Source organism: Amblyomma mixtum, chromosome 7, assembly GCF_055824585.1.
Source record: "Amblyomma mixtum isolate Tamu chromosome 7, ASM5582458v1, whole genome shotgun sequence".
NCBI lineage: Eukaryota > Metazoa > Arthropoda > Arachnida > Ixodida > Ixodidae > Amblyomma > Amblyomma mixtum.
The window spans coordinates 66219987-66364165 of record NC_143018.1 but is presented as its reverse complement, the minus strand read 5'-3'; the positions used below and the strand labels follow the sequence as shown (position 1 = coordinate 66364165).

General features: G+C 45.4%; 1 protein-coding gene across 1 annotated transcript; it reads right to left on the bottom strand.

Moving 5' to 3' along the window:
- Window positions 1-34760: 34760 nt before the first annotated feature.
- Window positions 34761-116125, bottom strand: LOC149336366 (glycine receptor subunit alpha-2-like). Its single transcript, XM_089554703.1, has 9 exons — window positions 115688-116125; window positions 50239-50349; window positions 48769-48848; window positions 46325-46392; window positions 43429-43655; window positions 40919-41001; window positions 39142-39276; window positions 36318-36700; window positions 34761-35203 (listed from the first exon to the last, which is right to left on the bottom strand). Exons 2-9 carry the CDS (start codon window positions 50298-50300, stop codon window positions 35036-35038), a joined length of 1206 nt encoding a protein of 401 aa, XP_089410829.1. The 5' UTR covers window positions 50301-50349; window positions 115688-116125; the 3' UTR covers window positions 34761-35035.
- Window positions 116126-144179: the final 28054 nt, after the last annotated feature.

The following is a 144179-nucleotide window of genomic DNA, read 5'->3' as shown; positions in this document are numbered from 1 at the left end:
AGCTCGGCGATAAGGATCCAGCTGCAACATGTGGCCAGTATCGCCGCAGTGCTAACAAAGAGGCCTGTGGTCAGGCACCCGCCACACGTCACTCTTCCGGGATCTTGCTTCGGCCAGCAGAGGGACACGAGCAGAGGGACACGAGCAGAGGGCACGAGATGGTCCATGAAAAGACTACTCCACACCTTCCCTGGAACGGAATACCAACTAACACAAGCACTGAGGGAAAAATGCTACGGCACAATCATGCACCCAAAGGAAGACCAAGTATACACCGGCGAAAACAACCCCGAGATGGATAGGCCAATCACCGAGGAGAAAGTAAGGGCAGCCATAGGGGAAGCAAAAAAGAATACGGCAGCCGGAAAGGAGAAAATAAATAACGCTACCATTAGAAACATTGGAGACACCGCCATCACCGAGCTTACCAAGTACCTAAACGCTATTTCATTTCATTTATTTCATTTCATTTATTTTCTCCTTAAGGGCCCGAGGGCATTACATAAGGGGAGGCGAATTAACATGATGTAAAAAAATCTTCAACGTGGAAAAATGTGAAGAGCAAAATACAAAATACAATGAAGGCAAGCAAAAACAAAAGCAAGAAAAAAATACAGTAAAAAATGCAGACATACATCTGAGTCAAATAACAGCAACCAAGCAAGCGGAAGAGAAACAAAATTACGCTAAGGCGCAGAAATACAACTAAACTAAGTAACAAAAGAGTACAAAGGGGACAGTCTATTCAGGATGGCTGAAGTTTTAGCTTATTACGGAATTGTTTTCTGTCTGTGCATTCGGCTATGTTTTCGGGTAAGGAATTCCATAAGACTATTGCATGAGGGAAAAATGAGCTACTCATTGCAAGGGTGCGGGTGGAAATTCGTGCTAGAGACTGGCTGTGGCTTAAACGGGAAGATCTTCGTAGTGGTGTTGTTAGTAGCTCATGTCTGGACCGTGGGTGATAATAGAATGCGTGAAGAAGGCACAAACGAGATATGATGCGGCGTGATGCGAGGGACGGCAAGTCAAGGTCTCTCTTCAATGAGGTGACGCTGGAATTTCTTGAGTAGTTCGAGGTGATAAATCGTGCTGCACGGTTTTGAATGGCTTCGAGGTTAGTGGCGAGGTATGATTGTGACGGGTTCCAGATGGCTGATGCGTATTCAAGCTTTGGTCTGACGAATGTGAGATATGCTAGCTTTTTAATGTCTGAGGATGAGTCGGAGAGACTACGCCGCATGTAGCCGAGAACGCGTGAGGCTTCGGAGCAAATGGTTTCAATATGTGTTATCCATGATAGCGATGGTGTCATGTGCAGGCCAAGATATTTGTATGATGCTGTGTAGGCAACGGGTGTAGAGTTGAGGTAGTAGGTAGTCTTAATCTGGTTGCGAAGGCGGGAAAATGTCATGACTTTACATTTAGTCGTGTTTAAAGGCATGAGCCATGTTTCACACCAAAGTGAGATAGCGTTTAGGTCTTGTTGGAGGGTGCACGTGTCGTCTTGTTTAGTTATGGCGCGGTACACGATGCAATCATCGGCGAACAATCTCAGTTTAGATTTAATGTTGGAGGGCAGATCATTGATGTAAATTAGGAACAGTAATGGGGACAACACGGCACCCTGAGGAACACCGGATGTTACGCTCGAGAGAGGAGATGCGTAATTGTTAGCACATGTGCACTGAACACGTCCTTTCAAGTAGTGTTCTATCCATGATAACAGTTTTTGTGTTAAACCAAGGCCGGACAATTTTAGCAACAAGTGATTATGAGGGACACGATCAAACGCCTGTTGTGGATAGAAGAAGTTAATTGATTCAAGGTGTGCCATAAGGTTAGATGCTATAATATGTTCAAAGAGTTTTGAAGGAATACTAGTCAGGGATATTGGGCGATAGTTAAATGGGCTTGAACGGTCACCTGATTTAAAAACCGGTATTATTCGGGCTTTTTTCCAGTCGTCAGGTATGTTCCCAGTGTCCAGTGATTGGTTTGGTTTGGTTTAGTTTATGGGGTTTAACGTCCCAAAGCGACTAAGGCTATGAGAGACGCCGTAGTGGAGGGCTCCGGAAATTTCGACCACCTGGGGTTCTTTAACGTGCACTGACATCGCACAATACACGGGCCTCTAGAATTTCTCCTCCAAAGAAATTCCAGCCGCCGCGGCCGGGATCGAACCCACGTCTTTCGGGTCAGTAGCCGAGCACCATAGCCACTGAGCCACCGCGGCGGCTGTCCAGTGATTGAGAAAAGATTAGGCAGAGTATGCGGCTCGACAATGATGCAGTGTTTTTTAACAATTTGCTGTTGATTTCGTTGCAGCCACCTGATACTGACAGCGGAAGTGAGCTAATGAGGTTTGATATGCCCTCTGCATTAATTTCTATATCTGTCATGGGGTGTGAACGAATGATAGGTGTGTGATTGACAGGGGTGATGTTAGCGGGCGTGAAAACAGAAACGAAGTAGTCGTTTAGTGCGGTTGGGCATTTCTCAGGGTCAATAGTGTCGCCACCGGGATCTGCGAGTTCGATTTGGCTAGGACGGAATTTATTCGATAGAAGACGCCAGAATTTGTTCGGGTTGGATCTCAGAATCAAAAGCAAGTCAGATGTTTGGAATTTCTTCTTAGCCTCAGCTAGCTCCTTTAGGTACTGTTTTACGCATAAGAGGTACCGGTTCCATTTTTCAGGATTGTTGCTCTCCTTTGCAGTCCTGTAAAGTCGTTTTTTTCGATTTAGTAGTGATTTGAGGCGTTTATTAAACCAGGGGTTGTTATTGTCAGATTTTACGAGAATTGTAGGAATATATTGGTTTTTTAAGTTGACTAATGTGTTCTTAAACAACTCCCAATTAGCATTTACCGTGCGAGTTAGATAAGAACTGTGGAAAGTTTCCAAAAACTCATCAATTCTGTGATTAATGCTTTCAAAGTTTGCTCTTTTGTAATCCGTGATTAGTTTTCTTGTGGGTGATCGCTTTTTGATAGCTAATGAAATGGTAATGTGAAGCAGGTTGTGATCGCTGATACCGGGCAGGAGGTTTATAGATGTTACACTATCGGGGGATGACGTGAGCAGGAGGTCTAGAGTGTTATCGCCTCTAGTAGGCCATGATACCATTTGCTGGAGGTAATGATCTAGCACTAGGTCGATAAATTGTCTGGAGTCGGCTGACGAACCATTTGAGGTAGACATGAGAGACCAATTGATGTTAGGGTAATTGAAGTCGCCAAACAAAAAGATAGGTATGCCAGGAAATGTATTTTCAATATCGGTTAGGACCTGATCTAAGAGATCACAGAAGGATGTGATGAAATCAGGTGGCCGATAACATATGCCAAAGATCGCCTTGGGAGGCGCATTGCCGATACGTATCCATGTAAGTTCTAAGTTTTCGTCATGACCTATGAGTGAAGATGATAAGCAATTTTTCACTGCCACGAGAACTCCCCCTCCCCTCCGATAGTTCCTATCTCGTCGGTATAATGTGTAATTTGTGTTATAAGAAAAAACTTCATTGTCACTAATGTTGTCGTTCAACCAGGTTTCTACTAAGAGTAGGATGTCAACGTCAATATCTTCAACGAAGCTGAGCAGCTGATTTCGCTTAGGTATGATGCTGCGTATGTTGCTGAATCCGATGTTAAGACTTGTGCATGACGGTGGTTGGTGCCGGGATGGTAATACGGGAAGCCGAACTGATCGTCAATTACTGATGTGCGAAGCAGTATCGCTAGTAGAACTGCTTGCGGGAGTGATTGCAGTGAGCTGGGTGATTTCTATCACGCTGTTAGAAATGGAGTCGAAAGCGTAACATTTGTCGCCAACGTGAAGCTTGTCGAATCGAAGTTTGAAGGGGCATTTCTGTGGTCGGATAAACTGCAATAATTTTGATCGTGCCATCCGCGTGGGAGCCGCAAAGTCTTCCCTGATTGCAATTTTGGTGCCTTTTAGTTTGGTGCCACATGCCAGGATGTTTTCCTTAGTTTTGAAATGAGTGAATTTAACTATTATTGGGCGATGCTTCGATTCCGAGAATTTACCTATGCGATGCGCACGTTCAATGGTGCTGGAATCGAGATGAAGATTCAGTTTGTCCGCACACAGTGTTAGTATTTCTTGTTCTAAATCTTGCCATGTCTCGTCTTTGGTGTCATTTAAACCAAGGAAAATAAGATTATTTCTGCGTAGCCTGTTACTAGTATCAGTGCTTGCCGCTTTAAGAACGGCAATACCTTTCTTGATCTGAGCGGTAGCGCTATGTTCAGAGGTAGGTGTTGGGGAATGTGTTGCTTCTAGTGCCGCAACGCGGTTTGTTACGGACACTAGTAATTCGTTGTGGGAGGATTGCGCGGTTTTAAGCTGTTGGATTTCATGCAGTATAGTTGACTGATTTTCTTGTAATTGTTTTATTGTTTCCATCAAAGACTCGAATTCGGCTGATCCGGGAGGGCCCGGATTAAGCTCAACATCACCAGAAATCAACAGCACCAGTTCAACGAGTGCGCCGAGCATTTCTGCGCCGCAACAAGCACGAGTAAACAACCTTCGCCACATCAAGCTGTCGGGGTACGACACCGCAATCAAGCAACGATTACTGCTGCGATATTCTTTAGAGAGGCTTAAGTAACTAACCTGAAACGTGAGAAGGGCGTTCAACATTGTTCTTTGAGCGGTGTCGCGCCCTGTCTGGTCCATGTCGGCGAGTGGCTTAAGTAGGGAGCGCCTGCCGAGTCCCGTGACCGATGACGTGATTGAAGATTGTTGCCAGGAGAAGTGGGATCCGAGCGCCCAATCGGGAATGCAGTGCCACGGCAAGAAGTCGGATGCCGTTCGGGGAATATGGTGTGCCGGTTCGGAAGCGGGAAAGAAGCAGGCGGGCGTTGATAGGTTCCGGGAAGGGCATGTGCTGACAGGTAGCCAGCATGACAGCGCCTGAAACGTGAGAAGGGCGTTCAACATTGTTCTTTGAGCGGTGTCGCGCCCCCTGGGAAAAAGGAATCGTGCCGGCGGAATGGAGACATGCAGAGGTAATTATTATACCCAAGCCGGGTAAAAGACTCCAAATTGAAAACCTAAGACCAATATCCCTAACCTCCTGTCTGGGAAGATATACGAGAGGGTGATTACTGAAAGGATCACGAACTGCGTGGAGGACAAGGGATATTACCCTGATGCCATGTTTGGCTTCAGAAGGGACTGTCCACGCAAGACGTACTCCTACAATTAAAGGAGGATGTCCTCACTGAAATACCAAGAAGCGGCGAACACATAGTGCTAGCACTCGACATAAAGGGAGCCTTCGATAACGCGGGACATGCGGCCATCATGGAAGGTCTCAATAACATCAACTGTTGAAGCAGAGCCTTCCGTTATGTCAAAGCCTTGCTCACGGAACGAACAGCTACGATAGACATCGGAGATACAAGATCGGAGAGCTTCACGGTGCCAAACAAGGGTACCCCGCAAGGCTCAGTAATATCATCACTACTATTCAACATAGCGATGATAGGACTCACGAAATTACTGGACGAAATAGAAAACATCAGCTACGCAATGTATGCAGATGACATAACAATATGGACAACCACAGGCTCCCTAGCAGCTAAACAAGACCGGCTACAAATAGCGATCGACCATACTGAACAATACGCCAGGGCCAGAGGATTATCGTGCTCAGCAGAAAAATCAGAATACGTAAGAATCAAAAAAGGTACACGAAAATACGACTCTCAAATCACCCTGAAACTCGGAAACGAGGCAATACCTGAGAAAACGGAAGTCAGGGTACTTGGAATGTGGCTGCAAAACACAGGACGATGTAGCAAAACCATTGCCTCTATTAAGAATACAACAGAGCAAGTCGCCAGAATCGTGCGAAGAATCAGCAGTAGACAGAAGGGGATGAGGGAACAGGACACCCTAAGACTCATAGACAGCCTCGTCACGAGCAGGGTTACGTACAGCCTCCCCTACCACGAACTAAACAAGCAAGAGACTCTACAAATCGACACCATACTACGCAAAGAGTACAAAACTGCCCTCAAACTTCCAATCTCCACACCAACCGAAAAACTAATGGCCCTGGGAGTAACAAACACCTTCGACGAACTACGAGAAGCGCAACGTAGTGCGCAATTAGACTCACTCAAACCAGAACGGGAAGACACCTACTGGGCAAACTACGGCTACCTCTAGGTACAAAAAGAGACAAGGAACAGATTAATAATGAAGACAGAAACAACATCCGGGTAAGACCAATACCCCGACACATGGATCCGAATTTACATCATGAAAGACGACAAGCCAGAGTCCGAGCACTCACCAGGGAACTCAGCGACAATCCCAACGTAGTCTACACGTATGCAGCAAAGTACCGATAACAACGCAAAACGATCGCCGTTGTAACAGACGAAGGAGGGCAAGAAATAACCAGCGCAACGATAAACAACCCAAACATAGAAGCAGCTGAGGAAGCCGCCATTGCTCTGGATAAATCGCAAGGCAACGCAACAGGACACAACCTCACTATAGTGACGCACTATAGTGAGGTTGAAACTACACAAGAAACACACAAGAAACTAACAAGAGGCAGGGTCGACAGCATCGCCAAACATATTCTACACACGACGAGAAGACACAAAAACACTAAACATAGTATAGTGTGGGTTCCGGGATATGAGGGGATGAGGGGCAACGTGGCAGCAGACGAGTTAGCTCGAGGATACGTCAACCGAGCCGACTCAGCACTTTGCACCACAGGCACCTTTGACCCAGTTACCCCCACGCACTCAGATATACTCGATCATTACAGGGGTGAGCGGAACGCTACCCAGCCCCGCACAAAAGGCTCACCAAAGAGGAGGCGGTAGACTGGCGCAGACTACAAACCGGTACCTACCCACACCTGCACGAACTACACAAGATTTTCCCTACACAATATGCAGACGAATATCCGTGGTGTCAGGGTAAATCTACACTAGAACATATCACATGGACCTGCCCTAAGGCAGACTTAGAGCCAAGAATAAACCCGAGTGTGATGCAGTGGGAGCACTTGCTGGCCAGCGAGGACGAGGAAGCGCAACGATTCCTTGTGCGCCGAGCCACGATGCCAGCAGTCAAGTGCGGCATCCTGGACCAAGGATCGACCACGGCGCCCAGTGACTCATAAGGGTCAAGAACACCGATTTATTGACAATAAAGTTTTTTCCATCCATCCATCCAGCGCCCCTAGCGGGAGGAGCGGGAGTCAGGTGGTGACTGCGGCCGCGCGCGACCGCGCGAGTTGGGGCCCAGCTTTTCCTCCGGCTGTCGTGACGTCACGTCACGTGGTTTAGTGGCTGCCCGGCCGCACCCAAGGGCTGAACTGAGTGATTGCAATATGCAACGCATAAAAAGCGAAGCGCGGATGATTGACAGCCGCTCGTCTCCGTGCGGTGCGGCAGGCATTGAGTGGTGTCTCCCTGGCTGTGGTGCATACTGTACATGGTCACAGGGTCACTGCTGCTGCGTTGGGTGCTGCTTAAGGGAAACCCCTTAAGTCAGGAAAACAGGTGGTGGCAGTGACGCCGCAGTGGAGGCACGTGGAATAAAGGAGTCGTCTAGACTCAGTGTCTCCGTCCGTCCGTTCCGGTGCCACCACTCCTTTCAGGTGTTCGCACGGGAGCGCGTACTCGCAGAAACACCATTGTAGCTGGACCCCGCACTTCCTCTAGGAATGGCTTAAGTGAAGTCTGCTGTGGCAGGAACACACAAAGGAGAGAAGGGGGGGGGGGGGGGGGGTGGTAGAGTCACAGCAGTGCCAAGGCTTACGATAAGAGCTGTGTTCCCTTTGCTCTCTGAACAATTTTGCATTTCGTGTGTCTGATGAATACCGCGTTCACCTAGGTTTCATTTTCTGCGTTTAATTCTATTAAATGAACAAGGAGGTAGGTATCTTACCCAAATCATGGCTATATGCTAAAGAAGCATGAGTTCATTCAAATGGGTTCCTCAAAGGAACACATCCTTCTTTGCTGTTCCGTTTTCGGGAACACATATTGCTAGATTTAGAGGCAGGCGCGGCACAAGCATTCAGTTTACACGAGTGAGCCGTCTAATGTTGGCCCGAACACAGCAATGTTAAAATCAACTTACTTTATTAAGCGCGAGGAGTTAACTTGAGCGTGAAAAAATTAAAATGGTGCACCGGAGTTAAGCACAAAGATCAATTCAATTACAAAATTAATATTTTTAGACGGTGCCCGTGTCGAATGGCATCAGCTGTAGGGTTCTCGATCGTTAGCAAGATCATGTTGGCACAGACAACGGAGACGAACGCACCGATCGGTGTATGTATTAGACGCAAAGTACGTAATCTATACGATACACAGAATTTCAGCAGCGACAAATCATTGCTCCAAGCTTCTCTGCAACACTCGCCTGCGAAATCCACCAGTTGCCTCAGCGCTTTTCAATCGGACCTTCTTGCTTCGCTCAAGCACCCCCCAAAAAAGCACAAGGGAATGAGCCGCACAAACAAGGGCCTCACAAAATACGGCTACTCACCTCAAGAGCTCTGCTCAGAGAACAACGGGCTCCAGCCAATCCCTCCTCGCCCTTCCCCCCCCCCCCCCCCCCGCCCCTCCAGCCGGAGCTAGAAGGCAGCTGTCCCTTATGCTTGTGCTGTCAGCGAAAAAAAGCTGACTGCGACATCAATGCGGCCCACGTTCCTTCTAGCGAACTCAAAAACAGCCTGGTACTTGGAAAGACCTGCTAGAGAAGACAAGCTACCCTGCCATTGTCTACACAATTTTTTGCAAAGAGTGCAACGCAACCTATGTAGGCGACACAGGGGACTTCAGAAGGCTTTCAAAGAACATCAGCGTGACGTCAAACGACGGAAAAGTGCCTTTGAACGCCACAGTAGAGCACCATCAAAGCATGGTTCACTTGATTTACTGGTATACCGGGAAAATGGTTGAAAACGAAAAAATCTTTATCTACGCGCTTGCTCAAGTATTCCTTTCACGTTCCAATTACAAGCGAGGTGATCAACGGGATGCGGGGCAATCTAGCTGATGTATACATACGCCCAGTACGTAACGTCTTATCTCCATAAACAACGGTCCATCTGTTTCTGTCTCATTGCGAACAAGGAACGCGTAGTGGTGCCGAAACGTCAATTTTTTACGCTTTTCATCACACTTCACCATGGCGAGTGCTTGTTTCTTCATATGCAGAGTTCCCCTCCACACAAGACTCCGGAGAATCCTGAACTATAAAGTAGCATCCACTTAATAGGAATGCTTCCTGGGGGCTCTAGAAGCACGTATGTCGTGAGCAGTGCTAAAAATTTCATGCTCCTGAGCTCGCCACAATTTCTTGAGTGCCCTCAAATGCCCTGTGTCTGCCGATGGTTCACAAGCATTCAGCTGACCTTGGTGGGTGTAGACACGTGCGTTTGGGCGTATTAAGGAAAGTGGTGGTCAGAGCCCCGGACTCTCATTTCGCCCTGGGCAGCACTTCCTGCTTTTAGAAGGCCCTCTCAGATATGCATTTTCTGCTGACAAAATTTATACCCAGAATAAATAAAGAATGCAAAGACACACCATAAGATGTGATATTAGAAACAAGCCTTATCGGTATTCCTTGTACAGAACGCTTTTACACTGATCGCCTCCCCATTGCGTCTTTGAATTTCATTTCGCACCCCCCCCCCCCCCCCCGCCCTCCCTTTTTTGTTTTGCTGCTACGTGGGCATTCTGCTGGGTGAGACCTCTGCAGGGTGGGAGTGAAGGGTGGAGGCTCACCTGTTGGAGATAAAGCTTCCAACAGGCACTCATAAGAAGATGCATCGGTGGAGGCCCCTTACTGGCTATGAGTATGCCCGGAAGTTGCCATATATGCTCCCATCCCCTCCGCTAGGGGCGCTGTGGGATGGGTGTGCTGCGGGATAGTTGTGGAATGGTTTGGTTTGGTTTATGGGGTTTAACGTCCCAAAGCGACTAAGGCTATGAGAGACGCCGTAGTGGAGGGCTCCGGAAATTTCGACCACCTGGGGTTCTTTAACGTGCACTGACATCGCACAGTACACGGGCCTCTAGAATTTCTCCTCCAAAGAAATTCTAGCCGCCGCGGCCGGGATCGAACCCGCGTCTTTCGGGTCAGCAGCCGAGTACCATAGCCGCTGAGCCACCGCGGCGGCTAGTTGTGGAATGGGGACTGTAGAAGTTAGCAAAACCGATTAGAAGATTCGTTGTTCAAAAGCAGGGTGTGATGTAAGGTAGCAAGTTCAGGATTAAATACTGTGTTTCAAGAAAAATGGGGAATTTATAGATGACATGCTTAAGCTTGACGCAATGCCTTAAAAAATGCAGAGGAAGCAAGACGAGAGTGCTGGCAGCTCTCACAGCCCTGGATCAAAACGGACGCTCCTTCTTTTTCAATCCGTCCATTCCATCCTTCTATCGATCCATCCTTCACATGAACACAAAGAGCACGGCTCTTTTTACTGAAAGAGATCTGTTCTGCTAACGCAGTATTGACGTCAAGATTCTTTCAGAACACTGCGGGGATCCTAATATGTTGTCATTTCTATTTAGCAGCTTGCGCTGGACTTATTATAATGCGACGCTTATAACTGCAGTGCAATGTATAGAGGCAGCAATAATGTGTTTAACATAATGCATCCTCGCGAGAAATTTCCTGATATCTTGGCCGCCTGCAGACCACTCTTCTAAGTAGAACAGCCGTGGGAATTCTTCTGCTGAGTGCACAAATGAGCGAATGCAAATAATAGGAAGCGGTGAACATTAAGAGCGAACGGGGGAATGCACTGCCGAATGGCCGCGCCACTTCAAACTCAAGCACCTTTCTGTCATCACATACTCATAAGAGCTATTCGCGTAGCAAGACGCTATCTTGGATCCCCGCAGAGAGAGACTGCACCGGTGGCCAACATAAGGCTTTTTTGCATGGGAAACCCCGTATTTGCACTGTACCTAAGCAGAACAAAAGGTCGCCGTGCACTGATCCCGTATCTTCTGGCAGCGACCTTCAAGTAGTGTATAAGAGGCAGGGCCTCAGGTCTTGCTAACAGGCTATGACCAGCCTTTTTTGTCGTCGAGACAAACACACGGAATCGTACGAGCTAAATTCACATAGAGCGCACCGATCGTTACACTACTGGAAGCTAGAAATAACTGCTGAAGGATATCAATATTCCTAAAGAAAGCCAGGAGGGCCGCACAGGCAGAACTAGAAAGGGATAAACCGCCACTGGACGATAGATTTGTGGAGAAGAGTGGACAAACTTGAAGAGGATTGGCTATGACGGTTCCGACAGTCAGAAGACCTGCTATTGTGAGCCGCTGTGCATGCATGGCTCTCGCCATTGTGATCGTCGCAATCGCTACGACCTCCAAGGCCCTCAAGACGTCCTGTCAGCCAGACCCCAGTGCAGAAGCTTTGGGAGAACGGGCCACCTGCACGTATCGAAGAATGACCCACACAGACCACCGGAGGATTCCGGCTGTTATACCGTACGTGAGGTGCATGTGCCCTAGTGCCAGGTGCAGTTCTCACGGTGACTTCCGCTGCGTCGAGGTCAAGGAGAGTCTGCACGTCGTTTACAGAAACGCCGGTTCACTCGAAAACAAGTTGATCAACGTGACCACGTCTTGTATTTGCGCTACGAGCCGAAGTGTCGTGGCAGCTCCAGATATTCGGAGGCCACTTTACGCCTTCACAGCCAAGCCCCTGCGATCCCGGTGATCTCCTATGAAGGGTCATGAATGTGATTCTATTTCCTTCCATCTGGTTAATACATTGTTGTGGGGGGACAATTACTATTTCTGAACTCAATTCGGAAACATACCTAAAAAAATTCTAGCCAGGGTACATTCTTTCAAAGACGCTTTCTTATATATTTGAATTCTTGAAATAGATAAATAGTTGTTAAGATGTTCAATAAAATTTTAGTGATGAGTGCCTTGACAAGCCTTTTTGTTCTATTACTGGAAAGCCAGTGCATTACACGCGGGCAGCTGATGGCATATCCTACTTAGGTATTACCCTCGTCAAATTCTTGACAATGCTTAAAGGGCAAAGACCTTACCGTTCAGTCAACATACTTCAAATTCTGCTATTTTAAACCAGCTTCGAGTGTCTCAGTACTCGGCACAAAAATTAGAGGTGGTATTTGTTTTACTTGTGGCTACGGTTATTATCCGTAGATAGGTTTATTTGTATATAGCTCTGCAACGCCAGAAAGTGAATGACTGGAGGAAACAGTCTTAAGCTATAGACGCGGGTTCGATCCCGGCCGCGGCGGTTGAATTTCTTTGAAGGAGAAATTCAATAGGCCCGTGTACTGTGCGATGTCAGTGCACGTTAAAGAACCCCAGGTGGTCGAAATTTCCGAAGCCCTTCACTACGGCGTCTCTCTTAGCCTGAGTCGCTTTGGAACGTTAAACCCCGTAAACCATCCTAACCTATACAGCAGAAATCAAAAATAAGGAAGACTTTCTAATTTTACTCTACCTCACGCCAGTGAAAAAGAGAATCTCAGAAAACTAACTTCGCTGAGGTGAAGCCTCACAGTCAGCATTAGTGATCGTGAAATTGCGATGAAAATGCTCGAAACAAAATCACACTGGCACCAGCTCAGAGCTCCTGCGGCTAAGATATTCGGGGTATAGCTAGAAATGATTATCCACGCTAGACGCATACACTTTTCGCCGGCGTTTGTCAGCAGAATGTTTTCTTTTACCTTTCCGATTATATCATGGGCACTGGGATACTAACCAAAGTTCAGAGAGCAAAAGGTAATGGGCGTGCCTGGGCAAGGAAATCTGAAACGAAAACCTACCATTTTGAGCAGAGAAAAGAGGGGCTTGTTATGACATACACGACGGAAGCGAACTGCCTCCGAAACCAAGGAGCATTCTGGATATTTTCTTCCTTTTGTTCATTTGTGCGTTTCATCAATAGTAGATTAATAGGGCAATTATTTATTTCATTAGTAAGAAAAAGAAAAAGCGACAGCTGTCCAATCTTCTGCTTGCGCGGGCTTTTACGCCCGAGGTAGGTGAGCGTAGGGAGGTGAGTAGGGTGGTGAGCGATACTTGGGATGAGGAAGGTAAGGGTAGCTCCGGCACGTCATCAGGCAATCCTCGATTTCTTGGGGGCGTTCATCATTTAGTGGGCACGGTGGCCTCGGATGAAAGCCACGAAGGCCCGCTCGGCGATTAGCAAGCACACAGCCCCAACATGTGGCCAGTCTCGCCGCAGTGCTAACAGAGGCCTGTGGTCGGGCACCCGCCACACGTCACTCTTCCGGAATCTTGCTTCGGCCCGCAGATGAGCACGAGAGGGACTCCGCTGGACCGCAGGTGAGTTGTCATTGGAAGAGCTAAGGCCGCCGTTCTGCTGGAATACCAACGCGTACGCCTGCAGCATGGGCGCCGGTGGTGCGGTAGCAGGCGCAGACGGTAGGGGACCACCTGCATCAGAACAGCTTCCGCTAACGATGGAAACTGCGGCGTTGGCGGCTTTGCATATAGATGCGTCTCGCGTAGCTCTTCTCTCACGACAGACCGGACGAGCTCCCTCAGGGCGTCGGCGGAGCCGCTGGGTTTGGCCGCAAAGAAGGCTGGGGACAAGGTGTTCATGTCGCGGTTGTAGTAGCGAGCGCGTTGTTGCAGGGCGTTTTCGACAGTGGTGTCCTCTGCGAGAAATTACACACTGGTTCCAGGTTGGTTGCGTGCAAGCAGAGCGAATAGCCCCTACTTGATTCCACGCATCAGATGGCGCACTTTCTTGTCCTCGGACATGTTCGTATCCGCCCATTTGAATAGGCGGGTCATGTCTTCTTTGTATATCGCGACGCTCTCCTTAGGTCGCTGGCTCCTGGACTGCAGCGCAGACTCGGCTCGTTCCCAGCGGTCATTGTTGGCGTAGTTCGCCAGCGGCTGGCTACGTAACCGGTACCGAGAAGGTAACGTTGCCTCTTTGTTCTCATGTCACGTCCACACCGAGTAGTCGAGAGTGAAGTAAACATTGTATAGTTTCTGCTCCATATCCCAGCCGTTGTACCTGGCAAAGCGTTCGAATTGGTCGAGCCAGTCCTCTGCCTCCTCGAACACCTCGCCATTGGAGGTCGGGGGCGTTCGCGGCTGGAGGACCAGGAACTGAGCGGGTGAGCTTCCATTACTAGCCGTAGTAGCGGCGTCCTCCCTGTGCATGTCGGCTGGAGATCTGGCCGTAGGGGACAAGGGCACGAACTCTGGTGAGAGATCCTAGAAACGGCGGTTCTAAGTGCGTTGGACCAGAAGTCAAATCCGCGTTCATAGACAGCTTTCGAAAGGGGTGAGGTAGAGGCGTAGGATTTGGAATTTATCCAGCAGCCCTCCACCAGAAAGTGTAACGAATACTTGCCACAGCCCCACTGCACAGCAGAGAAGACTGCACTCTGACAAGATAGCAAACTCTTCCACAGGCAAACTATAACCTCGTCGTCTGCTCTCCCATGAGCACGCGGCAGTTAGACGATCAGTAGTATAGAATTGTCCTATGCTGAATTCCAATGGCAGATCGAGACCGCTCCGTCGGATCGCGTACGGAGCGCGTCGGAGCGCGTAGATTTGCCACCTCCCAGTTTGCGATTGGAATGCCAGTGATCCCTCGGGAGCGCGACGCCAGCGCCGCAGCGGCGACCGCGGAAACTAGGCGTGCCGCCGGAGCGGACGCCCTGCTAGCTTCGTGTTCGAGTGCGACAGGAGTTGCGCGAGGCGCGATCTCCGCGTTGACAGACGCCGTCTCGGCGAAACAAAAAGGAGGTAGTACGAAGGCCGTAATGTAAAACCAAAACCAAAGCGTATGTACAGGATGGCCCACTCTCCGTGAACACGCGAGTATGCGGCCGCGGTCTTCGGAGAGCCGGTGAGCCTGTCCCTACCGTTCACGAAAGAAGTGGCGGATGACGCGCAGGCAAGTTGCTCGCTGCTCGATTTTCCAGCCTTGCGACTGCGAGACGCAAGCCGCTGAACCAATCAGCGAGACAGTCGAGCTTTCGGCAACGACGCCGCCCGCGGACACGCCGAGCGACGAACTGCGCTGCCCCCCGGCCAACGTTTCTCCCTGGCTGCCGTAGTCGTCGCTAAGCCTAACTGTTTTTCATCGATGCCGCAGCTGAGGGCGCTTCGGAATTGGCCAGCGCTGTAGTAAAGGTGCTACTCGCGTCACCGTTTTACTGTGTTCCTCGTCTCATAATAAAATAAAGACATGATCGATTTCTGCGACGCCTCCAACAGCGGAGCTAGCAGACAGCAGGCCAGCCGCACTGGGCGTCAGGAAGAAATTTGCTATCGCAGTTATCACTTCTACCAGCAACTCGGTATTGGCCAACGATCCTCAAAAATGATTCATTTGTTACATTCCTCTACTCCAGGGCTTGTTATGAACGCGAACAAAGAATATTAGCGCATTTTTCTGACGCCGTCGGCAGGCATATACAGGCCGGCAGCTTCACACTCGCTGTCCGTTTCAGACGAATCTTCACTGCTGGACTCTGAGCTTTCAGTGCCCGAGTCGGAACTGTCACTTCCATGAAGCAAAATTAGTGCCGCACGGCTCGAAGCAAGATCATTGCCGTCCACTGTTGACTGGAAAGTGCCCGTCTGTCCCGGCAGTCCCGGCTCGCCCGGCTCACCACGTAGCGACGACAGGAACGAAGCGGCTGCTGCCGGTCGCGACAGGAAGCAGACGCGGCGGAAAAGAAAACGTCACGCGAGGTTCCGGTCAAATCCGCCGATTTCGGCAGATCAAGAATCGCTGCTCCACGGAGCGATCCGGGATTTACGCCTGATCCCGATCTGCCATTGGAACATACAACTCGCGCTCCCATTTCACCATTGGAATACGACTGATCCAAACCGAGCAGAAAAACTTGATCCCGATCTGCCATTGGAATTCACCACTAGTGGCGGTGCTCGCTTGCTGTGTCCGACTTACGGCCGCTTGATGACGTCACCCTATTTTTCTTGCAGTTTTCTTTCCATCGCTGTGATATCCTGTACCATCTTCGCGTACAATCACACGCCGCCGGATTTTCTGGTAATCGGATGAGCAATGCTTCGGCAATAAAAAGTTGACGAATCCTTCACTACAGAAACTTCACTACAGAAACGCCGCTCGTCGCAGCGACGACTCAAAACAGGTTTTTCCGCCGCGGCGACAGGATTCGCTAGCATTTTCGCTGGCATGCGAAACAGGCTTAAAAGCGAAAACGGCGACGTCGGCGACATTCGCACTGCAGCAGCGTCATTGGCGTCATGTCGAGTCACACAGTGAGCTCTTTCTTGGAGTCTTTATACTAAGCCCTAGCACTGCAGCATATCATGTTGTCCCTAGCCCAATGCACTCTGATTTCTTCTGCACGAGTCAAAGGTTGAAAATTTTCGCTGCCTTTCTCTGCTGTTGTTTGTTCATAGCCACAGACTGATTCATCTCAATACATTTCAGATGTTTTACTTTCCTGCTATTTACCTGAATCTCTTACAAAGTCATTTACAAACCTATATTCAGTCATGTAGCATTTATTATGAACACTGTGCCTACCTTGATCCCTTTTTTATCCTCTATATATTCTCTTTGCGCTCATATTTTCAAGGATTGCATAATGGTGTTTTTAATTTTCATTTTTAGGATGCCTGTTACTGATACTACAATGCCACTGATGTCTAAAATCGCTTTTTGAACATTGATTGTCACTGCTGATGTCCTTTTAATAAATTGTTCTTTGTACAAAACCATTTACGCTTTTCGTTCTCGAGCGAGCGCTGCTGCTAAGCAGTCGCGGCGCTCGCCACCGTACACCATGCTAGATCAACAGACACATCGAAATACAAAAGCGAGGGAGCAGATTCAGTAAGTACTTAGAAAATCAAGCGTGAATGCAGCGCGGGAGCAGTTAATCACCAGTATTTACAAAGCTTGGATCGAGCTAGCGGCCGCCAGCTCCAGGAACGCCCGAGCAACCGGCCGCAATGGCCGCCTAAACGCGCGCCGCCATATTGGGTTTTTGATGCGTTTACCGCCTCTCCCAGGCGCCGCCACCGTCGCCTTCTAAAAAAAACGTCCCCATTGGCTCTATGAGAGTGTCACTCCCTTGACCACGCTGTCACCATCAGCATATTTTTGTCTCCGGACCAGCCTCATCTACAGTGGTGGGATAGGCCGGAAAAGATCTTCCTTAGCTGTCTTCATTACATTACTCTGCCACCACGAACAATATAACACTGTTTTGGAGAGCCTTTACTGTTAAAACTGTATATATCTTCCCGTCTGTCATTGCACACCATCTCGTAAGGGCAGCTGCGCAATAAGATAACATACAGAAATTCTGGACAGGTATATTTTTTAAAGGGAAGCTCTTTATGAACTCAGTTTTCTGCTCTTTATTGCCAGAAAATTTTAATTACTCTCTGGCCAGCGCAGGCAAAAATCAGAAGCATATATTGCTTCCTGTCAGAAGACTAGATCACTCCCATCAACATGTGGCACTGGCCGCCCTGTGGCGTTCTGATCAACAAAAATGCAAATAAAGCGGCTCGCAAAGGCCGCAACATCTGAGATGCGTCCCAAATGGCAAAGAGATTTTCTTCCGAAGAAGCGTATCAGCTGTGGAGCCTGCCGAAACATCCCTACCAATTTCTTTACTCAGTCAGCCCACATCTCGGATCAAGACTCCAAACCAGAATTCCTGGCAATCGGGAAACACTTCATCATCTACTTCGCCTGAACGCTGCATTTACAAACCGCTTGCGGTACCGTTTCGGTCAAGTGAACAGTCCGCTTTGCGACAACTGCGGCTCGATCGAAACTGTGGAACATATCCCGCTTGAGACGCCTGTGTGTACTGACGAGGGTGCGTACTATGAACACTGCGTGGAAAAGCGGTCCCTAGTGCCTGCAACAAAGCATAATGTTTCAGGACCTTTAGCCTGTCTTAGGCGACAGAGATATGCAATGAACTTTTTGTTTGCATAATCAACATTTTCAGAACAGTATATTACAATATTCCACAATTCCCCCGCCACTGTTGTCAAAACCCACCCATTGCTTTTCTAAGCAGATTTAACAACATGAGCCAGCTCAGGACAAACACTGAGAGCGAAATTCTGCTACTCATTGGAAGGCTAAAGCATCCTCATCAAGATCTTCAGAGCAGCATTATAAAATCTTCCACTGTTTCCTCACTATTAGAAGTAATATCGAAGAAAGCTGAACTTGTCAGTATTTGAGCGCCAACATAACATAAGCCGATATACGCGCAGGTAAAATCGTCAGAAATCCCGGTCCTTTATTATAGCGTTAAAATCTTAAACAACATTACACAAGGCGGCGATATGAAATATAGGAAATGGCATGCGAAAGACACCCAACATAGCACAGTTTTTTTCGCGCTGAGGTACAAAATATAATAAGAAAAAGCACAACTAGATAAATTCAAGAAACTGGTTCATGCAAAGCACCAAAGCACTGACAAAAGAGGAGATGAACCGCAAAATGTTAATTACAAACACTTACAACGGTTAATGAGAGCACATCGAAATTTTCTGGGTTAGTTATGAAGAGGAATGAGTCAGGGGGTTTTTCCATGATCGCGTAGCTGCATGTTAGTTGAGGAAAAAAAGATGAATGTAAGCGACACGGGAACAGCATCGCTGCCGGAATGGTTCGAGCAGAATTTTCGGTAGGAGGCAAAGAAAGCAAACGCTTTTAGTGAGGCATTGCTGAAATCTTTTGCGAAAAACATTACATTTCGACTAGTGTGTCTCTCAGTTAAATCATAAAGAAATAAGGTTTTATTCATGTTAAAACTCTAGATGTTCTCTTCTATTTGGAGAGGATGTAGCCCACTACTTAATTCTTTTGGCGGTTACTCAGGCAATCAAAATGAGGGTACTAAGTAAAATAAGCATATTCTAGTTCATACCTAACAAGTGCTTTCTGAGTAGTGAGCTAAGTGTTACTTTTAGAAGAACGCTAAGACGTACGGCGAAAGCCTAAGGTAAGGCTTGCCGTCGATAACACCTTGTCGATGTGGACGTCAAACAGAAGAGTGGAAGTTAGGTGCACCCCGTGTATTTATATCCAGACAGTGTCTCCAGGTTTTCGACGGCGAATGTATAGGTGTATGCAAAAGGCATTTGGTATTGGATAACACCGTGTGCGTGCTCTTAGAGCTATTAATTTCCTCAATCATCGACGATATCGCCAAGATAGCTTATCGGCCTGTTCCTAAATACCGTTGCCGTCTGACGCACTTCTAACAGCCTTGCAATAAACTCAATCGCTCCCAAAAAGACGTATTCTTAAGTACGATTTAGAGAGAAAGTTAATAGCGCAAACCAGGAATACTAGGAGCTTTACTATACTTCTTTCCAGTATACCTCAGCAGACTAAAGCATCTGAAAATTTGCAGTTGTCTATTTCAAAATATTGTGATTTTTTTAGAAAAGTATTCTTTCCAAATCCTAAATAGCATATTTCTATCGAGGGCTCTAAGTTTAAAGAGCAAGTGACCATGAGTCTTTGACAAAAGTAACCAGGCTGCATGGTTTGCTTCTAGCTCTTAGAGTGGAGCCCTTACAGATCCCCTGAAGCTGAAATGGTCATTAAAGGTAAGGACTGGGGGTCTTCTTACCTTCCAACACCTTTTGAGCTTTAGGAAAGCCGCAAGGGCTCCACTATACGAGCTAGAAGCAGACCATGCAGCCTGGTTACTTTTGACAAAGACTGTACCTAATCAAACGCTTTTTCAAAATGAATAAATGCGGCGTGAGTGACTTCAAAGAAACTGAGATTAGAATGTTGTGTCAGAGATCAATTCAAAATAATATATTCTGTAAAGAGACGAATCAAACGCCCACTGTGGACGGCCACAATCTTTGTTCGCACGGTGCAGCTCAGCGGTCCCGCGTTTGTGAGCGCAAAACAGCTTCGTCTTTCTTCCTCTTTCTCTCCTTCGTCCGTGCTAGCCGCTGGGGCATTAAACCCGACCTGTCTTGCTTACAATACCCCCGGGGTGAAAAGCCGCCATCCTGGCGGCCTAAGGGCACGAGACGATAGCTGGGTCGTAGTAGGGCTTCAGGCGGTCTGAGGGAACAATTTCACGGTCACGGCGGCGATGATCAGAAGAAGTCGTGAGGGGCTCGACGAGAAAATTAATTGGGGATGTCTGCTGAACAACGCGACAAGGGCCCTGGTATTTGCTCAGCAGTTTGGTAGACTGCCCTGAGCTGGAGGAGGGCACCCAAAGCCAAACCAAGGATTTAGGAGGATAAGACGGTGACTGGTCCTCAGCTACCTTCTCCTAGGTGGCACGCTGAACAGAAGGCGACAGCGATGGCGTTGAGGTGGGTTGGAAGGTAACCAGCGATAATTTACGGGCGACCTCCTCCCGCACAAACTGCTGGATATGCTGAAGAAGGGTCGGCTGATCGTTAGCAGGACCGCCTACAGCCAAGCTCGAAAGGGTCTCGTCATTGCAAATGGTACGGCGGCTGACATGATGCTGTTTTCGGAGCTCGCGTAGCTCGAACATAATGAGACGACATCGAAGAATGTTTGAGGATTTTTAGGCACCAAAATTTGAAACGCCTCTCCTCAATCCCTTTAAGAATGTCTTATTTTGACAACTACACTCATGAATGGATTGAGCCGCTTACACAAGTCAACGACGTCCTCGATATAGCTTGTGAAGTTCTCGCTATTCTCCTGGGCTTAACTGCGCAACCGTTTTTCAGCGCGAAGTTTTCAGACAGCCGGGCGGCCGAAGACGTCGATCAGGCTGGTTTTGAGAGCCGCCAGGTAGTAAAGTCCGCTTGGTGGTTACGAAACCACAAGTTGGCGACGTCGGTCAAGTAGAAGATCACGTTCGTGAGCTTAACGGCGTCATCCCATTTGTTATAAGCATTCACGCGTTCGTAGGAAGCGAACACAGTCTTCGACGTAAGTATCATCCGTGCAGCTGAAGATCGCAGGGTCGAGCTGACGGACGGCACCGGAACAGATGACAGCGGTGGCAACAGGCTGGCCAGCTTCGGTCGGGGTGCCGGCGTACTGTTACAGCGAGTAAGGTTCGAGTGCGTAGCTCCAGGGTGGGAACACGCGGAACCTCCACCAAGCATAAAGAGGCGAATCAAATGGCAAATGTGAACGGCCACAATCTTTGTTAGCACGGTGCAGCTCAGCGGTCCAGCGTCCGTGAGCGCAAAACTTCTTCTTTTCCACATCAAAATGGCACATACCCACCCAAAACAGCTTCGCTAGCTTTGTCTTCCTTCCTTTTTCTGCCCTTCACTGGCGCTTGCCGCTAGGTCATGAAACCTCAACTGTATTTCTTACAGTTCTCACAAAATGAAAGCCCCAATCTCTCCCGATTTACAAAATTGTGGACTTTGTAATCTAGGAGATTGTTATGATTTCCAAAATCTTACTTCTTATCTTGCTGGAAAATAGATAGGTAGATAGTAAATCGTGATCTCACATTTGAACACGCGAAATGTATTCTAGGCAACTGGAAGGTGCTTACGAATAAGTTATTGATTAAGCAGATTTCATGGAATAAGACCTAACGGATCTTTAGATACATTTAGGAGCTTTACAGGGATCTGATCAGACCCGGGGGTGGACGTGCTCGACCGGTTCTCAATCACTCAGTGGGCGCCCTCTGGCGAGATATATATAGCATGCGAAATGAATTTCAAGCTTGCATGCGTTCAAATGCAATAGAAGGTCACAAGGCGGATAAAAACATCCCACATGCCTTAAAATTGATCGCGACTTGAGCTCTGCACGAACGCCATTTAGCTTTTTAGGTACACATGGTGTTCATGCATCTGAAGCAGTTCTGCTTTGCTTGCACATTGCGGCGGTCCCGCTCTTAGATGAAATTTGGTGCAAGAGGAACCGGGTTTCTCACCGATACCCTTACTTTTCATTATGTTTCTTTGGTTCAATTTTTATATTCAATGTGTGCCCTTTTTTAGTGTTCTTTTTTTTCAGTTGCCACCGTTTTCAATGATTCTGACCTTTCTCACTAAAAAATACACGAGCTAACTATAAAACATTTGACGTGAGTGATTGGCGAGTTCTTGAGAAAACGACAGCAGTAAATAAAGTGGGATGAACTGCCGTTACCTATAAAGAACGACTCCTATAACCATATTGATTTTGCCGCTTTGAGCGATTAGCCTAAACTGAATGTAATCACTATTAATGGTTCTCAGAAAACAAGTTTACCCAGGCCGCCCAGTATCATTTTCGCAATCAAGAGTGAATTTTAGATATCCGTTGCAACATAGAATTTTTGAAGCGCAATGAACTAAATTCAATCGTTCTACAGCCGGTTAAAGTGCGCCCGCGCCCGTGCGATGCACCTTTTTAACCGGGATGAAAATAAAATTTCTAATATTAACCAGAAATAGAAGTTTTTGTAATACAAATTATGAAAAAATAACTGAAAGCTACCTTGTAGGTAACAAACAAAGCGGTGTCATTGATAAGAGGGGTGGCAAAAATGGAATAGTATTCAAATCCAATGCCAGTTAAAACGATGCTGTCTTCAGAAGAGATATATGGTTATAGGGGAAACTGATGAAAAATTTACCTGGCGATAACAGCCATGCTAACGCAGACAATCGGCACTGGTCAGTAAACATGCCGATTTTAGAATTCGTGCTTTTGCCTTAAACATGTCCATCATTCTAGGAGAGATTTTTAATGCCGGGAAATTGTCATGTGCTGCTATCGAAATATTTAAAGTAATGCTTTATTCTTCCCAAGTGTAGCGAAATCTTCCTATTAACTTTTTTCCATCGCTCACATCGAACAGTTAAACTGCCACAGAAAACTAATGGCGAACGCTTTTGACGATAGCAAAAACGTATATAGCAAACAAAAGCAAGCCTGCCGATGGTAGATCTGAGTATCTATTAAGTATTATTGTGAAATCTTACATTGTATAAAACAATTGTCTTCATGAACTCTTTCAATTTTAAAATTTGTTTTGACTAGAATTGTGTATACCTGCTGCTGGCACACATGAGTGTGCGACATTTGTGTTCCTGCTTTTTGGGAGGTTAAAATTACCGCTTCATGCTTTAAAAGTTGCTTTAGCACAGATTCGAGTACCGTTTCTAGTATCACGCCTGCGGACAGCGTCGCGAGAACGTTCATTCTTCTTTTGACTAACCACAACCACATGTTTGTGGCTGTCGTTTCACCATACTTGCTGAGCACTTGCATGACGCTTCGCTTCGGGTTGAAGCACGATCGCCGGAGGCTTTGTCATAATTATGACGTTTGTTACCGCACAAGCTCTCAGAATACCTTGCTGTCAGTCATTTCGGAATGTGTGTTCTTGACAACCGTACTGGGGTGTCTGCGCTTTCCCGCGCTTTTCCCCTCCAAGTCAGGACAACTAGAATAGTACCTGGCGCTGGCTATGTGCACCTGGTGACGAGGGGATCGCGACGCTCGATGTTTGTGGCAGCCGCTGAACGCATTCGCACAACTTGGCTATAAGCTCCAGAACTGTAAAACAGCGCGCAGAAAGAGGTCGAACAAGAAAAAGGCTACGCTCACGGTGCGTTAAGTAGGAACCGAACGTTTATTCCGCAAGCAGCCAAATTTCGGGACGCAAATGGGCCCACAGTGGAAACAACAAACGTGAAATCAGCCATACATACAAAACGTACAAAACGTCGCAAAGGGTAGGGAAAAAGGGTTGGTTGTTTTATCGGGTTTTACGTCCCAAAGCGACTGAGGCTATCAGAGACGCCGTAGTGGAGGGCTCCGGACATTTCGATGACACGATACCCAACGGCAGAAGATAACAGGAATGCCAAGCGGATCAAGAATATCTGATAAGTGATTGGTAGGAAACTCGCATCACTTCTCCGCGACACCATAGGAGTATGCAATGCACATAGCATATTGTTCGTCAAAGGTTCGTCTTAAGCTCTCTTCGAGATCCTTCCAAGAACAACACTTTAAAATACCCCCTCCCCTTCCCCCCGTAGCGCCTTCGGTGCCTTCTAATGTGGAATAAACGTGGTTTCAATCAATCAAGAACAACACTTGCTGCTTCGATAGTTGGTTCATCTTTGCATTTTCGGACCGCATTTGCCGTGAGACAGAGAAGTGAAGGCACAGGTACTGCGAAACAAAGAAAATGGTAGATGGTTGACACGGTACTCGGAGACGAGCTTCTTTGTATGCAGGAAAAGATGCCCGACTCCATCTCCTCATAAATTTGGACCATGGCAGGGAGAGTACATGCGTGCGAATTGCCACCTCAAGCCGTAGCTCCTACTAGTCCACAACAGAAAGTTTCTTTTCAGAGTAGCACGAGTCCTCCATATTGGTTTCTACTGGCCAGTTCCACGAATTCGCCTTATGCCTGACGAATGTCATATCATATGTCAGAAAGGCTGCTATAGTACTTACAAATTCAGTAGTTAGTAGAAGTCCTGCTGTCGAAACGTTGGGAAGCACCCTAAGGCTTTGAGCTCCGTTGTTCACTGTGTGATTATTAAGAACTATCTGCACGCTTTCTCTCTGGCATGGGCCTGCAATAAAATATAAGGTAATGTTTCTATACAAAACTATATTTAAAGTTTATTAAAACTTCACAAGTTTATTAGCGAAAAATTGACGAAAACATGACTCTGGATTCGTTCCACACACACGTCAGGAGCATAAAACAGTGGTTTTGATTTTTCAGGAAAGAAAATGGCGCAGTCATTTTCTCACATCCCGATGGATACCCGAAACGCGCCGTAAGCGAAAGTGGGGAAGGTACGAGTGAAATACGAAAAAGATAAAGAGGTGCCGCAATGGAGGGTTGCAGAATACTGCATAATTGATAAAGTTCTTGCTCCATACCTTTTATTCACGACGTATCTGGCGGCGGTCGTTCGCCAGACACGCTAGAGTTTCCACGGCGTTTCTCAAGATGCAAAGACGAATTTATTATTGTCCTGTAAGGGGCAATTTTGCGTGCAGTTGCAAAAAAAAAATAATTTCTTTCTTTGATTTGACATCTCATGATGAAGAAGGCGAACTAAGGTTTCACAAGAGAAGATTAAGACTACAGAAGCGTGCGCAAAAAAATGAAGAAAGGGAAGCAAATACTGCTGTTCGCAAGGACACTACTTATATAATAATATAATTAACGCTATACTGAAAAATGTCGATGATCTTCTATAGAGTGCGAGAGTAAATGAAGGTACTTCCCCTCACGAGATGTGGCCGAAATAAAACCTCTGGAACAAGTATCACAGCAGCAAGATTTAACTTAAAATTTATGGGAGTCGCCAATGCAAGGAAAACAATCCATTCAGTCCTGAGCCGATATGGAGGAAGCATACCTTTTGGAGAACAGGTCACTATAAACAAAAAAAAATTATAATCGAACCGTTGAGAGTAACCATTGCCATTTAAACTGCAAGTTTGATATGCAGACGAGCCCTTTTCAATATTTTCGGCGCATTCTCCGGCGAAAAATACTGTTTCCAGTAAACAACAGCCACCGCGGTGTTCAACTGCTGACCCGAAAGACGTGCGTTCGATCCCGGCCGCGGCATTAGAATTTATATAAAGGCGAAATTCTAGAGCCCCGTGTACTGTGCGATGTCAGTGCACGTTAAAGAACCCCAGGAGGTTGAACTTTACAGAACCCTTCATTACGTTGTTCCTCATAGCCTGAGTCGCTTTGGGACCTTAAGCGCCCATAAAACCAAACCAATAAACAACTATATTTCTTTCCCAAAACGCATATCTAGGCCTTAAGAAAGCCTGACAATTTGTTTTCCGACTGAAAAAACGACGGTCAACGTTTTACACGCACCCTAATCTCTTAAACAGGAGCATTTATGACATGAGCACCCTAGGAATCGTGGGATCATCTCATGTTTCGGAGGTGCACTTGACAAGAGAAATCTAAAAAAGTTGAGAAGATTAGTACTGGAAAATTTTTTAGCTAGAAGTTGGCAAAGGAGCGGTTACCGAGCTCACTGCTCTGTAAAATATGTTTCGCTATGTTGGCTAGATCAAATAAAAAGGCGCTTTGTTTTAATTTGATGGATGGCATATTTTCCGGAAACAAAGAAATTCGTGCTAGTTGCGGTACACTGTGCGGCGTATTCGAATCGCACACAATATTCAACAAAGCGCCTTAATGTTTTAATGAAAGCAAGGAGGTACTTCACCGCTGTTTCAACTTCCTGAAATCAATTCAAAGCTTCTCTGAATATCAGGTTCACGCCCTCTCGCTATTGTGATTTATCTGCGTTATCAAGGACGTTACAGCACCCGTCACGCCCAAATGCCCTTTTCGTACATCTTGCCTCCTTATCTTTTTCAATTCATTGCACTGTTCTGGAATTTCTTGCGGCTCTTAAAATTGCACACGTGGCAAAGCAAATCAAAGGCACTGCGCAGTCGCCTGTCATCCCTCTATCTCTTTGGTGGAAGCAGGGATTTGGCTCGCAATGGCACGACCTCACATGTTACCTTCATCACTGCCTGCCCCTGCCCACCAACCTGAGAGCAGATTGCTCTGCCTCTGTTCAAACTGCCACGACCAAGCTGCTTCTCGCGAAGGTGCCGTAAATGCACACTGGAGATCTGCCTCTGAAAAAAACTCAATGGATTGTAAAGCGTTATAGGTTACTTTACAGGGTGGCTTCGTAAAAAGACTTCACGGTTTGTAAAAAATAAGTGCTCACGACCACTCTGAAGCTTCAGCCAACCGAATGAAATTCACAAGACGATGCTATCCCAATGTCCTTTCTTACTTTTCCTCCGCAAATTTTCTTCCGTTAGTTAAGACCCTTCGACATGCATAGTTAAAAATGGCCTTTTGTTTGTTATTTCAATGCATTCCTAAGACTAAAAGAAAGGTCATGTGGTAGCTTTTAAGCGCTTGCTCGTTTTAAAATAAATTGACGTGCCTGCGTCGCTCCTTTTTTCCTTTTTATTTTGCCCTGTTATCTCTCGTGGAGCCCGCCACTAATGCAACCACTCAAAAGCTGCAATGCGCTCTTCCAAGCAATCACATTCGAAGAGTTCTGCGCTGATAACTCAGTAAACTACTGCGCATAAAATGACGGAGGCTCTCGATGGCGTTGTTCGCTGTTCCCTTAACAAAACTGCCACCCTACATGACTTGCGAATGGGAAGTCCATGTAGGCTCGCCCCAAGCAAAAGTGGCGAGAATGCTCCATTGATGCCCCCGCGACCGAGGTGAGCTTGGCCGATGCCGACCGCACAATGAGGTCTGCGGTGTAGCTTTTACTCCTCCTTTCATCTGTTTTAGAGCATAAATGCGGAAGCGACATTTGCACCGATGGCTTTGCATCGCACTTCTCTGCTTATCACTGATATAGATTGTCGGCGCAGGGATTTCGTAGCCAAAAATTTACGTCGTCAACACCTTAGCACTGACGTGTGGGCCTGAGACACATGGTCCTAGCAAGGACGTACAGTCGTGAAAAAGGCACCTGGGGTGGTTTCATTTGCTCCACGTGGCTTAGAGGATACGCGCAGAATAGAAGACATTTTCATTGTAGCTTTGGCAGTAACGCCTCCACTATGTATGATCGCCTGTTCGCCACTCTCAAGTGCGATTTCAACCTCTTCCGAAAATTTCATTTCTTTTCGTTGTATTGCGTGACACCGTTGTATACGTGAATCACTTGGGCTCTACTATGCAAGCCTTGGGCCTCCAAAAAGGCATCGCGGTTAGCCCTGCCGAGTTTTTTTCTTAGTCAAAAAGGTTTATAGCTTATGAGATATCGAAAAACTTAAGAGATTTTACGTCTTAAAGACTATGAGGGACGCGGTAGAGGAGGGCTCCAGACAATTTCGACAACCTGGGGTTCTTTAACGTGTACTGACATCGCGCAGTGCACGGTACTTTAGCATTTCGCCTCCACGGAAGTGCGACAACCCCGTCCTCGATCAGACTCACGTCTTTCTTGTCAGCTACCGAGCACCACAGCCACTGAGCCACCGCGGCGGCCCATTTTCATAAAGAAATGAGTAGCTCTTCGTAGCAGTGGCCTCTTGAAGACCGCAATACCTTGCTGAAATGCTGAAGTTTTTTTTAGATAAAAGGTTTCTAACCTTACTGCAGGGAGTTGTTTTGCTGTTTGCTCTTGAATGGCTTTAAAGTAATGTTTGCTCTCAAACTCACGCACAGAAATAAAATTGTGACCCTCTTAAAGCTCGTGCGCATAACGAACGAGAACCTCTTGGTTTGGTTTGGTTTGTGGGGTTTAACGTCCCAAAGCGACTAAGGCTATGAGGGACGCCGTGGTGGAGGGCTCCGGAAATTTCGACCACCTGGGGTTCTTTAACGTGCACTGACATCGCACAGTACACGGGCCTCTAGAATCTCTCCTCCAAAGAACCTCTTGGAATTGTATACCGAAGGTTTTTATTTCCTTTTGCCCTTTCGCGCAACATTGGCCTCTTAAAGGTGCGCGATCTCTGTGTATACATCATTTATCAGCGAGTGTACTCACTCGGTATGAACACGCATTTAGATAAGCGGATAAACGCACTTGAACGTCCATTTGTTACATGTGGCCGCATATCAGCGTCGTCTTGCGGTATTTCCCCGTGTCGAAGCTGATGGAGCAAGCATGTTCGCTGTAGACGACGCTTTGGCCATCTTGTGAGTCGCCCTGCTTTATTCTTCGGCCGAAACTCGACAAAGCATCCGCCTCCTACAAGGTACGGCTCTTTTCAGCCGCAAACGTCACTAACCACATCACTTTTCAATAGTAACGCTTCCAAAGCGTTTTGTATGTGTGTGCCGAATGGTTAGCACATCCAATGTGCCAATTGTTCAAGCTTTACTCTTACATTCAGTGACCTCACCGCTATTTCTTGTCAAGAGATTTCAAAGCTGAGGGACCATTAGGTATTGCTTCATTGACGTAAGTGCATACATTACGAGCGCAGGCTGATTTAATGCGAGTGCTAAGTGCGTCAGTCATGAGGTTTCTTATTGACTGCTTGTCAAAATAATATATTTTTATCTTCGTTCATGTTAATCTTTTCTAAAACACAGAATCCACGAACTAGTCAAGAACTGACTCAATACGCCGGAATAATGCGTTTTAAGATGTATGCAAATACAAGGGGTTAATTAGTAATGTCTACTAATTATGAACTAGAGGCGGTTCAAGTAACTGCTGAAAGATCATTCAAAGAAATTGTGCTCAGTTTTGGAGCGCTACAGGAGCTGAGAGCAGTACTGGACAGCATGGCCTGGACTATGTGACGACGGCTCTGTCGCGTTCACCTCGTGACAAGAAACCGCCTTGCTGTCCGTGCTTATGGCGTGTCCGCAGCGCGGTCTCAACCCTTTCTTGGCTTTGATAAAGCAGAGCCGCTCGAATAAAGCTACGGAGACCTCTAGTCTACATACCTATTTACTATTGACAACGTGACGGAGCATATGCCCTTTCTCCACTGCGCCACGCATACGAAGTATCCGTTGACTCTGTGAAGTCCACTGACCACAATGCTGCAGTTCCTTTGCATTGTGGCTGCGTGAAGGAGAATAAATTTTTTTGGCTTTGCCATACGAAAAAAAAAACGCATCTCACAGTGATTTTTCTTTAAGAGGCATGTTCTACTTGTTTGCAACAAGGCTCTTACACTGCGCTAACTGCACCAAATTTTTTTCCGATATATAGTTTAGTTTAGGGGGTTTAACATCCCAAAGCGACTCAGGCTGTGAGAAACGCCTCTTCCAATACCTGTTGATATCAAAATATACAAACCGAAATCAACAATCATCTTCTTGCAGAATGTTCATAACGGGTATCTGCGGACGCGAATATACGGCGAATATCCAGTGTCAGCAGAAGTGCCGATGTTTTTGCGGAAAATTCAGACACTGCCCTTGGCACGAGAGTCAACTCTTTATTCTTATCATCGTATTCAAACAAATTTTTCTTAGGTATCTCGATTCAAAATCATTTTCGTAGAGTGCATGCTTCACAATCCTATTCAATACCGCATCATCTTCTATGGCTGCCCAGCTGCACACACTGCCATTTCCATGCGCACTGTCCTGTCACATGAAGCCAGCACTTCTGTTTCATTATTCACCCCTCCTAAACCTTATGAAAAAGCGAAAATCCACCACCATTTCTCGTTGTTTTCAATGGCGCAGCGCGCCTGAAGAAATGTCATTACGAAAAAAAAAATTCATCCAGGCAAACAGAAGAGAGCAATACAACAAAGCCAAGAATAAACAACAAAAAGCTACATTAGACATAAGGAAAAAATTACCAGCTAAGCAAATGCGCTACCGCTTAGCCTCTTCATGCTATTACGTTCCAGAAATCCACTAAGCGCTCAGATTGTAAAAGACCCAAAGATATTGAGTCACAAGTGCATCAGACAAAGATAATATATACAGCCCAACCTCCTATAACGATATTCTTTATAACGGAATAATTGTTTTAAGGAAATAAATTCAGTTGTTCTGATAGCTCCAATAGAGACCAAAGTATTTGATATATCGTTTTAGCCGATAAAGTTTCTATTTCACGGGAAATAAAGATACTGCAATCAGCTTCACCGGCCATTTCGCCCTCGGTATGTCAATTTGTAACGGTGTCCAACATCTCCGTGCCGATTATATCTGACAAATTATAGTGCTACCTTCTCCAACCTCCTCGCCACACATGGCCTATTGTGGACGTTCTCTCTCTCTTCATTCCACGTGCGGCTTTGTTTCCGTTTTCGCAGTATGATAACAACGTTAAAGCCATTTTGTGGCGTGGCCAGAGCGCTTCATGGTATCGAGGTCCTGCTATCTTTCTGCGGCAAAGCGGCAGAAAACGAAATCATCGGACATTTTCTTTTAATTAGAATGCGGTCATCACGAATGCCCGCGGTCTGAACTGCGCTGTCTCCACAGGGCTTTCTGTCATGAAAAGAAGTGTTTCGGCCAGCCTGTTTCTGAGCTTTACACTGGAGAAAACCAAAATGTCTACTAGCGATGTAATCGCTGCCGCACCCCTACTTTTGAAACAACCCGTATCGGTTTCAGCACCTAGAAAACGGAGATAAACATTCTCAAGATGTCTCTAGCTGTCGCTGTCGACATTATTCTTACAAGACCCGTTTTCGTGGCTCTGAAGATAATGCGGTTTTCAAACACACGGCCGCTTTGACAAGGCTGACCCACATAAGGTTGCGAAAAGTGCGCGTGTTTAACGCTCCTCAACGTGCATTGGCCCTGCACCGAACATGTTACCTTCTGTACACACAATGGCAAGCAAGCCCGCTGTCATGCGACAGCTGCAACAATCGTCGTGTAACTCTGTAACGAATCAACTGCTCTAGCGAAGAAATACCAGGGTCCCTTCGACTTCGTTATAACAAGGTTCAACTGTAAATTCGCTGCTTGAACATCCGCTTGAGCCACGATTGTAGCGGGAGTATTCTTTTAATTCCTAACTAAGTAAAAACGTCACTTACTTCGTTTTTAAACATTTCGTCAATCAGAAAAACGTTACATAGTGAGATAAGATTCAGTCTGTTACTTAGAACGTTTTGCACGCACCGCATTTTAAAATTTGCGCCGGTTCAAATGCATGCCCGTCAAAATGACGCTTGTGGGCATTATACGCCATCTACATTACAGTAAGAACACGAAGTAAACCGAAACGGGACGAAGCTGATGGCTTCAGATTTTTCAAGAATTCAGATTTATTTTTCGCACAAAAGCAAGCAAATGGTTCTACTCTCGTCATAAAGTGCGCATAATGTACTATTTTATAGCACTATATCATTTCCAGATTTGGAGGGTACTCCAGTATCAAGTGTTTGCCAGGGGCATACACATGGTGTGTTCTTAAAGAGAAGTAGAGGGGTGTGGTGACACCCCTCTGCCTCTTGAAGTTACCGTGGCTTCCCTCCCCGTAAGTCTGGACGCCATGCTCTCGTCTTCTCTGTCAAGCCCTAGAAGGCGATAACACATTCAATAGCAGCGGGTACAGGATGCAACAATAAATATAAGATTTGATATCTTTCAGAAATCTAATCGTCAACACCTCGTACTTGGAACGCTGAGAGAAGTGGGAGCAAATCGGTCTTTCCGAGCGCATTGGAAGGGTTGGCGCCTTCTGTAGGTGTAGACCTTTACACTGCGCAAGGACGCTATTGTAAGGAACAGGTAATGGCTAATGAAAATTCCATTGTTCTTAAAATAGATTTAAAGCATTTGGAAAAATATACGAGTGGTCACTGTTGCTCTTAATTTGTATTTTGGCAAGCGCTGTCAATATCATTCTGCACACTTAACGTATTTAATATTAGCGAGTCGAAAAATTTGAGAGCTCTAGAAACCAAACGGAGAAAAACCCACAATGCTCGTTGAGGTCTTTAAAAATTTTAAAGAAAAAACAGCTCTTAGCAAATCAACAGTAAGCGAGTCCTCATGTTTGCCCTGTGGAGCAATCCATTCATCTCCTGATCAAGAAGCTTCGTCTATTATTAAATTATCAGGAAATGCTGTTGACTCTAGATGAGCACCTCAAGTGGCCGCCATGCACCAAGCTGGAGACATTTACTTTCAGCAGCTCCAAAGCTGTGTTCTTTGCCACTCTCACCTTATCCTTTCAAAGTAGCAGCTAATAAAGAAAGACTGTTCGACCTCTACGAAATTATTGACAGTGGGCAAGAAAACATTCTTTATAAAACAAAGTACTCATACTTGACTGCCAGAAACATTCAACGTTTCATTTTAACTGGATGACATACCACGTAGCACTGCTATGAGTAGCGAAGATTTTAAATCAAACGAAGTCTCCGAGCCAAGTGAAACCGACTGCTGTGTGTAACATTTTTTCATACCCGAAGTAATACATTTCGTGAAGACTAACAATCTGATTTTTAAAGTTTGCCTTCGGGAATGATCTAATTTTAAAATTTGCCTTCGGGAATAATCGTAAGTTCAGACACTGAAAACCTGCTGGCTGAAATGCTTGCACCAACGCATCATTTTAGCACCTTCAATTATAATCCTAAAAGAAAGCCTGCAAAATACAAACATACCACGTGACAGCTGCTGGCACACATCTCTCCCCAATGGCAGGCAAAACTCCACCGAAGACAGCGCCCCCTGGAATGGCGGATCAGTTTAGCCGCCGCGGTGGCTCAGTGGCTATGGTGCTCGGCTGCTGGCCCAAAAGACGCGGGTTCGATCCCGGCCGCGGCGGCTGAATTTCTTTGGAGGAGAAATTCGAGGCCCGTGTACTGTGCGATGTCAGTGCACGTTAAAGAACCCCAGGTGGTCGAAATTTCCGGAGCCCTCCACTACGGCGTCTCTCATAGCCTTAGTCGCTTTGGGACGTTAAACCCCATAAACCAACCATCTTTTCTGAAGCGCGTATTGGGGAGGTGAAGTCATACTGCTGTCACGTGGTAGCAGCGTTCGTCCGTGTTTTTTTGCGTGTTCCTTCTGTGTGTGTGTGTGTGCTTCTTCGCTGCAATATGAATCAAGAATGTTACCAACTTGCCCAAAAACGTGTTTTACTCAAGCAGCGTTCGTCCTTGTTTTTTTGCGTGTTCCTTCTCTGTATGTGTGTGCTTCTTCGCAGCAATATGAATCAAGTAGCTTTTGTAGTTTCCTGGTTTTGTATTAAGGTCGGTGAAAAAACTCCGCAAATAGGTCTTGTAGCAAACATTTCACCCTGCTAATTTCCAAAGTAATCAAAAAGATCTGTATATTTACGCTATTCCTGATACTACAGTTTATTAAGTTAGTTAATTAGCCTTTGCTAATTAGATAGTTTCTAGAACGAAAAATGTACTGTTGCTATGTAATGCTACTCTCAGCTCCTCTCGAACGGTTTCATTCACCTAGGGCACTCCATTTTAAACGTTGGTTGTTTATGGCAGGGATTCCCGGTAGAGCATTTCTTGTGTAGCTTTCGTGGACCCCCGTTAGTACCCCTCAGACTCGTCACAGCGAGCAGAGACTCGTTACAGCGGGGAACGTCGTGGTGGACTATTCAGTCAGAGAACAGGCGAAAATTGTTGGCGTAGACCACCACGATGTACTGCGTTCGATTATGTTCCGCACATCACTTAGCATTCTGTTTCCGCCGCGTCCACACATCAAGTCAGGCCCAAGAAGAGTCAACATTCACAAAAAATTAGTTTTGTGTTTACATAACACCACAGTTCGTTGTCTGGACGGCAAACACGTGGATATAACTGTAGTAGTGACAGTCGTATCGGTGGTAGACAGGGAAGCTGCGATCAATGCTTCGCTGGAGTGTGCAACTATACCACATGTCCATGTTGCAGCAATCCACAAAGTTTGCACGAAGTGGCACCAAGTGGAAAGTATGCAAATATCTGGCTGCTTCAACCCCACCAGCAAGCCTTATTACGTTGTTTTTCAGGTATACCGATTATTTCAATGAACTTCACTACAACATCCTCTGACGTCGTAAATTACAAATCTTCACGCTCCCCCCGCTTCTCCAGAGGGAAGAGTCCTTTGTCGCAGTCGCACACAGTCGCTTGTTCTTCAGGTCATGCCGACTCCACCCAGTCATGCATGTGCTCAAAATGCATTTCAGTCGTAGATTTTCCAAACGTCAAAGAAAACGTCTTGCTCCTCATTATTCAGCTACACTCTTCCGTCGTATCGGTAGACCTTGTTCACAATCAGTTGGTTGCATCTCCAGGATGGTCTCAAGTTTCCAAGCATGTTGCAGAGGCAGTCATCCTCTTATTCTTACAACAGGAGGCACATCCTGTTTCGGCAGATGGTTGTGACATTTTACAAACAGGCTTACTGAGATTATTAAACAAGCTGTTAAACAATGTATGGGGACCACACATCAGCTATTCCTACGCCGAACACAGCCAAAGCTGGGGCTCCCGTCAGTCTCTGTGGTCACTCGAACATGGTGGCTTCGTCACTCGCCTCAGGAGTCGATGTACAGTGACCAGTAAACGCAGTTGAGCAGAATGAATGATGTCGGGAACACGACGCGGCTGATTTTATCCACAAGCATGGCTCTTTCCCGGCACTCACTAGCGATTGCTTCTGGTGGCTTGGGAAGCTTGGTTCCGTTTGGCATAGCTGGGTTCTCCTGCAATGATAAACGAAAGCATGCATTCAGCGTCACATCTTCTATTCAACTATTTCTGCAGCTGTACAGCTGGCGACGTTTTTCTGTCAAAACATTCTGCTTAGTTGCATGCCTTTGCAGTTTTGTTACATACATTTGCCCTAAGCATAGTGCACAAACGGTCCGACGCAGTTACACTACGCACCAACAAGTGCATAACGTCCTTATGCATGGTGCTGTTATTGAACAGTCCTTGTAACAAGTTTCTCACTGGGCCTCTACTTTTACCGGGTTTGTTACCTGAGCAACATTACCCCTCCCATACGTTAGCGAGAGCGACAAAACGACGAGATCGCTACAAGTCAGAATTCTTTTATTATGCCGTAGTTCTCTTTCGTGATGGCATTCTGAGATTATATTCTTTATTTTTTAGGAATACTTATTTTGTGTCTAGCCGTTCAACTATGCATAAACTTACTCTGCTTACTCTAACAAGTTATGATGAGGTTTCTTTGAGCACTGCCTTTTTAGTGGACAATAAGGTACAAACGTCTTTCAGCCATATTTTATACATTTAAACATCGAGCAAGAATGTCTCTTAGAGCCGTGCCACATGCGGTCTGGTTTCGAAACGTGCAACTGGAAGCGGCAGAACCTCTATATTTGTTGTAGAAGCAGAGAAAACTACAAACATGCCTTTCAGGAAACAGCAACACAAATTGTACTTCACATGGAATACAATTTCCTGTTTCTCTGAGTTTACTGGGGCACATCAGGACTTCCCACTGCAGCTTTCAAAACGATTCACAACCGGTCAGTGCTCATCTCAGCTTGTTTGATGAGTGAACATGGAGAAAAGAAGCCACAGAAGAGGTCATACCAATACCAATGCCTCAGTTAAAAGCCTGGCAGAAGTCTTGTAGCTCAGAATGTATTCTTGCCTGTGGGCTCTTACTAGCGCCCAGAATGAGCTTCGTTGCGGCTATGGCGGAGTATTTGTACTTTCTCCTTCCCAAAGAGTGGCTTTACGACCTCTCCTTTTATTTTTCCTTCCTCTATGTGTTATAGCAAAATACTGTGCATCCGTAGAATTTCTAAATGAGCATAAGTGAAGGAGGGGGTCTTCAGTACTCACAGATATCCTTGGTGAGACCACCACGGCCCTAATGCTCCTGCGACGCCCGTCGTCATCCGGCTGAGCCTCGCCCATGAGGATGTTGACGAGCGCGTACTCCATGAGCGAGGCGAACACGAACACGGTGCAGGAGGACATGAAGATGTCGATGGCCTTGATGTAGGACACGGGCGGCAGGGACTTCTGCGACTGCGCGTGCTGCGTAGAGAGGGTCAGGAGGCTGGTGACGCACAGGGTCACGCGGGCGGGGACGGCCTCGGGCTTGATCCAGAAGGAGATCCACGACATGATGACGATCAGGCAGGTGGGGATGTACGTGTGGAACATGTAGTAGCCCAGGCGACGCTTCAGCGTGAACACCAGCTGGATGCACGTGAAGTTGCCTGCAGCGCATTACACAAATAAAAAAAACTTTTTTTGCCTGTTCACGTTACGACGGACTATATTTCGACGGTATTTGTCATGCTGAGTCTTGATAAAATTTTAGGACTTGTGTTAACGCTTTCCGGCAGACAACAGGCTAAAGAAGAACTCTAGTTTAGGCTCGTTGGTTCATGATTCAGGAGTAAAACAGCGCAAAAAAAATTTGGACAAAAGAGACAAACACGACAGGACCAGCGCCAACTCGGGACTGGCATGTACATGCCAGACAGTCAACTCAAGACTGGCATGTACATGCCAGTCCTGAGTTGGCGCTGGTCCTGTCGTGTTTGTCTCTTTTGTCCACTTTTTTTTGCGCTGTTTTCCTCCCGAAACATGAACCAACTAGCCCCAACTACAGTTCTTCTTGAGCATACATGTACTTCTTCTACAGTGGGCCTTTTACTGTCTCGAAGCTCTCGCACCGAACCAGCCATTGTGTGTGTCAACCTCATCGCCGTGTCTACATGCCAGTCCCGAGTTAGCGCTGGTCCTGTCGCGTTTTCTCTTTTGTCCACGTTTTTTTGCACCGTTTTCCTCCTGGAACAGGCAAAACGGGCCCTTCTAATTTCTTTAATTATTGCTATTAAAGGTCGTCTTACATAAAGGCTGGCAACAAAACATAATTAAACAAAATTCTGCAATTGGAGGAAGAACACCACAAACGTGTCCGTTAGACTCTACTGATGAAACTCGCCACAGCAGAGGTCAAAGATATACCAAGTTACAGGAAACTTTGGTTTTGGTATGAAAAAATGTATCGCAGTTTTCCTGACATGATCAAGCACACGTGAACGCCCGCCTTCTCGCAACATGCAGGGAATCTTGGACGTCTTCCCGAAATCGTCAAGTATGCGCCCTTTTCAGGAAGCGATTAAAGGTCCTTTTTGTGTTGTTTCCTGAAAAGCTTAAAGGATTAGTCTCGAAGCCCTCAAAAGCTTGCGGACTCGGCGAGAGCATCACATTTTCACCTTACAGTCTGAATAAATTATATTCATGCCCCAAATCAATTGTGAGGGCTGGGCCGGAAAGGGTGCATGTTTTGGAAAATTACTGGTCGGCCTCCCGAGGTTGCTAGCGTCAGCCACACAGGTCCGAAGAATGGGAGTGATTTGGTCTTCGTACGTTTGCTATTTAATTTTTGTATACATGAAAGTCCCATTCATATATGAGGGGTACGGTAATTAATGACAAGATTTACATTTTGGTGGTTCGTTCAGCGGGGTGCCATACATTGTGTGCTGACTGGGTGGTGTGTGTACGGCTCTTATTTTTTCATGCAGAAGTGTTTCTTCTGAGTTGATTTGTGCGGGAATACTGATGAGCAAGAAGAATAAGGTTGGTAATATTTGTAATATTTATGACCAAACAAAAAGTTTGAAGCACATATTCACATTAATGTTTTCCCCAAATACAGGTCGAGAGACGCAAGAAACCTAGGTTTGGGCAAAAATAAGCCTAATGAACTTTCCGCCGTGTTTAATAATGCGATCGAGTCATTCATAAGCTCACGAACCTGCAGTGCTTCTCACGAACTGCTGTAAAAAATATTTTTGCAAGTGTTACGCCAGTGAACAATTTTAGCAGAGTTTCAGATTGCTAACCACGCTTTCCTGATTACGGGCCATCCAGAGTACATACAGTATATACATGATAAGAGGCTTCTTCACTGGTGATAAGGTATTTGTCCGTTGTGATTATAAAATATCTTGCGCCTCGGTCCTTAAAGATAAGTTTTACAAATTTAAAGTCTTGCTTCATCGTATTTGCATAGTCGTGCGTCTTTTAGTGTTTCATGAAAGTAAGTAACAACCATGGGCATTCACTCGGCCTGGACTGTCTACTCCAGTCGAAGGGGGCTGTGACAAAGTAAAAAGGACAACATTCGTGCGCTTCTCTTGATACTATAGATTCTGGAATATTCTCAGTTTTGAACAAACGGTGTAATTGAACCTCAAAGCTAGAAGGGCACGATTCTATAAAGTCATGGTTACAAACTTCTAGAATTGTTTGGTTTGGTTTTATGGGGTTAAACATCCCAAAGCGACTCAGGCTATAAGAGACACGTCGTAGTGAAGGGCTCCGGAAATTTCGACCACCTGGGGTTCTTTAACGTGCACTGACATCGCACAGTACACGGACCTCTAGAATTTCGCCTCCATAGAAATTCGACCACCGCGGCCGGTATTGAACCCGCGTCTTCCGGGTCAGCAGCCGAGCACCATAACCACTGAGCCACCGCGGCGAACACAAACTTCTAGAATACTAAAGTATACTACCATGACGTCATGGAATTATGCTCTTCTTTTAGGCTTCACTGAATCGGCTGCATCAAGATTCACTGCAGCAAATACGAGTCAGTAGAAAACTTTGCCTAATCAGCGAAAGGGCAACTCAGAAGGACCTGTGGAGTAGAGCTGGGTGCAGTCGCCCATCGTCGTGGAGACCAGGTTGTGCTGGGGCAGCTCGATGGAGTCGTCCACCACGAGAGGCACGTCCTCTTCCCACGCGAACACCAGGTCGTCCGTCGTGTACGAGACTGTTAGTGAAAGCGGAAACGGAGGATATAAGATAAGGTACCCCCTTATCCCTAGGGGAAACTCGTCGTGATAGGGTTTAGCGAAGGAACACAATGCACTTTGAGCTCTTTTCCCAGCCGCAGGTCTCGTAACACGGGTAACCAGTTTGTATGTGCGCGCTCTTTCTCGCGCTTGCCTTTAACTAGCGCGCCATGAAACAAATAAGTTATACGGCTAATGTTAGGAAGGTAAAAATTACTAATCGCAACGAGACGGCAAACGTATTGGGTGCATCAGTCGAAGAATTTAGGAAAGTCAATATTTATTTATTTACAATACTGCCAATTCCATCAGGGACCATAGCAGGTGGGCGAACAGAAATGACAAACATGATAAAAATTTGAGCAGTGCACTCTCGAATTCATAAAAAAAGTGAATACAAATCAAACACAGGTGAACAGAAAGGAACAAGCAAAATAAAAGAAAATGTAAACATTAGCAAGGAAAAAGAAATATACATGTCTAGGAGTCAGGTGAGCATTTCCAGAAGAAATTCAATTTCAGCACATAGGAACACAGAGCAAAAAAAGTCTTTCTTCACGATTAATTTACAAACTAATGAAATGTTGAGAGGCGGTTGAGTATGTCAGTGAAACTGCATTATTGGTTAATTGATAAGGATTCTATCCGTGACGTGAACTGAGATAATGTGGCTGCAGTTATGATTCAGACGCACGTCGCTTCAGTAGCACGCGTGTTTGATCTCTCAATGTTCTTTTTTTTCTGTTTTGGACAGCTTTCAAATATATTTGCTAAGACTACTTCGGGGCAGTGCAAGAAACACTGGGAATATTTTTTCGGGAAAATATTTCCGTTCATTAGGATTAAGCTCCATTATGCTTTCTCTTTTGGGCCATTCACGGCACGTTCCTGTGCCCTGTCGGATCTCTCTGGTCGGACACGCGGATTTATTTCGAAACAGAAGCGCACGTACCAGCTACCAATTATCTGAAGCAGCTTGCCTGCTTGTAAACTACTAAGTCATAGACAAATTGAAGACTCGTGGCCGTAGAAAAAAAAAAGTTACAGCTCTCAAAGTGAATTATTGGTCACTATAGGACATATGATGAGGTGACTGCTGCCAAATTGAGGTTTCCAGTGTAAGAGGGTAAACTGTTCTCTTGCGAGTGTGTATAAATTAACTGTAGTTTGGGCTTATTACGCAAAACGGGGGGGGGGGGGGGGGGGGGCGTTCTAGTTTACATGCACTATCAGAGGTGGCAAAGGACATAAATAAAGCTTTCTTCCTGTGCAGCTGAAAACTGTATGGTTGAAGTCTGCGCGGGCAAGTAAGCTTAAAACAGTTTATGTGCGTGTGTATCAACTGTTCAACGTCTACTTGACTTATAACCAGTGCTTAAACTTTTTTCAACTCGCAGCGCAACTGAGCCGAAAATAAAGTGGTGGCCTGATAAAAAATTTTGGCCCTTAATTCAAACGTGAGATTTTCTTATAGTTTTTCTTATTTTCAAAACAAAGCGACAGCTGTGCGCTATTTCAGGGACAGCCAAGTGTCTTAATGTGCTGTACTATCTGTAGAGTGAAGGTGGCGCGTGTTCCTGAACGAGAGACGATCAGCAAAATGGAGGCGCGCATACTCACTGCTCTCTATTTTCAGCGTGCAGACTTGCGTGTCGTGGGGATAGGTCTCGAACTTCATGGCACACGACAACAGAAGGGTTAGCCTGCAAAATGAGCAAGGACAGCCGTGAGCACCTTAGACCAGCGACACCAGGCAATATTAACACGGGGTGAGTAGAGTACCGTACAATTAATACGCGATAGCATAGAAGTCTCCCTGAGGCTAAAACCCGGCAACTGAACACTTATCACCTGCCATCTGTCCTCCGCCGTCCGCCAACTCTATCCCTGTCCAAATGAATGAATGAATGAATGAATGAATGAATGTTCAGACAGACAAGGTACTTGTAGTGGAGAACCGGTGAAACTCCATTGGCTCGTAGGAAGTGACGTCAGCAGACCGGGAAGAGCAACCTGAGTCTCACGAGCCCAACCAGTCACTTCCGGCAAAAGATTCAACTTTTAGGAATGCTGTCGCACTGCCAATACATAACCGAATTAGGCATTCCTGCGTTTTTGTTTACACTGAAATGGAGACGTAGAAGGGGCAGTCGAAGTGTCGTTAGCATATTGCGCCATATTTGTGCTTGAAAAGGTAACCACAGGGGACCATTTACAAATATGAAATTATTAGCAGGATGGATTAATTATAAACACTGGTGAAAAATATTGAAATTTTCACGGAAATTTTGAAGGTATATTGTAATTGATTTCGCCACTAATTTGTCATTCCTCTTTGACTGCACTTCATTTTTTATTTATTTATTTCAAGATACCCCTAAAGGCCCTCTTCACGAGGGTATTACATAGGGGGTGGTAAAAATTTCAACTTGAATACATAGAAGGAACATTAACATGAGTAACAGGGCAAAAAAAAAGCAAGAAAAGAGCAATAACTGGTAGTCAGCAAGAATCGAAATGTGGCGGAACAACAAGACACAAAATAAACAAAATAAAAAACAAGAAAAGAAAACACAAAGATAAAAACAACGGAATAAACAAAACGAAAAGCAAAACTTCATGTTGTTTTTGTTTGCATCACAGCGAGGATATTTGGTTGAAATCGAAATTGGAATGTAGCATTCTATGCCCCAACTAGGCACAGAGATACGAGGAATGTCGGAGTTGAGCGCTGTGAATTATTATCCACCATCTGCGACCCTCAGCATGGTCTTAAAAACCAGTATTTGCGCAATTTAGAATTGTGCCGCCATTGAAGTGTGGATGCCATGGCTAGGTTCCGACCCGCGGCTTTTCCGCCATAGAAGAACGCCGTATTTACTCAAGCACCGCGGAAGGTGCACTCTTCGTACTCGATCGCTTTCTTTCCCTGCCTTGAAAAAAAAAAATTATTTTTAAGCAAATATTTAACAAGATCACTCTTCCTTTTGCCGTTTCCACCTTCAATATTCGAGAAACTGAGATTTCCCAAACAGGCCTTCTAGGCCTGAATTTTATTGTTCCGCTCATTCTCTTTCCAAAAATGAAGCAGCTGTACAAAATAGTCATATTCTGCAAATTTAAGAGTCCTTATCCAATCTTACGCTCCCACATGATTCTTGCATAGACGCCTTTCCTCCGCTCCTAATTTAACTTTTAATAAGTGGGTTAGATATAAATAACCTAAGGGCTAACTCTGAAAGACAACTCGACACTGCCCAAATGTACTCAGATTATGCTTTGCGGCATAAAAGTGCACAATACTGCGAACCAATTGGCCCGAAAAAACACCGTCTGTGAACGTAGAAATAGACCCGTACAATAGTATGGGTCTGTTACGGTTCTCTACGGGTCCGAAATATCGCTCGTGTTTTGGGCGCTAGCCCGCGCACTTGAAATGGACACCGAAAGCTACCACAATCCTCGTTCTCGAACTCCACGTCGACTGGACAGCGCTAAGAAAGCACCTCCGAATTCTCAGCTACGGAAGGGTCAGGAATAACGCGTTTCACCATATTCATAGAAATTTCGGACGTGGTCGATGCGTAACCACATGGTCTAGAAGGGGACGTAGTTAAATGTTTAATTTTTACAAGGGCTGCACCTTCCAACGGCCTCCCCAAACAGCTAAAACTGATTTATACAATGGTGTCATTACAATGTGAAGGGGGGCTACTCAAGCCAGAGTAGCCCCCCTTCTTGTGAGCTGAAGCCACCGTGCCAGATAGGCTGGCTTCAGCAAATATTCCGCGGGAAAATTCTTAAATAAATATATCTGCAGCATCAGTGGCTCACAGACAGCGACTACGATTTCGATAAAGCCGTCTATACAGTGCCAAGTGACTGGGCACATCAGAGTCAAACAAAAAACTTCACAATTTCTTGTCAAGGAAGAGCCCCTCGAACCAAATACCATACCCAGGAGAAGCAATATCTGTAGAGTTACAGCCCCGGCCTAAAAAAACAGACACGTGCTCAAACAGCGGACTGGAATTTGGTGCACGCGCAAAGTTCCCTCGTGTGACTAATACCGCATAGCAGCAAATAAGCGTAAGTCAATCAAAGCATCGGAGTGGTTTTGAGTAACTCACTTGACCATGTACAGTATGCGCCTGTCCGAGTACAGCCATATGTAGTGGTTAGGGATGGTCATCTCCTGGAAGGTGACGCGCTTGGCGTTCTTGAAGAACGAGTCCGGCCGCCACATTCGCTGCAGCCAGCTGACGGGAAGCAACCGGTACTTGGACGTCATGTTGCGGGGAAGCCGCAGCCGATGATCGTGCCACGTCTGAGACATGAAGATGTCTGCCACGTACGTCTATGGAAGGAATGGGCAACAAACAATTGACTGTTATTGCGCTTAGTGTCCGACTTGCCAAAAGGCGCCACCTTGTGGGCTAATGTCGCCCTAGCCTTAAAGTGCAGTGAAGAGGAATCTGAACTTGTCTTTTTGCCGCGGGAACTCGATCTACACGTTCCGAGCTTTCTTAGAAACTTCTATTTATTGTCCTGTGTGGTCGATTTCCCTAATTAAATCGAATTAACGCCTGGCTCCCGCCTTTTTTTTTTAATTCTCCCTCGTACGGTGGGCGGAGTCGACCAACGCGTGGAGTGCCTTTCAGCCAGTCCCGTGGCGGCTTGCCGCTCTGCCATCGGCGGAGTAATACGTAGTAGTCCGTAGTAGCAACTAGTCCGCGGGTATTTTTATTTCTGCGGGCTTATTTTGCGGCTATATTATCTGCGAATGAAATTATTTATTCATGGAAACCTAAAAAACAAAATAAAACGAAAGCAAAGCCTCCACAGAGCTGGCTGAAAGGCATTCCATGCGTTGGTCGACTCCGCCCACCGTACGAGGAAGAATTCAAAAAATAAAGGCGGGAGCCGGATGTTAATTCGATTTAATTAGGGAAATAGGCCACACAGGGCAATAAGTCGCAGTTTCTAAGAATGCTAGGAGCGTGTAGATCAAGTTCCCGCGGCAAAAACACAAGTTAAGAATCCTTTTCAGTGCACCTTTAAACTTGCTGCTCGCAAAAAGAATGGTGTTTTTACATCTTCTACTTGCAGCTGCGTAATAATCTCGCATGCGCTTATTCAAGTACGAAGTAAGTGCACTCCAGAGCTTTTCAAAACAGCCTGCACTCCCATTTTCTGCTGATCTTTCATTTCAGCAAAGAAGTGTTCGCCCTTTTACAAGGCCTACAGATAAAAAGGTCAGACAAGGCTGTTTTTCACTACATTTTTTTTTAATTCGGGTTCTTTTTGCAGACTTCTCCGAACGCAATCATGCCTCTAGTCTAGTTTTTTTTGTTATTATCAGCCTTGTATGCAAGGTATTCAATGTTTATTCCCTCGATGCTTTTCTATTAATGATTTCCACTTCGCAGTAGCCGGAGGAGGGACGCCTCAGTTGATCCAACATGGCGGTGTATGGAGGACTGCTCCCGGGGTCAACCTAGACAGAATTGTGCTTGTCGCAAAATTTCACGACCAACTAGCGCTTCTTTGTCGATAATGGCAAACTCCTGCGACGTACAAGAAAAAAAAAGCTATCTAGCGTTTGAAAATTATCGGCGTCAAAGCTAACTACTAAGCGGTCGACACGCGTTTTCGAGGCTATTCAAAATCAGTGACATGAATAACGGAAAGTAATTTACAAGTGCTGAGTGAGAAAATCAATAGTCAAATTAAGCAAGACCTCGTGATCGTCTATTTTTCATGTCGATTCTTTGAAAAGAAATGAAAGTTTCCCAGTCACTGCCGCCTGTGATCCCACTTGTAAAGCGGCTAAAATGTTTGCTTTTTTGCGGGCTAATATATTTCATTCACCGTGTTCTACCTTGAATACGATGATAGACTTCGATCGTGGGTACATGTGGAAAGCACGACCACATAGTAGTTGTTATTACGCGCACCGTCTTTTCGGAGTCGTTAACCACTCTTCCTGCTCTTAGTTACCAGTGGACGGAAGGCATATAATAAATCTAAGACCGCTATAGTACCATTATTTTCGTCCCATTCTATTGTCTGCTTACCATCTGCCCGTTTAACTGACTGACTCTCGACATGGCGCGAGGATATACGGGGCATTTTGTGTGAAAAAAGAATCTGAATGTCATGTCATTGATCTTAATTATTCATATCCTCCCTTTCTGTTGGTAATAAGGCATCGTGCCTTCATGCAGCCATGACGTAAATTGCGGAGATAATTACACAGAAATTTCTTAAGATTTCAAATGAGCCAATTGATCTTGGCTCAGCAATGCTTCATAACAAAGCCCCGTATTTGAATACCCTGTTTTGAAACAGTTCCTTCCAGTTGAATCTAATCACCTTCTGTGAAATATGTGCTGGTTGCGGGATAAGAACTGCGCTGTAATGATTCTGTAAGCTTAAACAAGATCGTCAATACGGCCTCTCTCCATGCTATTGCTGCATTATTGGCACCCAAAACACATACTACAACGCTTAGCCGCTCATCTACCTTTATAGCGTCCGGACATTTGTGTATAGCGCTTTTAGGATACATTTCGAGGCATAACTCCGGCAACAACGTCTGAATAAGCTGTCAAATATCTCAGGCAAAGCAGCAAATATACGAGTCCTGTACGCGCCGATATTTCTTCGACTAGTCCGGGCCGCCGCCGCCGCCGCATCGTGGCGCTGATTTTGTGTTAAAATCGCCAATATATTTTATATTTAAGTGATTGGAGCCATCTATAGCGAAAACTGTGGCCTATGCTTTCAACGGAGCTCCGACTTACAGCGTCGAACCGATATGTAGAAAACATGACGTCTTTACTAGATGGCAATCTCCCCATCTGGTTTTTAGTGGTTAAGAGCTTATGATTTGTCTTTATGGCGCATTTTCGCAGTGTGATCAGAAGCTACACGTTTCTGTCGTTTTTAAAACACAGGAAAAATGACTCGGTGGCTGCTTTCTACACGGCATACAGACCAGCAGTAGGAATGATGGAATCTCACCATTGATCCTTCATCAATGGAATCCAGGCTGAGCACCGTCACATGGAAGCTCACTACAGTTGGCTTGCCTGCGAAAACCGACAAGAATTGGAGAGGAGGTTTGCCAGGGACAATCTGAAGGAAATAATTGCGAAGATAGGTTCGAAAGTAGGCTTCATAAAAGAGCCGATGAGGCTGCAGGATGTCCGGGTAAAAGAAAGGAAATAGTCACAACATGTGCAAAGGTGGAAACCAGGAAAACAGACGCTGGACAGACGCAGGACAAGAACAAAGAGGCACACACACAATACCGCACAACCTTGTTCTTGTCCTGCGTCTATTTCGCTGGTTCCACTTTTGCACATTATGAACCAACTAGCCCAGCAATTTCCTCTATTATTCGCACCATGATTGGACAGTTATACTGTGGTCTCGAATTACGCGCATGCGCTTAATCGCTGGTAAACACATTGGCACTTCGCTAACTTGTATCATTGCTTTAATCGATCCTAAATCTAGCGCCACTTGTGGCGTATGGGCTAAGAGCGCATTCGTCAGAGCCTCAATTTCGAGGGCTCTAAAAGATCAATCGCCACTATATGCAGCAACTGTGATGATATATTTCACCCCCCGCGCAACTTTTCTAAATTACCACAGCCAAGTAATTCCAGCGCAAAAATTTCAACATGAAAAAGACTTCTTGCTCTGCGTTGCACATTGTTATTTAGGCAAAGCAGCGTTACAAACATTGAACGCGTGTCCTGTTCTCCCTTTTGTCGACGTGCGCAATTTCTCCAGGCTCCTTGCGGGATTCATCTGCAGCCTTCATGAACAGCCGGTCGCTCTATTCAAAACTCGCGAGCATATATTTGCACTTTCGTGGGCATTTTCTTGTTGTACTTTGCCTACAAGTACGTGCTAAGCAGTGCAGTGTACACAGGGTATACATATTCCAGTCCCCTCCTAATTGACGTCAATTTTTGGCAAAGAATTTTCAGCCATCTGCCCATTTGTATGACCACCTTTCCCATCTAATAGCTACCAGCGTCTATGTTGCAGTGCCTATGATGCTTGAAAATGCAAAACTCCGTTGAAAGAAGCCACACCCGGCTCTCGAAACAAGAAATAAAGGCACCTCGTCCATAAAAACCTCCAGAAACCGTCTAAGAACCACTTTTATGCTATTTATGTTTTAATTACTTCACCTAAATATTTACCTTCTTCAAGGTTCATTTTATATACAGACGAGGCAAGCATCCTTAGCTCCAATACTGAAACCTCGTCTCTTGTCTATAACCTCCATACCGACATTTAAAATATACTTCAGTGGTCTAATCACTACATTCTTCTGTTGAATGCCTCTCAGACAAAGGTTACAGTTTTCACGTGTTACCAACGAAGGCTAGCCGCTAATCAACCTATCATCAGTGCCAACCTCAAAATATATTGCCGTCTAACTGTTCCAGGTTTTTCAGTCTGCAACATGATACCCATCTCAAGTATCTTTACCGCATCGCCTACAGCAATAATAAGATGAAGTCTTGGGTGCCCATTATTATTAAGGCACGCCCACACTTTAACTAGAAAGTCATTCGCGCTGCATTATTGATTTATTCACAAAGGCATGATTTAGGGCATAATATGTTGAGGAAATATTTACTGCTATCTCGATACTCCAGTTAGAGTAATCCCGAATAAAACGTTAATAAATATTGCATATAGACTGCATAATATTAATTTCATATCTCTCCTCCATGCGAATATTATCTTACAGTTACAGAGTTCGCTAAATTTAATCCAAACATTTTCATCTTCAAGCTCATACCCGAATGATAACCATCTGTCACCTTCATAATACCGAGCATTAGCAATTCTATTAGTAGCCGGTTCGCTTCTAACCATAATTTACTCTTGCCAAAAGTAGGGACGAATTATGGCAAGCATACTGTTAACTTTTCATCACAATTCTTATGAAACACGCTAACTTTTGACGTTCGCGTAGCTTACATTTTCAAAACTAACTGATACCTCGCACAAAACATCACTAGTTAACGATGCTATAATTTGCCATGTTAATGTTCTCAGCATCGATAGTGTAAGGGTGCTATTGCCCAAAGTACGGGCATAAATCCTTCTGATATTTTCGTTATTCTTTCGTGCTAACATTATTTTTTGAAGTTTGGTTTAATGTGCTAATGTTTTATATTATTACTTTGTACGTTTTCATTACATACGTACGGCCCCTGATTGCTGCCATGCTGAGCTTTGTTTTATTTAATACACCGTTATTCTGTAAACGAGGTCCACTTATAGCATCGACTACAGGACGAGGTTCTGCACATCTATCTCGTCATAAATCTCAATATAACGAAAAAAATCTTATTCTTATTTGGAATCGTTGGAAACAAGACGAAAAGCGGCGTGTTTGAAGAGCATAAAGTAGCACGAGAAATGAAAAGTCTTACCATTTTCCTTAGGTGGCTCTAGACTATCGTAGTCGGCATGGTTTTCGGGGAGGATTGACTCGAGGTCCAAAGGCTCTTGCCTGCAGCGAAGAAGGACAGGTAAAAAAGAAAAGAACAGGAGCCTTAGAGTGATTCGCGGCAGAACAAAACGGTTGCCATGTTTCCGCGCTGGCACGAAAAATAGTTTTCGATTCCTGTAGACTTTTCTTATAAATCAGTGCACCAAAAATTGCGACAGTATCGCTGTTTTAAACAAGTGCGTGTTGAGGAACGAAACACCAGAGCTATAAATAAGTAAGCCAGGTTTCAAGTCAGTAATCTTCCCATAGGTTGCGCAGAGTAAAGCATTATAATTGTATTACATATTAATGTCGAAGTGTAACTAACATTGTGTAACTAGCAGAGTGTGTACATAAAAATATAACCCTTTGTGCCATCCCGTATTCTCCATCTACTAAAAAAAAAAAAACAAGGCGTACAAAACGGCAGCTTTAGCTTGGTAAGTAGCATTCGGGAAAAAGCACGTTCGAAAACTAATCCCTCTTTGTCAGATGTAAAATGTTGTTCGAATTTATTATGCTCTGTGTGCGGAAACAAATTGAATTTTAAAAGTTTTATGACTGCCTAATACGCCCTCTTTGTGAAATAAATATCTAACCAGACTTTCGCAACGACCTAAGCAAGCGATATATTGGGCGACCAACTGAGGCGAGTCCAATGCACCCGAATAATTTTGTTCAGGAAGCGCTCTGCATAAGCTGTTTGAGCGCATAAAGACCAAAAACTCAAAGTTCTCCTAATGTTCACAGAAAAAAAATGCTCGATAGAAATTGCTCCTCAAACTTACGCTAGGGAGTCATAACTGCGTCAGTCCTTCGAAGAAAGTCTATTGCTTTACCTGAAATAAAACTCCGTGCTTCTGCTGTTAGTTTTCAAACTACGCGGTGGCAAACTGCATGAAAGGGTCAGCGCGTTTCTAAAGGCTTCAAATTCATGACATTGCAGAATCCAACTTGAAGTATTGAAGCATAGCTTAAGCCTGCCAGCGCTTTCTTCAACCGCCATGATCTCGTTGCGAAATTCGTTGATAACACTACGGAGCGTCTTTTTTTCACCAGTAACACCTCCACATTGCGAACGAACTATGCCGCTGCAACCGATTCTTCGAATTAAAATACATTGCAGAGCCGGGAACATATGGAATGAATGCTTTGAAGCCTAAGAAAACAAGAAATTAGATAATCACCATTTCATACCTACAAAACTGTGTAATATGTTTAATAGAATTCGCGAAAACGGAGTACGTGTCAAATCAGGGACAGTCTCCCCTTAATATCGTCCCAAGCTCTTGTGGTTGCTATTTATTCAACCATCACTTTATTTTCGCAGCCGTTTGTCCAATAATGCCGTGTTTGAGCTCCGCGTTTTCTAAGCTGTTGGCAGGGCGTATGAGGAAAACAAGACAATCACCTGGTAAGATCCATGGCGAGGCATAGTATGCAGTGGAGCAGGGCTGCACGGAAGCATCTCATAGCGAGGCTAACCGCAGGCCGGTTCCATTGGCCCCACGGGTGCGGTGCCCTGCACGGACGTGGACACACAAACATGAACCCCACTGGGCCTCGAGGTAGCTGAAAATGCTGTGCCAAAAGCAAAACAATACATCAAGCTTTTTAAACATCGTCATCAGAGGATGCGGTGGGTGAACACAAATTTCGAATGGAGCTGGGGGCCAAGACAGCGTATCTTCCGGTTCCCGCCGTGTCACATAGTAACACAAACAGTACCTCCGACCCGACCTCACCCCAGTGCTCTCCAAGCACGCTGATAATGCCACGTAGGATGTCACGACCTGCGGAATTTCTCGGTGCTCACCCTAACTCGGCCCTTCGTTCACCTACGTGCCTGTGTGCATGCTTTCTCCTCCCACTAACCTTCTCGTAGACATTATTTGATCGACGGGCCAAATGCCCAGAATAGTGAGAGAAAATTTTCTCGTACTATTTTCGGAATGCAACTGATGTGAAATATTGAAGGAACAGATCAACATTCACTAGAACCGCCACGTTAAGTGCGTAAACATGTATAACAAATAATTTGATTCGTAAATGTGGCTAAATTAGATATCATGAAACTTACACATGCCTTTCATATCAGCTTTCATTTCTGCTTATTTTATACAAAAACAGGACCGTAATATTTTATTTAAAAAAAAACAAGAAAATAGAGGTTTGTCATTGCATAATTACGTGATTGAAACGCTTTCTTTATCTTTCTAGGCACGTTAAAAGAAAAGTCATAGTTTTCTTTGTCAAAGGGCGAAATATAATCCAAGCACACCAACAAGAAAAGTATTTTAAACATACAGGATTAGCAATACTCTTCAAATTTCCTGAAATTAAATTACACAGAATTCTTTTTACGGTTCTGGCTTATCTGCTGAGTTTATCTTACTTCTTGGAAAATGAGAAAAATTGAGGTTCAAGACGGAGGATAGCTTGTCTGAAGGCTGTGAGAAACCAACAATATCGGATAGCAAAGTGCCGCATGGAAATCTTCTTAAATTTGGAAACGCTGAAGTATTTACTCGGATGCCACCAGAAACTATCGGCTACTCGGAATGCTTGCGCAAAGCTAATAAATCTAGGAGTCATTCGCGCGCAAACTGAAGCACAAACATGCACAATAAAAAAGGAGCGCTGAAACCAGAATGCTCCTAATGAGATGTATTTTCGACGCTCTTGGTTCCAGAAGAAATGACGTCCCTAGGGATGACGTCAGCCTGATAGCCTTTATAACTCTCAGTAAGTGACTAAGACGGGCCATTCACGCTTTGAAAAGCTGGCCACGTTAATTGCTCCGGGTATTTCGCGCGCTAGCAGGGGATCTCCGATCACAGAGTTTCTTCACACCTTATCTCACTTGGCACGCACAAAAGGTGTTTTGAGTCTTTGGGAATTCAAAGCATTTCAGGGTTTTTTTTTTTTTTTTTTGTCGTTTGCAGCCTTTGAAGCCTTTTGTTGCAAGGACGTTGGCTCTCCCTCTTAAAGACAGCCCAAAAGTCTGTCGCATATCATATGCTCTCAGGTTCGCGTTCGTTTATCAGTTTCCAGAAGCGAAAAAGACGTCATTCAGTTCGCGGGCCAGGCTGCTGGTTGCTGCTTCTTAGTAAGAAGATAAAAGCTGTCCTCAGTGCTTTTGAATAGGAACTGAAAGAAGCAAGTGGTGCTGCCCCCAAGAGGCTGTCCCAGCGCGACTCTATTAAGTGCTGCCTCTTACGAAAATTTACGTCAGCGTGAAAGCGGATATGATCTGAGAATAACTTTTTTCATTTCTGGCGTCTCCTTTTTTCAGTCGTAGTGTTATCGCAAAACTGCGAAATCGCTGGCAGAAAGTCAATAGGAGAGAGCATTTGTGTTTGTAAAAAACTCAAAGTACGACAGGAGTCGCCCTGGAAAAAATTGGGACTACGTGATGTCAAGAACGAGAGACGTTCGCTTGCTGCCAGACTTCAAGGCCGGCCGGCTCAAATTTTTGTCTAAGGCCAAGCTCAGAGATACAATGGTCGGCCACCAAGGGCGACTTCTTATTGAACAACCTATATAGTCATTACAGAAGGTATATGATACTCCATGCGCGACGATGCGTAATGCACAAACACAGGTGTATTCTTATTACGCTGCAATTTAGAACACTTCAGCGAGTGAACATTAACTGTGAGCCACGCAGTAGGGAGAGCCTCATTGTCCAAAGTGTTGATTTATCAGGTAGTTTTCTGTGGGCTTTAAAGCTGCCTTCTACTGAGTTCCATGCTGCTGGTGATCAATGGAAACCATCAGACCGGTGCAGTAACGTCAAAGATTACATAAAAATTCAGGCTTGATGATTTAATGAACGTTGTTACGTGGCGTTAATCAGAACTTTGATGCTTTTTGTAGTTAGCCTTGTTACCTGTTATTAATGATGGATCGAGGAAGAAACAGAAAAGATTCTCCTTAAGTGAGTACAGCGTCTTCTTTCATTATGCTTCAGATGCAACTTTTTTTGCAAAGCTTATACCCTCCTACCGCTAAACGCTCTCTTTCAACAATTGTCTGTCTTGGTACTGCGAGATATGTACGTACCTAAGGTGAGCTGCGAAGGCTGCTTGGTATTTACTCTTATTCCTTTGTCGATTCACTTCTGATTTTGCTGTTACCGAAATATGTGACTTTCATCACAATAAGCTGCAATAAGCCCCAACATGTCTGAAATGCAGGAGAATAATTTATTGGTTGAAGACGTGCTGAAGGCGAGAAGGCCATTTTTTCAGCACATAGACTCAATTGAGTCGCTTTGTCAAAGGGGAGAATTATTTATATGAGTGGCGCCGCATGACCTAATGACCCAGTAGGAAAGAGCAGTCATTGAAAGGCTCTCGCACAATGATATAAATTATAATGCTTGTTCGCGAAAGTGCAAAACACATGCCGTCAGACACGAGGACGCGAGACGTGCGGAAATAGGGGACCTGTAAAGTAACCATCCCGTCATTGGTCGAATACGCCCCGCTTTGCTATAAACCCGGACAGAGTAGGAGCCAATTAAGGGCGACGTCCGGCAGCTGCTGCTATGCGCCAGCGGGGCTGCGAACACGAAACTAAGTAGGTCGTGTCAGCGAGCCTTTCAGTCTTCCTTAAGGGAATGTCGCTAGTGAAACGGAGTGACGTGGTCTGAAGGCATTGCGCGTTCTGTGTCTTTGTACCTGCATGAAATGGGCCGCCTCCCTAGAGGCTTGCCTTTTCTGGAACACAAAGAATAGAATTCTAAGAATGGAAATCAAAGGAAAACAAAGGGCGAAAAGGCAGAAAGGAATTATAAAAGCAGGAAATTATGGGACAGAGAAGGAAAAAAAGGAAGACAGCAAAGAACGAAAGAAAGCAAAAGGAAAGGAAAGAAGAAAGACGGAAGGAAAGAAAGGGGAAGGAAGAAGAAAAGAAATGAAGAAGGAAGACAGAAATAAAAGAAGGAAGTAAGAAAGAAGTAACAAATGAAAGAAGGAAAGAAAGAAAGAAAGAAATGAAGAAAGAAAGAAAGAAAGAAAGAAAGAGAGAAAGAAGTAAAGTATGAAAGAAAGAAACAAAGGAAGGAATGAAAGAAGGAAGGAAGGAAAGAAGAAAGGAAGGAAGGAAATAAAGAAGGAAAGAAGGAAGGAAGGAGGGAAGGAACGAAGGAAGGAAGGAAGGAAGGAAGGAAATAAGGAAGGAAAGAGGGAAAGAATGAAGGGAGGAAGGAAAGAAGGAAGGAAAGAAGGAGAGAAACAAAGAACGAAATGAGGAACGACAAAGAAAAGTAAAGGAAGCAAAGAAGGAAGAAATAAGGTTAGGAAGAGGGAAAGAAAGAATAAAAGAAAGGAATAAAGAAAGAAGTGAAGGAATAAAGAAGGAAAGCTAGAGAGGAAGAAAGAAAGAATTGGGGAAGAAGAAGCAAACAGCAAATACTCACAAGCAAATATTCACTATATAGTACTATATAGTGAATATTTAGCGGAGAAGGCAGCGGGTGAAGTGGGTGAGAACACTTATACGCATTTCCTGCGAAGGTATGTCTACGTTCTTGTTGCATGGTGTCTCTTTAGTGCTTTGAGTCGTTCTAGTCGTGGCAGTCAACTTCCTAAGTGTGCGATATGTCTCCTTTTCCTGCTCAGTGCATCGCTGGAGAAGTGTATCGAGCCCTGGTATTAAGAAAGCTGCCTTTTTTATACAAGGCACCGCGCATACGTTGCGTCGACTGCCTATACTAGCAAGCCGCCACAACATTCGAAAATTTCAGCCGCAAACTTTCTCTGTCATTGGAAGACGCACTTGTTTTAGTTATTTTTTATCTTACTGTGGCGGCTGTTAAAAGGCCGTTCCCTGGGTTTCCCGTCGTAGTAACAGTAGCAGTTGTTCTGGTACTGGTATTAGAAGCAGTAGTTGTAGTCGTAACCGGAGGGTCGTTGCCACGGGTACGGAGGAGGAAGACGTTTCCCAGAGGAAGGAAATGATGCAGTGTGAGCGGAGGATTACGCAGGCGGAGGGTGTCTGTCACGGGAACCACACCCTGTAGTTTGTTGACCGTGAAAGGAAGAAGGTATGGGGAGAGCAGGCTTATGTTCAACCGCTGGGTGGTAGTCACGGGGACCATCAGGAGAGTGATTACCTTAGAATAACGAGGAGGAAGGTTGCGTAGAGGGACAGGGGGTTGTGAGTGGAGGAACCCGTAACCGGAAGTTGGTTACCGTGGAAGGACGCGTGAAGGAGGGGCGCCATGGAAACTTGAGATGGCGAATGCTTAACCAGTGGAATGTTTTTTTAATGGGAACCACCTGAAAGGTGAATATAGTGGAAGAACAAGGAGGAGCGTTTCCGTGGACTTGAAGAGCAGAGGAATGTGTAAATGGAAGGCAGCTGCCACGGGAGCAACCCAGATAACTCCTAAGAGAAGAGGGTGTAGCGAGAGCGTAGGCATACGTAACAGGAGATTGGTTGCGTCGGAAGAACCGCCAGTGTGCTCATTATGGAAGAGGTATGAAGAGGTAATGTTTAAGGTAATGTGTAAGGTAATATGAAGGTAATGTGAAGGTAATGCAAGAGGTAGGAAGAGGTAACGTGTGTCGAAGCAGCCGCCACATTATCAGAGGAGAGGTTTGGCGGAGGTGCCACCACGCGCTTGGAGAGGAGGTGCTGGTGAGGAGCCCTGGTAGGAGAAGTAGTATTCCTGAACAGCTAGAAATAGTCATCGGTAAAAATGCACATATGCATGCCACCGTAACTTTTTGGGGGGGGCAATAATCTGAGAAATGAAAACAGTTCCACAGCTTTTGGTGCATCTTGCGTGGCCGAGTTATAACCAACGTGTGAATTTTTCTGCGGCAACTCAAGTCTGCATCTATACTCGTCTTTACTCGTGTCATGGTTGTGGCTCCTCGCTTCTGCTAGGTTAGAGTATCGAAGTTTCTTGAACTACATTTTCCATTCTTCATCTCTTTGCGTCCAATTTCAGCAGTACTTTTACTTTGCTAATTTACGGCTCCTTACATCCGGGTCATGCCAAGGTCGTGCTGATTCCGGTCGGCCACACAGGCTTCTGGTTGCATTAGTTCTTGTGTTTCAGCTTTCCGACGTAGCAGATGTTCCTGCGTCGCCTGCGTTGCCTCCGAAGACACTGGTGTGCCGTTGTGGTTTTGCCGAGCTGATTCACATGACAGCTCCCCTACGCAGAGCTAAACAGCTCGAGCAACCACTCAGTGCGTGGTTCAACTGCCGGTGTCACCTTGACTTGCGGTGAATATTGACAGATCCTTTAGCAGGTGCACATTAGAATACGCACGTAGACAGCACAGCGGACTTGCGGAGAAAAGTGGTGGAGTGGGGATGGGGTGGTTTTACGCAAGCTTGAATAAAAATTGAATTGAATTGAGTTCTATGTAGAGGCAATTTTCACCACTACACAGCCAAAGAGCTGCAGGGGACTGCTACAATACTTTCACAAGCTTTCTCTGCTCAAGAACATGGAACACAGCTTGATGGTTTGCTGCTTCTTCTTTATTAAGGCTAAAGCCTTTAATGCCTCATCTTTGCAAACAGAAGGTTGTCAACAGAGTTGTCATGCTTTTTCTAGTCAGACAAGAAAAAAAATCTTCGTGCATGATGGGATTCGAACCACCATCCTTCGTTCCGCAGCCAAGCATGCTAAGGGCTACGCTACTTCCTGCCAACACATATGTAGTTCTCCTCGTCTAGGACGCTGGAGAGTGTTTGCAGAAAGGCGGAGAATCAGACGGATGCCTCCCAAACAACCTCCAGTGTCTCCAGGATTTAAAGGGACCCTGAAATGGTTTCTTCAATCATATTTTATTGCAACAACTCTGTAGAGGTGGCCTCTGCGAGTATTCTAGTCTGATTCAGAAAGCTGCGCGTGGAACCAATAATTTACAAACAATTTTTCAAACTTGCCGATCACAGCCGATTAGGGCGACACCTCACCGCGCGTTTTTACCCGCCCCTACCACATGACGTAAACTGGGCAGCCTTGGCCATGGACTGGGAGACCCTTCTCATTGGTTCTGCCATATGACGTCACGCGCAATTTTTGCAATATTTCATTTGAAACTGAGCACTGATATTCCTTGAAATACTATTTTATTGATTGCTTATTATTTTTTAAAACATACGTATACAGAAGTAAGAATCCAGCGCATTTCTTGAAATTAATGTGGCACTTCCGGTAAAAAAGGAAATCCGTCTGCTCACAAAAGCATGTGTTCTCGTCAAATCTTGGCTAGAGTGTTCTTGGCGCCCGCCTTTGCTGTCGTCGCCCGGTGGGTCTCGGTATGGCGTGTACTGAAAGGCTCGAAGCCCATCTCAGCGGTGGCTGCACGCAGCCGCGCTTCGAGCTCCGGATCCATGCTGTTCGAGCAGCAATCAGGAGACAGATGTGCGAAAACTTGGACGGCGCGCCGCACCGATCGTCATCAGAAAGCCTGCCAGCTATACTCGAGCAGCGACAAAGCATGCCTGCTTATGTTGGGAGCTTCGGCAACGGCACCGCTCGCGGGCTCTCCGAGCGACGAGCTCTGCTGCTGCCTGGCTGTCGTGGTCGTCGCTAGGCCTATAGCTCGTTTCCCGTCGAAGTCGCAGCGGCCGGCGCTTCGGAAGTCGCCTGAGCTATAATAAAAGGCTTACTCTACACATCGCTTTACAGTCAACAGCATCATCTCACAATAAAGTAATAGTATGGTCACTTTCCGCGACGCCTTCAGCCGCGAAGCGAGCGGGCGCCAGGCGAGCCGGACCCCAACGTAAGGCCAGCGGCAGCTGCAAGGCAATTGTTGCCAGAAATTTGCTCGTATCACAGTTGTTACCTTTACCAGCAGCTCAGTATTGGTCAGCGATCCTCAACAATGACACATTTTTCACATTTATTGGCCTAGGGTTTATTATTTACGTCACGAACACTCTTTAGCTCATTTTTTATGACGCCGGCAGACCTGATCCAGGCCGGTCGGCCGGCCGGCATGCTCGGCGTACTTGACGTTCGCACAAGGAAATACAAAACAGCCATTCTACCAGAGATGATGCTTCCTAGATTCGAGCAACGACAACATGTCTGTTCAAAAGTGGATCTTTCGGCAACGACACCGACTGCGGCAACGCCGGGCGACGAACTGCGCGCTGGTCCCAGGCTGCCCTAGTCGTCGCTAGGCCTAATGGTTTCGCATCGCTGACGGCGCTTCGGAAGTCGCTTGCGCTATATCAAAAGGCCTACTCTTCACATCGCTTTACTGCGAACTCGTCCCATAATAGAATATATATTCGATTTCCACGACGCCTTCAGCAACGGAGCTAGCAGGCGGCAGGCGAAGCGCCGCAGCAGCGCCAAAGCGGCTATGGGATTAAATTTGCTAGTATCGCATTCATCACTGTTACGATCGGCTCGGTATTGGCCAACGACCGTCAGAAGTGATGCATTTTTGACATGCATCTATCCCATGGCTTGCTATAAACGTGAACAAACAATACTAGCGCGTTTTTCACTCGCCGGCGGCCGGCATCAAGGCTGGCAGGCCGGCCCGGCGTGGCTCGGCTCCGAGCGCCCTGAGGAGCGCGCTGGACAGGTGCGGCCAGAATAATACGGAGCACAGGAAGTGTCGCAGAGCAGCGGAAACGTGCTTATGCGTGCTGCCTAGCAGTGGCGACAGGAACTATCTTAATTTGGACGCGGCGAGATGGCGCCGGTAGCACGGACCCACTTTTTCCGCAGGCTTATCAACATCACAGCATATAGCACGCAATCCCTTCCTCTATGATCGACTGATACTCTGCTGACAGCGCCATGCGCTTCGTTGCCCGTTTCTCGCATCGAGGAGCGGCGCGCGCTGTAAACGGGCGCAAGACGGCCGTTTTGGCATTACGTGTTATCTCGGCCCTTCAGTCCGCGCGGCCACCGCTTTGCAGTTTAGTCGACGGCACGCGACACCGAGGCTGAAGTGATCACGCCTGGATGAGGCAGCACCTGGCGGTGTTGCCCGAACAAGCTCAGAATCTTTCGAACAGTGATAACGGCAGGGTTGCAGCAGAGAGAGGGGTTCGGCGGCAGGCACTCTCGCTGCGCGCGGATAGCCAGGGGTGTCTTTGTTTTATTGATAGGTGGCGCTTAGATGCAGTTTCTGCTTTCTTGGCCGCCTTCCGCGTGCTCCGTATTATTCTGGCCGCACCTGTACGTCATCACGACGCTGCCGCTCTCTGTGCTCGCTTTGGCTCCCGCTTCCCGTCGTTCTGTCTGCCGCGCGCGGCTCGTCGTTTACATCTAAAAAGTTGCACGCAGGCGACGAGCTGCGATCGGACGTTGCGACGCCGTTCGCAACAGCGCACCGCAGTGAATCGCACTCACTTTCGCACATGTGTCTACGACCACCGGAAGTAAACAAGCAGAGCGCCTTTGCTGGACGTATGCATGGGCGGAGCATCGGCCCGTCTTTTCTTTTTTTTTCGGAGTGAGCCCCGCGTGTATGAGTTGAGGGTGGTATGTGGGGGAGAGGAGGAACATCATTTTTAATCGGCGATATCTTCGGTGTTGATGGAGTTCGCTTAACAATTTTTGCGGTGCGGCGACAAGTGATGGAATACCGATCTCTCGTGGGCTTTTGCTAACCTTGGCAAAGAGCTTTTCAGGGTCCCTTTAAGATTCACAAACGATTGTGTACTTAACATCATAGCCACACTTCAGTGAGACGAGCAGCTACATCGCGCTAAAGGCTTTCTCCTCACCGCACTTAATGTCAACAAAGTGTCCCCCCCCCCCCCCGAATTTTTTTCTGGAACACACACACAGCTCTCATCGAACTAATAAAGGAGACCACTCTATTACCTCTTTTCACAGCTTTCAGAAATTTACTGTACCTTCGCTGTTGTTAAATCTGAAAACAACATGAATATCTGCGAAATCATTCTTTGAGCTAGGCTGGGCTGAGAGGGCTCAATATAAGGTTTATGGTTTAATTGTATTTCTTATGGCAGAAGTAAAGTTTCGCGCTACGTTTTTCGAAGATGCAAGTAAATACTGTCCGATGCAATGAGGATGTAGCCACTGGAGCGCAGAGATATGCCTAAAATGGGATGCAACCACAGGCAATCCAAATCTGGCGATGGGAAGCAGAAAATGTCTTCCTTAACTACAAAGACAGAAAATACATACTTTTGTACTTTGCAGCCATGTCTCGACACTCAGGTTGATGTCCATTGCAATTTTTTTGAGCTACAAAGGCTATTCTCGGTATATGAAAGTTCTTGGTGAAAAGCTGGATATACAGTCTTCTCCAATCTTCCCATTCTGGCAAACGCAAACACAGGTATTTCTGAGCAAGGATTGTCTCATAGACATGCTTACAGTTTTTTGCTTCCTGAGAAAAGCGGTCACGTCGATGTTACCTGTAAAATCTTCCGAGTGCAAATACCTCAATGAGCTTTCTTACTGCAGAGGGATATTGCATATTAATATTAAAATATTCGGGAACCAGCAAACTTTTCTCTTATCTTCTCTGGGACAGATTCAAAAGGCTAAAAAAGTAGTAGACACCTTTCCTTCATGTCTGTCATGACGTAATTAGTATTTGTATTTATTTCTATCCTTCAAATCCTGACGATATTAGGTGTCTTTATAAAGTCATCGGAGTAAAATTTGTTGGGTCCATAATTCGGGAATACGCTTTAAAAGATTCCAAAAGACTGAATGCAAGATTTACTCAGCAAGCTGAAATGCTGTTGACATGGCGCATGGGAATAGAAGCATTAAATGCCTTAAACAGGTTATCCTTGAGCCTATCACTCAAGAATAGATGATATATCTGAATTTGAGCATTACCAAGCCTATGAAAACTTGGAACGCAAATGCTTTGAACGCCTATAACATCTCTTCCATACAGGCTTTCATAAAGTTCCATTAATGAAGAAACTGCAGCACACAAGGTACGGGAGGGAAGGACCTGTAACATTCCGCTTCAAAAGTACAAGCGCAAAATCTCAATGTAAAGCTTGTTTACATAACTGTATTTTTTTAACGATGCTGAACTGCCTTGCTCCCAGAGTTATCTTCTTGAATATGACAAATTAAAAATAAAATAGCAACAGAGAGCCGCACACCGTTCTCGATATCAAGGATTACATTTTATGTTTTAATTTTTTTTCCTACAGCTTTCTTATTACACCTGCACGGGTACCTTATTCAAGGCACAGAATTTCTCACAAAGCCAAGTGTCGTGAGCGCTAAATAATTGCGATCCGAAAGATATTGTCCAATATTTGCACGCCGGTTCTCCGCCCTCCAAATTCAACCGAGAAAAATTTCAGTTTAGTTTTTCGCGAGGAGAATGAAGTTCCGCCAGCTATATTTTTCTTGCGAACGCTGAGCGTCAATACGATTTCGCTCCACGGACGACAGAAAGCAAATATTTGGTCTTTCAAAAAGCACTAATATATTTCCAAAAGAAGCAAGGGCAGGGCATGGCGCTTTGAAACAGTGCAACCCGTATATCTTTTTATGCTTTCGTTCTGCTAAGTAAGCTAGCACACTGAGCAGTATAAGAGAAGGAAAATTTACTCTAAGACTGCTTTCTTCAGAGGAGGCACGTGTAAAAAATTTTGCCCCATTTTTTCTTAATAGTCTTTCATTTCAGTGGATCGAAATGATCGCACTTCCATGTTATGGATGTCGACGATGTTCTTGTTTACCCTCATCACTAATGTTCTTCCGGTACACTTCTTTTGAAAAAGAAGGGGGTCCGGTTTTCAAGGCAATGCTTACGACGTATCGATCACCTCCGCGCAGTATCTAGCGACAAAAACGCTGGCGTTCTTTTTATTTATTTTTTGCTTAGGTACTGTTGGACACGTAATCCGAAGAATCTCGGGACTGTGCTCGGTGCGTGTGATGTCTGTAAATAACTGGCTTTACAGTTCTTGGCCATCACCGCTGCACACATGCTTCTACGAGCATACATCTGAAAATTCTGGCAACGGACGCCATGAGTTCTTGGGTTTCGAAACCTTGCCTGTCGAATTCAGACTTGAGTTTCATTAAAAGGAAATGCAATATGTATAGAAACCTAAAATACAACCATTAAATAGATCGTTAAAAGACCAGTTTTCTGAGTCCTCGGGAACTTAAAAAAATTTCTATTTGCAACAAAAAAAAATGTCAGTTACTCAGCTCAGCTAGGCCAGGATACACGTAGCGAGAGTACGGTTAAACTTTATTACAGCTTGTGGTATAGCTTGGTTTCTCTCCAGCTACATCCAATGTTTAGCTTTGGTTGTTGTCCCCGCGTTGTGTCTAACTGCGGCTACTTTAAAGACGGGGCATTTTGTATGCTGCAAAGTTCGACGCATTTATTTTGTTTTCGGTTCTTCTTGTTGTAGTTGAAGCCCGGCTTCTTTCAGTCTCTCCGACTCACTACCCATATCTACCGACGGCTCCACCCAGCCTCCTTCTATATATATATATATATATACAGTAGTACCAACCCCTCTCCTCCTACGGCGCATGCGCACAGCCGTTGCAACTCGGTTTCGCCGGCACACCGCGGTACCAGCTCCTCCTGTGACGTCACGCCAGATGGCGCGGCGAGCGGCGCCCGCCAGCTGTGACGGTTGCTAGGCAATGACTCATGGTAACGCTGAGGCCACATAGAGACTGGTGTCATGGCGAAATGGAGAGAATTGCGCGCAATGTAGCTCTTGCTACAAAACATACTTCAGTGATCAGGTTCGTTTTAATAGAAAGGACCGAAAAATAATCACCTTGTCAGAGAGAGAAAGGAACAGTTGACTGATAAAGTAGCCTACAATCAGACACTGCATACGTCGCCTGAGGGTATGAGGACAGCTGGTATCGACTACTTTTCATAAATACAAGTGTAAATACAACCGAACCTTGTTCCAGATGCAGTGTAAAACTAGTTATAGAAATATTTCCAGTTCAAGCTGATGTAGTGCATTTATTTTTCTCTACAGGCGGTCTTTAGGCAAAAATGAAAGTAGTAGGAGTGCTTCCGTGCTTCCGTGCTTCCACTAACTTGATCGTTTAATCTTTTACCTACAGATGGTGATAAAGTAAATACACCAATAATTGGCATTCGTATCGCTTCTTGAGCCACTGGTAATATTTTAGCCCAAAGTGTAAAACTAGTTATAGAAATATTTCCAGTTCAAGCTGATGTAGTGCATTTATTTTTCTCTACAGGCGGTCTTTAGGCAAAAATGAAAGTAGTAGGAGTGCTTCCGTTATAAAAGTTGAAATATGACAGCTTCACCTTATACACATCATCCGACATATCGTGGAGGATTCGCTGGGACGACTGCGACGAGCCGAGTTGGGGGGCCGCTTTTCAACAGCTGGCATGACGTCACGTAGAGCGAGCGCCTCCCCCACGGCAGCGGCTCGTGGAGGATTCGCTGGGACGATCGCGACGAGCCGAGTTGGGGGGGGGGGGGGGCGCTTTTTCACAGCTGGCATGACGTCACATGCAGCGAGCGCCCCTCGCGGCAGCGCCGCGCAGCTGCGGCATGTAGGATTCACTGGGACGATCGCGACGAGCCGAGTTGGGGGGCCGCTTTTCCACAGCTGGTATGGCGTAACACATAGGTCACGCTAAAGGTCAATGGTGAATTCTCCGGGACGACGGCCAAAAGCGGAAACCTCGAGCAGTATTGCTTTCGCAATAAAAAAGGCAAGCGTAGCAAGACGCGGCAGAAAGTTAGGTGGGCGCGTGAGATTAAGTTATTAAGTGGTATGCGGGGATAACGCTGTCGCAGCAGCTGGCACAGGGCAGGATAAATTGGAGGTATGGGATGGGTCTTTGTCTCCTGCAGTGGGAATAGTCAGGCTGATAGTGATGATGGTGATGATCGCCAACAAGGTTGTAAACTGCACCTGGGGAGGGGATAAATGCTGCAATGTCACCGAAAGGCAGGCTACAACCGTCAACGGCAGACGCAATCAGTGATATAAAATGTAGAATGCTATCTTGTCTGTTAATGTCGTTTCAGTGCAAATATTCGTCCAAAGTTCTAAGCCCCTACACGGTCGCTTCGCTCATCTGCAGTATAAACAGCGCTGTCGGAGGCCCGGGAAAAAAATTTTCTTCCGCCTTCTGCCACTGGACGTGCAGTAAAACCCCAAAAAGGCACTCAACTGCTAATCCACTGGCCTTAGAATCTTTTGCAACGACCCTGCCCTAGCTTTTTGAGCTTTTGATCTTTTTTTTAGCGGAGAAAAAGAACAAGAAGCTTTCGACACTATTACTCTGCCTAATGAATTACCAATTCATTTTACTCCTCAAGCGTCCTTCATACTCTGCTCATTACGTCGACTTCTGGTCGTAGCGCGCTTCTGTGTAGTCACCGTGTGTCTACGATGGCTTTCCACACAGTTTACATTCAACCGCAGCATCGGTTCGGTCATTGTGCGATTGATGAATGAGGAGATTCGTGAAGCCGAGTCGCGCATGGTCACATGGTAGTTGCCGGCGGAAGCAGAGAAGCAGCAGACGCTACCAGTATGCTTCGGCCGTTGCAAAAAAAGCGGTTCGCTCCGAGAGAATTTGCTGGCGTGTGTTCCTTTTAAAAGCACTGATCGAAAAGCGCAGAGCTACGGCAGCTTCTACAGAAAAATTCTAACACTCTTATCGTGCAATATGCAAAAGCACTAACTAGGAAATGTAAACCAAAGGCATTTTTGCAATTCATGACTATCCAAATAAAGTTTGTAATAAAAAGAAGGAATTCAGGAGAGCGAGCTGCCGGGATAGTTGGTAATGCATTTGTTGAAGACGTTAGCGCAAAAAACGAACAAGGGACAAAAGAAGGAACACATAAGACATTCACGAGCGCTACTACCAACTGTTTATTCATGCGGTCGTACAGGGCGTATAAAAAGGGGAAAAAAACGGCAAGCCTGCGCATAGAGAGGGCAGATAAGGCACAGTAGTCTAGCAACAGGTCACTAAAAAAACGAGTATAAAAGCACATTCAGCGGAATACACGTGATCAGATGTGTCACTCACACAACGCTAGGACAACTTTTTGATGTAATAGGCCTGTAGAAGGAGCCTAGCCTTATAATTCCCGCTTTTGCCAAGAATCGTGGTCCTCGTGCCAAGGAATCGTGCCAGAAAATTCGCATTCATGTAACGTATGATGAAGAAATAATTCTGCGTGTGTTGCTCAGCTAGCTTTCTTGTGCGCCGTTGTCCATAATCTATCATTGCTCCATTGATCATTTGTTTACGTGATATGGAATGACGCTAAATCTCGAATTTATTGCGACATGTAGGCGCTGATTTGACACTAGAAACATTTGAAGCCAACTTTGTATAGCATCCTTTAATTGGAAGAGAATACGTTATTGTAGGAGGACTTCTGTTACACTGTTTAGTCTGCTGCTAAAGCGGCCAATTGTTGGTGCTGATTTTGTAGAGCGAATTTCACATCAGTTCTTCGTACAGTTGTATTCTATGCAATTTTGTATTGAACTAATTCCAAATGGACATTGTTGTGCCTAACGCTCGAAAGAAAAATCATGAAAAAATTATAAAATTTATCTGACTTTAGTATTATTTTGTACTAAAGCATGACTGTTTTCACTAGGAATATTGAAATTGATGCCGATCCTCCTGTTTACAGAATATTTAAATGCATTTAAATGACTTGCATAAAGCCTTTCAAATAGAGTTCATTATTAAAATAAAGATGTTTCGCTAAATACAGGACTGGGTAGCAAGGAGACAGTTTAAAGCTTTAATGTAAGACTTTAATATATTACCGCACATCTTTTTTAGAGGCATGCAAAAGTTTCTACATAGAGAGGCAAGCATTTAAAATCGTCAAATGTTTTATCAGTGTAAGCTCTTCTATTCTCAAACTTTCTCCCTAGGCGTGGTCGTTAGGGCGTCCTTGAACACTCCAGCCTTAGATACAATTGGCACTCTAACGATTTTTTATATGTGTTCCTCCCGGCCGCCTGGTTCAGGTACGCGCAGTATCAGTAGGGACCCGATCAACGAGCTCATAATCAGAAGCTGCAGCCGCCGCTACAGTGAAAAATGCTCAAAATTCGACTACAGTTGGCAGCTCTGCAAATAACAGGTGAAGTCACATCGCCTACTATACTCATAACTCGTTCTAAGGAGATTCGAGCAAGCAATAGCACTTATGCACCTGTTCGGGGGGTATACCCCGTACAAAGCCTCCCGAAAACTGCTCCGGTAGGCCGTAGCCTTCTGTGGAAAGTGACGGCTAGTTCCATGGAGGCATAACTACCTTAGCCTGACCAAAGTTATACCCTCGGAATGGGCTTGCTTCTTGTCGCTTTTTTTTATATTTCGGGACGCCTGCATTCGCCGTCTCGAGCACAGTATTCCTTCAAGCAGAAGCCAACGGCCGTTTTACTACGGAACGTAAAAAAAAATAAATAGCGAAGTCTTTCGAGATACGTTCTTATAAGACGATGGAGTGCTGCGATAACGACTCATTCTGTCCAACGTCAAGTGTAAGCCCTTCACATTAGATGGCTTCCTGGGATTTCGGTTTGGTTTGGTTTATGGGGTTTAACGTCCCAAAGCGACTAAGGCTATGAGAGACGCCGTAGTGGAGGGCTCCGGAAATTTCGACCACCTGGGGTTCTTTAACGTGCACTGACATCGCACAGTACACGGGCCTCGAATTTCTCCTCCAGAGAAATTCAACCGCCGCGGCCGGGATCGAACCCGCGTCTTTCGGGCCAGCAGCCGAGCACCATAGCCACTGAGCCACCGCGGCGGCTTCCTGGGATTTTGTGGGTGCATCTATTTATTATGCGCGCTCTCAACGTCGTCTTTCCGGTGGCAAGAACGTGTATGCAGCGCCATCGCGACTGCAATCACAGTAAGCAACATTCTGTTCCGAACGACGGCTCACATTCTAACCTCGAGCAAAAGCGTCGGTTATTTCTCCCACCTTCCTCTCCTACTCGACGCAGTTGCAGCACTTAGAACCGGCATCGAGATTCCCGAGTCTCTATTTAGTTATTTAGCACATATCTCTTATATATTGTCACGTAGCAGTTGGTACAGGTAGCGCCGCGTCCAGACGGCAGAGGAACGCCAACACCGAGATGATGCCAGCGCACACCGAGACGGCCAGGATGGAACGTCCAGTTTTCGTCTTCTTCAGCAGCGAACAACGTGGCGCACGAGCTGCGTGCCGAACAGCCGCCGAGCGGCTATTGTTGTAGACGCGGCATTACCCTCCCTCTCGGAAAGAGCATCGGCCCGATGCTTTAACAAGAAAATAGGGAGAAAGAAACAAAAAAAAACAGAATAACACACAGCGCTTAGTCATTGAATGTCTCGAGAAAAATAGGGCTTCATCCGCACTACATGAACAATCTCTGGTCTCTGCTGACGGCGAGTAGTCCGGGAAGCCCCATCCGGGAGAACTTCATAGGTTACGTCACTTAGCTGACGGAGAACTCGGTAGGGGCCGAAATACTGCTTGAGCAGTTTTTCGCTTGGCGAATCTCGCCGCGCACAACCTCGGTAAGAGCCGCAGCCGTCGGATCAGACGAGTCAAGGGTCAGGTTCTGTAGCTCTTCACGGACCACAGCGCGTATGAACTCACGCAGCTACGCATTGTCGCTGGACACGCTCAAAGAAGCCGCACTGGCGCTTGGCTCACCGCACACGGAGTCATTTCGGCGGGAGCGCTGATGCAAGGCCCGCTCAATGGCGGTCGCCTCTTTGAGGAAGTCGGCTATCGTCTGCGGGGGATTGCGGACCAAACCAGCGAAGAGTTGGTCCTTCACACCTTGCATCAGGTGGCGGAGCTTCGTGGATTCCGCCATATCTGGGTGAGCGCGCGGACAAAGACGGGTCACGTCCTCGGCGAACATGGCAACGCTCTCATTAGGCTTTTGGACGCGAGCGTCCAGGAGGCGCCGCGCACGATCCCGGCGGTCCGTGCTAGCAAAGGTGTCCCGGACTTGCTGGCGAAAGGTATCCCAGCTTTGGAGATCGGCCTCCCTGCTCTCGAACCAAATCTTGGCTCCGTCTTCGAGGGCGAAATACACGTTCCGCAGCTTCTGCGCAGGGCTCCATTGGTTGAAATCGGCAACCCTCTCAAACTGGTCAAGCCAGTCTTCAACGTCTTCGAAAGTGACGCCATAGAAGCTGGCTGGCACGTGGGGTTGCTGGAGCGTCAAGTGTGAAGCGCCAGCCTGCGCCATGGTTGTATGCTCACCAGGTCGATGAGTGCGTGCCTCTTTTGGGAGAAGACCAAACTCTTGGACCAGTTCCAGGAGGCGGCGGCTGCTGCGGTGAACGGGCGTGCAGACAAGGGGTAGCTGGTCGGGACTCGATGAGCGGCTGTCTGAAGAGGTGTTGGACATGGGACGTCGAGCCCGCAACCTCCACCAGTGAGAGGTAGTGTCACGTAGCAGTTGGTACAGGTAGCGCCGCATCCAGGCGGCAGAGGAACGCCAACACCGAGATGACGCCAGCGCACTCCGAGACGGCCAGGATGGAACGTCCAGTTTTCGTCTTTTTCAGCAGCGAACAACGTGGCGCACGAGCTGCGTGCCGAACAGCCGCCGAGCGGCTATTGTTGTAGACGCGGCAATATGCATTCGTTAAAACTTAATCCGAACACGCTCAGAAAGAGCACCCCTAAAGCGTTGCCGAGTGGGACGCCGTCCCTTTTACCCTTTTATTGGTCCTCTCAGAAAAGATATAAAAGACTCCATAAAAGAAAGATAGAGGATGCCTGGAGCAGCAAAGCTTTGCCAGGCTTAACGTCAATTCAAGATAAATAAAAAGAACTACATGTTCCAAAGAAGAAAAAGAAAATTAAGCGAAAAACAGAGCAGTAAAAAACTCAAAAGAAAACAAAAGGCTCGCAGTAAAAGTTATTCCCAGGTAGACAGCAAAAGCACAACGTGCAGTCCGCGAAATAAATCATATAAAAAAGAGAAAACCGAGGTCAGTGCAAAGTCATGGTCACAGTAACAGTCTAAACAAATCACCGAGACCGGCCACAAAAAAAAATAAGAAAATAAAAACATAATCAAAACAAAACAAGACAATTGCTGGGACGCCGTCCCAGCATTTTTTGTTTCCAGGTGGAAATTACGCTCCGGAAGAAACAGCGTTTTCAGACATAATGAATCATCGCCACATTTCTATCGCCAGTAGGTAACACCGCGAAATACGATGGGCATATTTTCGCTCCGAGTAGGGAGACGGTGGCAAACTGGGCGAAAATGTTTATTGTAACCGCATCCTGTTTTCATTCGGTGCAAAATCTGACTTGCAAAGTAGTTTCTGCGCTCACACCACCTAGTTTGGATCGTTATAAAAAATCAGTGGATGTCCCAGGTATTTCCAATTGTCGCCTTAATTTTCCGCTGTTCAACATTGTGCGAAACGCAGTGGTAGTCGCGTAAACTGGAAGAGTTTATGCATAATTTATGCGCTCGCCGAAGAGGTGTTCGTGGTCGGAAAATGAGGAAGGCGGCAGAACAGAACAGACAGTCACAGTTTTGTTCAGATATAGAGGTTTCCGGGAAAATCAGAGAAAGTGCTGAGTTAGTAGAGGAAACAGACTTTGGCCATTAGATGGTCGGTATAAAAAGGTGGTTTCATTCGTGAAAACTGAAAACAACAACTAATTATCGGCTAAGTTTCCACCCCCCTGTGGCCTCGCTTACAAAAAGATGCTGCTTTGCTCGCTTTATGAAGTGCGCGTCTGAATACTGATGCGATCAGAGATTATCAATGTGCCGCCTAATGACCTGTTAGTCAAAACTGAACTTCAGATTTTTTTCTTGAAGAAAATAATTTCCTTTGCTGGATATGGAGGAAACTACAGGGCTATATGTATGAAAACTGCATGAAGAAAATGAAAACTAAATAACAGAAAAACTTTCGTTCGATTCTGCCTGCTGCGAATCTACCAATGTTCAGTACAACCAAAGAAAACATTTCAAGTAGCAAAATGACTTTCTTCCCTCTAAAAAAATCAAAATGAAAGAGCGAGTGTACAAAGGTGCTCACGAGAGACAGAGTTAACCTTTACGGTATCTAAAGGCGCTGTCTTGGTCAACAGTGGGGCCGTAGAGAATCTTGTGCAAAGCGAAAACAGCTAGTAAGTAAGATTTGTCTCTCAAACACGCTGCGTTGGAACCGCAAACTTCGGTACCGTCTCTGTGTGTCCACCACCCACATGTCCTGTGGCGTATTTACAATGAGACCGGCGATACTTCGTCCTAAGAAGCGGCCACAAACTGCGCGATGGCCGGCATTGGATGCTCAGCAAGGTGGACTCTGTGAGCGGTAAAGTTTTACGACCTCTGTAGGGGTGCTGCTCACTTCACTTTTAATCTTTTTTTAATCGGCTTCTTTCTTTTTGGTTTCGTCAGTGATGAGCGATCCTTTCGGGTCACCTTGGGCCATATAGACTAGGTTTTTTGTTGGTTAGCAGAGTACTGTTTCGCGGCGTGCTCCGCTTTTATTTTTCGAGTTTTATCCAGAAGCTTTGTTCTTGCAGTGTCTTTAAACATTCTAGCCCCGAGTAGAAGTGACATTTTTACATTTCAACATGTAAGTCCCTCCTCTTGACCACAGCTCATGTACGCACAACACAAGAGGGGGCCCTAGGAACGCGCTAAAAATCAGAAGCTTCAGGAGCAACCGGAGTGGCAGTGAACACCGAAAGACGATCGTGGGCAGCCCTCCAAAAAATTCCCAGGAAACTTTGGCAACTAAAGTGTTGAGAGGTGAAGCCGAAGACACTATGCCATAAAGACTTCCGGTGGATATGACGTCACACCGTAGCCTTGACTATATCGATAGCCACATTATACATCTTTCGGGGAACTTAAGTGTTAATTACTCCTAATTACACATTTTCCACCTAATTTGACACAAATGCGACGTTTATCCGAACATTCTGTGACAATTTTCACAAGCCGTGACGACGTCCGGTGGATGTGACGTCACACCGTTCCTGTGGCTATATCGACGTCCGCGCTATTTCGACGCAATTTCGGCATTTTTGCCTATAATTAATTAACTAATTAGTCTACAGTCATCAAACTTGGCTTCTAGGTTCATTTTTCTTCCTCTATCTGAAGCAGCCATTGTTTTTCTTCTACCTTTTTGAATTCCGAGTTCAACGCGTGTAACATGCTTTCTTAACGAACGACAGTATGAGCCAATAAAGGCTTTCGCCTTATTAACAGGTTAAGTCACATCGGGTACAGTGTTCGTAAGTCGGCGCATGGTTATTCGGAGAATCTCTGGAATTCAAGTACATCTGTTAGCGGGGATCCACAAAAAGAAGGTGCAGCATCAAAAAAATCCCTTGCTGGCAGGAGTGCTCTGCGAAATGAGATGGTTAGCTTCATGAAGGCGTAACTAGCCTAGTTTAACGTTTAACGAAGGCTCTAACCACGGAATGGCCTCACTTCTCGTTTCGCTGTTTTTGCGTTTTAGTGGTGCTGCGTCAGCTGTCGGAAGCACTGTATACTTCCAAGCAGGAGCCAACGGTTGCTTAACTCCTAACTGCAAATTAAAGAAAAATAGAGAAGCTTTCAAGAAACGTGCGTGTTAGCGGACGCACAGCTACGATATTAACGACTCACTCTTGTAGCGTGTAGGGCCTACGTTCTTCACATGAAATGCGTTCTTGGGATTTTGCGCGTGCATGTAATTATCATGCGTGCTCTCAGTGCAGTTTTCCTAGGCACAGAGGGGCCCGCGAAGTGTTATATGAACTACAAAAAAGCAGCGTTTTTTTGACGACGGCGACGCGCTTAAGAAACTCTATTAACGGCGTCGCTTAGATGCCCCAACAAACTATGTACTCCATGTTCTTTGAGAGCATACAGCGACCGTCACGGATCTCTGTTTAGTTGTTTACCACATTTCCCTCCCGTCAATCTTCGTTAAAAGTGAGCGACGAACATGCTTTCATAGCGCACGGCTTAATTGCCACCGATCTCGACGCTATGGCCCGTGCGCAGCAGCTTTTACTCTCGCGTGGAAACTTTGCTCCTGGCGAAACTCACAGTTCCTGAACACAGTCAAAAAAGCGACACGTTACTGTCGCATTTTGGGAACACCCACAGCGTCAGTCGTGGGGAACGTTTTCCACTTTTTACCGCGAGGAAACTACACGGTGACGTGAGATACTGCACGAACATGCGGATTCTAACGGCCCAACATTCCGACTCGCCTCAAATTCTGAGTTGTAGAATGCTCACAGCGCTTGGTTTGCACGGACGTAAAAAATCAGTGAGCTGTGAAGCAATCAAAATTCTCTCGCAAATTTCCAGTGTTCATCGCTGTGCGCCATGCTTTTGCAGTCACGCAAACTAAAAGTGTTTGCTCAGGTTTTCTTCGCTTGCAAAGAGACGGTCTTCAGCAGGCCAGAGAGGTTCAAGAGCAGTAGCGCCAAGGTAATAATGAGGATTCAGGGGACTTCACAGAAAGTGGATAGTGAGTAGAAGAAAGCAACGTGGACAATAAGGTAACCGGTATACGATGTGTTTTCAAAGTTGGCAACCAAAGTCAGCACAAGTGCCTATCGGCTGAGTTTCCACCATTATCGCCTCACATACAAATAGATCCTATTTTGCTCACTTTGCAAGCACGTATCACTACGGTTGCGATCACAGGTTATCATCATATGGCTTAAGGATTGAACTTAAGAGCCCCACTTTTCAGGCTTTTTTAAAAAAAATGGATTTACTGCTCTCAATACGCAGCAAAATCACAGTGAACAAGTAAAAGATATGAAAATGACCCTATAATAATGAGCCCTACATACAAAATATGGTAAGGAAATAATAGAAGAACCCTCTTTGCGTTGTCTGAACGGCCCACGGCGAGTGCAGCATGGAAGTGTACAAAAAAAAAGACAAAATTTTAAATCGCAAGGTTTTTCTTCTTCCCTTGAAGAGAGTCAAATGAAATAACGAGTGCTTAAAGACGCGCGCGCGCGTGCGCGAGAGAGGAGCAGCTTTATTTGATCTAACCGGAACCGTCTTGGTCAACAGGCCATACAGCACCGTGTCCAAAGCAAAAAAAACAACTAACATTTGTCTTTCTAACACGCGGAGTTAGTTCCATGAACATCGCAACAATCTTTGTTTGTCCACCACCCACATGTCCTGCAGCGTACTTAGATTAAGCACGACACTGCTTTGTCCTAAGCAGCTACCATAGAAAGTGCGGTGTCCGTCATTTGATGCTCAGCAGGTTGAATTCTGCCAGCAGTACAGTGTAATGAGCTCTGTACAGGTGCTCCTCACTTGACTTTTGTATTTTTGGTATCCACTTTCTTTTCAGGTGGTTCTCTTTGGTCCCCGTTGGTCACAACGGCCTGTTTCGTTTATTTTTTACAGTTTGCAAAGTTCTTGCTCCAGGCCGCTTCGTTGATGTGTTCTCACCTCTTGTAGCACGAAAAAATCACCCGTACCTCGGGAATGAGTCAGAGCTTGGTTCTTCTTATTAATAGTTTCCAACATGTAAGCTCTTGCACTCGAAGAAGTGGGTGTTGCGTGTTTTATTCCGTTGTCAGATGCATCAAGATCGGTCCAGGCCTACAGAACAGAACATATCTGGATGACCGAGCAACCAAAGGGTCAACGCAGCTCAGTACTTAGGTGTCACGATGTCCAATCCCAGCAATGATGACCTCTACAATGGCGGTTTCTTTGGAATGTCTTAACTTAGTTGCTGGCCGATGTTTCCTACCATTGCTTTTCCGGGGAAATCGCTTTCCATCCTGCAAGCATCTTCCGAGTCTGAAAAGCGTCGTTGGATTGGCACCGGATCGAGCAAGCCCTTGAGTGCTAAAAATTGGCAGCATTATGCGGCCATATTTAGGGCAACCTCAAGAGTGGAGGCGAACGCTTCTCTAAGAGCTTACGGTGAGCTGGTGTACGCCGCACTGTATATCCGCCAAAGAGTGATTTGGACAAGTACAGCTGGCAAAACATTTACCTCGTCTTAAAATGTGCGACGAAACCCCTCTGAAAAGCTGGCCTTAAAGGGAATAGGCATAGCTGTTGTTTTAGAGCTTCGTAAGTCGATGATGGCCAATAGTGTTTCTTCGCTTCTCCAGTCAAAAGTACCAGTTTTGACATGACAAGGTATCTCTGACTGCTGGCTTCCTATTTCTAGCAGTGTCATAGCCGTTCATTTGCCCGGTCTCGTCTGCGCATTAGCTCAATGAGGCCCTTCAATCTGGTAGTTTGATGCTATTGGTAACGAGCGAATCGCGTAATGGCCGTCCCCACAGTTCTAACACATTCCACGTGACTCTTTGGGTAATAGAGGACGTTCTTTGTCTGCCGCATGCACGAGGGTGGCGCTAGTGAACATTCTTAAAAAGTTTACTCTAAGGTTATATTACACTCGAACTTGTATGCCCCTAAAAGCAGAAAATTGGACAGCCGCCGCAATGAGTGAGGTGGACCTCCGCACGCAACATACGAAGGTCATGGGTTCGTATCCCACTGGCCGCATGTAGTTGTTTCTTCTACTTTCTAATGAATTAAAATGGTTACACTAGTGATTTTCTATTGATCAAATTTACAAATGGAAAAATAGGAACAGTCTCTCATGCTTTTCATTGTTTCAATGACTGTTGGAGCCATTATTACGTAGAACAGAGCACGTTATACAGATCTAGCTAGAAAGCAAACAGCGCGGCTCAACCAGAATATGAAGAATGTTTAGCTTCAGTACGAAATCAAAGAACCTGTAGTGCCTGGTCTTGGGCTGCATATATACAACTAGGTTTTTCATACCTGCCTTCTTTCGGCATACAAAAACTTTTCATTAAGGCCAGACGCCGTGGCTTTATTTCTGGCAGTTCTATATTGAAATGTGTTTGCATCGAGCATGCAGAGTACTGAAGGGAAACTGTGCAGGCGCCCCAGGAGTTTTTGGAACTCGAAAATGACTACAAAAGCTAAATTTCTTCGCTGTATGTAAGCACTGCCTTAGAGGTGTTCAGTTCGCACTGGGATACGCAGGGCACATTCTTCAGTTGTGAGGTGCATGCTTAGGCTGACGACAAACTTGTCTTTCATTAATAGCCACCGCGTTCTGAGAACATCTTTGGGCACGCGTAGGTTCGTCCCACAAAAAAATGTATTTCAAACAACTCTAGCTTGAGAACACCTCAATCATTTCGATGACACTGTGAATGGAAAACCTGGGACAACACTTCAGTGCCAGTACAGGAAAGCGATGTTCTTTTTTTGTCCAAGTGACCTTAACTTCGCGTCTCCAAAGACCCACTAGCCGTGCGCGAACTGGCGCAATAACGAATTTTTGAAAATGACCATTACGAGCCATCATCGCGTATCATTTCCACCCCAAGAAAACCAATCTCAATCAAACAACGCTGGAGCTAAGATTTAAAAGAAGATTTCTTGACATCCCACACACGCTCTGCACGCCTGCTACAGACTGTGTAATAAATTTTTTGCAACGTAATGACAAGCTTCTTATAAGAGTGCAGTGTCGCTTACGTATACGGGATACTGCATGTGTGTTAAAATATGTGCAAAGTTGCAGAAATTTTAGAGAAAATTTTTGTTGTCATACAGATAATATCTGTTAAACAGCCAAAACAGAAACCTGCTAAAAAAAAAAGTAGTTTTCCGTTCTCGGAGAAGCTACACCGGCAGTGCCAATTATTTGGAGCTCCGCTATACAGAAAATTATTTGTAAAATGCAGGCCACTCGTAATTTATTTAGCATGTTCGGAAAGTAAAACAGCGTATGCCGGCATTTTTTTTTCACTGAAGAATACGTTTTGTGTTCTGCGTTGGGTTTTGGTGTGGTCCCGAATTCTCCAAGATGATCGCGCTCGTGTTTCTCGTGCGTCCTGTGCTGGTTTTGTTAACCGGAGTATTTGCAAAAGAAAGGTGATTTGTGGGCAATCCTCAAGCTTGGCATTTATATGGTCTTATACTTCGTTTTCCTACTGATCGGTTATGTGCTTGGTGCTGCTTTTGTGTAGGAACCGCTGATCCTGCCCGATTAATTGTGGACAGCGCTATAGGTGCATGACAGCACGCGCCCACGCCTGTCGTAGATGTCTATCATTAATCCAATATTTCACGCAGTGTACATGAATTTACTCGAATGACGTGGCTCATTCAGAAAGGGCTCAACCATGACAAAGCGCTCTGAGACGCCTCAAAGTTGGTGCATGCTCTTGTAATAGGAGTGGACATGCGTGCTGTAAAAAGCGGATTTCGGAGCCGGTGATCTAAAAACCGGAACTCTAGCTTTCAGAGGTTTTACAGGCAGGCAACCCACCGCCAGTGGCGCGCATTCTTGAGCCTGACATCACATTGCTCGAGCCTACACAACCGCTGTAATTCTGTAACTACTGAAATAAATAAATGTGTAATTTGCCTGCAATTCTTGACGTTTTCAAATTCTTTCATAATTCAGTGTCCAAAAAACTTCAGGTTTCCAAGTTTGGAAGCTTTTTTTCCATAGTATCAGTTGTAAAACGTTGGTAACAAAAAAAGAGCATTTTGCTCTTTCCATTGATTAAAAAACTCCAAATCTTTCAGCATCACTTTCACATTTCCGTCAGCCGACGTCCACTAGAACAGCACTCAAATGAATCACTCAAGACAGGGATGTTTTTTAACACCAATAGCTCGCTCCGTGAGATGCTAGGCGTTTTGTTTTGGTAGAAGATAAAGACTAAGGCTGTGATCATCAATAAAAACGATTTATAACGAACCAAAATCTACTCTTTTTTCCTTTTCTAGTTCGCATTTGTAACGTTGCGCAATATTCCGCGCACTATTCTCAAAACTGAAATCCTTAAACCCGCTGCTCTCGCATTCAGCTTACTGCACGCGCAAAAGAGAGGAGCCAACACAATGCGAGTGGCTTAACTCGCGAGCAGCGGGTATTTTTCAGGACCCGAGGCCGATTACAAGCGTACGAAAGCCTGCGCATATATAGTGGCGCCACTCCGGGCTTATGGGGGTGAGCATAGACCAGTTGCGTCCGAATAAGTGCCTACTTTGAGTTCCTTTTAATCCGGTAAATAATACTTGAGCAATCTTATCCTCTAAGACAACAAGAAAGGCAACCAGTAGTTACGCTAGTAAATTGGGAGTGTCGGGCTTGAAAAACGAACTTCGGATTAGAGTAAATGCAAATACGGTAGGCCAATACCGAGGTGGTGTAATGAGCATTCAACTTTGAAGTACTTTTTTTTTATTGTTGCCCGCTGTTTTCTTTTATCACCCTAAACCAGCCGTACTGAGAGAACACTGACACCGGCTCTGGAGCCGTAAAGCAGCGCAAAGTAAGCAGAAAGACTTCAGCCGCTGTAATGCGTTTTTCTGCGTCTAAATCATTGCAAAAGCTTGTTATAGCTTTTAAATCATGCCCCCAAGCATTCGCACTCTGGTACCGCTTTTAAGAGGACGCCCCAGTGATTCCACTCGGCGAAAGCCGGCTTTGTAGCCTAAGCACTTATTCCAGCCTTTGTCGAATTCATTCATGCAAATCAATGGTATCGACCGCGCGTGGACTAGCAGAGACCATTTAAAGTTAATTAAACCTTTTACGTCATTGCGTCATAACGCGATATCCAAACTTTGTGGCACTTTTTTACAGAGTGGCTTGATTCACACTGGTCGCTAGCTATGACTTAGGTTGGATTTAGCTCGTGATACGTGATGGCGATAAAAGGTGTTTCATGTACTTTTAAACCATCAATATGATACAGCTACATAAAAAACGCGCTCTAGCAATCAGATTCCTGTTTGAAGTGGACCTGCAGCGGCCTTTCATTGAAAGGCTGCTATGTGCATTTCATTTCATTTCTATACGTGTCGCTGCTCTCGTTTCTGACAGGGATGGCATCCTTGTTTTAAAAGCAATCCAGCTTTCTTGGGCCTCACTATTAATCGTGAGGCAACTGCGGCATACTGTAAGATGCTGCTGTGAACGTTACGATGAAAATTATTTAACTTCCGTTACATAGCGAAATCTTGCTCTTGAAGTTGAACCTGCGCTCGCATTGAGTAACTAAGGCTGTCATAGAGAACAAGTGCATTACCTCTTGGATAATAAACAGCATAAAACTACGACTGTCCTAAGGGGGTATGGCGGATGTATTGATTGCTATGCTGCAGTCTTGTGATATGTCGAAATTGTGTTCATAAACAACTTCCCGAGGAAACCTGCGCTTGTTCGTAATTCCTGATTATAGAAATTTTCGGGAGATTGCCATGGTAATCGTGAACTTTAGATGTTCTGAAGTCATATATACTGAGCTTCTTTCGTTCAGAGAATACACATACCTTCGGAGAATACAAAAAATTATTTTGTCTAAAGGAATCTCACGAGAGAGTGTACACTTCAAATTAATGAATATTTGCTCATTAGCAAAAACTACCGGGCAGCCACCAAATTTTCTCGTTATCAATATTTTTTTCAACTGCAAAATTGCGTACCTACTGTTTCTGCCGCAAGGCTGGGCTGAGGTAGATGCTAGCAAGTAAATACACTTTTTTATCACACGTAATAGAAGGACGCATATCACATATTAGGTCAGCGTTTAGCGTAGTATTAGGTTTATGGAAAATAATTCATCAATCACAGGTAGGAACTATCGCAACATACATCACTGGCTGGTGCAGATACAGTTCCTGCAATAAAGCAGATTTATGCACACGATCTTTTATATTACAGACTGAGCGATACTAATCTAAAACTTCTCGTCTTGTTGTATTTGTTAAAAATATATCTCTAGGAGATGTCTTCCTTACCACCTGTTTCTATCATCACTCTCACTGATGAGTTTCATTTTCCAAAGAAGCAGCTCACGCAAGTCTCTTTGAAAAATTGTTCAAGGTTCGAGTGAAAAATCTTTAACGAGTTCCGCACTAACCGACAACTTTATACGCATCAGTAAAGTCTGAGTGCTCGAACGGCTTCCAACAAGGACGCATAATAAACGTCGCATTCAAAGCGAATGCACAAGGCCTGCTCGCTAATTAGGAACGTCTTCGAAAGGCACACGTCGGACAAATTCCACGTCAATGGTCAATCTGGCGGCTGCTCAAGCACACGCTGAGCCACAATGAGAGCCAATTAGCGACGACTTTCGGTCGGTGACGGTCTGTGCCACGGTGCAACTGAAAGGCGACGCAGCAAAGTAGGTCACGCCGGTTGGCTTTCAGTCTTCCTTAAGGAAATTCGAAAGTGAAAGGAACTTTCAGTGCTCCCTGTCCCGCATACCATTCCCGCCTTTGTCACGGTGTTAAAAGGTGGTGCGCCTGGAGACTAACTTGTCTCTTGGCTCGGCCTGGAAAAGAGGGCGCTCGACAAGCTTCTTCGACCTTGTCACGCGCTCAGTGAGTCGAGAAAGAGCAGCGCGCATTTTCCCACCAGCTGTTAGTTTATTTCTTAATTTGTATTTCAACAAAAAGGACGATTCTTTGCACCGCTTGGTTTCGACTTGCGAGTATGCTTTTGCAGCCTAGTTGGTGCCTAAGCATTCTAGTTGTTTTTGCGCCAAAGACACGACACAAATGAAACGAGGTAGACAGGACAAGCGCTTATACTATCTACCTCGTTTCTTTTGTGTCGTGTCTTTTGCGCAAAAAACCTAGAATGATTGGTTTCGACGCAGGCTGCCCTTCGTTCAGAGCCTCCAGTACGAGATAACATCACGTATCAGCTGAATTCGTGCTTGAGCTGATGTCGAATAGCATGGCAGGTAGGGTACGATGTTCCAAACTAACTCCATCGCATACAGATGAACTAAGCCCAATTCTCCTATGCAAACAGGCCTGAATAGATTATCCCGTCGCATCGGCTAGACACATCGACGTTTGAAGCTGAATAAAGGCCCGTCTAGTGAATGCACAGTTCTTAAAAACGTATCTTCGAGGTATGTACTAGGGCCTACATGAGTAATTATGAGTATTTTAATTGCAGATGTCGCAATAAAGCGAGTGCCAAATTTCTTCCGTTTCCGGCAAATTTCCTCCGTGCATGGCGTGCTGTCATGCCGCCATCATGTGGCACCGACTGAAATCCCCCCTCGCCATATACGGTGCTGACCAAGCAGATGGCGCAGGTGGCGGAGGACCACGCGCAGCTTTCGCTTTACTAACGTAAGGAAACTTAAATGCATCTCATAATTTTTTTTTTCAGTATTCAAACCCGCGCGCCACCTGGTGTGAGCCAAAGGAGCAAGAAACGCTTGTCCCAAAATTTTGGTAATGAGTCAGTTTTATCATGGCTCGGTGTGCCACTTTCGATTCATTCTCGCCTGGTTACACAAGCAGCCATTGCATCCTCCTTACAGAGACAGAAAAAGAAAAAACGCGCGCACTTAACACTGTGAAGTATCCGAAGAACTAAAGTCAGAAGGAAAGGTTCGGGTGGAAAAGCGGTGAGATGGAGAGTTGTGGTGATCTTCTAGTTAAGCTAGTCACGACCACCACTGTCTAACGCTTTCGTTTCCAAGCACTCATCGGGTCTAGTCACGATGCTTTTTGCATTTGCCGCTTTCCGCCTCTCTCCGAATCAAGAATCGGAGTGCACGCTTCCATCTCGTACAAACGAGGTTCTTCCTCTCATATTCTCGCCGCTATCATCCCCATCGCGTGCGCCTTTTACTGTTATGAGCTGATCCTTTTTTTATTCTGCGTCACATCATTTTCGGATTCTAAGCTCAGTTGTGTCTGAGTGCAGTGGCGCCTATGAGAGGCCCTATGGGTGATTCCGGAAACGCGACGGCCGGTGAGCCGCAATACACTTAAGGATGCCTTAAGTGAGCCGTTCTAGGAGCGACTCCGGCGGCTAACGACGTCGTGCCGCCAGTGCTCAGGAAGATCTCCACATGAAGCGAGTCGTTATTGCGAAAAGTGCGGCAGTTTTCGCGAAGTAGGTGTTGGCGAGCCGTTAAGCACTTGGGCCAGCACTTAAGGTTCGCCGTGTCGAGAGAAGCTACTGAACAGATCCTATTAAAGAGCCGTACCCCTTTCCTCACTCAGCTACCTCCTGTTTCAATGAGTAATGTCACGGAAGTTCTTGCAGATCATAAAAACGATGGTATTGAACAGTAAAATGCCTAAACTAGTTTCTAACCATGCTTGGTTGCAGAATCTATTTCACTGCCAATATTCGACCCAGAATTAGCAATACAACAACACCTCTGTCGTTCGCAGTAGGGGTGTCCTGAGGTCTAAAAAAGTAACAAACACGTCTACCTTAAAAACCGCAGTCAGTGGAGTATTCTGCATCTCCGACTTCTTTTTCAGTTATCGTTTCCAGAATGTTTAATTCCTAATGCTGCCTAATATTAGTCAAACCAAATTAAATCAAGTTTATTTAATACAGCTAAAAGGAAGCATACATATTGATTTAAAGAATGGGGTACCATAATCTGTGGACTGTACATGGAATCGAAACTAGTAATATTTATTTATTTATTTATTTAGTAAGGAACCCACAGCGCCGTGGCATTACAGTGGGGGGGGGGGGGGGGGGGGCAATGTACAAAAAAGAAGCACACATGACACCTCCGCTCGCAGGCAGAGTTACAAGCATAAAGCGTTCGCCATGTACATCTCACTTCAAAAGAACACATCACAATCGCATCACATCATTAAAGAACGAAAGAACGCATCATTTGATGTCACACTCATAAAATACATAAAATATACTAAAAACAGAGCGTCCACTAGTTGTACAAGGAATATAGGAATCGTTATCTCGCAACGAATAAGCCAAATAGCGCTAAAAAAGAAAAAAATGTGCAGAAACCTATTACATGTAAGAATAAAATCTCTCAATAATCTTTTCAATTTAAAAACGGATGAACACAATTTTTTTTTATTTATGTACATACTGCAGACCATGGTTAGGTCCAAGCAGGACGGGCACTGTACAGACTGAGTAAATCAGAAAAATCACATGGCAACAAAAAGTCACATGGCGAAAAAAAAAGAAAAGAAAAAGAAACATGCATACAATTACAAAACATGGCTGATGTCAAATATGTCAGTATTGGTCCGTGTGGGGCAGAGAGTTCCAGTCCACTACTGTGCGCGGAAAAAAAGAAAATTTGAACAGATTTGTGCGTGCGAAATATGGTGCTAACAGGCTGGTGTGATAGTGGCGTGTGCTTCTTGCGGGCTGAAGGAAAAGATATAGTGACGGAAGGAACAATAGCAAAGTACTCCGAAATAAAATGGCAACAACGGAAAACATAATTTTCTCTAACTAGTAGGAGTAAGTCCGGAGCTGTACTCAGTAAAAATAACGGTACCGCAATGAACTTTAGAGTAATTTAACATATTCTCCTCGAGTGCTAACTGGCAAGTTCTAAACCGCTAAGGAGGCTTTGTGTCCTGGGGCACTGCCTTGAGAAAACTGCACTTCCTTTGCCAGCTTTACCCGACGTTGCCTTGCTAAGTCACTCAGGACGTGAACTGCAAAGAAGGATCGATGAGTTAGACATTGAATAGGTTGGGGCAACCGAAAAGGAAATAAAAATAATAGGCCCCTGCCTGCACCGTTTACACACAACAGGCTTAACCCAATTGCAAAATAAAAGAGGAGGCCCGTAGGCAAGTTGTAATTTGACCACCCGTGGGTGGAAAAATAAAATATTAGGGAAAATGCTACATTAGCGACCCACAGCCGAGAGAGCGGGCCCGGGGAGGCTCCCCTGACCTCCCCTGGGAAGTAGCGGAAAGGGAAATGGGACGTGGGAAGGGAATGGGGACAGCGAGTTTTTTGCTCTGATCCTTCAATTATCTCGACTCCATTACTGGCCCGCCTGGCCAGGACAGGGAGAGCATCGAGATTGCCCAATGGTGCGGCCCCACTCACGGGATGCCCGACCACCCACCATACGCAACGGGCTCCGACCGTCGGAGACAGGAAAACCTAACACGGGGTCAGTAGCTACCTGGGGCTCCTCTCGCACACTAGAAGGCCTTTCCCACCTGCCGGCTACTAGCCGTCGAAGGTTTTTCGCGGTTTTTCGGACACCGGAAGTATGTGTGATAGTCCCGATCGCCGTGGAGGTCCAGAACGTCAACGGCCTCGCGGCCTCAGAACTGGTCGCTCCTGGGGGTCCATCTGTGCTTCCTCCAACCATCCATGCACTTATTTCCTCCCCTAGCTTACTCTTCTCCTACAGAGGAGAGAGTGTTCAAGGCTGGGCGACCGGGCCACTAACCAAGAACGTGGCTTAGGATGAGATGACCCGGGCCTACTCCACCGGTACTCCACACATCTTCGGTTTTCGCCAGACTCTTACGAGGCAGTACTAAGCCCTCATCCCCCGGCATCCCGCAGGCGGTTAAGCCTGCGGCCGGCCGTAAGGCCGCTTCCCCGAGGCGGCGGTCCTCAGAGCCTGGCCACTATGAACCCCCGCGCGGACCTGGTTTCTCCGTAACCAGAAACCGACGCGTCGGTAGCCAGACTTGCACGCCCCCGCGCGCAGAGAAAGGAAGGTAGCATGTATTTGAAAACCTTTTGGCGTTTTGACATGCCTTCCGGGCCGGATTTCGTGGGTCCAACCTGAGTATAAACCCAGGCCTGCCTCCGCTCAGGCATCGGACCTCACGTGCACGACTGGCCCTCACAGTCGTCTGGGAGTCGCTGCCACTCCCATTGGGGGTTTGCATCCCCAGAGGATGAGTCCCGGCCATCCCATCCCCACTGCTGGCATTGCACCGAAACAAAGCCTAGTAGCCGAAACTACACCGGCCCGTATTCGGTGGCGGGGGGGGGGGGCACGAGCAGGCTGCACAGTCAGATTCCCCCCCCCCCCCCCCCCCCCCCCGATGAGTTAGACAGGCAGAGCAGAACGGTGGGCCTAAATATTAATATCCAGAACCACCAAAGTAATGTCCAACAGTATAGCAAGAAAACAGCAGTTGGCAGTTGCTGCCGCGGTGCTGGAAGTACTAAGGGAATATGTCTACTTAGGGCAGGATAGTGGCCGCTGATCCGGATCATGAGAGACAAATAACCAGAAGAATAAGAATGGGGTGGAGCGTATATGGCAGGTTCTCCAAGATAATAAAAGGCAGTATACCAATATTCCTCAAGAGAAAAGTATACAACAGATTTATCTTACCGGTACTCACCTATGGGAGAAACGTGGAATCTAACGAAAAGGGTTCAGCTTAAGTTAAGGACAACGCAGTGAACTACGGAAAGAAAAATGATAGGTGTAGCGTTAAGAGATCGGAAGCCGGCGGAGCGGGTGAGGAAACAGAGGCGGGTTAATGACATTCTAGTCAAATTCAAGAGGAAGAAATGGGATTGGGCAGGGCATGTAATGCGAAAGCAAGATAACCGCTGATCCATAAAGATAACTGAGAGGATTCCAAGAGAAGGCAAATGTAGCAGGAGGCGGCAGAAAGTTAGGTGGGTGGATTAGATATGTAATGAAAGACCAATAAATAAATAAATAAAATAACTTTGCGGGGATACGTAGGCCGCAGTTGAAAAATAGTAGCGTTAGTTGGAGAGACCTGGGAGAGGCCTTTGCTCTGTAGTGGGCGTAGACAGGCTGATAATGATGATGATCCGGCGTTTTTGGTCCACCTCCTGATTGCCTTCATAGAACACAAAAGTATAACCGATTTCCGTGGCGATGCTACCCACTAGTAAATATTCCAACTGTACATCACCATCCTGTCACGAAACACGCACACAACATTCTTGCGGGCGACCTTTTGTTTCGAAATTGCGTTAGTTGTTAGGTTTCTCCCCTCCTTCAACTGCGCTTTGTTCTCGGGAACAAACAACTTGTTTTATCCTGTGTATAAGAAGACCGAAAAATTTTATTTCATCTGCCTAACTACGCCAAAGAACTGCAAAGAAGTAGGCGCAAATTCATTCTTCTGGTCAGCATTTCGGCATTCCGGAGCGCGCATTGCTGACACCTTCGGATTGTCTCAGATGCTGGTATGTACCCAAAGCGCTGTCGTGAAATGAGCAAGGTATTCGCAATGCAGTTACCAGACACACCCCTGTCTTCCTTTATAGGACTGCGTTCACATTTTTCCATGAAGCAGAACGCACAGACCTGTTAGGACATTTCTCAACTTTGGCGCTGAACTCGCGTGTCCAGGATCTGTCAAGCCACCATCTCAATGCAGATTATGAATTTAAACTGACCGCTAAAATTTGACGAAGTATTGAAAATATTTTTTGCGCTCTTTTTTTTTCGCACCGAAAAATATCTTCGAAGCATGGTCCTCCTTCGACATGAAGTCCATAGCGATTGCCTATTACTAGTTTACAACGAAAAATTAACGGAAAATCATGATTACATAGATGAAATGTATTACAAAATTTTAAAAAATCACATCTTTGTCATTCAATGCCGTATGTTATTATTACACACTTGAATCAGGCTGAAGCTCACAACTTATCAGCTACCCTACGTAAAAGCCTGAGGTAGTTGGAAATGGTTATACGAAGAACATAATGGTGTTATGATGGCTCAAGTAGGTTGCGATCGATCAATTTGTAAAGTACTTGATTGTTGAAAATTTTAAGAAGCATATCTCCAATATCATGGAAAAACAAATGACGGATAGATAAGAAGCTATTCTCTAGAAGAAGGACTTATGTAAGACTGCGAATTGCTGTTTACGATTTTACAGGTGTCTTGATTGTGTTTATCTTGTATCGAAGATACATGACCATGATAAGTGTTACCCTAGGCGAGAATCCCATGCGCGAAATGACCATGAACTTAGGCAAAGTAGGGAGATAGAATGCATAGTGGGAGAAGGAGGCGCACCTTGAAAAGGGCTCTGATTTGAAATGCAGTTTTTTTTTCTTGAGATGAATAATGTGCGATTCATATTCAGGCGTGCGTCAAGTTCAATGCCTACAAAATATGCACGGTAGCAGGAGGGGATAAGTTAGGAGTGGAGGTTTAAAACCGGAGTTAAAGGTTAGTTAAAAGGAAAGATTTTTTTGAACAAATCTACGAACCATGAACACAATTTTCGAAGAATTATTTATTAAGTTGTAATCTCGACACCATTTCATTGCTTATTCGAGCAATGCATTTAGATTGTAAATTACGTCGGTAACATATTTATGTGAGGAACAATAGTGGCGTCGTCAGCTCATAAAACACAATGAGATGGGCCGAGATAACCTGAAAGATCACTGTTGTAAATTGAAAAAGTGAAGAGCCTAAATAAGAGCCCTGGTGAATCCCTTGAAGAAATTAATTTATTTCGGTGATGAAAGCAGCAAGATGAAATTCTTTTTCATGTATTCGTGCTGAATAAATCAAGTGTTCTCGCAATACATGATATATTCTATTTCTCTATATCAGGTTTCTTAGGCTCTGCACATTCTGAATATTTTTTTAGTGGATCTCCTGACATTCTGTTTTCATTTTGTATGTCTTCACCACCCTTGTTTTCATTTCCACAGAGGGTTCTCGTCAAAAAGCCGTAGCACGCGGCATTACTCCTTCAAATAAGCATTTGATGTAAACAGCTAGGTCAGCTTTACATGTCAGTGGGTTGTTGTAAGAGATTATTTGGCTAATTGTACTACTCCTCATTAACTGTATAAATCCGCAAAGTATGGTAAAAAGTTTTGGTGCTAGGTAATATTTATTGTCTAGCTTTATAGTCCAAAGCTTTAACTCAGCTGAGAGGCGCACCAATATGAACGTCGCCGCATTTCATATTTCATCACACGGACGTATCGAATGTTCCTGCATTACGTTTCCCCAAAAATCCTGCTTCCATGAGTCACATGCAAAGAGCGACTTCATGCTTGTTAGTTGAAGGCCCTCGCAGCTAGGCCACCACGGCGGATTTTAAAAGGGTCTCTAGGAAAACAATAATAAAACGTTGATTATTATGAGTTTTAATACACATTCTATGTCCAGGTCTTATAGTACTTGGTGTAGTTGCATTTAAGTGTAAAATGCAGTATGCCTCTGTGAGGAAATATCTGCATCTTCTTTTTAACATTTTTGCAGGTATTGCACGTCAGTATTGGTTCAGGGGAAAAAAATTCCAGAAGTGATGGTTCTTTATAGTGAACGAAACTCTTTATAATGATTTTGCGTTTAAGACATGCTTTATGAATATTTCAATAAAACTACATTTTAACTTTACTGGCGCTTCTATTGATGCGCGCCTTGTTAGTATTTGTATGGTGAACTTCGACTCAACAGAGCAGAAAATTAATTGGAAGCGCGCGGAGAATCATTTCTTCCTCGTTAAGCAACAATGAACTGGCTTCTCCTCACGGCCGCCGAAGTTAATTGCATACAAAAACGACGGTGGGTGGTATTACGGAACTTTCATGAGGGGCATGAACCAGAAGATAGACGTTACTGTTCATTCAAAAAGGGAACATTCTGTAAACGGTATCGATATTGTTCTTCAGAGCTTTCGCTTTTTAACTGCAATTTACACGATTCATAATGCAGCAGTCATACACTGACTCCAAACAAGTAAAACATCGACTTTCAACTTTAAATCAACGTTTTCTCAAGCCTCTGAGAGGCACAAGACTTCTTTGTGAAGATATCATTGTTTGCTTCACTGGAATAAATCGCAATAGAAGAAAGCAGAAAAGTGCACAACGACGGATCAACCTCTGGCGTACGCTAATATAGTCCACGTATAATAGAAAAAAACTCCTAAATAGGTATGGTTAGTACTTCCGGCAGCCCTCTGAAAGCATCTGGAAAATAAAAACATATACTGGCAAAAAGGTAAAGAGGAAGCCTACTAAACATCAAAAGCACCGTATTGTCCCACCGCGGCAATGGCATCCTCATTTGCCGAAGCAATGGTGTACGCCGGAGCTATGCGAAGAAGTATGAGCACGGCAGGAAACTAGAAAGGCCGCTCATCATAGGAACGGAGGCCAGTTCATGGTGGGGGTTGTGTGGGCAAACAGCGTAGGTTCCGCGCTCTCTGAAGGCACCCGGCACTCAGAGGCCTTATTGCTGCGGCAAATAGGGCCCTCAATTTGCGGCTAACGATCTCTTCCCTTTCCGGTACATCCAACAAACATGCGCACGGTATCTCTGTATTCTGTGCAATATTCGCCTGTGTGAGCCCAGCCACCCGGCGCGAATGATTTGCCATAATAGGGTATGTACTAGATCGGTCTAGGAAGCATGTGGAGCAATGGAATATACCATAACGCTACCCCTTATTCTTGGATTCGTACTCCTGCCGCTGTAAGTATTATTGATAAACACGGCGTGCGCATTTCATCAGGAAAGTCTGTTGCCACGTCCTGGTACCCAGGAAAATGTTTGCCGAATTCATTCGGCTAACTGCAGCCCCCCGGCCTGGAAATTAATTACTCACAACAATCGTAGTTATTACTACTGGAAGAATGAAACACGAAATCAAGCCATATCGACATCTAATTGAGCAAATATTCTACATTGTAATGCATTCTCGAACTGCTGATTGTTGGATTTGCATTATTAGCCAACTATTAATAAACAGTAATGTTCAAGGAAACATGGCAACATTCCGGATCTCCTCCATGCATATGCTGCAAACCAAGGTGAGAAGGTGGGCACGACAGCCGAACGTGTGCCTAAGCAGGTGAAGAGCAGCCCGGTTCTAGGTTTTTTTTTTTTTTAACCAATGAAAGCAGTCATGGAAGCTAAGCGTGTAGCTAATCACTTAACGCAGATATGGCAGACCGCGCGTGCATAAAGAACTCCAGAAGCGGGGGAGGAAGCGGCAGATTTCGAAAGCTCAAGCAGTTAAAAAAACCAGGGAGGCTCTTCGTGCTGCCTACTTTTCAAAGCAAAAGCAAGCAAAGAAAGCGGTCTTTTCAGCCGGCAGAAACTGTGGAAACTGTGGCCTAACGGTGTGCGGCTAAGACGATCAATGAGCCGTCCTAGATGCGCTATACACGTTTCCTGTCATGCGTTTAAAACTTGCGCTTACTCTCGACGATGAGAATAGCTGCAAATTTGTTTCTAAACGTAATCTGCTTTTCTGCTTCGTCCACTCGAAGGCATGAGAACTGTAGAAGTCAAAATGAACCGGGGGTATGGCAAGCAATTTTGCAAAATGCATGAAAATCATGTAACACTGATGATATAGCACATCCCTTAAGAAAATAAATTTTGTTTCTCATTTTTTTTAGACAGAAAGGGATCACTTGATCTACAACGATAGCCAGTCACTTTTGCTATCAAGCACGTCGAGAGCTGTAGATGCTAAGCTCTAGAAAAGTATGTTCAATGCTTAGATGAGACGAGCAAGCCCACAAGGACTGAGACATTGTGGAAATGGGTGTGCATGGAGAAAACAGCATATTGGCCAAGTTGTCGAGCACGCGCTGAAAGAAGAGTTTATCGCTTAGTTTTAATCTTATCATGCATTAGATTGTTCAAAAAACAAAACTGCAGGGGCTTTACATTGTAACATAGAGCTGATAACTACTGCGGTAGAGAAATAGCCTGTTCACCGCTAACCTGCCGCATTGTTCTATCTATTGTGTTAGGAGAGGAACAAATTCCCAAAGCGAATTCAGATTGCTTAAAATAAGGGACGAAATGCGTGCCGCCCACATTAATCTACCTTTGCCGTCATCTTTGTTATTTTGGCCTTTCCTTTTGTGGTCTGTCGCAGATGTGCATGCGCTCGCGGTCGTCTTTTCTTGTATGTTCTACGAAAAATGTGTTCAATAAACCTAGTTGGAGTCAGCGCCCGTTCTGTCATGTCCTGTGTATTCGTCGTAAAAGTTAGCGCTGCTTAAATTTTAACCAAAGAAAAAAAAAAGAAGACCAAGATAGAGCATAAAAATAGCATAATCCTTCCAGACCCGCTTTCCCAAGACTTCAGTTCAGAAAAACTTTGCTTTCAATAACTACCGGGAACTCAGGGAAGCGCATGTGTCACAACCATTTGCTGCAAACTAACGAGCTTGCACTTTTCAGTAGACAAGAGTACCCGCTGGGCTTCAAGGCTGATCGACATTGGGCGCTTTCTGGGTGCAGTAAACTCCGCGCAGCTGAAACAAACACGGCTGGACTCTGGTTTTGTCGAACTGCCGCTTTCAGTTCTTAATTTTATGACATGACAAAAAAAGGGCTCTCTCTACCTGAAGGCGACATGTATCGAAAAGCATACAGCCTGTAACCTTGCGAGCAATACTTACTGGCAAAGTCGTTCACCAGCGCAGTAGAGAATAAGGCGTGGAGAAAGTGCGTTTTCTTTCTGGCTGATAGCTAAAGCTTTAATAACATCGTTTGTAAGCTAAAAAAAGTATGATCTGAGTATTCTTTGAAGACTACTGCGAAAGAAAATACAGCAGGAAAATCTATTCAATGTGACTAAGCTATTACATGCATCAGCGAATTACTGCGGAGGCTACTCGTAGTTCTGAGAAGTCACTTTTTTATCTTGTGTCTTTCAGTCTGCGGAGAAAACTATTGTGGCAGAACTCTGGTTTTCAAGGTGTTTTACTAAGAATTGCGAAACATTTAGACGCACTTTTGAAGACTAGCGCTGATACTAACTTGGAGCCCCTGAACAAACAGCCAGTGTAGCAGCAGTTTTATAATCGACAGTTGCTGTGCTGGCCCATTAGTGCAAAACACGCAATGCTCTGCTCGCCGTTTTGCAATGTCGTCTTCGCGCCGCCAGAGAGCTGTCAAAAATACGAGCTCATTCGATGAGGATTTCACATATTTAAGCAAGCTTAGCCTGTCAGTGCCCCTGAAAATATTTCATGTTTCGAAAGAAGCCCCAGACGAAAACTCGAATTCGGTAAAAACTTCATAAACGCGTTTTCATCTCAACTCCGGTTAGAGCGTCTTCCGCGGGGTTTATCTCACAATCGCACTGGCATATCTCACAATCGTACGGCCGCAATTAGAACTTGCATCACCTACATGGTCTCCATATCAAAAATACTTAATCAGCATGTTAGAATCCATCCAGAACAGAACTGCTCGCTTCATTACACGCAAATACAGCCCTCACTGCAGCATAACAGCAATAAAACTTGATATCGGTCTCGAGCCTTTAGACATTCGCCGTTCCATTGCTCTTTTGTGCTTATTTCATAAATATCTTTTCAGCACAAGGCCATCTCCATTACCTCTTGAAACGCCTACACGCATTTCACGCCGCCTACATAACCAGAAGAGCATAAAACGAATTCACGGTAGAACCCTCGCTTTTAATTCATCTGCACTTCCACGTGCCATCGCTCTTTGGAATGATCTTCCTGACAATATCGCATCCATCGTCAATCATCAACCATTCCAGGATCAGCTACGTAGATATCTCACATGACATCGCTTTTTCTCCTATCTGATTTTTTTTTTGTTGTTGTTGTCGCAGTGTACTTTCGTTCCTTCGTTGCCATTAAGTTTTGTTTTGGCCGTATGTCCGGCATTCATGCTACTAATTGTATCCTATGTATAATTTCGCCTTTAAGTACATTAGTTTCTTTTTACTTAATCTCTTGTATCTCATGTTGTATTAATTAGTTTCTTTTGTACATTTGTCGTTCTTTGCCCCCCTTACTCAATGACCTTCTGGGCCCTGTAAGGTATTGTAAAAAATAAATAAATAAATAAAGCACCATACAGCTGCCACACATTTATCATCCTCACTTGTGAACGTTATCAAAACTGCAATCTGAGCGTGTGTCCTATATCAGATTAGTGGGCTCAGTGCGTGTTGGGAGAACAATGTACATCTTTTCTGTCATGCCCAACTGTTCACGCGAGTAACTTGACGCTTCAGACAAGTAAATTTCGGCAAAGTGCCGCGGTGGTCGAATTTCAATGGACGCGAAATTCTAGAGCCCCATGTACTGTGTGATGTGAGTGCACGTTAAAGGGACACTGAGGAGAAATTGAAGTTGGCTTGTATCGACAGAATGCCAGCTTCTGATTACAAAAACGCCACTCATACTGACAACAAAACTCTTGTAACGTAGAAAAGAGCAAGAATCAAAATACAGGTATCGCCGCCACAGGCCAAACTCGCAAGTACATGCGTGATGACGTCATAGGACAAAACAGTGTTGCTAGAATCAATGGTTCTAGCAACACTAGGACACGAGAAGCCGCAAATCACCGAGGCGCAGCCAATGCCTGCACAAATCTCTTTGACGTCGCCACATGGCGCCAAGTACCCGGCAGCTACGCGCGCGCCTGCAGCATCGGGACCAATCAGCGCCTGCTCATCGGCGGTAGGCGGGCTCCCGGTAATCCGCTAACGGTAAAAAGGTACACGGTATGCTTTTGCGAGAACTTCGTTGACGACTTCGAGAGCAGGATCCATCGCAACGCTGGCAAAACGCCGGTGCAAGCGTAAACGAAGCGACGGTAGCGACGGCCGCAATAGCCGATAGATGCCTTCAACGTGCGGCCGGCGGTAGCTTTCTTTTCGGCTGCTGCTAGGCCGAACTGCTGGCCGCCAGAAATCACGGAGTCTGCGTTACGTCATGTGCACGTCATGTTTCACGTCACTTAGTCCTGTGTCGTCATAAGAGAATCTCAAGTTTGAATCAGAGCGGCGGGAAAAACATTTTCAACTTACAATCCAAATTTCTTTGAAATAAATGCATTTTTCAGTGCCGGTCAAGTGGCAAGAAAGCCATGAAATGCCGGACTGTCGGATTTGGTTTTTAAAAAATATTAATAGAGCTCTCCTCACTGTCCCTTTAAGAGCCCCAGGTGGTCGAAATTTCCGTAGCCCTTCACTACGGCGTCTCTCATAGCCTGAGTCGCTTTGGAACGTTAAACTCCATAAACCAAACCATGTAATGTCGGGCCAGTTAATAAAGCATAAATGCAAGGGCATCAGAAAGTTTATTTAAGCGTTTATCGTAAATGAATATCCCCCGTTAGTCACGGATGCTTTAGAAATAATTGGTTGGTTCCTTCGGCACGTTTCAAATTATGGGTATTGTCCAAATATTTTTATCCTGCGTGAGCGGCGGAAACTCGCTTTTTTAACACTGCCACGTCTCCAAACACACCAACTAGTCTATCACTTCCACGCCGTTTCCTTCCTGATGTCATTCACTGTACCACTGCAAGAGGTTATCGCTTATCTGCTCGGGTCTTCATATGACAAGCTAGTGATCACTGCTCCGCCCTAATTTAAACTAGGCTATTATTAATTAGTGTTTCCACATTAATCGAGGCAGCTGTCTCTTCTGTTGCTAGTTTCACCCCAGCCATCTTCCTATCCTTCCTTCGCTGCTCTGTTTCTGGTTAACTGAAACCTTTCCCGCTCATTCCATACTTCCAACCGGATCACTGGCTACAGAGAGTTAATGTCATGCATGTTTTTTATTATTTCAGTAGCATGTGTCCATTGGTCTTATTTATTAACACTGCACTATTTTCACACAAGCGCAGACGCTGTATTTTTTCCTTTTAAAAATGTGCGTAAATGATGTGGTCCTTACTCAAGACAGCCAAGTAATAATCAATGAGTTTTTAAATGCATTAGTTCCTCCTTATTTACATTTGATGTTACGGTGCAAGTTTATTTTGTTGCTTTTCTGTAAGCTGCACATAGCAAAATTTTCCCTTCCAATTCACTGCAATGGCGTGCGCTCCGAGAGTGATTGTGACGAAATATTATAACATTTCGTCTTTAGCTTCCATCTCTTCTTCGTTCGGCATCCGACTGGCAGGATTTCTTTGGGCCGGCTCGGCGCCTGGCAATTCTCTTGCGACCTCAGCAGCATTTCTTCGCTGCAGAAAGCAGGTTGATTGGTTCGGAGGTAGTTGAGTTTCGTAAGCCCCTCAGACAGCTTGTAGCGAGCCTGTGCACACTTTTCTGTACGAGTGTTACTCTTGCAGTCCTGCATTGCATATTTTTCTGTTCGTTTTTTTTCTCCTTTCATCTCCCTATCTCTTGGTGGCGATCACCACGATTTCCGTCTTTCCTTACACCTCATGATCACATCACAATAATTATATCACTGGCTGGAGAAGAATTTATCTCGTGGCGTCTGAGAGCAGGACGTATTGAGCTCTAATACGTTTTCTGCAGCAGCCGAACTTGTTTCAGATCCGTCGAGTAGCAACTTATACGCTTCCAAGGAATACCAGCGAACGCAATCTTGACCGGAACCAGTGCGTTGACTTATTGCCTCCGGATACACAAGCACTGAGAACACCACAGACTCGCAAGTAGGAGTTCTCAGCACTTCTGACTAGTTTGAGTGCGTCAGCGTTCATTTCTGTTACGGGCAAAGGAAGACAATGTGATCAGCACGAGGATGCCGTGTAGTAAATTGAATCTGTCAAGGTTTACTTGTTTCTCCGGCGCTTCTAACAAAACCTCCTCAGGCGGCCACATTTCTTGGGATGATGTTGTGGTGTTTTCGCTGTGTCTACTGCTTTTTTCTCTTTGAAGTACACAAGTATATTTGCTAGTGTTACAGATCAAGTAATACATTTTCGACAAAGTTGGTGACCTTTCCCGTCATTTACCAAACCACAGCAAGGAATTAAGAATTTCATATAATCCTCTATGCACCCTGCATAATCAAAGCTTGGCTCGGGCTCTCGCTAAAATAAATTATCTGTGAAGATCCTCTCAATAAAACATTCTTTTTGTGGCAGTTGTGGTTCTTGAGGTTGGGTACGGGCTCTCGCTATATAAACATTATCCTCAAAGACCCTCTGATTAAATCTTTTTTTCACGAAGTTGTAGTTCTTGAAGTTGCTTTTAGCAAAAACATAAGTTCCGCTTCATATTGCGCCGCTTTCGCGAATGGCGCACGCCCTATTGTTGTCTCTTTTCCTTTGTGTTTGAGCATCCTGTTCAATCCTTATGTATTCCTGCATAAAAATGGATGTCATTTTTCTTCCACACGAACCACCATGTCTTCTTACTAAGTCGTGTACATCCATAGTTAAAGGGACAGTGAGGAGAGCACTATTAATATTTTTTTTTATAGCAAAATCCGATAGTTCGGCATGTCATGGCTTTGTTGCCACTTGGCCGGCAGCGAAAAATGCATTTATTTCTAAGAAATTTGGATTCGAAGTTGAAAAAGTTTTTCCCGCCGCTCTGATTCAAACTTGGGATTCTCTTATGACCACCCAGGACTAAGTGACGTGAAACATGACGTGCACATGACATAACGCAGACTCCGTGATTTCTGGTGGGCCAGCAGTGCGGCCTAGCAGCAGCGAAAAAAAAAGCTACCGCCGGCCGCACGTTGAAGGCATCTATCGGCTATTGCGGCCGTCGCTACAGTCGCTTCGCTTACGTTTGCACCAGCGTTTTGCCAGCGTTACGATGGATCTCGTTCTCGAAGTCGTCAACGAAGTTCTCGCAAATAGACACCTTTAGCATACCGTGTACCTTGTTACCGCTAGCGGAATACCGGGAACCCGCCTAACGCCGGTGAGCAGGCGCTGATTGGTCCCGATGCTTCAGGCGCGCGCGTAGCTGCCGGGCACGTGGCGCCATCTGGCGACGTCATGGAGATTTGCGCATGCATTGGCTGCGCCTGATTGATTTGTGGTTCTCGTGTCCTAGCGTTTTGTCCTATGACATCATGACGCTTGTACTTGCGAGTTTGGCCTGTGGCGGCGATACCTGTATTTTGGTTCTTGCTCTTTTCTACGTTACAAGAGCTTTGTTGTCAGTATGAGTGGCGTTTTTGTAATCAGGGGCTGGTATTCTGTCGATACAAGCCAATTTCAATTTCTCCTCAGTGTCCCTTTAAGCATTCCGACGCAAGATAGACACTGGGTGCGTGCATTAAGATTCAACCTTCGTGTGCCCGTGGCTCAGCCAAAGTGACGTAATCAAATCTGCCGGTGTCTTCTGCGAGCAGGGAGACCTGTATTTTTAAGATTTCCCTGCTCAACCTTTCAGAAAATCTCTTACCTCGAAACCTCTTTGCTCCCGAAATGGACTTTGGGGTTTTTCTCCGAAGCCCTCAAAGCCTTCGCCCTTCGACATTCTCTAGTTGCATCTCTCTTCTTGCCTGACTGTAAGAAGTCATCAATAATTCTCTATATAGAAAGCTATATTTTTCCTCACTCATCACTTCGCAAGGTCTTCATTTCGTACTTATCCTTGTTTATTCATGATGCGTCTTGAGAGCTTCTCCGACCCCACTGTGCGCACCAAGTGCTCTTTTTGATGGCATATACATTGTTGGATACAGCCTAGGCCTTATTTTCTTCTTCTTTGATGCGGGTAGAGACCTCCTGTTCGGAAACGTGGGCTCCGGTCCTCCTTAGGTCATAACAAAGACCTCGTCATACCCGCCCCGCAGAAATAGGATATGCACTTCCTACGGTCTCTTCAGCGGAACAGCATTGGCGGCACGTTGCCTGCGCGGTCAATTTCACGACGTCGGCTCGCCTGCTATACTGGAGGCTATACCATCGTGGAGTAACTACATACATATGCACGGCATTGTCCGTTGTATCTGCATTTACTTCATATGGTTGCTTCCATGCTTTGAATATAGTGTGTTTATGAAGGTTGATAAAGCATGTGAAAGCCTGCAAACACGTACGCACAGAACCCAAAAAAGTATGAAAATTCAAATAACTTGAAGCGTAGAGAAAACTGGTTAGCATTGCATGCATAAGTTAACTAAGGCCGCATAAGAAATGATCGAGTCTTTTTTTTCATTAATTAATTCGACTGGTCGCTATTAAGCAGCCTACTCTTTGATACTGCAGCACCTGACGGCTCTCATCTCCAGCGACGTCAAAACAGCTTTGGTGGCGCCATTGTAGGCAGTGGACCTACGAAGTTATAGGGGGAAATAACACATCAAAAAGATAACCCTCAAAGAATATTACTGTTTTAGCCTCTAACAGAGCATTTGTACAGTTGCCCCTGAAACGGCCCCTTCAGGGCGATCAAATCAAAATACAATATTACTGAACACGCCCTGCTTATATATACCAGGTCTCTAACATAAATTTAGCCGAGCTTTAATAATAGCCGAGGCACAATGCGTGAATGTAACATTAACCATGTAGTTCACCACTGTATATATAGTAACTTACAGAATTTTTATTTTTTGTTTAGTAATGGAACGAAGTGAAAACTAACTTTCCACCTTTTGCTTTTCACCAGTGCCGAAATGTAGTGTGAGTATTTTTATTTTGGTTTAATTGAGTATATGAACAAATTGAAAATTAAGTTTTCACCCACTGCTTTCGTGTGAAAATTTCTGTGTCGAAGTACAGAGCGCCGCGAAATATTTCTCGGTCATCAACTTCATTCTCCAAATGTTCTTTAGATTAGTTTTTCCGTGTTGAAAAGAAAGCCAGTGAAATATGAGAAGAAGAAAACCACGAGATAATCGACCCGCACACCGCAACAGCACCACTCTCAAACATGGAGCTCCTGAACGTAGCTGTGGCCGATGGTGTTACGAGTTTTTGAGAAGCAGAAGCAACGAAATGAGCGCTGGCCGCCACCTGTGACTTGGCCACCTTCAGTGCAGAAATCAGGGGGCGCGGTGGTTCGTGGTAACAACATGGCAGGGATATACAGGCCAACACATGAAGCGGCTTTCCAGCTTTCCTAGTAGTCGTTTGGGCGTTTCATCTGTCAGGCCTCAGGGAAATCATCGACTTGAGGAGCAAGACTTGGCGTTGTGCCAAACTTCAAACTCGAAACGCTCGTTCAGTGTTTCGTCCTCGATACCACCACAACTAATCAGTGAAGAGGCAATTTTCTGCACTGAACGCGGCCGCGTCGCAGGCTTTGCTTTCAGTTTTGCCACTAACGCCGTCATTGTTTTTATCCTAGCACATTCGCAACACCATCAAGCGCCACGACGTTCATTAGACCCACGGTTGAGTGCACTGCGGTCATAGGCGGTGATAGATTTTCCCGTGGGTGTCTTTTTTTCATGTTTCACGGACTTTCGTTTCAACGCAAAAAAACCTAGTTTAATAGACTCCTCTGAATAAAAGCGGAAAAAGTTAGAGGTTCTTAGGGACATTCCACAACTAACGGTTGCAATTTTCGTCCTTAAAAGAAAAACTCGCAAGCTTTTTTGGTTATTTATACAGATACTTCAACAAAGTAGAAAAGCACGTTGACTTACTCTACACAGTACTCAATAGCATGGTTAGACTGACCCAATTATTGGGTTGCGGTGTATTATAAACCTTGGCTATAGCTAGCTGGGAAACCTTATATACTCCTGGCCAGGCCGCTCCCTTCGTATCATTCGTGTTGCTCAACTATGGATTTCCACCCGCAAGCCCAGCTTTCCGTCACACTCCGTTCAAACACAACTCTCATGGGCCGCTGTTCTAACAAACCTTTGGTTTCCGATCACAAGATGTCAAAGTTCCAAGACGGGTATCAGTTGCAAGCTTGAGTCATGGTTCAATGCCGTTATTCAGCACTCCAAGGCATTCTCACTCGCTTTTCGTTTCTCTCCTACTCGGAGACGCTAGTTACTGAGGAAAAGTGTAATGCCATTAAGGATATGACTTCCGCTCATTTCTGTTTAGTTCAGCTTTCCACGGTACAATACTCGACGCTATTTTTTCCTCAGCTGTCTTTCCACTTCATCATAGCAAAAAATAGTTGAACGGATCTAGGCCTGCGGCACCTGCCAGGTGATTCCGCTAGCATAAGACTGACCCTGACGCTTTCAGTCGATCGCAGTTCATGTACTATCAGCGTCAATTGAAACGCGAACAAGCCAATTGAAACGCGAACAGCACAACTCGCAGATATTACACTAGGGAGGCAAAATACATGAGCAGTTGATTTTCCCATCGAAGCCGAAAAGACCGCTCTTCTGAAATGTTAATAGGTCACGCCTGTATTTCATCTCCAGCCTTTAATATGCTTGATTTTTTTGTGCTAGCGTTCCAGTTGTTTTGTTCGCGTTTCATTTGACGCTGATAGTACCTTCGAACTTTCATACAAGCTTTGTCTATGACGATCGTCGAACAAGCAAATCACTCAATGGAAGTAACATGTTTCTCACACTACCATTTTAGGGTGAGTGTTATAGGCTCTTACTTTAATTTGTATAAGAACTTCAACAAGCCTATATATGCAATTTCAAAGAACCTGCCAATATGCAATTTACCCTTGTACCTGCAAGAAGTGCTGGACGAGCAACCGAGGCCTCGAAAATATGGTGCCTACGAAGGCCTGTGTTGCTGCAGTGGAGGAAATCATGGGCACTATTTGCCACCGGAATGAACCTTCAAGGAGTCCCAACTTCCATGGCAAATAGAGCCGAAGGCAAACAGTGTACGCTGCCTATCGCTGACGCCACCGTTCATCAGCTGTATGCATTTTTGTTTTGTTTTGCTGAAAGACAAGCCTCTCCCGAGGACTTACGCCCGACTCTTTATAAGGTCCCGACATGAACTAATCCAGTTTCAGTAACAACGCGGACGCCATGGTATAATGAAAGAACCTCTGCGGAAAGCTTGCATCCTTCGAGCCCGGTCTTTCGTATATCCTATTTCGTCATTTTTCGCGCAACTTAGCGATTCCTTGACCGCAATAAGAAACTAGCGTAGGACGAAAACGGGAGCCTTCCCAGTCACTTCTAGGTTTATTGGTTTATTGGGGTTTTACGTCCCAAAACAACTCAGGCTATGAGGGACGCCGTAGTGAAGGGCTCCGGATATCTCGACCACCTGGGGTTCTTTAACGTGCACTGACATCGGACAGTACACGGACCTCTAGAATTTCACCTCCATCGAAATTCAGCCGCCGCGGTCGGGATCGAACCCGCGTCTTCCGGGCCAGCAGCCGAGCACCGTAACCACTGAGCCACCGCGGCGGGCCCTAGTCACTTCTGAATGCTACCTAAGTGTTGTGCCCGTGAAAAGTATGGTCTCTCTCTCTTCGTTCCTCCTCTTTTCTGAAGATGTTACTTTAGCACTCTCAATTCATTTTTCCTCAAATACATTCCTCACTACATCTCGCGGTAACCTGGTAAAATACCAAGCAAGCATGGAAGCACGGTACTCTTAGATTTAGAAGACCAAGAGTAGAAGACCGTCAACAACTAAAATGGCGCATTACAAGTCACCACTTGATATAGACTACTAAACGTCTTGAGCAATTCTAGCTTGTCCACCGGTGATGGAAACGAACTGGCTACCTGATCTTCATTTGTGTTTTTTGGTGAAGGATGCAAGAGGTGTTATAGGCACATAAAAAGCTTTCTGCCCTGTTTCCCTCCTGTCACCATGCTCACTCCTTATCTCACTGCGGGAAGTTATAATCTGTTTCGTTGGTACCTTCAAATGTTATCTTAAAATGCAACGAATGAATTTCTATGGACCCTGAACCACTTATGACTTGTCAGTTTGTAGCATTAATTGCTACAGAAAACAGAGTTATGCGGTGTTTCAGAGGTGACGTACCGTTCGTACTGCAAAATAGCAGAAGTGTTATATCAGGAAAGGTCTTAACATTATTTTCAACGACATTTCGAAGTTTTGAATATATACAAACTTGCTACATTCCATTCATTCCTATCCAGAATGGGTCGCTATAATCTAGTTTGACTGACTTTTCCTGGCTTTTCTGCCCAGATCAAGTTTGATGCAGTAGCCCAGTTTTGGTGACGTATGGGCGAATAAGTCAGTACGCTTTATGAGTACAAATTTTCTTCTCATTTGTTGCGCAAATTTTTATCGGATACATATAGGAGAGGCTACAAAATTTAATGAGTGCAGCCTAAAAAGAAAAAAATAAATGCAGACCTTTTACCTCAAGGGCTCCGTTAACATTCCAAAGTATTTAAAAATAATCGTCAAATTAAAATCTAGACGTCAAAAGAAAAAGAAGAACAAGGCCTAATCCATTGCCCCCCCCCCCCCCCCCCCCCCCCCGAAAAAAAAACGAAACGATCGCATTCTGCAATTCAGCACCTCTCGTGGTCTGTTGTAGTTCACACCGCGGTAAATAGACGGATTCTATAGGCTGAAACCGATACAAGACTTTGCCGCATGAGCAATGTATCGTTAGTACGAACTGTTTATTGACAGAATATTGGAGCCAGCTAATGCTACTTTGCCCACTTTCGCCTTCTACAATGCGCTTTCGCTGTCAACGATGCATTTTGAAGCGGTGCTCCCGCACCTATCACCGGCTTTTATTGGTAACGCTGTAGACAGCTAAAATGGGTTAACATAATTGAAGACATCACTCACAAATACAAGCAAGAGAAATTGCGCTTGTAATTCTAATCAAAACTCGAAAGAAAAAGGCATTTTATGCATAACCTACTCGGTTGTCTAAGATCAGAAGGAATTGACTGCGTAATGTGGATAACACTATATGATGACGACAAACAATGCCGTTGTAGAACACTAAAAAAGAACTAAGAAATAGCGGGAAAAGACGGAAAGTCGCTTCTTCACTGAAACATCGAAAATATGAAGATTTTACTGCACTTTTAAAATGGCGAACGTCGTTTCGCTTCTGAATATGGCAGCCCCTTGAAGAAGCACGTCTTTCGTGTACTAAATCAAGGTGCGAAAATTTCCATTCAGTTTTGGAAGATATGCAGGGTGCCGTCACCCACTCATCTTTAAAACAGGAAAACATTCATTCGTTCTCAAGCGACGACGAATAAATACTGCGCCATGCGACGCGCGCAGTCATTTCGCAGAAATTTACAACCTGTAGCTCCGCCTTTAAAAACGCTGCTTTACACTGCTTTTGCTGGCAAGTATTGTTCGAGTAAAGGGTGTAACAGACGCAAGAAAATTCAAACCGGCACTCTTTTAGAGTTGAAAACGCCCGTGAAGACAAAGTCTTGCTCCGTTACTTTAAGTTTCTCATTTTCGTTCCGTTTCAAAAAACTAAGACAACCGAAATAAGAATATCCTAGCCGTTTTCAAGCCCGCAGTCTGAGCCGTCCTCGACGTGTTTTCTCAACGACGTCAATAAGCCTTTCTAGTTTATTGTGCGCTAGAAGGTAGGAGCCTATTTTGTGATCCAGGCGACAAGTTTACAATGTTTGGACAAGATCAATCTGCTTTGACACGTCAATATTTTATCGCACTCAGTTGCGAAAAGTATGACAACCGCTTGAACGAGATTTGCGGCTGTCAACATGACTCCTGACGGGTGTATAGATCTGAAATTCGATGCGAACGATGGAGCAACGGCCGCTGAGTTCTTAAAAAACGAAGCACTATAAGCACTGGTTTGCTTTTTAAATGTGCGTGTGCGTGCGTGCGTGTATGTATGAATGTGTGTGTGTGTGTGTGTGTGTGTGTGTGTGTGTGTGTGTGTGTGTGTGTGTGTGTGTGTGTGTGTGTGTGTGTGTGTGTGTGTGTGTGTTTGTGTGTGTGTGTGTGTGTGCGCGTGTGCGTGCTCGCGTGTGCGTGAGCGTGTTTGTGTTTTGCAATGCGCGCGCGGGTTGCAAAACGTTCATCGACTGACATAGAATATTCACCTCCTAAGCAAAGAAACATGATCTATGGCGTCCATAATAGTCGACATTGTCATCCTCAGTCGCAGACATTTCTAAACTACTGAGGCTAGAAGTTAAGCGCCAGCGTTTTTCGCGAGATGCAGTGTGACAGAGATATTTTCAATAGTACATTTTTCAGCGAACGTCTATGTTTGCATTTTTCTCTGTAGAGAGTAAACTTCAGAACATTGGACGGATAATAAAGTTCCTTGCTCCGTTTAATTCAAGTCATTTGATTGAAAGGCGCCTAGGTGGATATAAACTTTGCGTTATTTCGTCAGTGCCTCCTTTCTCAATGTACTCCTTTCAAAATCTCCGCTAAGTTCCCTATAACGCCGCAATAATGTGCTTTCACGACAACCAGATAAATAGGCTTGTTATGATGCGACAAAAAGAATAAAATGTAGAAGCATTCTAGCGTAGTTAAACCGAGAAGATATGCGAATGCATGTGTTTAGCCTGGTTGGCTCATGGTTTTGCTTTGCTGTGATGTCTGCACGTCTGACGACGATATTATATTCAGGTTACGCTCTGATCAAGGTTAAGCTTATCTGATCTGTTCGCGCCACAGATGGAAGTAGATGAAGACAACTATGTGCAATGCACAGCACGAGAGTGTTGCAGTTTAACATATGGCGTGTTCGGCTGCGGCGATAGCCTAGTGCCTTCGTGCAGCGGGCAGTGAAACTGATCTGTTCGCGCCACAGATGGAAGTAGATGAAGACAACTATGTGCAATGCACAGCACGAGAGTGTTGCAGTTTAACGCGATGCATGACCGGCTGCGGCGATAGCACAGTGCTACCGCATGAACGTTACGACGTAGAGTGGGACCGTGCGGTGGTCCAGGGACCCAAGGGGGGTCTAAACACACTTGCCATGATAAAGTTTTTCTCTCTCTCTCTCTCCCGTGCAGTGGCCTGCGAAGCTGACCTGTTCGCGCCGCCACGGGTTCGGTATCCAGTCGCGGTAATATTTATTTTATTTGTGCATTGGCTGCTCTTTTGCTAGTTTAGCTAAGATGGAACTCAAGGTCACCCTCCCATTCGGTACAGCTCCTCCCCTTCTCTGCAGCTTGCGCGAAGCTTCTCTGAAGTAACCCGAACTTATCCGAGTTACTCAGAGGCTTCGCACAAGATGTTGGGTGGGGACCACGTTAAGTGGTGCATTCGCACTAAAAAGGAGAGAAGAGATCACAGATCCCGCAGCTTATATAACGCACAAATTGGAATAACTAAAAGCGCCCCCGCAGCTGATGTAACGCACAAATTAGAATGACTAAAAGCGCCCCCGCAGCTCATGTAACGCACAAATTGGAATGGCTAAAAGCGCCCAGCCTTACGCGTTTGCGTGATTCCTAATACGGCGGAACCGATTGGCTTGATGGTTTAATATCTTTGTACTGGACCTATGCTAAACGCTGGACGTCTGCGGGCCGGATCTGTTACACCATTTGCACTTTTTGTCTAAACTTCTTTTCTCGCGCCTCCTGTCTGAACTAAATGCCTATTACTGCCCCGTCGTCCTAGAGGCGATCTGCTATAAGAGTGCTAAAAGCCTCGGGAGAATCAATGCCATATTGAAGTCCGTATAATACCCTTCGCGTAATGTCGCGCATTGTTTCCTTGTTTCGCCGCTCGCGGTAGATTGGAGGTGCAGCGCAGAATTTCTTGGAAGTAGCGTATCTCCTGCATTCATAAATCTGGTAACGCATTAACAGGTCCATCCACACTCCTCGCGTACTGTTACCTTTAGCCCTGCGACACCATTAGTCCTTGGACCCGGCCTTCTGACGTCCTTAGTGTATCGAGTTGATGCACTCAGGCACAACTTCGGCTGGAAGAGCGGAAAGTACGCTGTCGCACACACACTAGCACAAAGCTAAGCATGTTATGCATTAACGCGTACACGACGGTGTCCATTACAGCCTCCAACAATAAAGAAGCAGCACCAAAGCGTGAGTGTTCCCAGGTGTTGCCCAACGCTCACATGCCGACTACAATGAAGCGAGAAATTTAATGGCTAGTCATACAGAGACTGGCAGGGAGATGTGCTTCCCCAGCAACAAACCCTCGAGATGCCAGCAGCGTGCTTCGAAATGGGCTGTTACTCTTAAAAAAACTATGGCGAACTACGCCAGAATCCACGAAATTCTGACACTTTCGCCGTTCTCCGCTTTCTTCAAGTGATCGCTAACACCCGCCATATTTATGCAGCGGCCATCCATTGCCATTACCAAAAGGAAAAGGAAAAGAAAAACTTAGTGCATTTTCTCCCACGGCGAAGATTTGAGCTAGTTGATCCCTCGTAATAGTTCGGCGATCACGTTCCAGAGTCTAGGAGGCATTCGCTTAAGATATCACTTCGATATTTCGCAGCAGCTTAGGTGCTGAATAATCAATGTTTCGCACTGCAAGTCAACTAGAAATCTCACTCTCCACGCCTGCCATTTCGATCCTGGGTTTCACATCGGGTTCTAGTTATAGTAGCAGCCGTAGTTGGTGCAACCGGTAGGGGGTTACCTAGCGAGCCACCTGGAGGGTACTTACCCTCAAGCAGGAGTGCATAACAAAGACGGATCAACCGTGGAAGGAACCGTGGAAGGAGCGAGAAGTCTGTGGCAAACGGAAAGAAATGCATTAACGGAGAGTGGTGACCACCGTAACCACCGTCAAGGTGGTTACGGTGGAAGGGGGAGGGTGAAACGAGAGCGATGGAATGAGGAACCAGGGAGGGATTGCCACCATGAAAGGAGGGTGGTTACCGTTGAAGGAGAGTAGGCGAGGGTGAAGTGCGTAAGTGGAACATGCTTACCACGGGAACCATAAGATGTGTGGTTCCCGCAGTAACCTCTTCCTCGGAGAGTGGAAGAATTCGCAGCGTGAGTGTGCCTGAAGAACTGGGAGACGAGTGACCGTGGAAGATGTGGGAGAGTAATACATCAATTGCTGCCGCTTAATCCCGCATTACGCAATGGTAACCATCTTGTGAACTTTACTATGGAGGGGAAAAATAGAGGCTCGTGTACTTGCGAGGTTACTGCACTGTAGTTATTGATTTTTGCTATACTTGCGGTGCAGTTTTAAATAATGTATGAAATGCGGTCCTGATGGCCAGAGCTAAGACATATATAAAAAAGTATATGTTTTATGGAGCTTTAACGTCCCAAAGTGACTCAGGTTGTCAGCGACGCCGCAGCGAAATTTCTGGAGCCCTTCACTAATCCAGTCGCTGTCAGGAAGCTTCCTTGTGCATCTGTTATATGGAAATTATATATTCCGAAGGCAGGCTGTATCAAAATATGGATTTTCCTGGTTTTATGGAGGCGAAAATTAGTACATGTAATTTTGCCGTTCTTGTGAATAAAGAGTTGCAAGAAAGCGCCTTTTTGTACTTCTTCGTGTAATAGTTTTAGGTGTACCTCTTGCAGGCGGTAAAATTCCTTCCCGTGGAGAAACAGTGTTTACCGACCAAGTTAGCCGTAACTATGCCATCACACGGGGTATGTTAGGGAGGTTATTAACAATCTGTAATTAGGGATGTTAATGCAAAAGCATTTCTAGGTTGGGTCGTGTCATCTAACCGTGCCCACTAAACGTGTCCGCAAAGCGTGTGCACGAAACGTGTCCGCAGCAGTTGTGAAGTTCTCAGAAGAGGTTGAATCAAACGGTGGTTGTAATCGAAACAGGATGGTGTGAGGATGCTGCGCAAAACAAAAATATGTCAATAGGATGATTACTTGATAACTGGAGCCAAAAAATGTCTAAATAGCGCCGACGTCGATAAAAAGAGTGGACGGGACCGCGTGACCACGGCGCGCACACCAGCTGCGTACTCTGACGTCACTTCGCGCATGCGCACAACTGGCGAGGCGGGCGGCGTCTGCTCCGCCGTCAGTGCAGCGGGGAGGCGCGCGCACACCATTTGCGGGCTATGACGTCACTCCGCGCATGCGCACAGGTGGCGGAGCGGTGGTGCCACGGCTCAGCGCGCAGCCACACTGACCTCGCGAAGCGGCTGGCGTAGTGTAGCTGTCCCTACAAAAGAAAATAATAGAGAGAGGCAAAGAGAAAAGAGAAGCAACGAGTGCCGAAAAGGCATCAATGCTTTCGTAATCTCTCAATGCGAGTCGCCGCAGTGATCTCTAATCTTTGTTTCCTGCAACCATTCCCGCAAAAAAAATTAACAAATTGTCGCAAAAAATGAAGTCTGCCGCTTGTTCAGGAACGCCTGGAAAAATTAATTGGGTTACCTGCGATGGCGATAAGCGAATTGACGGATTCCAATGGTGGTAAATGGATTCCAAGTGATAGCAAAGAGCATAAGTATTTGTCGACAGTCTATAGATGAACTCAAGGCCTACTGTTGCATTTGTGTAGACGATTAAGAAGCGGGAGCCATTTTCCACTGTGTGTGAGGAGAAAGTGTAATATTTATATTAAAAAGCGCGTATTTTTAGGCACGAATCCTCGTTTTTCTTCTTATTTTTTAAATATGTACAGCCAAGCTCTTTAATGAGAGGGAACTGAACAAGCGGTGAAACAGCGCTGAAGTACTACCCTGAGTTCGGATAGAATGATGATTAGTAATTTTTATGCAGCAAGGGCACCTGTGGCCAAAGACTGCTATGGCACAAGATGTTTTCATATTCTCAAGGTGAGGTCAAAGACCCACTTACCAAGCATTTCAGCCTAAAGAAGCCGAGCACCAGGCCAGGGGTAGCTTGCACCCATTGTACCACAGGTGTTTAACCGGTGGCACTCGGAATCGAACCCCGCACCTCCCGTATGCAGAATTTAGGGCTAGCAAGTATCCCAACCACCTGGAGCGAGTGTATTCAGTGCGGCACCCCACTTTCCTTTGACACCATGCTGTCATGAGTCCTACGTAATAATAGCCGAAGAAATCGCCGAAAGATAAAGCCAAGCTAGTATCCGGGCACAGCATATTCATTATGAGGCATGCTTCGTCGGCGACTAGTCTGCAATAAAGTTCGGAATGAAGACTCTCTGCACAAGATGAGAAAAGCGTAGCACAATAAAAAGCTTAATATCGCCGTCTTGCCACCTCCCATCAAGGCTGTGACATTCTATATAGCGATACAACCCAAAAACGAAGCTGTTGATGCTCATCAAAGAAAGCCCTCCAACATTTGGCGTCGACCGATTTTCACGACGCCGCTGTTATCGTGTTAAAGACGCGGTTTCTCCCATTTTATCTGCCACTCCCTACAATGTCACCCTAGCAGGTCAAAGGGGATTAACCACGACATCACTTGAATTTGCGTACGCAATTAGCCGGACAGCCTTCTTTGAGACCCATTTGCAGCTTTATTCTTCAGTTGTTTTCGACTATATGAACTCCTTTACGCAGAATCTTGTGTCGTTTTTTGCGCTGTTAGCAATTTTAATATGCAACGCCAACTCGCCCACTTCGCTATGTTGCTACATATCAAAATGCAACGCAGACTCAACTTTCTTCGAATCCAGCTCTATGACGGCGTCTAGCCCCGCCGTCAAGAAGTCCGGACCACACCGGTGTTCGTGACCACGCGTCAGCTGAAACACAAGTGATAGCCGAAGTTATCCATCGTCACCCTCACCGAACTAGCATCACAATGCGTACGGACAGCAGGGGCTCCTCCGTCACTTCACAACCATATGCCGAGAAGACATATCCGCGTACAGCTAAACAACTACCTGCACCAGAATCCACATTTCACAGCTTTCTGGAATGCGTCCCTGGTCAGCAAGCATTAGAAAGGAACGAACGGGCCCCGTTCGTTCCTTTCTAATGCTTGCACGGGCTCATTCTCTCACTGGCGACATGCCTTCGGATTAGCCGCGTGGCTTAGCGTTTAGCGCATTCGGCTACTGAGCCGGAGTGCCCGGGTTCGAACCTGACCGCGGCGGCCTCGTTTCGATGGAGGCGATACGCAAAGGCGCCTGTGTGCTGTGCGATGTCAGTGCACGTTAAAGATCCCCAGGTGGTCGGAATTACTCCGGAGACCTCCACTACGGCAACTCTTTCTCTCTTTTTTCTTTTACTCCCACCATTCATCCTTCCCTTACGCCGCAGTTACGGGTGTCCATCGAGATATGACACAACTGCTGCACCATTTCTTTTCCTCAAAAAATATTTTTTTAAATTTTTTCATGTCTCACTGCAAGACTTCCCTATGGCCGGAACATTGCAACTGCAAGGTTTAGCGTGCTCTCCACCGCAAGTGCCGGTGAAGAGACAGAAGGAACTAAAAAATTCACGCCCCCTTTTTCCCGCCCCGTTCTGCTACCTCATTCCTCACCATTAATCTACTTACACCGTACAAGCGCAGAATAATTCTCTATCTTGCGACCTCTACAACACCCCAACATGCTCAATCGCCATAGCCATCTCCGCTGTCAGGTGTGCGGCACTTTCCCTGACAACACACACGCACATATTGTCCTGCCCACGCGCCACTCGGTCACCGTACAGCCTCAAATGCAAATTCTTTTCACCCTCCCCCGCCTACAATGTGCCCTACACTATGGCCGCTTCTTGCGGTCAACACATTCCAAGTGTTGGGGACCCACCAGACCGCGCCGAACTGCGGCCGTTGCCGCCGCGGTGGCTCAGTGGTTATGGCGCTTGTCTGCTGACCCGAAAGACGTGGGTTCGATCCCGGCCGCGGCGTTCGAATTTCGATGAAGGCGAAATTCTAGAGGCCCGTATACTGCGCGATGTCAGTGCCCGTTAAAGATCCCCAGGTGATCGAAGTTTTCGTAGCCCTCCACTACAGTGTCTCTGATAGCCTGAGTCGCTTTGGGACGTTAAATGAAATAAACCAAACCAAACCGAACTGCGGCTGGAATCCTTGAGCAGTGAGCCGGACCTGGTAATGAAATAAAGTTTTTACTCTCTTCTCTTAAAAAAGTTTCGCTTATTGCACTTAAGCCACTGACATTTTCGCTGACCCTCTCTCACGAACCAGACGGCAAAATGTACTGGCAATCCCTTCCATATTGAAAAATTTTCGTCCCTTTATTATGCGAGGCCTTACATGGAAGCACACCGGATCACTGAACTCGGTTGTGCCCAGTAGGTGGCAGGGACTCTTTACGAGGGCGTACTTAATTGTTGCGAAACTCGGGTAAGAACATTTTTCGAAAGCGCTAAAACAACAGGGACAAAGAAGGAACAGACAGGGACGCGCGCTACGAAGTTAAGAAGGATGGCTGATCGGGCTAGTTGGTGCACGCTTGACATTTTAGCGTAGCGCTCATCCCTGTCTTTTCCTTCTTTGTCCGTGTTATCTTAGCGCTTTCGAAAAATGTCAAACGCACACCAACTAGCCCGATCGGGAAAGAACTACTCCTTTCGCACACGCACTTTCCTTTCCTCTCGTCATTGCTGTTAAACGAAATACGAGCTCCAACCTTGCATGTTTGGCAGTGATCGTCCCTAAAGCTGCCAGGCTGGAATTTAGGTTAGATGCACATAACTTTAGATTTATGACCTTCTCTAGGCATTCTGGAATCGATAATATATAGCGTAATCTTGTAGGCGCGTAATGTATAGTACAGCCTTGCCCTCTACGAAGGCTTCTGCCGGTTGGTCTCATAGCGCAGAGTTCCCGAAAGATATACCGGGTGTTTTTTTTTTAGAAGGTCCAAAATTTTAAAAAAAAGGTAAATTGCTTTAGATTTATTTTAGCACTGGGGCTATACTGGAGGCTATGGCGGGCGCCAGGCAAGAGGAAAACTGCTTTAATTAGTTCGCTCATTAACTAAATACGTCAATGAACTTTTCTAATTTTTATTTTAGGGCTTATGTTGTATTCGCAGAATTGGAGATCGTCCTCCAAACAGTCCAACCGAGAAAAAACAATTTGAATTAAAAATTTTTCACGCACGGTACGAGGCACGAAAAAGTCACCCTGGTCGGCATTTTCACACCGCAACTCAGCGGCGGGGAGCGCCTCTGACGTAGTTCGCTCCGCCCTGCGCTTTGCGTCACCTGGCTAATATCACCTGAAGACCGGACGGGCGCTATCGCTGCTTGTTTCGATTCGCTCCGCGGCCTCACGGAATGCCGCGTTCGAACAAAAACAACGCACTGACACAAAGCGCAGGGTGGAGCGAGCTACGTCACAGGCGCTGTGTTACAGTGTGAAGCTGCCTACCAGGGTGACTTTTTCTCGCTTCGTAACGCGCGCAAAAAATTTTTTTCATGGAATTTTTTTTTCTTGGCTGGACTGCTTGGAAGACGATCTCCAATTCTGGTAATACAACATATCCCCTAAAATAAAAATTATAAAAGTTAATTAACGTATTCAGTTAATCAGCAAACTAATTAAAGTAGTTTGCCTCTTACCTGACGTCCGCCGTAGCCCACAGTATAGCCCCAGGGTTAAAATAAATCTAAAGGAATTTACCTTTCTTTAAAAATTTTGGACCTTCTAAAAAAAAACACCCGGTGTATCGCTTCTTGGGTGCTGGCCCTTTTCTGCACAACGTAGTTCTCTTAATGCAGAAAAGGATGTGTTATGGAAAAAAAAAATGAATGGTTCTTGCATATCTACTAGCGAAAAGCGAGGCTTATTGCCAAAGCTGTCGAAATGAAATGACTGGACATGGCACCTTTTTAATAGCCAGCAGATAATGATGGCTATTCTACAATGGCCGGGTTAAGTGTATAAAAATATTATAGGGAATAGTGGCGTCAGTGTTGGCACAAAGACCATACCACCAAAACTGCTGCTACTAATACCACTACCACTACTACTTCTAGTACCACTACGCTACTTCAACCACTACTACTGATACTACTGAAACTAATACAACTAATTGTACCACTTCTCTCATAACTGCTGCTACACATACTCGGAGATTCTGAAAAAGTTCATTTTTTATCCAGAAGGTTTTTATGACCGCAGGTTTTTTTTGTATACCTTAAGGTTTCACTACAACAACTAATATATCTGTATACCGCCTCTCAGTCCGCTTGAGGTTTTTTGCTGTTTAAGTTTATGCTACTCTCATAAACGCTCATCATTGATTTTTTTAGGTTGTTTTTACCTACTCGATGCGGGCCATGGACAACATTTTAAGGAAATATCATGCTACCAATCCAAAGAATAGACCATTGCCTTCAATATTTTCATAACAGTACCTTACAATATTCCACACCTGCATTACAACTCAAATTAATGTTGAAAAATCCTGGACTTATACTACATTACCACGACAATGGCGACGACAACGAATAGTCTGTTCACTCGAGACGATGTTCGCGACGAAATTAACACTGAAATTTTAATCTCTATGAACCGGCCAGCGAAGAGTTCTGTTGGGAAGAGCATTCAAAGTGCAGAAAGTGAAACTTTATAGGAAATGCGAAATTGGGGTTTCAGAAAAAAAATTTATTTATAACACTTATGGCCATTGAATATACTGAAATGAATTAATAGATAAAATTCAAGAACAAGTGACGTCCTCATGGGCACAAAACTGCTCTGAAAATCATAAATATTTGTGTCCGCCTCTGCTTTGCCTTAATTATGGTATTATCGTGATCAAAACTGCATAAAACGCAATGAAAACGCTTACACCAGAGTATTTGAAGAGCTATATAGCCGACACAAGTTAAGGCGACAGCCTTTAACAGCTTATACTGTCGTCCGTTCACAAAGCGTGTCACGCGCGTTTACCTCGGGAACTAAAAACAATAGAAGAAAACCAATGATTGCTTCAGATAGAGGAGGAAAAAATAAACCTATAAGCCAGGTTTGATGACTGTAGATTAGTTAGTTAATTAATTGGTATAAGCAAAAATGTCGAAATTACGTTGAAATAGCGCGTACGTCGATATAGCCACGCTAACGGTGTGACGTCCCATCCACCGGAAGTCGTCACGGCATAGTAAAAATTGTCACAGAATGGTCGGAAAGACTTCGAGTTTGTGTCAGATTAGATGGAAAAATGTGTAATTAAGTGTAATCAATCATACTGGTGAACAGCGCGAAAAGGCGGGACAACGACAAGACATGCGCTGACTATCAACTGGGTTTATTGAAGGACGGAAGGGTATATATTCATATATACCCTTATATACGATAGTGATTTATATGAGACTATGCGCAATAGTGGTGTAATGCAGTTATTGCTGCTTGCCTTCAAACAATATCTGGTTTTTATTCATTCTAGCGAAAAGACAGCGAACAACAGGAATGGCAGTGAACAAGCGTGGTAGAAGGACTGCTTCTATTAGTTATTGCTCTCTTATCTTCTTCCGTTTTTTACCACTATATTCAAAAATCTATCCCTACCTGCCGACCCAATAAGCTTACCTCTTTAAACTGATTTAGCGAAGCCGAAAAAGTTTCCGTAAAAATCAATTAAAGTCAATTTCTCCTCAACAACTACTTTCCTGAAATGTAGTTTACATACCAATTGGATCAGACAGCTCCTCTAAATCCTACTGAGCAACGGCTGTGAAGAGGTTTGCAAGCTATTTAACTGCCGTTAATTTCCTTAATCCCCTTTTAGCCCTTGCATATTAAGGCGAACGCTGGTTGGTAAATTGCAACGCCTAATCGTATTGCCAACAGGATAGAATTCGCTCACCGTCGCCAGCTCTGCTCTCAAAACTTGCAAGTGACACTCACTGCTAAAGTACATGCAAATTGGGAAACATCCTGAACTGAGAAAGTAATGCCACGAATGTATTTTCTGATGAAAACGTAAAAAGAAAGGTTCCAAAAGAAAAGGAACCATGTTTACCCAATTATATGCACTGTTGAAGAGTTGCCGAAAAATTGCAGGTTTTACCCGCAATTAAGCCATTTCATAACAGGCCACAAAACGACTCAACACGGTTAATTCTTTTTTCCTGTAGGAACATATCAGAAACTACGGCCACTAAATGTGACCCCCTCCCCCCCCCACATTTCGGAAAATGTAAAAATTCAAAACGAATGGCTCCAATCATAAAATGTCATTAGAGGCAAGCAAAAAAAAGCAAACACGGTGAATTTTGTATCCACGTAAGCTCCCAAAAACTCAGCATTGCATAAAATATTTTTGTCTTTCCGGAGGCTCTATCTGCATGACGAATAAACTCTCTAGTCCAACGATAGGAAGCTTTGAGATAGGGCTCGTAAATAAGGCTCCATACAACTGTCGTCGTGCATAGGGAGAGATAATTACGCTTCAATATTTTCGCTCCACCGCGCTTTGAATTCGTCTAGCGAGCAGCGAAACGGAGGAACTGACGTTGTGATAAATATTTTAGCATATTTTTTTACCGACGCTCTCATTAGAAGCGCCGGCAGTATTTCGATTTCGGAGCCTACTCCCCAGATCATGTTCTGAAGGGCTTTGAGTATTAAACAGATTTAATCCTGTAAAAGCTCCGATTACACAGCCTTCGACGTTGAAGACAAAGTTACATGTTGGTTCCATTTAAACACCCAGGGAAGTAATCTCCTTTCTTTGAAGATGGCTGCATGGTTTTCTCGCGAATTATATTTCGCATTGACTTAAACTATAAGAAGAGAAAGAATATTTTCTCGCGTCAAAAACTAAGTTCTTCCTAGGCACTTTAACGCCTCGTAAGGGAGGAAAAAAATTCGGTCTTGGTCATATAATTCTCAATTCCGGAAGTGACCACTACGAGTTTTGATGTATCTTTGTTATGTCTCTAACTCCATAATCATCATCAGCCTGACTACTCCCTTTGAAGGGCAAAGGCCTCTCCCATGTCTTTCAAATTAACCCTGCCCTTTGACAGTTGCGGCCACCGTATCCCCGAAAACTCCATAACTCCACCTCTAGACAACTTCCTAGAAAATTCTGACCACCAGCTAGATGACCAGAAGAGATGTCTGGTTGCCTGAACGTCGACCCCTACAGATGTGTAGTGGACTAGAAACTTAACCATTAAAGAATTACGCAAAACTTTAGCAAAGTTTTTAAGAGCTTCTACACCCATTGCATTGCCAAAAGATAATATACTTAGGCGCCCCTGTGAATTGTTTTTCCGCCTATTTACGTGTTCGCTTTTGCTCAGAATTGACTGCATTTTTCTGCGGGCAAGCTTGCCAAATATTGTATTTATTAATTATGTTAATGCTTCTTCGGCTCCCTTTCCAGCTACGTTCCCCTCATGCTGATACTCTACCGTTAAGGTCTACACTCAGAATTTACATGCGCCTTATGCGGTTTGCCTTTTGTATTATTTGGTATTGCCGCCGCGGTGGCTCAGTGGTTATGGTGCTCGGCTGCTGACCAATACATCCTTTGATGGCACGTGCCAGTTCTGTGGGGAGGTGGCTGACACCTTCCACATGGTTTGGGCGTGTCAATCTAACCCATCTATCCCCCCCAACCCCAACCCCACCAGAGAGGACTGGGAGGCGGCCCTGCTCGGCTGTCAAGACCTAAAGAGCCAAAAGGCCTTGGTTCAACAGACGCGGGCGGCGTTGCTTGCCAATGGGGCCCCAGAATAGGGGCTCCACCTAGTACTGTGAGGGGAAAGGGCCAATAGGGTCCTACCCCAATCACCTTTCTGTAAAAATTTAATTGCCCATAAATGTTTTTCACCACCACCACCGAGAGACGCGGGTTCGATCCCGGCCGCAACGGTTGAATTTCGTTGGAGCGAAACTCTAAAGGACCGTGTACTGTGCGATGTCAGTGCACGTAAAAAAAACCCAGGTGGTCAAAATTTACGGAGTCCTTCACTACGGCCTCCCACAAAGCCTGAGTCGCTTTGCGACGTTAAATCCTGTAAACCAACCTATTCTTTCGTATTCCACCGTATTTCGCTTCAATCCCCCAACCCAATAGAATTCTAACACCAAAGGTTCTGGTACGATTCATCTGTCACATGTGTTCACTGCCAAATTTATAAGAGCAGTAGTAGATAAATTTATTTTATACCAATATCTACAAAGCAATAATTAATTCTGCAGCTAAAACATCAAGAGGCTCTTTATTTGAGTGCCCAAGCCAACCGTCTTACTGTACGGAGTAACTGCCTCAGTACTGAGTGCTTTTGTTTTTTTAACAGTTCCTGCCAATAAGTTTAGACTTGCGGGAAGACTAAAATCGTTGCCTCCTTTCGCTGTAAAATACGCATCTGAAATTCAACAGACTGGTAAAAAATTCAGCGAATGCAAGGAGAAGCAAACGTTTCACTCAGCGCAGGTGAACCAAACACCTGTTTAGCAGCCATTCATTCAAAGACAACAAAGGGCATTTTTGAAGCGCCTCGAATATCAGCACACAATTCTGCATCTTTTCACCTATAACCGGTCAAAACCGAAAAACAACATTATATAGAAGATAATTTTCGCTACAAAGTCACATCAATGAAATCTTACCTTTTGAAAGCGGTAATACCGGTGGAGTGCAAGTTGAAGAGCTTTCAGTGCGCCGAGCTGTATCCCACGAGTCAGATAACTGCCACCATTTGTTCGCCAAAGGCACTGTTCACCCAACGCCAAACATGAAGACAACAGCGTAGCGCATTCAACCGAACCAGGTCCGAGGAAGGTTGCGGGGAAGACGCGAGAGCTGCAGGAACCGGCTCACAAGACAAAAGGAAAGGACGCTGACCACAAACCTACAATCATAAACAAGACCACGATGCTTTACGACGGTGGAGGGTGTCGGGTTAAACGCATCCCAAAAATTACATCAAAGACTGCCACAACGATAAAACGCCAGAATAAAAGCGCATTGGAAAGAGCGAGGTATCTACCGCGCTCAGCACAGGAGAGGTTGCTTTACGTAAGGTACGAGAGCAGCGCGAGGTGCGATGACTGTCCACAGGTCCGCGAGCGAGCGCACTGACTGAGCGGCCGGCAGCCGGGCGGGAGTCTCATCTTTTCCCCCTCCCATCTCCCTTTCTTTCCCCTTTTTTTCTCTCCTTCCCCGGCTTCTTTTCCTTTCCCTCTGTGCTGCTACTCCCAATTCCGCCACTGCTCCCCTCCTACCTTCCAGATTAGTCCGCGGGCAAGCCGGCAGATGTCGCCACACGTCAAGCGTATTTGCGAGGTATGCGAGCGAGCATCGTTTGGCGCGCTCACGCCGATTTTTTTTTTTTTTTTAGTCTGCGAAGCCACCAACGACGAGGCTACAGCCTCCGGGCCTCCGGAACCCAAGCGCTGATTACAAACGCATCTTGCGGTAACACGTTTCGGAGGCAATGCGAGGAAGACACTAGACTTCGCTCACTGCCTTCCCTTGCCGTCGAGAAAAAATTGTAACGCCCGACGTTCCCGCTGCACACATTCGGCTGTCTCTTCTGACAGCCGAATGGTAGCACTCCATGAAGTTTTCTGAAGTGCAGATCAATCTCCACATGCGCAAGTATAGCATTCTAACTACAGGTTTCAAAGTACAGCTTTCAGCATTCACTGCAGTTTTCAGTGCACAAGTAAAGCTTTAAACAGGACACAGAAGCGCGTACTGCTATGCTTTACTCTTTGCTATGTTCCTCTTTGAGGCCCTCATCGACAATGGAGCGCACTTCGTTTCCCTGGTCTCCGAAACTATTTTCCTGGGCACTAGAAAGCCTGCTCAAAATAAAATTAGGAGAAAGAGAAAACTTTGCACCAATTTAAATTAATCACCGGAACCTGCTCGGAAATCTGTTTCCAAAATCTTTTTTTTTTAGCAGCATGCTATACAGTGTTCTGTATCTCTCGAATCTATATCTGAAGAAAACATACTCTTTTTGCAGACCTCAACTGTTAAGCCACATAAATCTGAAAAAAAAAACAGTATAAATATTTTCAGGTATTTGGCAGCACTTACTGTAACGGTACTTGGCTCTAATTTCTTCTTTTTCCGCTCCGCTTCAATTGCCTAGAAATTTGAACACCCGAACTCTATACCTTTCACACACGATACGCATCGTAAAGTAAGAGCGTAATAAAGCCGACATAATGCGGTGTTTCTACAAGGCAGATAGACTGACGAGTCTTTTTTTATTTAGTTATTTATTTATTTATTTATTTCAACTACTTACAGCGCCCAACAGGCATTATTGTAGGGGGACTATAACTACATACAAAAACACATGCAAATAAGATATTTGGAAACATATCAGCAAGCTAACACAAGATACTGAAAGAGACTAAATGCGATGTTCTAATTGCAGCGGCAAAAATACAATGTTGGTCAAATGTTGAGGGGAATCCCCCAAGGTGGAGTGTAAATTTGTAATAAGGGTAATTACAATTACAAATATGAGTAATTACTCCCTTATTACAAATTTACACTCCACCTTGGGGGATTCCCCTCAACATTTGACCAACAATGTTCCCACTTCGAGTTATTGATCAATTCGCTCTCGCCCTACCATAAGCTTGCCGTCCCGGTTAGCTCAGTTGGTAGAGCGACTGCTCCGGTGTAGCGGTGGTCCCGGGTTCGAACCCCGGACCAGGACGAATTTTTCTTTAACTACGAAGTTTCTGAGAAAGCTGTATAGCTTTCCTTTGTAGCCGTATGGCTGCGCTTGGGTGGATGACAATGAGTAATTACTCCCTTATTACAAAAATACAATACGCACTTTTCACAACAAACTTTTTTGACACATTTGCAGTTTTTTTTTTAACACAGTAACCAGAATTTCTTCCTGTTTTGGCAGATGCGCCCTGTTTTTGCAGATAGCGCTCTCATTGCTTTTAATAAATTCAGTTGTTCAACGCGTCACCTTCTCGTGACCTATTTTTCAACCTTTACTTCTAACGCCAATCTTTAACACTCCCATAGCAAAAATAAATAACTGATCTTACCTTGCTGGAGGGAATAAAATGGTAATAGAAAATTTGGTGTCGAAGCCTGCATAACGTAATAGTCCTCCTTTTCGACCCTATTCATCCTTTATCACCCAACACGCCAAGTACTTGATCTTTGAAGTATTTCACACGTGACGCTTCCTTCAGACAACCAATAAAAAAAGAAAACTTTTCCTTTCTTTGGAGCCAAGAAATTGAAGCGACATCTGCTCGTTATTCCTACTCCACGAAGAGAGATCATACTTCCAAACCAAAGAGGACTGTTGGGAACACGGTGAGGGCATTATCCAGAACGCGCGTTCAACGTCAACAAATTTCTCGCGCGATTTTATCTTATAGGAACGACTAAAGGCTCGACTCTGTGGTTACCATGTACCCCTTAGAAAATGGCACGTGCCGCTAAATCTGCAAAAAGGACAAAGCATATGTGCAACTTGTACGTTAGCATCACCGGGCCTACAAATTCATTTGTCGTCATCTTATGTACACCCCCTATAAAAAGTAGTCAGACCACAGGCTTTCCCTTTCAACCATGTAGTGGAATATTCCAAACACACGGAAAGCTGTACGCTCCTGTGAGGCTAGACGATCCCTTGACCTCGCCTTTCAAGGGCCGTTGGGGTTCAAAGGAAGCGCGAAGGCTTCACTGTGGTGCTCGTTATGTTGCTCGTTATTCTTGTGTTATCCTTATGTTATAACATAAGTACATAAGTTATAGCATAGTTATGTTATGTCATCCTTTTGTTGCTCGTGGTGCCGGCTGATAGCCAAAATAAGAGATGCGATAACTCATCCACCGAACCACACCTGATAAAGATATGTACTTCCATTGGCGCGCCGACTGCCAGGTACACGAAAACCTAAACCTCCCGCCAACAGACAACTCACTGACGCTCTGCCGATGAAATAAACACAGGCAGTTCAGAAGAGTGTTTTCTTCATCCCCGCGGCGACTTTCTGCAGAGCTACGCCCTTCGCACGACTTAAACCGCTGTGCTTAACCACAGCCACACCATAAACATGTAGCACAATGCAGGATACACAACGCGTAGGGAATGTGCTGCAAAACAAAGCTGTGGTGCAAACCAATAAACATGAATCCAGTGCGCGCTGAAAGATGCTGAGCACAGACAGCGCATTCATTGGCCGCATTGTTAGTATGCACTGGTTAAATATAACGTTAATAAACCGCACGGCGGGAGCACAGCCAGCGCATATTTATTATCAGACTTACTTGGAGTCCTATTCAGGGGACCCCTTTGTGTAAGCCTTCACATTAGCCTGCTGTGGCGTATCGGTGTCACCTCCTTCTTCCCGCGCTTATTACCTTCGTCACCAAGCACGTCGTAAGTTAGCTCTGTGTTGGTTTCAGCAGTCTGGAAACTGGTCTCTGAATCTCGACTCATTTTCATTAAAGCTCTGTTTACTTTGTCGTCGGCCTTGTAAAGAGTGCTACCATGTTGTTGTTTTTTTTTTAGCGTACTAATACAATCACAGCCCTTTTATTCATTTCAACGCGGAATGTGTTATAAAGAAACCCATAATACCGGTGAAGTATCCCGGCCTGTTCCCCAACCTCGGTTAGTCTAGCGATTCGCTCGTACCGCCGACAGAAAAGTGTGACGGATGCAAATGTGAGGAAAACTCCTCACAGGACGGCTACCACTGCGTAACGGAAGATTCAGGGATAGATTTATTTATTTACAATACTGCCAGTCCCAGCAGGGACCATAGCAGGTGGGCGAACAAAAATGACAAACATGATACAAATTTGAGCAGTGCACTCTGGAATTAAAAAAAAAAGTGAATACAAATCAAACACAGGTGAACAGTAAGGAACAAGCAAAATAAAAGAAAAGGTAAACATTAGCAAGGAAAAGAAAAATACATGTCTAGGAGTCGGGTGGAGCATTGCCATAAGGAATTCAATTAGAGCACATGGGAACACAGCAGCGGAAAATAAGAGAGACTTTCTTCACGATTAATTAACAATCTAATGAAGTGATGAAAGACGGTTGAGTATGTCAGTGAAACTGCTTTATTCGGTAATTGATAAGGATTCTATCCGTGACGTGAACTGAGATGTTTGGTGATGGCGACTATTATGTCTTATATTCGTTGTTGCATGTTTTCTTCTTCTTCTTCTAGAGTATTAGTTACGCGTGGAGGAAGGAAAGAACTCAAGAGAGATGGTTACGTCACATTTTTAAAGCCGCTCACCCCCCCCCCCCCCCCTCCGCTTCTACTTGGCCGCCTTCACAGCACGGTTGCGCATGCGCAGTAAGATGACGTCGCGGCGCTGCTATTTGCTGCGCCGACGGCCAGACTCCGAGTAGACCTTGGGAAAACGTGTGACTTCCGGCATACATATTGGCGTGCAGCTCGGGGAGTCAGAGCCTCTTCTGAGCTTTACTTCCTCCGTGCCATGACGTCACGACGTTGTCGCTCGCTCGTGTCGCCATGTTGCTCGGACTGTGGTGAGCAGGGATTCCGCGTTCCACTGGCGTAATCCATGACATTGCAGTGTCCGGACTAATCAGGTTTGGTTTGGTTTTTTGGGGTTTAACGTCCCAAAGCGACTAAAGCTATGAGACGCCGTAGTGGAGGGTTGCGGAGATTTCGAGCACCTGGGGTTCTTTAACGTGCACTGACATCGCACAGTACACGGGCCTCATCAGTGTGACGCGTTGCGGTTGTGTAATGAATGACGGCATTGCATGCTGACCAACCAATATGACATAGTGCTACGCCTACCCCGCCGCCGACTCCTCACAACTGCCGAACGTGACGCCAAAACCTTTCGCTGTAAAAAAAATCCACTTCAGAGCAGTTACACAGCCTAATCCCTTAATTTACAGAACGCGCATGTGCCATGCGCTGGTAATGATATCGGGAGACATGGTCGAGAGGCAGCACTAGAATTTTTTTTTTTCATAGCGCCCGCACACCGTATACTTCATGCTGTCAAATGTGCGCATGACTGTGTGTTCATGCGTCTCCGACCGCATTTTCACAGCCGGCCAGCGTCGCCGCGCAGTGTGTGCTTATCAATGGCACTGAGCGGACCCTTACAACAAACACAAGCTGGCCTGTATTAGCAGGGTATCGCATTCTAATTACGCAGACATCGAAAGCGCACTAGCTAGCCCACCGGTTAACTAATATTCGACGAGAAAATTTAATAACTATTTTTGTTGGGCTCCGTTATTTATTTAGAGACTACACCGTAAGTAAAATTCGCATCAGTCTTATGTTGCGGAAACAACACTACGCTAGGTATGAGCGATTTCGCAGAGCCCTGGAGAGCGCCAACTGCGCATGCGCGAGGAGCGAGTGACGTCAGAGCAGCGCGGAGCCGCCGCCGACTCCTCCGCTACGCGGGTGACTCTGAGGCGCCGTCGCCTCTGCCGCACAAAAATAGCAGCCGTACACGGGTGAAAGTAAAACCGGACAACGAGAAAAAGCGCAAAGTACGCAGACGCGCGTGTCACACAGCAGTCAGGTTATCACCTGCTCTTCTCACAGCACCCGACTGCGAATGACAGGCAGGCAGAGACCACCCGAAAGGCGCGGGTTCGATCCCGGCCGCGGCGGTCGAATTTCGATGCAGGCGAAATTTTAGAGGCCCGTTTACTGTGAGATGTCAGTGCACGTTAAAGATCACCAGGTGGTCGAAATTCTCTGGAGGCCTCCCCTACGGCGTCCCTCATAGCCTTAGTCGCTTTGGGGCGTTAAACCCGCATAAACCAACCATAAACCAAATACACTGGTGCATCGCCTAACCTCTGCGCCACTGCTCTAGGTGCAATATGAAGAGTCGCCGCGATCTATAAATATGGCGCATTTTGCCTTGTTGCGTAATCGAAATTTGAAAAGAATCGCAAACTCAATATTTCAGGGAGTGAGACAGTCAACTCCTACTTAGAGTAAAGTCAGAACTGGAATTAATTGCCGAGTGAAATGTGTGTGGGCGTGTGAGGGAGCAGAACAGTAGCTTCACTAATTATAAATTTTGCCATCTTCCGATATTATACTGGAGCCGCCACTTCGTTGTTGAGAAAGCAGCGTACGGCGCTCTCTTAGCTGTAACGATATCATATCCACCTCCTTGCCTGGTATTTTTGGACGTTATTCATGCATGGAATCATACACCTTTTTACATTTCTCGCGTCTGTAGTTACGCGAGATTTTAAAATACCTTTGCTTGTCCTACATTGTCATGGCTTACCATGCTGTCTTGGTTTTTGTCATCACCATCGTCCGCCTGACTACAATTACTACAGGACTATGGCGTCTCCCATGTCTCTCCAGTTAACCATGTCCTGTGCCGGCTACGGCTACCCCATCCCCGCGAACTTCTTAATCTCATCCGTTCACGTAACCCTCTGCTACACTTGCCTTGTCTTGTTTTTTGTACCCTGCACTTACTGCATATTGTTCGCTCACTACCTCCTGTAATGTTCCGGCCCTTGGGGGTAAATAAACAAGTACGTAAAAGTTATAAAGACCTCTAAAAGTCATAAAAGAAACATAAAAACGTTGTCAAAAGCTGGATGGGCGCCTATACCTCTAGTAAACAAGAGGCGTAGAAATCAGAGTTTAAAAACTCGTAGCATTAGACGGACCAACTTAACTCGGCTGCTAAGCCTTTTGCCAAGTAGAGATAAATCAAAAGAAGGAGCTTTACTAGACCACAGCGTTCCGCTTGACACGACTAAAGGGACAGGAAGCTTTTCAGTAAGCGAAGCACACTCTACTGGAAACTATGGAGCAACAACGCAACCAAACTTTACCGTCCGAAGAGTGTACACTCCCTGCGAACAGGCGCCGATGGAGTCGACACCGTTAATGTGCGGCCGACAAGGAAATCCGGTGGTACTCTGAAGGTAGGAGGAAAGGTGGTAAAAAAAAGGACGCAGAAAAGCAAGGTTCTGTTGGCGTCCCCGGATGATGCGAGGAGCCGCCGAGAGCAATATCTTCGCTTCTCGATGCACCTTGACTCAACTGGGTTAGTTAGGTAAGCTGGAAGGTTCACCCGTCTGACCTCAAAAGTAGGTCGGAACGGCCGCGTAAGCCCATAACATTTCTCTTTTTTTCGGCAGTGTTTTGAGGTTAATATTTCTGCGGAGTGCCGGCCTTAATTTTATACTGGCGCAAAAAAAGATTTTTCTTCGCCTGCAACACATGCTTTATGGCGCCAGCCTAGATTTCGCTATTTCCTTCCGAGATTTTTCCCCGGTGTACCAAAATTCTAATTTTCCATTGCGGTACTTACTGACTGCCGGAACTTCCTCTTAAATTCAGGAAGTTACCTACTCCCTGGCGGAACTTTATCTCATAAAAATAGAGATCAAAGTATGAATAGTTTTGCTGTACTCTAACCCCGAATACGCATATATGGGTGTGAAGAGGGAGTAAGCTGTTCTTTAGCGCAGTCCCTCTTATAAAAGTAAATGCGCTAAAGAATACCCTACTGCCTTTCTAATCATTTATGTTTAGAGTGTACGGCTGTGTCAACATTATGTTTACTGAAATGTAAGGGGGCAGTATCCTTGTAGTGGTCTTCTTAAAGGGGCTCAAAAGTTTAAAATGATGTAAGAAGAACGAAACTACGTAGGGACGACACCAAGGAAGAAGCACAGAAATGAAGTGCTCTTATTTTTTTGCTCCGTCTCGCCTTAGCGACATTTCGCTCTTAGTTGTTACCAGGCACCAACTGCCAAAAAACACCTCTTTATTAATCTTAGGGTCCGCTTGTGGGGATTTCGATCTTTATGAAATTGTGCATATCGTCAACGCCTTTTATGTTAAATACAGGCGCCTTTTCTTAAATGATAGGCAGCTAAGTTAAATAGATGTATTATTAAAATGAAATCCTGAGATCCCGAAACTGTAAAATGTGCAAAAAATGAGCGAATCACTTTCTTACGTATCTAAATTTGAAGTGCTATTATTATTTCTTACCGTTCATCATATCTGTGTTATTTAAATTTCCAGTGTCACTATTTTGTCTTACCGTTCACCACTTCTGTCTTTCTGCAGGAAGGGTGGCAGTCACAACTGCATAAGAAAAAGAAACAACCACGTGGTAGTCCAACTAATCCAAGAGAGCAATAAATCTTCGGCATTTCATTCACAACACACAGTGATTAAGTTCCATTGCTAAAACCTAGACATCAAGCATTTTTCAGTAGGCCTGCCCTGATACGTCGTTGCAAGCAACTTCATCTGTAGTGATTTCGGTTGCAGTAGTCATCGCACTCAATAGCAGTTTGCTTTTATTGCGAAAGCAATACTACTTGCACTTTCACGCTTTTGCCGTGCCGCGACTGTGACCACCATTGACCTTCATTTGACCTTGATTGCATTGGATTGGATTAGATTAGATTAGATTGGATTAGATTGGATTGAATTAGATTGGATTAGGTTGGATTAGATTGGATTAGGTTGGATTAGATAGGATTATATTATATTAGATTAGATTGGATTGGATTGGATTTGATTGGATTAGATTAGATTAGATTAGATTAGATTAGATTAGATTAGATTGGATTAGATTAGATTAGATTAGATTAGATTGGAGTGGATTGGATTAGACTAGATTAGATATAGATTACATTAGATTGGATTGGATTGAATTGGATTGTATAACCGATGCATCACCACAAGTCTAACCACAAGCACCACCACCACCTACACTACCAGCTGAACCATGGCGTGTGTACGGATATTGCTTTCGCAATTACCGGGCTTAACCAAGCTATGCCACAGCGAATTTTTTTGCTCCGCTCACTGCAAAAGTTGCGCATGCAGACAACGCTGGCGTCTAGCATTCGCGGCCTTTTTCTGCGTGCTGTTTTTTTTTGTTGTTTTCTTTTCAAGCAGTTCCGAATAAGCAAAAGAGCACAGCGCCATTATTCCTCTTTTCGGGCCGTTCCTGCAATGATGTGGTGATGGAACAGGTGCCTGTTATTGAGTGCGGTCAGCGACCGCTCAATATCTGTATTGAGCCCTCGTCTCCCATGGCCTCCGTCTCTTGCTCCGCAGTCCTTTGGGACGGCGCTGGGGCCAAACCGTGTATGGCAATCCAAATGAACCTGTCGTCAGCATCGTGCATTGTGCGAAAAGCCGCCGCCAGTGGTTCGATAGGAGCCTAACTCCTTGTTTAGTTGTCTGCTCACACACTGATAAAAGAGGCCTGTCGCAGAACTTTGAACGAGATCCTTCCTTGCAAAAATTTGTTTAGACAGAACGCGTTTACACTGTCCGTACATTTTTTTTTTCCTATAATATCTATAGACCTTCTGCAGACAAATCCTATATACTAGTCTGTAGGCAACACGAATCTTATGGGCAGTCTGTAAACAATCTAGTATAGATTTACGGCCATACGTTTTCAGTAGACTTATTTCTATGAACAGTCTGTAGACTTCACTCGGTAGAACTGACAAAAAGAAACATTTATAAGAAGGTAACAGGGTCTACACGAAGTCTATTTTCATTTCATTTCATTTATTGGTTTTGTTTGGCCAGTACAGAGACTGCAAACAAGGGAGAGCAAGCTAAAGGCGCCTAGTAGCGCCTGACAGAGGCCTGCCCTCCCCATGTAAAAAAAACAAACAAAGTGGCACTTGGCAATGGTACAAAATTTCCATAAGTAACAAAAACTATAAAAGCAGCGGATATAATGACAACGAAACAGAGATCAGTCATGCATAGTGCTAAGCACAACAAAACTAAGAGCAAAACATAACAAAGACAAAAACTGATTAGGTAAAAACACACCACAACTAGCTATAACAGAAATATTCATGAACAGTTTTCCTAAATCTGACCTCGGACATATTTTGTAGTGACAATTCTGTTAAGTATGGATAGGTGTTTAGTGTATGAGGAATTATGTGAGTTAGTTTTTGGAGCCCATAGTTTGTACGGGATTTTGATGCATGGTATTGAGGGTGCCTAAGACTGTATGCTGTTTGGGCAATTAAATAGGTGCTCTCAAAAGTCTGCCAGTTTCCTTTCATAAGGTTTCTGACATAAACAGCAAGCTTCTTGTGGTAAGCGGCCGTGATGGTTAGCAGTCTATGGTTGAGGAAGCAAGGACCCGTGCTCTCACTGTAATGTAAATTATCAATCGCTCGTACAGCTCTTTTTTGTAAAGTCAGTACTTTCACAAGATTGTTTGAGGTAGTCGTTCCCCAGATCAACAAACAATATTGTACATGCGAAAAGACTAGAGAGAAATAAATTTGTAGTTTGAATTTTCGAGGCAGTATTGTACGAAATTTATTTAAGATACCAACAGAGCTAGCCGCTTTAGTGCAGGCGTAGTTTACATGATCTGTCCAGAGTAAATGTTCTTTAAAAATTCTAATGTCTAATGACAATTTTCGTAAAGACTGGATACTATTTTCACGTACTAGAGAAAGTTGCAGTAGTCTGTGGATGCGTGTAACTTAAGGTCTGTAGATTTTAAGGCGAAAGCCTTTAATTCCTCATCGTTTTCCATAGAAGGTTGTCAGCAGAGGTGTCACGCTTTTCGGTTGGTCGAAATGGTTATGACGTCAGAGTGCACGGATTCGAAATAATCAGGAAACCCAAGGACGCCTGACGCCCCCTTTTGGAGCACATGACAACTAATAAAATAGTTGTCGTCCGCTCCGACAGGGGGCGTAAGGCGTCCGTAGGTGACCACATTACATACCTCATTACTGCGAACAGAGCCATGGATACAACCGAACTCATCGAAACAGAGAGAGAGTCGTGCTAAAGAAGCTGTCAAAGTCGGCAGTCAAAGTGTGTAGTTGTAATGTGTAGTCAAAATGTGTAGTCAAATAAAGCACTATTAAAGCACAAACAGTCTCGCAGTCAATGCCAAACAGTGCGCCAGGAAAGGCTTTCGCCTTGCAGCACTTTACAGAGCCAAAGTGCCCCCTTAATTTTTCAGAGCCGTATGGTGTTACTAGCGCTGTTCCTGTATTTCTTCATTAGTGGCGTGTACATACAGAAACAGAAGAAAGCCTTTTTGGCAAAGCAGCAGGTTTGGTTTTATGATGCTAGAACAACACTCACTCAACCTGCAGGTACCTGCAAAAATTAGCGGCGGTTGAGTGAGGCAGCTCATATAAATGAAACGTTCCCTATCTAGCCGACCGCGAAGAACGTCAATCTCCGTTAAGGGTTGCATGTAAGTTCTCTTATGACTAGCATTTGAAACCAATTTCTCACTAACCAGTTGTGGACGTTGCTATTAGCTGAATACGCTCACCTATTAGCGCAGATAGTGTTATTTAGCAGAGTCAAAGCGCCTGTATGGGCTAGCCACGGTGAACTTTTGCACGAATCCCGTCCTATGCTTAACAATGTCTTTACTCGTGGTAGCCAGCTTTGGCACTTATGCGCCATGGTTTTCATATCTTCATCGAGAGGTTACCAACTTAAACCATCTTACATTTCGAGAAAATTTGCGCAGAAGCGTTTATGTGATTAGGGTGTATGATGAAATCTGTTACTCTTTGTTTAATGAGCTTTGATTTCTTCGGTCGAACAAACTGTTGTTTCTAAAAAGAACATTTGATAACATCATAACAATTCTTGCTTTTTATAGTTCTGTTATTAACTTGCTCCACGCGTGCGGCTCCATATGTTACTCGTGTGTATCGAGCTTACTGACAGAAAGAAAATGGCGCGAAACACGGAACAAGAATTGCTTTTCAGGTTTTTTTTTCGTCGTTTTCCTACAGCCAGCCATTAACCAACAGGCCTAGCAATCTTCCTTATGGCGAGATTGCAGATTTTCTTGTCTGTTTTTAAGAAATTGAGAAATTTTTACGCAAGGAGTAGCGCTGATCGGCAAAATCCTGGCGCTAGCGCTTGAAACTGCCCCCCTTCTCACTTTCTCCAGAATACTTGCACCTCCCAGAAGGCCACCAAGAGAGCTCGCCACGTATCCACAAAAATACTTACCACCTCCACCCATCTCTGCCTCTCTGAAGACTTCCACCCACTTACACATTTTAGAAGACTCTATCCACAAGAACACACGCAGCTGGGAAAGGAACCATTGGCAGGAAAATCAAATTCAATAAACAATTCTGAAGGCAACCACTGTAAATCAAAAAGCAAAAGCCTCTTCTGTAGCAACATCACGGCATTAGTTCGCATGACCGTCCTTCAATTATTTCTTACTGCTGATGATGGTTTAATGACTCCTTTTCCCAATGTCTCTAAATAAAAAAAAATCGGAGGTCTACTTAATCTCCGCCTTAAAGGTTTGAAGCGATATTGTTAATTGGTTAATGCCCCGATATGCTGAATTCTTCGCTCTGTACTTAACATTTGTAGGTTCTTTGGAGCTCTCATGTCATTCCTGGCGCAGTGACGCAGCGATTAGCGATGCGCCACTAACCGCATTGTCCGCATTGTTACAACTGTGCCTCGATTAAAACTGTGGAACATATCCTGCTTGAGTGCCCTGCGTATGCTAACGAGCGTGCGTACTATGAAAATTTTATGCAGAAGCTCTGCCCAGTGCCCCTAACAATGGACAAAGTTTTAGGTCCCTTAGCCTGCCTTAGGCAACAGAGACTTGCAATGAACTTTCTATTTACATGTGTAAAAGGCATTCGACATCTCGATAAGCTTGAAATTCACTTGCACGTTACCTTCATGCATTCTTCATGCAGTGAACTTCGTCAACCCATTTGTCGGACTATGCACCCCATCATTCGATAGGTTACATCAATACTCGCCGTTGCATTTAGTACCCATTTCATGGCCGCATTTTATCTTGGTTTTTTTTTACCTCTTCCACACTGCTCTCCTTCTGTCTTTATCTCCCAAATTCCCCTCCCTACGCAGAGTAGCATGCCAGCGATTTTTAAACGCCGGCTAAATTTTCTGTATTTCATTAAAGAGTCTCTCTCTCTCACTGCCCTGCGATAGCAGGTGCTGCTAACAATGGGGTTTGTGCGACCCAGGTTGCTATTCCCTGCCAACCTCGCGTGGCCAATCATTCATTTAATTAAGACCTGCCACGGTGTGCAGTTTGCTTGCAATCTCGTGGGCAAGTTGTTGCATGACGCCGCAAGGATATTGCGTTTCATGCTCATGGCCAAAGGCGCCAATGGCTCCGCCGGATTTTCTGTGACACAAACTCGTTAACGCTGTTGCGTTAAAAAAATTACAGATATTTGAAGAGGAAATTTCAGCTCAGTTCTAAGCGCATGACGCGACAATGGAATATAGGTTAGTAAGTTCATGTATGCAGTATCGTTCATTCTCTACTTTACACTCACAGATTCCTGAGAGTCCTCATACCACTCCTGGTGCAGGGGCGCGGCCGTTAAGCGATGCGCCACTGCCCTGCGATGGCAAGTGCTACCACTGGTGTTCTAGTTTGTTCTACGACCCAGTAACAGTAGTATTGTTTATGAGCTCCAACGTCCCAAAGCGGCTCAGGTTATCATAGACTGCATAGTGGAGGGCTCCGGATACTTTAGACCACTTAGGGTTGTTTAACGTGCACTGGCATAGCAAAGTACACGGGTCTCTAGCATTTCACCTCGATAGAAATGCGACCGCAGCGGCCGAGATCGAACCCGCGTCTTTCGGGTCAGCAGCCGTGCACCATAACCACAGAGCCACCGCGGAGGCTAGTTGTAGTATTAGTCCTTGCAGTCGCTGTAGAAGTAGTGGTGACGTTGGTGGTAGTAGTGCAGGGTCTTACTTTCCGAAGGCATCCAAGGGATTTGAGGGAGGCCGTAGTATTAGTTTAGCTCCGGACTTATTTCGGTCCCCTGAGGTTCTGTCGTGCTCTGACTTCGAGCAGCACATGGATGTTTTGGCATTCAATTCAGCCCCCAGGGCAGGCGAATGCCACCGCCCCTGAGCCGCCTACCGAATCACAAATAAACAATAAAAAAGAATCACAGTCCTTAAACTCCTATTTAAAAAACGAAGAGCTCAACTACACTCTGTACGCGCAGCCAGATAGACAAGAATACGCTGCCTGACCCGAAGCGAAAGCTTCCTACGACGCCACATTTTAACTCTCCGGTCTTTAAGAAGGCTTCCGCCGACAAGACCACAGTACAGAGCCAATGGAACCATGACCTCGCTCGTGATAAGTCCACAATCAACCTGCCCTCCTTGGACGGAAGGGTACAGACGCTAGACGAGTGACCCATGCGCAGAAAGTGCTGACGACTGAGAGATGTACGTCGTCTCACCTCCTGCACTATCCATCCCTCTCATTCCATTCTCCTCTTGTTGAGTGAATCTACCAGCCTACAGCCTCGACATGAGTTCGAGTTCTAAAACTTGCTCGTTCTCAACTGAGTAGACCACCTACACGACCATGTATGTGCCCCTGTGAGCTCTTTTACCTGATTGCTCACCGAGAGTCACTTGGCACACTTGTGTGAACCAACTTCTGATAAGGACACACCAAATCATTGTAGCAACGTGTCTTGAGTGAGATCTCTTTTAATCGCGCCATCACCTATTGCACGAAGGTTTCAACGCCCAGCGGCCAAGGTGTTCAACCAGTTACATTCGCGACTCCAGAACAACACAAAAAAAAACAAAAGCCAGATAATAAAGTCAGCAAAGCCAGATAATGTGGCATCCTGAGGGTAAAGGGAATGAGGAAGAAAGACCCCACAAGGAAAAGTGTATTCTGCTAATTTACATTCTCACTCCATCCAGTTGTGATCAACAAAGGGTTTCGTACACATACAAACAAGGATGGGAAGGGCACAAAAAAGTCCAATGTGTACCCTTCTCGTCCTTATGTGTATTCCCGCAGTACCCTTTGCTGATTGTGACTGACCGACTCATCCAACAATGAACTTTTCAACTCTTTTCACTCGTTGCGATCACAATTTTTGACAATGTCGAGGAGTACCTGGACATATAAAGCGTATATTTATTTTGGTTTTCGCATTCAATACTTATCATTCTGCTTTATCGGGAGAGGAAAAAATCCCACGCCACTTCCAAAGCCATTAAGGCTGAAGAGCTGTTCAAGTACAGGGGCCATTCAGTGGCGCATACATTAAGTCCACTTGAAAGGCATCGTAATATGGCAAACGACGGAAGACATTTAGCGGCAGCAGGTGCAAAACTTCGGCTTTTATCTCAGTTTCTCAGCGCTCGTAATCTGAAGCCAAAATTTGCTCAACTTAGCCATTTTGTCGTCTTTCTCTCTAAAGGTCTTGTTGTTGCGGAACTTGCTAAAACGTATTTACATTAAAAGAGTTACGAAACACTAATTGGTTCTGGATCATTTTTTTTTGTGTGATAAGTGAGCCAGCACTCTGCTGCCCAACTTCCTCATCTCTGTATCTTAGTTGGCCTCAGGGTGGTTTCTCGAAGCCAAACTCGTTCATTACAGAAGCCCGCGTGTTGTCCCAAGATGAGGTACTGGACACTATTGATTGAAGGTTTCTTTTTTTTTGTGGTAGTGAATTCCTCAAAGTGGATGGTTAATAAGAACATCGAAAGCTTGAACTGTCTGAAAAGAGATGGTTGGTTGGTTGGTTTGTGGGGTTTAACATCCCAAAGCGACTAAGGCTATGAGAGACGCCGTAGTGGAGGGCTCCGGAAAATTTAGACCACCTGGGGTTGTTTAACGCACAGTACACGGGCCTCTAGAATTTCTCCTCCAAAGAAATTCAACCGCCGCGGCCGGGATCGAACCGGCGTCTTTCGGGTCAGCAGCCGAGCACCATAGCCACTGAGCCACCGCGGCGGCTGTCTGAAAAGAGAAGAGAAGGATAAGGAAGTAAGATAAGGATAAGGAAGAGCGTTTAGACAAGGTTAAACGAGCACATTGCGACTGAACCTACATGATGGTAGGCGTAGGAGTCTTTTTTATTCATTTGACACAAAGTTTGTATGCTGATGACTGCGTGTTGTATCACAAAATTTTCTGCCTTGATGATCACTTATACCTTCAGAAATCATTTTCAGAATTTAGCTCTTGGTGTGCTACATGGCAAATGACTATTAGTATCCGTACAACCGTTGTTATGACTTTCACTAATAGAACGACACCTTCCGTGTTTACTTACACAATTAGCAGTATCCCCATCCAGAGTGTGAATCAATACAAATACCTTGGTCTTATTTTCACACCCAGTATGTCATGGTCCAAACATATAGATTTCATAACCTCAAAGGCACTTAAAAAGTTAGGATACCTGCGTCGCACAATAAAAGCTGCTCCTAGAGATACGAAACTACTGATGTTTAAATCGCTAATCCGTCCACTACTTGAATACGCCTCCCCTGTATGGAACCCGTACAAACAACGCGAAATTAACCAAATCGAGGCAGTGCAGAAGAAAGCCGTTCGCTTCATATGTCACAGGTTTGGTAGAGATTTTTCGCCTTCCACAGCACTTTCATCACTGGGCCTGCAACCACTCTCATCTCGACGAAGGACTGAGTCTTTAAAATTTTTGTATTGCATTATTAACTCTTTCTGCCGGACCTCTGCAAATGATTACCTAACAGAAGAGACGAGGCTTGGGCATGTTGGTATGACATACTTAAGGGAAATAAATAGCGCACAAGAGAAGACGGGACAAGCGAGGAGACACAGACAAGCGCTAACTTTCAACAGACGGTTTATTGCAAAATCGGGAGCATATATACACATGTCCAGATAGGCAACAAAGAACAGGATCGAAGATAACATCAACAAGACACACACCCCCTCGACAGCCATCTGCTTATCGTGCCAGATATGCAAGCTCTTTTTTCGACAAATTAACGGAAGGTTCGCTGACACAATCCGGTCCAAAGCGCACGATGTGTCTGTGTCTCCTCGCTTGTCCCGTCTTCTCTTGTGCGCTATTTATTTCCCTTAAGGATTACCTAACCCCTGCTATACCATCTAAAACTAGAAGTCACCACAGCCTAAACATCACGCCTTATTTTGCCCGCACGGACACTTTTAAATACAGTTTTTTTTCCGCGTGCAATCGAATATTGGAATTGTTTACCCGGTTCTACTCGCTCTCTTCCTTTAGAGCTGTTTTTAGCGGCTATTGAATAGTTTTTTCGGTTTTCTTGTTTTCACTCGTACTGTTTCGGATGTTTGCCATTGTTGTGCTCCATGTTTTCCTACACTGTTGTTCACACCCACCCCTGCAATAGCCCAATAGGGCTGCAGTATGTATAAATAAATAAATAAAGAATAATTATAATCAGCCTGACTGCGACAATTGCAGGGCAACGGCCTCTCTCATGTCTCTCCAATTAATTCTCTCCTTTGCCAGCCGCCGCAAGGCATCCCCGCAAACTTCTTCATCTCATCCACGCACCTACCTTTCCGCCGTCCCTTGCAACGCTTGCCTTCTCTTAGAATCCTCTATGCGACCCTTAAAGGATAGCGGTTATATCACCTTCACATTACATGCTCTGCCCAAATCCATTTCTTCCGCTTGATTTTGAATATAATATGATTAACCCGTTTCAATCACTCATGCAATTTGTTTTTTCACTGCTCTTTTATTTTTGTCTCCCGAGCCCATGACTATGAAATAAAAGGACCCTCGTCTGCTTTTTCATGCGCTATTTTCAAACGAAACCATTTTATTTTATCGTAAAAAGTAAGTGCTGCAGGACCTCTATAAGTGGAATACATAAAGGAAGCACGGAAATCACAAGAAGAAATGTGCGTTGCACTGCCGCAGAGGGAACTGGTGCAAGCGTGAATGTCGGCTGAATGCTGGTACCGAGGATGCATAAATAATAGGTTGAAAAGTTGGGGGCCGTACAGCCGGGCAATAGCAGAGAGTCTGCGCGTTCTGGTTTGGTTATATTACCGCTCTGTTTAACATTTCGCTTTTGCAGTTTTCAACCGCTACCTCCAGGACGTCTTCTTTCACCTACCCTATTTGCCTGGTGTCCTCAGTGCTGCTTTTTGGTTCTTTGTTTTCTTGTATTTTATCCGTGTTTTTTTTTTAGGAACGACAGCTTAGCGACTTCAACTTTAGGCTGGTCTCTCACTTTGTTTTTATATCGTTGTTTTCTGTACATGCCTGTTATTTCTTACATATATATTTTTTAATTCCACCGTTTAGCTCATTTTCGTTTGGCCAATTGCAAAGATTTTGTAATTCGACGAGATTAAAGGGGTAGAATGGGGGAAACTCGCAGGTAAAGCATGCGAACTCCTTTTTGGCTAGCACATGAAATAGTGACGAATTGCTGATTAAAATCACTATCGTGGCGGTTGAATTTATTTGGAGGAGAAGTTGTAGAGGCTCGTGTACTGTGCGATGTCAGTGCACGTTAAAGAACCCCACGTGGTCGAAATTTCCGGAGCACTACACTACGGCGTCTCACATAGCCTTAGTCGATTTGGGACGTTAAACCCCACAAAACCAAAACCAAACCAACCAAACATCTTTCAAGTTTCTCCGCAGCGCACAGTGGTTAGTGAGGAGGGAACGGGGGGGGGAGGGGGGGGGAGGCGTGGGTAGGCGCATGCTGACGTCATCTGCGGTTGAGAACATTTCCTGCGCATAAACGCTTGCTCTTAAGGAATATACCAACTGCACCGAAGGCCAAGCCCGCCTAGCGTGTTTTGAAAGCCTCCAACGAAGCACTCCAGCCTGTGGATGACAACAAATTATGATTTTGGGGCTAACAAAAAAAGTTCAGAAAAATGCGTCCCAGCCCTCACCGCTAAGTATTACGTGCTTGCGGGAATTTGAAATCTACTGTCCCTGATGTCACACCTAGCTTCGCGTCCGTCCAGCGCAGTGATGAAAAGCCTGAAATTTAATCGCTGACCATGTCACCTTTTTAAACGCTGGCGCAAAAAAGCTTGGCATCGTATACCGGTCTACCGCCTATATAGATTTCAATCCTTGAATATCGCGGAATTCTCTGAAAGTGGTGCAGTTGCCCTTTCAGCCCGGTGAAGCTCTGCTAGTACGGGCTCCCTCTCTCTTTCATTAATGTTTTTTTTTTTCTTCTGAGAGGAATAGTCAAAGGTTTAAAAGGGCAGCGAGAACAAAAAGGGTTCTCAGGTGAGTGGAAGTTTCTTAGAGAGGGAAGGCCACAGAAGTGCGAGCTGAAACACGAGAAGAGCTGGCCTTGAAAGCTCCAGTACATAGTTGTAGCGCGAGTAGCAATAAGGACATATAATGCTAGGAAGTTATTCTAAAGGCGGCCACTGCTTGCGGTTTCCTTGTACGTGAGCCCTGCACTGTGAGCCCAAAAAGAATAGAAATGGAACTTTGGTTACTTCTTTTGAGACTAACTGAACTGGCAAATTGGTTAGTCCGTCAAGAAGCACCCATTGCTCCCCTGAGAAACCACAAAGGTAATATTCCGCTTTCAGTCTCTCAACGCTCTAATCATCCGTCGAGAGATGCAATTTCGACCACTTTTGTCATTCAGAGTTTAGCGCTTATTTGTGCTTAGCGCTGGGCACCTTTACTGTTATCACCACCGGTGCACAACCATTATCATTTTGTGTACCGATACTACAACTCGTGCTGATCGCCTTCATCCTTTTATCATCATCATCAGCCTCACTACGCCCACTGCAGGGCAAAGGCCTCTCGCATGTTTCTCCAATTAACCCTGTCCTTTGCCAGCTGCGGTCACCGTATCCCAGCAAACTTCTTAATCTCATCCGCCCATCTAACTTTCTTCCGCTCCTAACTACGCTTCCCTTCTCCTAGAATCCCCTCTTTTGCCCTTAAGAACCAGCAGTTATCTTGGCTTCGCATTACATGCCCTGCCCAGGCCCATTTCTTCCTGTTGATTCCGACTAAGATGCCATTAACTCGTGTTTGTTCCCTCACCCACTCTACCCGCCTGCGGTCTTCTTAACTTTACACCTATCACTTTTCTTTCCATAGCTCGCTGCGTTGTTCTTAACTTAACCTGTACTTTTTTCGTTAGTCTCCATGTTTCTGACCCATTGGTTACTACCGGTAAGATACAAGTATATTATACTCTCCTCTTGAGGGATATTGCTAAATTGCCATTCATGATCTATGAGAACCAGCTACATGCGCTCTACTCCATTCTTATTCTTCCAGTTATTTCTCTGTCATGATCCGGATTAGCAGTCACTACCTCCTCTAAGTAGACATATTTCCTTACCAACCCCTCGCTACCAATGGTGAATTGCTGTTTCCTTGCGAGACTGTTGAACATAACTTTGGTTTTCTGCCTGTTAATTTTAGACACACCTTTCTGCTAGGCATGCCCAACTCACCGATCATGCTTTACGGTTCATGTCTTGAGTGACTTAGCAAGGCAATGTCATCAGCGAATCGAAAATTACTTAGGTATTCTCCATAAATTCTTATTCCAAACTGTTCTCAATCGAGGCCTCGGAACACCTCCTAAAAGCAGGCGGTGAACTGCATTGGCGAGATCATGGCTCCCTGCCTGACACCCTTGCTTATTGAAATTTTATTGCTGAATTTCTGAAGTAATATGGTAGCTCTGCAGTCGTTATAGGTGTTTTTTCGTATTTTCACATAAGACTCTTCTACAGCCTGATTATGCAATGCCTCCATCACTGCTGTGGTTTCAACTCAGTCAATTGCTTTCTTGTAATGAATCAGCGCTATATATATGTTTTTCGTGTTTTTTTTATTTTCGTCATGTAGTGCATTGTCTTAATCATCAATGTTTCGTAGTTTTCTAATCCCCACAGTATCTTTTGTGAGGAAGGTAGCAGTTCAACCTCCGAAGTTCACACTTGCCACCCTGTTTCTTGTTTGCTTGCGTTGTTGGCATTCGATCGCGTCACTAATGATAAACTAAATTGTCATGCCATGAACTAACTTATGCAAACCTTATTCGAACACTCGGAGCTATACTAAAGCGATGTAACCACGGGGAGGGGTTTTGCGGCGCTCGCACGGCCAATATGCGCAGCAACGTTATAGGCCTACTCAACAGTGGCGCTGCCTTCGGTATCTTAAGCGAAGGAAAGATAAATTATCAGAAGGCAGAGAACTCATTCCTGGCTTTCATAATCTAATTTTCAACTATCCGCTGGTCTAAACTAACCCTAATGCCGAGCCCTGAACAGCACATCCAGATCATATTGGCCTCAACAATGCCTCACCTAATCGCGCACTATTTGTGAAGGTTCCTACAAATAACGTGGCGCAACTTCTATGAAAGCGGAAACTTCCTCCCCTCCTCCAGGTCTGCTTAATAAGTGTTGTCCGGTGGTGAAACCTTGTTTAGATATTTCTTCAAAAGACTAGCTTCGCACCAATTTCTGAAAGGACGCTGCTTACAGACGACAACTGCGGCTAACATTAACGACCCTCAGACTAGTGCTAATCAGGTTTAGTAACGGAAGCGACAGCTGGGTTACAGTGTTCTTCCGCTCAGTTCACCACTCCTGCATTCACTCAGGCGGTTCCCGTCGTTATTTGCACAAGGCCAGCTCTAGCCTTTTGCGACCTAATGCAGCTTCAATCCAAAACTATTCTTCGGATTCACACACTGCCCATTTTTGAGAAGCGAACGGGCGCTAAATGAATTTATCGGACTTCATCAGAGCCTGCTGCTTGTCCCAGCTTGTTAACGTTAGGCCCGGAATTCGCAGCTGTGCCCAGCCCCCGTCTTTAGGTTCAACAAGCAGCGGTTTTGCGCCGTTGGAACTAAAAAAACTGCGTACCACTTCAGGCCACTTCCAGTGAAGTTCCTTGAGTAAAGAGGCCAGTTTTGTTTTCGTGTTTGGAGCCTCATTTTACAGCTTTAACGTTATCGCTTGAGTTGAGTGAAACTAACTCTTCACGAAAAAAAGTCGAAGAAGCAGACGAGTATGGCTGAGCGACGAGGAAGACCTAAGGCAAACTGTGAAGAGCTTGGCGCTGACAGTGCTGTACCCTCGGATCAAGCGAGCGCATTTATTCGGAGTTATGTTAATCTCGTTTCTCCCACTTCTAACACCCCAAACTAACGGTGCCACCCCGCTTCCACTCTCGGTATTTTTTTTTTTTGCGGAGTTTGTGAGGCAGTGCTTACAGCTTTGAGAGTAGTGGTAGTGAAGGTGGCGTGAAGTGCATTTGCTAAAGTAGGAGCGGTGATGGAGTAATATTGATGAAAAATTTATATCTTTGGGACCCATTTTTAGCGTGAATCTCTGACGAAAGTCTAGCTAGGAGTGCTTACAGGATCACGCGTATTGCGTAGTTTGCAATTAACGAGGGCACGGGGTCCCGGCGCCTCGTCTGCTATTAGCGTGTTGTAACGAACTGCGAATGTACGCTTGAAAGCACTATGGCGAATGGGATCACAAAAAAAATTATTTCGCTAAATCCTGAAGAGATTACGTAGATAGAGGACCAGATGGATTGTTAGTGTCATGTAAGAAATCAACTTGAATCTGAGCCTGCTTAGACTGACACCAGAAGCTCCAGATGCCTAGCACGTTTAGGTAAATGTTGCCACCTTCCCCTCTTCCCCTGATCCTTTCCTGCTCCATGTTTCTGATTCACAAGTTCTGCGCCAGCGAACACGCGCTGTTATTCCTCCGTGGTCGCACCCTCTCCCCCGTAATCTTACTCGGCAGGAGGAGGTATCGTTGAGCTGGATTCGGGCAGGGGCAGCTCGGACCTCATGTGTCCGTCATCAGTGGCGTGACAAAGATCTGCCAAAAGCTGACAAGTGCCCTCACTGTGACACCACACCATACATTTGTAAGGTGCGACGCTTGTTGTCTACGTGTCCTGCAACGGTTGCTGTTAGGAAACGGCTCCTCAGGGAGGTGGGCTTGCGGTGTTGCCCCGAATTTGATTGCGAAAAGTGGACAATGGACAGTCCTTACACCGGCAACCTCTCCGATCACCGCAACGAGACTTGATTTGACTCCTTCTTTTAACTTTTTATCTCCTGAATTCCATTCCCCTTTGTCAACTTATGCCTCATGGCACACTTCTCAAATTTCAGAAAAAAAAAATCTACGACTGAACATCATTAACAATATTTTGAGACAGACGTGTACTACACAAACATATAATCTTTGATAGAGCACTGCACTGGCTTGGGCCGGGCCCGAGCACCGGGGATAAGAAATGCAGCGCGACTTGTTAGGCGGGTAGTTTAGGCATTGTTTAAAACAAACCAGAGCTGGAAGTCACAAACTGATAGGACACGACAAACACACTGCAGATTCAAAATGTGCGAAAAGGGTGACTGTCAAGCTATGTTTACATAACGTTCGGAGAAGATAATGCCCGCATATTGTCAAAGAAATTTTCAAGCAGTAAGTGGAAAAGCTTAAACACGCTAGGTAATCTTCCCAGGTTTTGATCTCAGTGGCCGAAGCCCCGCTCAAGAATCCTCGTGGCAAGGGCAGGACAAGTAACCTGGTAGCTAAGCAAAAGACAGTGGTGTTTTGTGTAATGCCAAGTCATTTCATAAGTCGGGGAGAATCTCTGGTCGGGCAAAAAAAAAAGGTGTTTTTTTTTCGACACTTGAAAAGTTGACAGAAATATGTGAAATGGGAGCCTATTCGGACAGACATGTCAAAGGCTGTAAAAAAAAAAAGAAATTCCGCATGGACCCATGTCCCAAACGAGTTCTATGCAGCATTCCGCTGACACGCCGAGAAACTTACGTGAGTCAAACAGGGCACTGTTTGAATGACCGGCTCCGTGAGCACAGTGTTAGGACTTGAATACCCCCCTGTGTGTTCCCTCCGCAACCGTTTTACATTAACGAACCCTAAAAGCAGTTTGGGGTCCTGCTGCAAATGTGCGTCCCAGAATACGCGCTCCCATGCGACCCCCGGAAAAGAGAACCAACGCCCGCCACGACACGCGGAGACACTCACTCTGGCTGACTTCTTTCTACCAGTCGCCTCCGCTACGGCGTAACTCTCACAATATGTGTTTCCATCCCAAGTGGTTCCCATTAAGCAGCACTCAATGTAGCGGAAACTACGACAATGTAGCACCGCAAGGGGGAATCCCGCGCAAAGCCTACCTCTACGCACGAAGATGAGTTGCCGACATTCATCACGGCGGCACGGGTGCTGCCGTTAATGGCCTTCGCCTTCGGGCGGCCCTGGAGCCAAGTCATGGGACCACCCTGGTCGGCTTCCTCTGCAGCAGTCTGCTGCTGACGAGCTGAATTCCAGCTGCGTTTCGTTACCTGCGCACCAAGTTCTCGGGGATAAGGTGACCTGAGGAAAGGACACTTCCGAGATATTTATTCCTGTGAATGAGCCGACGAAGACGATGGAGAGACGATCGTCGTAAATGGATACCAGACGAGGACAGGTGGGAAAGCGAGCCAATGAGCGTCGTTGACTCCACCCAAAGGCGGCGCCTAAGACGAAGTTCCTTTGAATGGACGAAAAAGGTGGGGAGACGACCGGAGGGCCTATTAAAAGCGCTCGACACTTTCATCGAGAAGCAAATTTCTGAGCAGTGTCATGTCCAACCTTCCTGGACAAGAATGTTGAACAATGAAAAACTCTGAGAGACAGGTATAGAGATATTTAAGGTTGGTGCATTTTTCAAATATTTGGCGAACCGTCCTTTTACGCCTTTTGATGGCTCGCGTCAAGCAGTTAACACTGTCGTATAAAAGCAATGGTGAACGTTTTTGATGATCGCAGAAACGTTCATAGGAAAAAACGCAAGCCTGTCATCGGGAGATCTGCGGATATAATTATTGTTACAGTGAAATGTTAAAGTATATAAAAAAAAATTGCGCTCATAAACTCTTACCTGTTTAAGAATATTCTGTTCGGAGTTGTTGCACGTGTCAGTATTCAATTTGTTGGTCTTTGACTGTAACCCTTCCAATCTTGTAAATATGCGACTACAGTTTTTTCTTGCTTCTCCTACTGAACGTTCCCGGCCCACTTTCCTTCCTCAACTGGTACAGCCTTTACAAATATTTTTTAGACAGTCTGTATACTGTCCATAGACTTCTGTTTATAAAGTCAATAGTATTTCTACAGACGAATCCTAGAGAATAGTCTATAGGCGATGCAGATGCTATCGATAGTCTATAGACAATCTATAGATATATGGTCATACACTTTTAGTAGATTTTTGTCTATAGAACTTCTATACACAATCAGTATACAAAAGGAATTTTTTATTGAAATCCAAGTGTCTATAAGAAGTGTATAGACTGTCTATAGGCCATTTTTATAAAGAAGCGCCGGTACATCTGTACATGAGGTCTGGCAAAACACACTACTAGCACGGCGAGTCGTAACAGCAGGAAGAACTTAATATAAAATGGGGATGGGAACATCTTCATCCATTGCCGGGCCTTCAAGTGGGAACCTTGTTGTTGAAGAACAGCGCTAATTGGCCACAACCCGGATCAAACGGCTCCCGAATTCATCAAAGCTAACAACACCGTTGATTGCTGGAAAGCATTACTGAGCAGCAAGCCCTTGTCGTTTGCAGCGAAGTCTCGAGAGAGAATTTTTGAAAGGCGAAAGGTGAAGGAGAGAGAAATTTGATGGCAGCGATTGTCGACAGTTCTATAATCTGCCCAGTATATGAGAAAACTCATGAATGAAATTCAGTTGCTAGTTGAGCACTGTGTGCGTGCGTCTCATGCTGTCACTGCTGGTCGCCTACCTCTGGTTTTATACAAGAAGAAAAAGCAATAAGGGAGTAATTACTCATTGGCATCCACCCAAGTGCAGCCATGTGGCTTCAAATGTAAGCTATAGACCTTTTCACTGTTTACAGCTTAATCGAGCGCGCATGCGTGTTGCGCTGTGCTTCGACGCATGCGCAGTAGATGACTGTATGAAGTCCGCCACTCAGAACGCTGCTGACACGGTCCAGTGGTAATACGGCTGCACTCAAAAAAGCAAATGTAACTCTATACAGCTTCCTCAGTCAGAAACTTCGCACTTAAAGAAAAAATCGTCCTGGTTAGGGGTTCGAACCCGGGACCACCGCTTCACCGGAGCAGTCGGTGTACCAACTCAGCTAGCCGGGATTTGTTTTTCCTTTCATGGTATTTATTCTACATAGTTCTTTTATTCTACAAAAGCGCCACTGTAATTAGTTTTTCTTTTTATGTGCTTACTAAAACCTTATTTTGTAGATGAGCTAAGCGGGACGGTCAGCTTATGGTAGGGCGAGAGCGAATCGATCAGTAACTCGAAAAGGGAACAGTACCCACTTTTAACCAAGAACAAATTGCCTAACACACGTTTCCTAACTTTTGATTTTCTGCTATAAAATATTTTCTGCCTGCTGCCTCGAACATTTCGGAAAGGAAAAAATGCCGATACTAAAATGCCCCTGGAGGGTTCTTTGATGACGCGAAAGGGTATCTTAAAGCTGTCATTTGTATATCGAGTTTATTCAGCGTCACTTAGAGTGCAATGCCAAACCTCGGACGCTCACACCCGACCCTATTCAACGCCACAAGAGAATTCATTGGCATTTTGCGGTAACTGAAGGGCAGCACAGAAACACCGCTCGTTCAGGTTCTAACGCTGAAAATTCAGCAGCAGCTGCAAAGCTGCAGAGTTCTTAGTGCAGCGTTGCGAAGCCTGACATGCGACTCACTTGCGCGAGCGCATTCGCCTACTCAAGTACAGCGCACCTCCAGCTTAGGCTGTTCCAGGTCCCGTGAACACACGCTGTCGGTTCACCAAAAGGCTCTCCGCATCTTCTTGGTTTTGCGTTATCGCTCGCAACTGGACAACTGAAGCCTCAGAAATCGCGTAGAAGGACCTCATTCGATTGTTCGACGGGCGACGGTTTGTACAAACATCCTGTTTTAACGCGAAAGAGTTAAAGGCACCGCTCTCCAGATAGTTTGGTGTCGGCGTTTTCAGCGTCGGTGTTGTGAGCGAGAAATCACGAGCATTGCCCTGGTAGGCGGTTCCCAGAGAGCAACCTGGGAGGCAGGTGGGCTACCTAGGTCCCGTTACCTTCCGGCGTCATCATAACCTGTCCGCCGGATATTGAGCAGACTGTCCACCCTGGCAGCTGGCAGTTAAAGGAATTATTCAGAGCTCGGGAATAGCAACTTGGGCCCCACAAAGCCCACCGCTGGGAGCACCTGTCATCTGAGGGCATTGGTGCATTGCTTAACCGCTGCACCACAGCGCCAGGAGGAGTCAGGTGTGAGGATTGGCTGGTGTCTATGAATGTAATCCAGACAATGACCTTATCTTTATCACTTTTCTATCGGAATCCTCATAGAGATTAAGAGATTCAGAGCTATTAGTGACTTTCTCAGTGGCTGTTGCTAACACAATGCCTTGTCGAAAATTACGAGGTTAGTTAGATCCCCAGTTAAGTAATATACGTAGTTATGACTCTTTAGAAACGGTGTAAAAACGTGTTATGAAGCCTCAGTTCTTAGCAACCGAGCAAAGTTGTCCGAGCAACCGAGCAAAAAAAATTGTCTGTGGCTTAGCTTGGTTGAGCCCGGAAATTGCGAAATCAATGGGCACATCGCAGTCGTTTCGTCAAGTTCCAACGTTCATCACCGCTGAGACTACACCTGGCTTCTGTATCACTGTCCACGGCGTTGAGCGAATGAGTAACATCCGTCCCATCTTCCACTATTTCCAGTGAAGAGGTTGCATGTGAACGCAAAGCTGCATACTGAGCACGCCTCTTAGAAGGTCTTCTCTCGCGCTGCTCCTCCGTCTCTGTAGCTCGCTGCTGTCTCTTACGCTCTTTGCGACGAGCTTCCCTAGCGGTAGGTGGCATCGTCGAAGCAGATGTTAAGCCGCCGGCGGAGGCACCGCCACTACTCACAGACGCCGCGAGATGGTCGCCCAGCTCTTCGGCGTGACGTCACAACACCTGTTGCGCTCCTGGCGGACAGCGTGGGAGTTAGGCGGCCGGTGGTGGCACCGCCACTACTCGCACACGGCGCGAGATGGTCGCCCAGCTCTTCGGCGTGACGTCACAACACCTGTTGGGCTCCTGGCCGACAGCGCGGGAGTTAGGCCGCCGGTGGTGGCACCGCCACTACTCGCAGACGGCGCGAGATGGTCGCCCAGCTCTTCGGCGTGACGTCACACAGAGGTCATGCGAAAGGTCAATGGTGGCAC

What these genes read in the sequence shown, in the direction of transcription:
- LOC149336366 (XM_089554703.1), bottom strand. Translation starts at nt 50,300, where the DNA reads ATGAGATGCTTCCGTGCAGCCCTGCTCCACTGCATACTATGCCTCGCC. An exon ending in CTCGCCATGGATCTTACCAG is followed by an intron (nt 48,849 to 50,238) that starts GTGATTGTCTTG and finishes TCTTCGCTGCAG; the next exon opens with GCAAGAGCCTTTGGACCTCG. An exon ending in CACCCAGCTCTACTCCACAG is followed by an intron (nt 36,701 to 39,141) that starts GTCCTTCTGAGT and finishes AATGCGCTGCAG; the next exon opens with GCAACTTCACGTGCATCCAG.